The 144,179-nt window shown below is 47.6% G+C and overlaps 3 protein-coding genes across 21 annotated transcripts in view; 2 read left to right on the top strand and 1 right to left on the bottom strand.

The window, feature by feature from the left end:
• The window catches only part of LOC141264751 (uncharacterized), a 61,647-nt gene extending 61,476 nt beyond the window's left edge, over nt 1–171 (top strand). For all 19 annotated transcript variants that reach the window (XM_073677023.1, XM_073677022.1, XM_073677021.1 and 16 more), the window contains one exon: nt 1–171. This exon is cut by the window's left edge. The gene's annotated coding sequence lies outside the window, so the exon portion shown is untranslated.
• A 4,384-nt stretch (nt 172–4,555) lies between these two features.
• Nucleotides 4,556–17,767, bottom strand: DHX30 (DExH-box helicase 30). The gene is made up of 19 exons (XM_073677012.1): nt 17,577–17,767; nt 15,202–15,329; nt 14,001–14,111; nt 13,612–13,727; nt 13,324–13,447; nt 12,914–13,063; nt 12,170–12,322; nt 11,096–11,917; nt 10,602–10,677; nt 10,155–10,259; nt 9,724–9,899; nt 9,129–9,335; nt 8,968–9,049; nt 8,088–8,281; nt 7,656–7,815; nt 7,426–7,583; nt 7,236–7,336; nt 7,004–7,143; nt 4,556–5,085 (listed from the first exon to the last, which is right to left on the bottom strand). The coding sequence occupies exons 1-19, from the start codon at nt 17,731–17,733 to the stop codon at nt 4,826–4,828; spliced, it is 3,420 nt and encodes a 1,139-aa protein (XP_073533113.1). The 5' UTR covers nt 17,734–17,767; the 3' UTR covers nt 4,556–4,825.
• Nucleotides 17,768–43,561: 25,794 nt separating this feature from the next.
• LOC141264749 (KAT8 regulatory NSL complex subunit 1-like) lies at nt 43,562–124,549 on the top strand. The gene is made up of 13 exons (XM_073677011.1): nt 43,562–44,450; nt 82,107–82,251; nt 86,815–87,021; nt 109,895–110,010; nt 110,464–110,668; nt 111,489–111,648; nt 112,155–112,313; nt 113,436–113,575; nt 113,804–113,922; nt 119,608–119,659; nt 122,039–122,151; nt 122,786–123,044; nt 123,491–124,549. Exons 1-13 carry the CDS (start codon nt 43,801–43,803, stop codon nt 123,800–123,802), a joined length of 2,637 nt encoding a protein of 878 aa, XP_073533112.1. The 5' UTR covers nt 43,562–43,800; the 3' UTR covers nt 123,803–124,549.
• The last annotated feature ends 19,630 nt before the right edge of the window (nt 124,550–144,179 follow it).

Genomic DNA, 144,179 nt, shown 5'->3' with positions numbered 1-144,179 from the left:
TTTATATTTAATATTATTGAGTCGTAAGAAGCCGCCGGAAAGTTCAGTACGTGATTAAGGGGGCGGAATATTAAAGGGTCTTCCGGAAATGTGCGATCGGAAAGGATTGGGAAGGGTCAGGGCCGCGGTCGCTGTTGGGTTCGGGAATGTCGGCCATATTGTTTTAGAAGCGAGGGAAGTTGGGGGGGCACGTTCTCACCGAAGCCCCCCCGAGAGAAAAGACTAGGACAATGCTATATCTGAAGTTTTTTTTTGGGGGGGGGGAATGTTTTGACTTTTTTCTTTCCCCCTTTTTGTACTATTTGTGGTTTGAACTAACATTTTACGTGCTGTGACGACACTAAAGGACTGACGTGTAAATAATTTATTCTGGGGGGTGGGTGGGTGGGCGAGACCTTAGGTAACCGGGGGGGCCGCACCCCGACACCTGGACCTACACCGTTCTTATTGCACTTGTATTTTTATATATAAATATAATAAATTTTCTTGCATGATTTCTAATAAAATGACATTAAAATGTGACAAAATTGCAGTGGTGTCTGGACGTCTTTAACTCTTTGCTTTCTGCGCTGGACTCTTCAGGATGACACACAAATGGTCGGTCCTGTGTGCCCCTCCCCCACACCCTATATCCCACGTCTGCCTCCCCCCATGGCTGTCATACCGCATGCATTCAGTTGTCACTTCCGGGATCTTTAGGATACTTCAGCTTCTTAAACTTTTAGGTCTGGACTCCTCACAGCTGGATTTCCTGCATAGTGTTGCAGTCCTGTCATTTATTATAGAGATTATTGCCCTAATAGACTGGAGATGGGGGCTTAGATTCTCGCCTCCTGAATTTGCTGCATCTCGGGTAATTTTTCTGTAGCGTCTGCTATATAGTAGACTGCCTCCGCTGTAAGCACAGGAAGAAGGGGCAGAAAGGAAGTTGGTAATTGCCCGCAGTGGGGGGGGGGGGGGGGGGCACAAGGTGCAGCAAACTGGATGGACTGAGTTATTTTATGGTGTGTCCCTTTTTAAGATGCTCCCATATATGTGGTCTTTCCTGTTGTCCCTACCTTTTCTGTGTTGGTATCTTCCAGATTTGTCCACCCTCCCCCCCGCTTGACCTCATGGTATTTACCAGTCTATAACACGGCCATTTATTTCTTATCCTGAAATCTTCACGCCCTCGGCGGGTGACGGCAGTGGGGCGTGCGTGGGCTCCGGCCTGTAGGGTGGCACTGCAATTTTGTCCATATCTTTTATTTATTTATTTTTTCTTTGTTAGAACCTTCTAATAGATAGATAGGATCCTTGTTTGAGTATTTCCCTTTAAATTGGGGTGTCCTACCTGGTGTTTATCTACTTCCGGGACAGCTGGGTAACCACAAATATGGCCCGGTGACCTCGCGGCGGGCCCGGTGACCTCGCGGCGGGCCCGGTGACCTCGCGGCGGGCCCGGTGACCTCGCTGCTTGCTTTTTTCCTGGACTCTTTTACTATTAAGTGTATGTTTGTGCTGGCTGATGGCGGCCATATTGGTACACCCAGCTTTCCCAAGTAGAGATGCAACATGTAAATTTCGTCCTAGCGATGTGCGTGTTCTGTGTGACGGTGATATCGTTCCTTGTGTTTTCGGGGGTCCTGCACATATCTGCTCTGGTGAAGGCGGTCACATTTAACCATGTGTGGGCTCACTGTATAGTCGCTCCCTGTTGGGGTGAGTAGTGGCCGATCGTGGTGATTTTTGCTCACTAAGTGCCAAAAGGAACAAACTGAGGTCTAGACCGAGGACCCTGCAATGTAAAACACCCCAAATTTACAGGAGGGATCTGTAATCGTCCATAATTTGGGGGGAATTGGGGAAATTCCTGATTGTGTTTTGTTTTTTTTTATATTGACTTGTATTATTGTTCTCTAGTCACACCCAGAGCTGCAGCCACTTTTTTTAATGAGCGGGTTCATCTTGGTGAATAGAGGAGATATTGTAATGCACCGCGGTCTGGTGTCGTTTATTTTAGCCCCTGGGAGTATGGGGTTAGGGGGGGACGTATTGAGATCATGTATCTGGAGAGCTACGACAGTGAAAGCAGCTCTAGTTGTGACTGGAGAACAAGACGTAAATGATGCTATTGTCAGGTCTCCAGCCATCACGGCTCCACGTATCTGTATTCTCAGAGCTTCGCTGCGGCTCCTTCTGTCTCTGTAGGGCGACGAGCACTTTATCAGGACTTCTCCGGACCCTCGCTGATATTTATGATCGGGGGCTGTACTTGGAATCAACCATTTCAAGCAAGGCCCCCCCGTCGTCTGTAGCCCCTTGCTCTGCATTAATGGCTGATCGGGTAGCCCACAAGGTGTGCCCCCTGTGGCCAGGAGCTGGGTGGTCTGCAGGAGCGGAGGGTCCGGTCTCGTGTGGACAGGACTGTGACTGAATGTCTGACATGCTGCTGATAGGAAGCCGCCATCGTGGCTTCTGACTGTTCTGCGCCGGCTCCTCCCTTCTATACTGATAGCAATATTATCTGCTCCACATCCTGGAACTTTCTATTGTACAAGGTTGAAATAAAAGCTTCTAGATGTGAAACGCTTCTGTGTCCGACTCTTCTGTTCAGATCCGCCCCCTAGTGGTGGCAGGTAGTTGTTTACAAGGAGGATGATTCTACTCTGTGTGCATGGCGTTCAGCAGGCGGCGCCCACAGCACCCCGCTACAAGGGCCGGCAGGCGGCGCCCACAACACCCCGCTACAAGGGCCGGCAGGCGGCGCCCACAACACCCCGCTACAAGGGCCGGCAGGCGGCGCCCACAACACCCCGCTACAAGGGCCGGCAGGCGGCGCCCACAACACCCCGCTACAAGGGCCGGCAGGCGGCGCCCACAACACCCCGCTACAAGGGCCGGCAGGCGGCGCCCACAACACCCCGCTACAAGGGCCGGTGATAAGGTTGAATCGCTCCCATGTGCATGATTTGCGACTGTTTGACAGCTTTATTACATGTGAGGAATGTCTAACAGTCACAAATCATGCACACGGGAGCGATTCAACCATATCACCGAGCAGCTGTAAATACTCTGAGCTCGGCCCGAGCATACTCGGACAGAACATACTCGCTCAACACTAGTTCTTACAATTGTATTTGTGCGCACGATCAGTATTTGCGTGCAAAAGTTTCTGTAGCGTTTCTGCACCTCTTGGCATCAAAAACGCTGCGGAAATTCCACACGTTTATATCTTTTGTGTGTTTTTCCCAATAGTTTGTATAGGAAAAACCGCTGGCAAATCCGCACAAAGAATGGACCTGCTGCATATTTAAATTCACATGAAATCCAGTCAGGACTATTCCTGCTCATGTGCAAAGATCTTCCAAATTCTCATAGGAAATACTGGGATAAGGATTACAATGCGTTTTTGGACCATTTTTGCACGGAAAAACACCCAGTGTGCACACAGCCTTAGAGGGAAAGGATATATAATCTGCAAGTCCTTAATAGAAACCTGCAGAGGGACTTACATTTTTGGTAACTGTCACTTAAGTCATTACAGGGGCAAGAGTTTGCTGGTGATTAACCCCCCAACATGGCTACAGCTTTATTCCCACTGTGGGTCGTGTGACACTAGGAATCTTACAGACCAGAGGGGGTGGGCAGTTTTCTAAAGGGGCCAGATGGACTGTGACTATTGTGGAGGCTGAAACTAATTCTATGCAATATTAATATAATTAAATAAACCCCTTAATATTGAAACTAAAATATACTGACACCCTATATAGAGTGTGAGCCCCCACACAACACCGGTCCTGTCTCTCTGCTCCAGTCTTTGCCGTGGGCACTGAGGGTCCGCACAGCAGATGCAATGTAGCGCCGTCATCTTGTCTATGAATGATGGAACAATGAGCCTGAGCCTTCCTCCTCCTCCTCCACCATTATATACACTGCTATTTGCACCCTAAGGATGCAGATAGTGACCCCAGGTGGGGTCCGGCGGCAGGAGCGGCCATGGTTTTCTGCCCTTCGACTGTCTTGGTCCACACGCTGGAGAATCTATAACAGACCTGGGCAAGTTTATTACACCATCCAAAATCTGAGGAGCTGCGACCAGTGGATTTTATAACTTTCCTAGCAGGCGGTGCCCCCCAGCCTTACATCACACTAAATATCAGATGGACGCTGCTGGGAGAATAATGTTCCCATAACCTGCTTCGCTCGTTGCAGCGCCCGCTCCGGCCCTTTGATACAGATCGTGGAGTTTATAGCATAAATGTCAGTGTTCCCAGAAGCAGCCCCCCAACATGGTCTTTTCTAAGCCTGGACCTTCAACCTCAGCAAGCCCACCTGTAACCGCAGCATGATCAATAGACGGACTGAGGGTCATCATGCCCATTGTCTCACATGATTGGGGGGGGGGGGGCGGTCGCCACATTTCACTGAATGTCCCTCGTTACAATGTAGACAAGGAGCGAGATTAATCTTGGCACCTGCGGCGCACAGGATTGTAACAAACCCTCAGCTCTGTTCTGAATGTTTCAGCCCGCAGAGAGATTCGATTTTATTTTGATTCTTTTATCATTTATTAGAAAGTTGCAGAACTTTTGTTTTATAGAATTTTCAAATAATTTGTCACCGTTTTCTCCAGCAACAAAGTATCACAAAACGCTTTTTAATATGGAATCTTCTGAAGAAACAGGAGGTGCAAAACAAAGAGACACGACCAACCAGGCCCTGTGTGCGAATAAATAACCCCCTGCCTAAAACGCAGAGCAGGAAAGGAATCCTCATTGCGTATCCCTGCCGCCACGACAGGAGCAAAATAACCGTCCGCAAAAAAAAAAAAAAAGAAGCCGCCTCATTCCTCAGCAAAGGCCGCCGGTTGCTCCGTGAAGCAGTAGGCCGTGCTGGTCAGCAGCTCCGTCAGGATGGTCAGCAGCTGCGTGTACTGCGCCTCCTCCTGGGGGGACGGCGGGGGGAGCTGATCCTGCAGGTTCCTCTCCACCATCTGGGACAAGGCCTGGCGCAGGTCAGCGAGGAGGGCGATGGTGCGGGGGTCGCTCTCCAGCTTCAGGAGGTTCGTGTCCGAAAGGGAAACCATCATCTGCTCCCCATTATCTGCAAGAGGAAAGATCATAAGAAAAAGACCGATCCAACACCGCAGCCCAGGGGCACGAGCCCAAATATACGACAGAAGAACTTTACTATCCGGCTTGTTTAAACAAAACAATAACAAAACAGCCCACCGTTTTACGTGCACAGCTCCTGTGAAGAGTAATGTGGTGTATAAGCAGTAGGTCAGCAGACAGTAAGACGAGGTAGATCAGAGTCTGACTGTTGGATCAATCGCACCCACTGAATAGTTGGGAACACGAGAGCTGTAGACATAATAATAGGCCCCACCGCAGCAAATGGAGCGGCAAAATACGACCTAGCCCGGCTCAGGGGCGGCTTCATCTTCGGAAAGTTAAAGGGGGTTAATCCGGCAGCGTACAGAGCCGTGCCAGTGACAGCACTGCTGCCGAAACGCGTAGATCATCGTCACATCACTGAGATACGGAAATGAGCCACTCCGGCCATCAGAAACTCTGTACATCACCATCTGTCAATCACCTGCTTTACTTAACCCCTTCACCACCATTATGTATAGTCATCGGCCTTATCCCTGCCTTTGATGCGGGCTCACACACCACAAGCAGCGTTTAACCCCTTCATGACTGGAGCATTTTCCATTTTTTTTGCTCTCCTTCTTTCCAGAGCCAGAACTTTATTTTTGGACGCCTCAACATTGCAATAAAATGCAATAACGGGCGATCAAAAACATCGGATCTACCCTAAAATGGTATCAATAAAAACAATCGGCTCTGCGCGCAAAAAATAAGCCCTCACCCGGTGCCAGATCCCGAAGAATGGAGACGCTACGGATCTTGGAAAAGGCGCTTTTTTTTTACACTTTTTTCTTGCTTCAATAGTCTCCATAGGAGACTAGAAGCAGCAACTGTCCGATTACCTCTATGTAGTAGAAATGCTCATGTGCTACGAGCGCCGACCACTAGGTGGCGCTCATAGCAATCTTTACATGACAACCACAGGGGTCTGCTGCAGACCCCAGGTTGTCATGCCCACACATCGGTGACCCGCGATCATGTGACGGGGTCACCGATGGGCAGGGCCTAGGACACGCTTCCCGGAAGCGCGAGTTAAATGCTGCTGTCAGAGAGTGACAGCGGTATTTAACTGGTTAACAGCCGCGGGTGGATCCGCGATTCCACCCACGGCTGTTGCGAGCACATGTCAGCTGTAAGAATCAGATGACATGCTCCCAAGTTCAGTGCGGGCTCAGCGCCGGAGCCCGCGCTGAACAGAGGGTGCCGACGTGGTGCATATTATTACTGACCACGTCGGAAAGGGGTTAAACACACGCAGACAGGAAGCACGTCATTGATCCAACCCATCGGCGCCACTGTCCTGTGATCATGGGGTGCCAAGGGATTATCATGACAGCCAGGGGTCTACTGAAGACCACCGCGACTACCATCACGATCGCCTATAAACGTCGGCTTGTGGCAGACGTTCATAGATCGTGATCTTCTCTATACACAGCCATGCTGAGGCACTGCTGTATATCTATATATATATATATCTATATCGCACGGGTGATCGCAGCTTCAAATCTAAGGGCAGTATAAAATACAGTAAAAAAAAAGTCTTAAAAAAAAAATGTAAATTGGAAAGGAAAAAAATAAACAGTGTGCAAATCAATCCCCTTTTGCCCCCCCCCCCCCAAAAAAAAAATCTTTGCTATCGCTGCGTTCCAGAGTCACCCTAGTATTATGTGGCACAATGATGGGTAACGAGGCCCCATTGCTGAATAAGGACAGACAGGTAAATGGGAGTCCCCCCTCGGACAGACCTGAAGCACTTGGGCATTGCATGGTCGCACGCTCATTTAAGAAGGTAATGCCACAATTCCCCAGCAGGAGGCGCCCCCAGTCGATCTCTGCAGCATCTTCATTGTGCCTCCATCAGTACTCACCTCTCACATTCACTGAGCTGTTGGTCATCAAGAAAACTGCCAGAGGGTGAACCATGGAGCTGTCCCGTACAAACACCGCACCGGACGACTTTACGGCCTGGAAGTAGGTAAGCCACGGCATGGAGAAATCCTTCACCTCCCTGAAAAGCAGAGCGTAATGAGTAACGGACAAATATACAGAAGGTGCTGCAAACACTACAACTCCCAGAATGTCCTGTTCTCAGGCAGTCACCTGTTCACGGTGCTCTTGTGCAGGAGAACGGGTCCAGATTTGGTCTTATAGTAGAGGCTATTGGGCCGGAACTTCCCACGGATCACATACCCACGTGTCACCTACGGAGGAAACATGATATGATAGAGGGTGGGGGATTTACGGACCCCTATTCTATGTATCTCCACCTGCTTCTGCCTTATATAGTCACCTGTATAAGTTTGGGGTACAGTCCCGCCAGGAGCACCCCTTTCACCAGCTCATCCTGGTCACTCAGCTGGTTGCACAGGGCGTATCTGTTCGTGCATTCATTAGCTTCGTTTACCAGGGAAGCGTCTTCCACATTGGAGGAAAACTGTGTGACGAGGCCTGGAGGGCACAGATCAGGGGTCAGCATTGGGCCATCCTTGCTGCTTTGTTAACCTTTAGGACAAGGCTCACCTTGGATGAAGCGCAAGGCAGATTTGGAGAGAAGGTTATCCTCTAGGAAATCGTCCCGATAGGCGCCACTTCCCCCACTGAGAACCTCTTTCCAAGCCTTGTAAACTCGGGTGAACACCAGGTGGTCACTACACGACTGCCCACTGAACATAGTCTTCACCTGGACACAAACTACATGTAAGAGACCCATAACATAGGAAACCTCAATGAAGGAGGAACGGGGGGGGGGAAGGTTAGGCAGAGCTACAAAATTGGAAACCCCCCATCGGCCTTCCCGCCGGTAGTTTATGGTGATGGATGTTGGATCATTAATAAATGGCTATTACTGGTTTGTTTTACACGGGGCACTGCCAGATGGTGTTGTCGCCACCTAGCGGTGGAAATGGGAACTGCTGCACACAAACAGCCTGCGCGTCCTCTCGTCCGTCTCACCTTGTTCACCTCCGTCCTGTTCATTACTCCACCCTGAAACGGGTCCTTGGTCAGACAGGCCACAATCACCAGCAGCGGGTGCAGGCAGCGGAATATAGAGGCCAGGACGATGGCCTTAGCGAGGCTGGGGTCCGTTGAGATACTGGCTACTCGCTGGCCTAATAACGTCAGCCCTTCTTTTTCATCCAGGACCCCTGAAGAAGAAACCATTAGTTAACTTGTCAGGTCACTGAGTGGAGAGGGTGTGAGATTCAAGTTACAAACTTTCCTGCCCCTGAATCACACCACCCCTCCATGCTTTACACTGCAGCACTGCTCTCTTAGAACTCAGCTATGACCAGTGACTCATTAGCTTTTCTGCATCGACTATAAGACTCATGTAACCTGGAATCTTTCTACTGTCCCGGCAATGACTCCGGCTGCTACCCTGACTATTCTCCATGCTTTACAGTGCAGCTCTGCTTGTTCCTATCCGCTATTTTATAATGCCAAGTAACTGGAGATTAGTTAAATTGTTGCATATAGACCCAAAAAAAAAAAAAAAAGGACCTAAATAAGAGACGAGGCCCCTTAAGGAGTAGGTTGGGCTGAAAATTTTAAAGGACACCACCAACTTTTGTACTGAAAAGTGGGGAAAAATTCCAAGTGCGTGCGTTTAGTGGCCGCAGCAGAACTGGTAAAAGGCTTTTGTTTAATGACGGTTTTGCATTGTGAGTTCAGCTCCTGAGCCCAATCCACGACGTATCAGAACATCAGGGCGGACGGGGGGGGTGAAGAGCGCAGGACACCAGAACGAGGGTATAAAGGGGTATAAAGGGTAATTTTCCCGACACCACACTATAAATCCAGCCGCTTCCTATAGGGATAATCGGCCACTTACTGATCTCCTGCAGGAAGCGCACGGCGTCCATGATGGCGCAGCGGTCCGGACTCTCCAGGGCCTGAGACAGGAACTCTACGGCCTGAAATAAAAGCAAACGCCAAATTAAAAAATCCCATTCCCAGGGTCGACGAGACGTATTGGGCTGGGTCTCATCTCACCGTCATTTCCGGGGTGTGAATCTTGGCCTGGACCACCAGGTTCTCCAATGGAGTCCGCAGAATCTCCGCCACCTGGAAGGTGGGCATGTCCTGGTGCTGCTGGTGGGTGAACAGATGGTAGGAGAATCCTGGTTGGCAGCGTCCGGCCCGGCCACGTCTCTGGGTCACGTTGGATTTGGACACCCATGTGGTCTCCAGGCACGAGACCTACAGAAGACGGCAGCAGCTCAATGGTAATTGCCTATAGATCAATGTCGATATGTGGCATCTGACTATGTGAATCTGCTCCGTAACATCCAAAACTACAACTCCTAGAGTGCCCGAAGATGGGAGTTGTAGTTTTACACCTGCTATTGATAGTGTTTTGCTTGCAATACCAGGCCAGGCCACATGGAGCGCTGTTAGAAGAAAAGCAGATGCAGTAGCCGCCTAGTGGTAGAGCGTATTACTGCAGTTTACATGCGGATGTTAGACAGGGAATACATGAAGACTACCCCATGTTTTGCCCCCCCATCACTGGGCTGTACACTGCCGCCCCTAGGAGCCCCTACATTGGCCTCCGGGTGTCCGGACCCGGCAGATACCCACGACTTACCTTTGTCCGGAGGTCGTACCGCTGTTCCTTGTGCATCCCAGTGTCGACCACATGTACAATGTCATCGATGGTGACCGATGTTTCTGCGATGTTTGTAGCGAGGACGATTTTACGGACGCCGGGAGGAGGGCGATCGAAAATGGCCTGCTGGTTCGACAAGGGGATGTTGGAGTGAACTGTGGGGGGAGAAACGAAAGAGAAAGTTTTCAAACTGCAGAGAATATAGAAGCGTAAACTAAGGGTGTGGGATCTACTTCAAAGTTTTGCAAAATAAAAAAAAAGTTGCAAGAGTTCTATACTGTAACTCTACTCCCGTTTTGTGTATACAGCTCCCATACAGAGCTATGCCTTGCAGCCATTTGGAAACAACGTCAAAATCCCCCATATATCAATCAAAGTTCTGCAGAGCATTACTCCCAGCGTCCACACACCTGGTAGGATGAGGTGTTGGCCGTTCCTATGAACCAGTCGCTCCTGCAGAATCTCTTGAACGCGGCGGATTTCCTGCCAACCAGGAAGGAAGCAGAGAATTCCCCCTACAAGAAAATACCCGTGAAATGTGGGATCACATGGCACAAATTAAATGCAAAATAAGTCATGGTGGCACCAAGTCCTTCGCGGCTGCGCTCCCCTTTGACATGATTGTTACCAAAAATACCAAGACCGATAAACGCTAGACGCACCCTCCCTCTAACAAGGTGGTGGGCAAAGACCCCAAAAGTCTTTGAATGGTCAAAAGGGTTCACTAAGACCCTATTAGCAATTGCAGGCGTCCTCCAGTTCAAGAGCAAATTTTGCAGTTTAATGGGGGAAGTCTGCAATAGATAAAGTCTGCTCCATCTGTAAAGTCAGAACCCTGTAAAGTCAAGACCCCTCACCTGGGGGGCCGTGCTTGTCGATGTGAAGGACGACGTCGCTGATCAGATCCAGGTCCGGGACGCAATCCTCAGCTGTCTGAAAACAAAGAAGAGAGAAACTGAGCGTGGGGGGCATCCGCGTTCGTCACCTATCCAAGGGCACGATCATGGTGTTTTTCCTTCACTCATCTTAAATGGGGCCAGTTTTAGGCATTGTTTCATATAGGTCAGCATTGTAATGAATCCATCCCCCAATCAGCATCGGGGGGATTCAAACAATCGTGATCAGAGTTTCCTCCGTTCCCGGCTGCCGTCAATCACAGCCGTCCTGCAGCCGGGTATACACAGTGATCATATGTTTGCTGGATCACAAGTTAAGGGGTTAATATGAGGGTGCGGTGCCGGGTGCGTTTTATGGTGACGCATCATCCAGCACGCAGAGATCTCATCCATGGTGAGACATGTAAACACTTCCTGACGCAGCGGACTCCTGTCGTCAGAGGTCGTGACCTTACCTGCGGTTTCTGGTGAGATTTCCTCCCCAGCATGGGTAAGATTTCCTCCAGATAGTGCCCCTCCACAGGGTACATAAATCCCGGGACCCTCACAATCGGGCAGTCTCCAAAGTAGCGCGAGATGCGCTGGTTGTCGCCGGTGGCGCTCATCAGGATGACCTTGATGCCTGGGTTCACGTCTAGGACCTGCTTGAGGAGGATCAGGAGGAAGTCGGTGTTCACGTCCCGCTCGTGCACCTCGTCCACCACCACGTGGCTCACCCCCTCCAGCCCGGGGTTCGTCTGCAGCTTCTTCAGCAACACTCCGACCGTGCAGAAGAGGAGGGCGCCCCCACGTGGCGGCAGATTGCTCTCCAGTCTGACCTGATAGCCCACGTTACGCCGAAGTCTGGGCCCTAATTCTTGGCCCACGCGGTGAGCCACGGATACGGCGCTGATCCTGCGAGGCTGGGTGATCAGCAGGTTACAGTGGGCCCCGTGGCCGCTCACAATGGCGTCCTCCAATATGTAGCGCGGGATGCGGGTGGTTTTGCCACATCCAGTGTCTCCAGCGATCACCACCACCTGATGGCTTTTAATGGCGGCCAGGATGAGCTCCCGGTGCTGGTCCGCAGGCAGACCCTGCAGAGCGACGCTGCTGTCCCACCTTTCCTCCAGTGAGCAGCTGATATAGGAAGCTTCTGCCTCGGATATCGGGGTGTACGGGCGGCCTGTGATCGGATCAGAGAATGGAGAGGACATACAGGACTCATCCGACGCCTCCATGTAAGCCTCATCGTCTTCTTCTCGGAAACGTGATCCGGTCACCGGCGCTAAGGGAAACTGAGAGACGGGAAATTCAGCGTAAATCACCCTAAAATAATGAGCAACTTGTCCTCTACTCCAGTCACAGGTACCAGAGAGCAGAGGATTACAGGGGCCCAGCTGCAGAGTAAAGGCAGCCAGGAAAATTGTGAATGCAGCTCTGGATGTGAGCAGAGGATGACAGATATTCCATAGTCTACATGGCACCATCTGTATTTTGTGGGGGCTGTGACAGGTAATGCACCCCCCCATCCCCATACTGGACCTTACCTGGCTGAAATATTCCTCCATCCTCTTCAGCAGATGCTCGGGGACCTGGAACCTCTTTGCTTGTTTCTGCTGTTCCTGAAATTTCTGCACTGATGTCTTATTGTACATTACGTTAGTCAGGGGGCGATTCTGGGGGTCCAGGAGGCCCAGATCCTAAAAATAAGATGTAAGCGGGTGGAATAAATCAGCGTCAGATGGAGGCGTTATATCTACAGATGCGTCAAATATCATACACCTTAATAAATGTGCTGCAGATCCAAGCAAAACGGACTACAAAAAGAGTTCCTGCAAGGATCATTTCCACCGCTTGTGCTCGCTCTGGGGTCACCATAGAGGCATCACCTTCCCCTAAATTGCTCATATTGGAGGGGTTGTCCGGTGCCGCTCAGGTCCACATCAGAAGAGGAGCAGTGCCATCCTGCCTCCACGTCCCTGCCGGGCCGCAGTATGATCGGCACGTGTCCTAGACTAATGGGCCAGCAATGTAGATAAACCAAGTGACCTGAGCTCCGCACCTCCCGATGCAGAAGTGAGCCGAAGCTGTACATCCCCTTTAAGGCTGTGATCTCAGATTGATTCCTATGTAAGATGAGAACGTTAGGGCAAAGCCGATATGTGCAGGATCCATTCTGTGTGGATCTCTGTTCTCCTTGGGAATAAGAGGCTTTTACCCATTGATAAGTGGCGTCCTATAGTGCCATTTATAAATATCCAATCCCCTCTCCGTGCTGCACAATCTCCAACCTTCAGCTTTTGGCAGGCGAGGGCGGCAGCTTTCCTCTCCGCTTCAACCTGACGCTGACTGCTTGCAACAAAGGCCATGGGTTGGGGCCACTGGAGGGTCAGACGGCACGTCTTCATCCTTCCTCCAATGTGCTGATAATGTATGAAATTCTGAGAGAGAGAAAGATTGTTATAATACACACGGAGGCAGGAATGGGGGTCCGGGAGTCACATGACACCCAGTGCTGCACGGCGGTCTCCTCACATCAAAAGGACAATACTACGGATATCAGGCAGAAAAGGCTTTAATCTGAATTGTCTGTGAACCCATTAGTATCTACCCACAGCACAGAGATCTCCAACTGCTGTGGCACTACAACTCCCAGCACGCAGCTGGAGAGCCGCAGGATCGAAGGCAACAAGTGACCTACCGAACTGGCAGAGACGGATGTGGCCACCTGGATGACGGAGGAGAGCAGGTGTTTGGGATTGGAGAAGACACGCAGAGCACTCGTAGCTTCAGCATCTTCACCAGCCAAATCCATGGAGGCGACCCTGAAGAGGAAAAAGGGATTTACGCGAGTAGTCACTGACTAACAGGAGTGGCCAGAAGCCGGACGGTTATTGGGTGGACTGTCCCTGCCACGTAGAGATATGGGGGGGCGCCACTGCAGCTTTGGGGGCACTTGTAACCTGCACTAGGTAAGTGACGGACAGACCTGGACTCCCGGCTGTGGATCCTGCTCCGCGTCCGTGACGAAACAGGGGCCATAGCCAGACTTTCCTCCAGATTTCCTTTCCCAACTAGATGACCTGAATGCAACAAGCCAAGATCCTGCAAAGAGAAGCCCAGAATAAGTCCTGAAATCGTCCTTTATTGTAAAGCTGTTGCAATTAGTAGTCGGCCGGTGGAGGAGGAGGAGGGTGATATATTTCTGCCTGTAGATCAGTGTAATGTTAAACTCGCGTTGTGACAAGTTACTGAGTATTGGCAGCATTCTCAGAATGACCACCAGAGGGCGATGTCACAGTGCTAGGAGCTCCTTCTCCCAATCACCACTAGATGGCAGCGTACTGAGCAACAATTGTTACATTGCAACAAATTCACCTGCAGTATCTTACACGCCCGAGCCGCCGCCTGCCGCTCTGCATCCACCTTCTTAGGTCCGTAACCTTCTACTTCTATGAGTTTTGGCCATTTTAGACGAAGGAGAACTCTCTAGAAAAAGCAAGAGATAACAGGGGTAAAGAAATAATAACTGCAAAGATCCTTAGAGGGGTATTCCGGTAATAAGAAATCACCTAACCAGAAGGAGGATCTGACCACTGTCCTATATTATATCCCAGAGCAGCACTCACTGTGTACATACATTACATTCTTATTCTGCACTGATCCCGAGTTACATCCTGTATTATACTCCAGAGCTGCACTCACTATTCTGCTGGTGCAGTCACTGTGTACATACATTACATTCTTATCCTGCACTGATCCCGAGTTACATCCTGTATTATACTCCAGAGCTGCACTCACTATTCTGCTCGTGCAGTCACTGTGTACATACATTACATTACTGATCCTGAGTTACATCCTGTATTATACTCCAGAGCTGCACTCACTATTCTGCTGGTGCAGTCACTGTGTACATACATTACATTACTGATCCTGAGTTACCTCCTGTATTATACTCCAGAGCTGCACTCACTATTCTGCTGGTGCAGTCACTGTGTACATACATTACATTACTGATCCCGAGTTACATCCTGTATTATACTCCAGAGCTGCACTCACTATTCTGCTGGTGCAGTCACTGTGTACATACATTACATTACTGATCCCGAGTTACCTCCTGTATTATACTCCAGAGCTGCACTCACTATTCTGCTCGTGCAGTCACTGTGTACATACATTACATTACTGATCCCGAGTTACATCCTGTATTATACTCCAGAGCTGCACTCACTATTCTGCTGGTGCAGTCACTGTGTACATACATTACATTACTGATCCTGAGTTACCTCCTGTATTATACTCCAGAGCTGCACTCACTATTCTGCTGGTGCGGCCACTGTGTACATACATTACTTATATCTGTTTGCGGTCAGTGAACGCTGTTTATATTCAGAGGTTGCACCCTGTTCAGACCTGACACTTCTTAGTAATATTTCCCAGTCACTGAAGGCCAGCCGAGACACTGACAGCAGTGAGGACAGATACTAATTCCACTGGAAAGTCACAAAGCTTCTTCTTTGACTTCCAGACTAGGAGCGCCCTGTAATGACAAGAGGTGCTGCAGCAGCTGTGTGCTCACGTTGTGTCTGCCGCCGCCGCTGTGCGTGTAGCTCATCTTGTCGCGGAGCTGGGACGTCCGCAGCGCCCGGCTGATGGCGCAGTGCAGCAGGTTCTTCGGAGCCGGGAATTGTTTTAGAAGATTTGTATCTAGAGGAAGCAGACGAGGCGTCACGAGCTTTCTTCTTACTTGCAAAATTTTCTTTTACAGGTTTAATAACAATAAAAAGTGATCACAATAATAAAAAACACACAACACGGAGCGGGGGCCGGACAGGGACCGCAGCAAACCACAGAGGGGGCCGGACAGGGACCGCAGCAAACCACAGAGGGGGCCGGACAGGGACCGCAGCAAACCACAGAGGGGGCCGGACAGGGACCGCAGCAAACCACAGAGGGGGCCGGACAGGGACCGCAGCAAACCACAGAGGGGGCCGGACAGGGACCGCAGCAAACCACAGAGGGGGCCGGACAGGGACCGCAGCAAACCACAGAGGGGGCCGGACAGGGACCGCAGCAAACCACAGAGGGGGCCGGACAGGGACCGCAGCAAACCACAGAGGGGGCCGGACAGGGACCGCAGCAAACCACAGAGGGGGCCGGACAGGGACCGCAGCAAACCACAGAGGGGGCCGGACAGGGACCGCAGCAAACCACAGAGGGGGCCGGACAGGGACCGCAGCAAACCACAGAGGGGGCCGGACAGGGACCGCAGCAAACCACAGAGGGGGCCGGACAGGGACCGCAGCAAACCACAGAGGGGGCCGGACAGGGACCGCAGCAAACCACAGAGGGGGCCGGACAGGGACCGCAGCAAACCACAGAGGGGGCCGGACAGGGACCGCAGCAAACCACAGAGGGGGCCGGACAGGGACCGCAGCAAACCACAGAGGGGGCCGGACAGGGACCGCAGCAAACCACAGAGGGGGCACGAAAATGGGCACCGAAGGGCGTTATCAAAAGGGTTAAATACCCTTGCTCGCGGGGAGGGGGGGTACCGCCGTCGCTCGCTTGGGGGGAGGGGGGGTAGCGCCGTCGCTCGCTTGGGGGGAGGGGGGGTAGCGCCGTCGCTCGCTTGGGGGGAGGGGGGGTAGCGCCGTCGCTCGCTTGGGGGGGAGGGGGGGTACCGCCGTCGCTCGCTTGGGGGGGAGGGGGGGTACCGCCGTCGCTCGCTTGGGGGGGGAGGGGGGGTACCGCCGTCGCTCGCTGGGGGGGGGAGGGGGGGTACCGCCGTCGCTCGCTTGGGGGGGGGGTACCGCCGTCGCTCGCTTGGGGGGGGGGTACCGCCGTCGCTCGCTTGGGGGGGAGGGGCGGTACCGCCGTCGCTCGCTTGGGGGGAGGGGGGTACCGCCGTCGCTCGCTTGGGGGGAGGGGGGGTACCGCCGTCGCTCGCTTGGGGGGAGGGGGGGTACCGCCGTCGCTCGCTTGGGGGGAGGGGGGGGTACCGCCGTCGCTCGCTTGGGGGGAGGGGGGTACCGCCATCGCTCGCTTGGGGGGAGGGGGGGTACCGCCGTCGCTCGCTTGGGGGGAGGGGGGTGTTGTGGGGAAGGGGAGGATACCGCCGTCGCTCACTTGGGGGGGGGGGGAAATCACCGTCGCTCGCTTGGGGAGAGTGGGTAAAGGGGGGGGGGATCACCATTGCTCGCTGGGGATGGGGAAATCACTGTCGCTCGCTTGGGGATGGGGGGGTATCACCATCGCTTACTTGGGGGGGGGGGGGAAATCGCTGGTGCTCGCTGGGGGGGGTAAGGGGGGTACCGCTGGCACTCACTTGGGGGGGGGGGGAGTGGGGAAGGGGGGTACCGCTGGCACTCGCTTGGGGGGGGGGGGGAGTGGGGAAGGGGGGTACCGCTGGCACTCGCTTGGGGGGGGGGGGGGGGAGTGGGGAAGGGGGGTACCGCTGGCACTCGCTTGGGGGGGGGGGGGGGAGTGGGGAAGGGGGGTACCGCTGGCACTCGCTTGGGGGGGGGGTCTCTCCACAGTCTGCGGATTTGATGTGATCCAGCTGACCACAGGACTCGGTGGGGGGGGGGGGGGGGGGGGTCTGTATTGCTGTTCTGTATGTGAGGAGAGCTGACATCACAGCAGGACCCTCACAGCCCCCTATCTGTGGTGAGAGCAGTGGCTCCTGGTCATTTAACCCTTTGATGCCGTTTCGCAGATCACTTTCGCTGTTCTCGCCCCTGGAGCTGCTTTGTATTTTATTATTGTGATTTTTTTTCTTTTTGTTATTAAAACCTGTAAAAAAAAAAAAAAAAAGAAAATGTTGCAAATAAGAAACAACTTCAGCGTCACAAAGGGTTAATGGCAGGAGCCCGAGCACAAGAGCTGACACTCTACAGGACATAACGGGGCAGCGGACGGAGGTCACCCAGCCGCAGCCCGGACACCGCTCACCTGCCCCCATGTCCCCCGCAGGCTCCGCCGTGTGATCCTCCGCTGCCGGATTTACTCGGTGTCTCCCCGCACACAGCGGCCGCACATGGCTCCGGTACAACCGGCACAGCAGCAGCCTCCCGAGCAGCGGCGTGACACCCGAGGGCGCCGCCATCATTAATGAGCTCAGACACGGCTGACAGCAAGGACAACTGACTGAGCGACAGCGACACTGGAGGACCAGCGGTTATCAGAGGAACTGCAGGCAGAGGTCTGATGGGAGCAGGGAAAACTTGCAACTGCAGGTAAAAGTCTGTAATAAATGTGTGTGTAGAGAAAAGGAGGAGAAGGGGAGGAAAAGAGGGAGAGGGATGAAAAAGAGGAGAGAGGAAGGAAAAGAGGAGAAAGGAGGAAAAGAGGAGAGAGGAAGGAAAAGAGGAGAAAGGAGGAAAGAGGAGAGAGGAAGGAAAAGAGGAGAAAGGAGGAAAAGAGGAGAGAGGAAGGAAAAGAGGAGAAAGGAGGAAAGAGGAGAGAGGAAGGAAAAGAGGAGAAAGGAGGAAAGAGGAGAGAGGAAGGAAAAGAGGAGAAAGGAGGAAAGAGGAGAGAGGAAGGAAAAGAGGAGAAAGGAGGAAAAGAGGAGAGAGGAAGGAAAAGAGGAGAAAGGAGGAAAGAGGAGAGAGGGAGGAAAAGAGGAGAGGGAGGAAAATAGGAGAGAGGGAGGAAAAAGAGAGAGGGAGGAAAAGAGAGAGGGAGGAAAATAGGAGAGAGGGAGGAAAAAGAGAGAGGGAGGAAAAGAGGGAGAGGGATGAAAAAGAGGAGAGAGGAAGAAAAAGAGAGAGGAGGAAAAGAGGAGAGTGTGGGGGAGGGGAGGGAGGAAAAGAGGAGAGAGGGAGGAAAAGAGGAGAAAGGAGGAAAAGAGGAGAGAGGGAGGAGAAAGGAGGAAAAGAAGAGAGGGAGGAAAAGAGGAGAGAGGGGAAAAGAGGAGAAAGGAGGAAAAGAGGAAGAGAAAGGAGGAAAAGAGGAGAGAGGGAGGAAAAAAGAAGAGAGAGGGAGGAAAAAGGAGGAAAAGAGGAGAGAGGGAGGAAAAGAGGAGAAAGGGAGGAAAAGAGGAGAAAGGAGGAAGAGAAGGGAGGAAAAGAGGAGAGAGGGGGGAAAGAGGAGAGAGGGGGGAAAGAGGAGAGAGGGGGGAAAGAGGAGAGAGGAGGAAAAGAGGAGAGAGGGGGGAAAGAGGAGAGAGGGGGGAAAGAGGAGAGAGGAGGAAAAGAGGAGAGAGAGGAGTAAAAGAGGAGATAGGGAGGAAAAGAGAAGCGAGGGGGTAAAAGAGGAGAGAGGGGGGGAGAGGAGAGAGAGGGTAAAGGAGGAGAGAAGGAAAAGAGGAGAGAGAAGGGAAAGAGGAGAGAAGGAAAAGAGGAGAGAGGGGGAAAAGAGTAGAAAGGGAGTTAAAAAGGAGAGAGAGAAGGAAAAGAGAGAGAGGGGAAATGAGGAGAGAGAGGGGAAAGAGGAGAGAGGGGTGGAAAGAGGAGAGTGGAGAAGAGAGAGGGGGAAAAGAGGATAAAGGGAGGAAAAGAACAGAGAGGGGAAAAGAGGAGAAAGGGAGGAAAAGAGAGAATAGGGGAAAAGAGGAGAAAGGAGGAAAAGAGGAGAGAGGGGGGAAGAGGAGAGAAATAAAGGGTTGGGAAAAGGGTTGACTGAGTATAGGTGCTGTGGCAAAACAATTCTTTAAGGAAGAAAAAGCCTGGGGGGAAGCCTCCGACCATTTGGAAAAATTAGACCCCTTCTTAGTCATGTCAGTAAGGGGTTTCACAATTACTGAGTAATTTTGGATGAATTTCCGGTAAAAATTAGTAAAGCCCAGAAAATGTTGTAGGGCCTACAGGTTCTTGGGACGTTCCCAGTCAAGGACTGCTCAGATCTTCTCTGGATCCATCCGAAAACCCAAAGATGACAAGTACCCCAAAAACTTCACCTACTGAAGAGCGAAAATACATTTTTCCAGTTTGGCATAGAGTTTGTTATCCCTTAATATCTGAAGCACCTGTTTAACATGCCCCCGATGGGTCTCCAAATCAGGTTAATAAACCAAAATATCATCCAGATAGACCACCACAAACCTCCCCACCAAATGATGGAAAATATAATTTATGAAATGTTGGAATACCGCAGGTGCATTGGTCAAACCGAAAGGCATAACCAGACTCTCGAAATGTCCTTCCGGGGTATTGAACGCTGTCTTCCATTCGTCGCCTACTCTGATTCTTACCAGATTGTAGGCTCCCCTTAAATCCAACTTGGAGAACACATTAGCTCCCACAACCTGGCTGAACAAATCTGGAATCAGAGGAAGAGGGTATGGATCACGGATAGTAATTTGATTTAATTCCCGGAAATCTAAACAGGGACGTAGACCGCCATCTTTTTCTTCACGAAGAAGAACCCTGCCGCCACAGGCGAATATGAGGGTCTGATATGTCCCTTCTCCAGACTTTCTGCAATGAAATCCTTCATGGCTTGTGTCTCAGGGCCAGAAAGATTATACAGTCTGGACTTTGGTAGTTTAGCTCCGGGGGTCAGGTTAATAGGACAGTCATAAGCACGATGAGGAGGCAAATACTGACACCCCTCTCAGAAAAAACGTCCTCAAAACCAGACAGAAAAGCAGGTAAAAATTTCCATAGAGACTGTAGCAAGAGAAATATCTAAACAATTCTCATGGCAGTAATCTCCCCATTCAATAATCTCCCCGGTTTGCCAATCCACCAACGGATTATGTTTCACCAGCCAAGGAAGACCCAAAACAATTGGGGTGGGAAGGCTGTCCAGGACATAGCAAGGGATTATTTCACAATGAACCGACCCCACCCTCAGTTTTAGATTATGTACAATCTGAGTAAATGCTTTCTGTGCAAGTGACGCCGAGTCGATGGCGAAGATGGGAAAATGGTTCAGCTAAAGTACAGCAAGCAAGACCATGAGTTTTCACAAACTCAGCATCAACCATGCTGACCCCGGCTCCACTGTCAACAAACACAGAAATTTTCTTGGTTTTGCTCTCAAGCACCACCTCTGCTGTCAGGACAAGCCGGGAACTGCAGGTTGGCAACAAATGCACCCCTTGTTTATCCAATTCCAGACTATCGAGCGTTAAACGAGTCTCCTTTTGTTTAGGGGTTGAGGGACAGGTCCCAATAAAATGTCCCTTTTTCCCACAAAAAAAAACATACACCTTTTTTCTTGCGAATCTCTGGGGAGATGTATGATGTAAAGGCACCCCCTATCTGAATGGGTTCCTCCACCTCCCCCAGTACTGGTTCACTGCCAGACCGCTCCCCCAGCAAAGGGGCATAACTCCGACAAGAAGGCCACGGAGAAGGTGGTCTCATTTGTCTATCCTGAAGGCGTCTATCAAGACATATGGCCAAAGACATGGCAGCCTCCAAGGACTGAGGGGTTTCATAAACTGCCAAGGCATCTTTCAACCTTTCACTAAGCCCCTCACAAAATTGGCTTCTAAGGGCTGAGTCATTCCATTTGGAATCCGTTGATCATCTACGGAATTCCGAACTGTACGTCTCCACTGACTGATTCCCCTGCTGAAGGCGACGTAGCCTAGACTCAGCCAAGGCGACTTGGTCAGGGTCATCGTAAATGAGGGCCAGGGCCCCGAAAAGCCCCTCCACAGACTGGAGACAAACCGAGTCCTGCGGCAAAGGGAAAGCCCTGGATTGAGGATCGCCATGCAGTAGAGAGATCACAATTCCAACCCATTGCTTCTCATTACCGGAGGAGTAAGGAATAAGTTTAAAATACAATTTGCAGGCCTCTTTGAATACAAAAAAACTTATCCCTACCTCCTGAAAATCTGTCCAGGAGGGCAACCTTGGGTTCCTACCTGCAGAGACCCCTACACTGGCAGCCTGTAACCGCTGATGCTGCTGTACCTCACCGCTTAGGTCATTCACCTGCAGAGACAGTCAGCGAAACTGCTCTGCGAGCTCCACAACTAATCCCATACCAAAGAGGAAGGAAAAAAAACACACCCGAGATAAAAACCCACATAATTAAACCAAAGTATAAGTTTTGTTTTTTTTTTCTCTAAATGTGCACGGCCGGTGATAATGCACGCAAGGTGTGGGAAAGACTAAGTGCAACACAAAGGAATAAGGGAAAGGGAGCCCAGACACTAGGGAAAGGGGGAAATGGAGACCTCCTAGGCTGATCTGATATCACCCTGTCTACCCTATCGTCCCTATATTGGTTCCTCACCAATCGCTGCACAGGAACCTAAAACCGTGTATTTCCCTAGCGCTAGGCCCTGGCTAGGGAAATGGGGGATGAGCACTAGTCAGTCCCCACTAACAACTAAAGACAACAAGGTAGACAGACTCAGGGGAGAGTAACTTAGCTTGAGCCAACTTCAGAGAGATTACATCACATGTCCTCTTAGCACCAGAGAGGAAGTAAGCACTGCACTTGCTCCAAGCTTTCACAAGGAGACATGTGAATATCACCAGCACCGCCCTAAAGCAAACTGAAAGTATTTAAACACCCAGGCCAGGGTGTTAATTAGAGCAGGAGGGAGGTAGCAACTGGGTCCTAGAGTGAGACAGCTTCTAAGAAGATGTCTGTAATGTCAAACGAAGAGATCTCCTGCAACAAACTGCAAGGCGACTGTCTGTCACATCTGACACACCCGTGACAGTAGGTGTATTATATGTACAGTGTAGGTGTATTATATGTACTGTGCAGGTGTATTATATATACAGTGTAGGTGTATTATATGTACGGGGTAGGTGTATAATATGTACGGGGTAGGTGTATTATATGTACGGTGTAGGTGTATTATATGTACGGGGTAGGTGTATTATATGTACGGTGTAGGTGTATTATATGTACGGTGTAGGTGTATTATATGTACGGGGTAGGTGTATTATATGTACGGTGTAGGTGTGCTATATGTATGGTATAGGTGTATTATATGTACTGTGCAGGTGTATTATATGTACAGTGTAGGTGTATTATATGTACGGTGTAGGTGTATTATATGTACAGTGTAGGTGTATAATATGTACGGGGTAGGTGTATTATATGTACGGTGTAGGTGTATTATATGTACGGTGTAGGTGTATTATATGTACGGGGTAGGTGTGCTATATGTACGGGGTAGGTGTATTATATGTACGGTGTAGGTGTATTATATGTACGGGGTAGGTGTATTATATGTACGGGGTAGGTGTATTATATGTACGGGGTAGGTGTATTATATGTACGGTGTAGGTGTATTATATGTACTGTGTAGGTGTATTATATGTACTGTGTAGGTGTATTATATGTACGGTGTAGGTGTATTATATGTACTGTGTAGGTGTGCTATATGTACGGGGTAGGTGTATTATATGTACGGGGTAGGTGTATAATATGTACGGGGTAGGTGTATTATATGTACGGGGTAGGTGTATTATATGTACGGGGTAGGTGTATTATATGTACGGTGTAGGTGTATTATATGTACGGGGTAGGTGTATTATATGTACGGGGTAGGTGTGCTATATGTACGGTGTAGGTGTATTATATGTACGGGGTAGGTGTATTATATGTACGGTGTAGGTGTGCTATATGTACGGGGTAGGTGTATTATATGTACGGTGTAGGTGTATTATATGTACGGGGTAGGTGTATTATATGTACGGTGTAGGTGTGCTATATGTACGGGGTAGGTGTATTATATGTACGGTGTAGGTGTATTATATGTACGGGGTAGGTGTATTATATGTACGGGGTAGGTGTATTATATGTACTGTGTAGGTGTGCTATATGTACGGGGTAGGTGTATTATATGTACTGTGTAGGTGTGCTATATGTACGGGGTAGGTGTATTATATGTACGGTGTAGGTGTGCTATATGTACGGGGTAGGTGTATTATATGTACGGTGTAGGTGTATTATATGTACGGGGTAGGTGTATTATATGTACGGGGTAGGTGTGCTATATGTACGGGGTAGGTGTATTATATGTACGGTGTAGGTGTATTATATGTACGGTGTAGGTGTATTATATGTACGGGGTAGGTGTATTATATGTACGGGGTAGGTGTGCTATATGTACGGGGTAGGTGTATTATATGTACGGTGTAGGTGTATTATATGTACGGGGTAGGTGTATTATATGTACGGTGTAGGTGTGCTATATGTACGGGGTAGGTGTATTATATGTACAGTGTAGGTGTGCTATATGTACGGGGTAGGTGTATTATATGTACGGTGTAGGTGTATTATATGTACGGTGTAGGTGTATTATATGTACTGTGTAGGTGTATTATATGTACTGTGTAGGTGTATTATATGTACGGTGTAGGTGTGCTATATGTACGGGGTAGGTGTATTATATGTACAGTGTAGGTGTGCTATATGTACGGGGTAGGTGTATTATATGTACGGTGTAGGTGTATTATATGTACGGGGTAGGTGTATTATATGTACGGTGTAGGTGTATTATATGTACTGTGTAGGTGTATTATATGTACTGTGTAGGTGTATTATATGTACGGTGTAGGTGTATTATATGTACTGTGTAGGTGTGCTATATGTACGGGGTAGGTGTATTATATGTACGGGGTAGGTGTATAATATGTACGGGGTAGGTGTATTATATGTACGGGGTAGGTGTATTATATGTACGGGGTAGGTGTATTATATGTACGGGGTAGGTGTGCTATATGTACGGTGTAGGTGTATTATATGTACGGGGTAGGTGTATTATATGTACGGTGTAGGTGTGCTATATGTACGGGGTAGGTGTATTATATGTACGGTGTAGGTGTATTATATGTACGGGTAGGTGTATTATATGTACGGTGTAGGTGTGCTATATGTACGGGGTAGGTGTATTATATGTACGGTGTAGGTGTATTATATGTACGGGGTAGGTGTATTATATGTACGGGGTAGGTGTGCTATATGTACGGGGTAGGTGTATTATATGTACGGTGTAGGTGTGCTATATGTACGGGGTAGGTGTATTATATGTACGGTGTAGGTGTGCTATATGTACAGGGTAGGTGTATTATATGTACGGTGTAGGTGTGCTATATGTACGGTGTAGGTGTATTATATGTACGGTGTAGGTGTGTTATATGTACGGTGTAGGTGTGCTATATGTACGGGGTAGGTGTATTATATGTACGGTGTAGGTGTATTATATGTACGGGGTAGGTGTATTATATGTACGGTGTAGGTGTGCTATATGTACGGGGTAGGTGTATTATATGTACGATGTAGGTGTGCTATATGTACGGGGTAGGTGTATTATATGTACGGGGTAGGTGTGCTATATGTACGGGGTAGGTGTATTATATGTACGGTGTAGGTGTATTATATGTACGGGGTAGGTGTATTATATGTACAGTGTAGGTGTGCTATATGTACGGGGTAGGTGTATTATATGTACGGGGTAGGTGTATTATATGTACGGTGTAGGTGTATTATATGTACGGTGTAGGTGTGTTATATGTACGGTGTAGGTGTGCTATATGTACAGGGTAGGTGTATTATATGTACAGTGTAGGTGTGCTATATGTACGGGGTAGGTGTATTATATGTACGGGGTAGGTGTATTATATGTACGGGGTAGGTGTATTATATGTACGGGGTAGGTGTATTATATGTACGGGGTAGGTGTATTATATGTACGGTGTAGGTGTGTTATATGTATGGTATAGGTGTATTATATGTACGGGGTAGGTGTATTATATGTACGGGGTAGGTGTATTATATGTACGGGGTAGGTGTATTATATGTACGGGGTAGGTGTATTATATGTACGGTGTAGGTGTATTATATGTACGGTGTAGGTGTGCTATATGTACAGGGTAGGTGTATTATATGTACGGGGTAGGTGTATTATATGTACGGTGTAGGTGTATTATATGTACAGTGTAGGTGTATTATATGTACGGGGTAGGTGTATTATATGTACGGTGTAGGTGTATTATATGTACAGTGTAGGTGTATTATATGTACGGGGTAGGTGTATTATATGTACGGGGTAGGTGTATTATATGTACGGGGTAGGTGTATTATATGTACGGGGTAGGTGTATTATATGTACGGGGTAGGTGTATTATATGTACGGTGTAGGTGTATTATATGTACGGTGTAGGTGTGCTATATGTACAGGGTAGGTGTATTATATGTACGGGGTAGGTGTATTATATGTACGGTGTAGGTGTGCTATATGTACGGTGTAGGTGTATTATATGTACGGTGTAGGTGTGTTATATGTACGGTGTAGGTGTGCTATATGTACGGGGTAGGTGTATTATATGTACGGTGTAGGTGTGTTATATGTACGGTGTAGGTGTGTTATATGTACGGTGTAGGTGTGCTATATGTACAGGGTAGGTGTATTATATGTACGGTGTAGGTGTGCTATATGTACGGTGTAGGTGTATTATATGTACGGTGTAGGTGTATTATATGTACGGGGTAGGTGTATTATATGTACGGTGTAGGTGTGCTATATGTACGGTGTAGGTGTATTATATGTACGGTGTAGGTGTATTATATGTACGGTGTAGGTGTGCTATATGTACGGGGTAGGTGTATTATATGTACGGTGTAGGTGTATTATATGTACGGGGTAGGTGTATTATATGTACGGGGTAGGTGTGCTATATGTACGGGGTAGGTGTATTATATGTACGGTGTAGGTGTATTATATGTACGGGGTAGGTGTATTATATGTATGGTATAGGTGTATTATATGTACAGTGTAGGTGTATTATATGTACAGTGTAGGTGTGTTATATGTACGGTGTAGGTGTGCTATATGTACGGGGTAGGTGTATTATATGTACGGGGTAGGTGTATTATATGTACAGTGTAGGTGTGTTATATGTATGGTATAGGTGTATTATATGTACGGGGTAGGTGTATTATATGTACGGGGTAGGTGTATTATATGTACGGGGTAGGTGTATTATATGTACGGTGTAGGTGTATTATATGTACGGTGTAGGTGTGCTATATGTACAGGGTAGGTGTATTATATGTACGGGGTAGGTGTATTATATGTACGGTGTAGGTGTGCTATATGTACGGTGTAGGTGTATTATATGTACGGTGTAGGTGTGTTATATGTACGGTGTAGGTGTGCTATATGTACAGGGTAGGTGTATTATATGTACGGTGTAGGTGTGTTATATGTACGGTGTAGGTGTGCTATATGTACAGGGTAGGTGTATTATATGTACGGTGTAGGTGTGCTATATGTACGGTGTAGGTGTATTATATGTACGGTGTAGGTGTGTTATATGTACGGTGTAGGTGTGCTATATGTACGGGGTAGGTGTATTATATGTACGGTGTAGGTGTATTATATGTACGGGGTAGGTGTATTATATGTACGGGGTAGGTGTGCTATATGTACGGGGTAGGTGTATTATATGTACGGTGTAGGTGTATTATATGTACGGGGTAGGTGTATTATATGTACGGTGTAGGTGTATTATATGTACGGTGTAGGTGTATTATATGTACGGTGTAGGTGTATTATATGTGCAGGGTAGGTGTGCTATATGTACAGGGTAGGTGTATTATATGTACGGGGTAGGTGTATTATATGTACGGTGTAGGTGTGCTATATGTACGGTGTAGGTGTATTATATGTACGGTGTAGGTGTATTATATGTACGGTGTAGGTGTGTTATATGTACGGTGTAGGTGTATTATATGTGCAGGGTAGGTGTATTATATGTACGGTGTAGGTGTATTATATGTACGGGGTAGGTGTATTATATGTACGGTGTAGGTGTGCTATATGTACGGGGTAGGTGTATTATATGTACAGTGTAGGTGTGCTATATGTACGGGGTAGGTGTATTATATGTACGGGGTAGGTGTATTATATGTACGGTGTAGGTGTATTATATGTACGGTGTAGGTGTATTATATGTACGGTGTAGGTGTGCTATATGTACGGTGTAGGTGTATTATATGTACGGTGTAGGTGTATTATATGTACGGTGTAGGTGTGTTATATGTACGGTGTAGGTGTATTATATGTGCAGGGTAGGTGTATTATATGTACGGTGTAGGTGTATTATATGTACGGGGTAGGTGTATTATATGTACGGTGTAGGTGTGCTATATGTACGGGGTAGGTGTATTATATGTACGGGGTAGGTGTGCTATATGTACGGGGTAGGTGTATTATATGTACGGTGTAGGTGTATTATATGTACGGGGTAGGTGTTTTATATGTACGGTGTAGGTGTGCTATATGTACGGGGTAGGTGTATTATATGTACAGTGTAGGTGTATTATATGTACGGGGTAGGTGTTTTATATGTACAGTGTAGGTGTATTATATGTACAGTATAGGTGTATTATATGTACAGTGTAGGTGTATTATATGTACGATGTAGGTGTATTATATGTACAGTATAGGTGTATTATATGTACAGTGTAGGTGTATTATATGTACGATGTAGGTGTATTATATGTACGGTGTAGGTGTATTATATGTATGGTATAGGTGTATTATATGTACGGGGTAGGTGTATTATATGTATGGTGTAGCTGTATTATATGTACGGTGTAGGTGTATTATATGTACGGGGTAGGTGTATTATATGTACAGTATAGGTGTATTATATGTACAGTATAGGTGTATTATATGTACAGTGTAGGTGTATTATATGTACGATGTAGGTGTATTATATGTACGGGGTAGGTGTATTATATGTATGGTATAGGTGTATTATATGTACAGTGTAGGTGTATTATATGTATGGTATAGGTGTATTATATGTACAGTGTAGGTGTATTATATGTACGATGTAGGTGTATTATATGTATGGTATAGGTGTATTATATGTACGGGGTAGGTGTATTATATGTACGGGGTAGGTGTATTATATGTACAGTATAGGTGTATTATATGTACGGTGTAGGTGTATTATATGTACGGGGTAGGTGTATTATATGTACAGTGTAGGTGTGCTATATGTACGGGGTAGGTGTATTATATGTACGGTGTAGGTGTGCTATATGTACAGGGTAGGTGTATTATATGTACGGGGTAGGTGTATTATATGTACGGTGTAGGTGTGCTATATGTACGGTGTAGGTGTATTATATGTACGGTGTAGGTGTGTTATATGTACGGTGTAGGTGTGCTATATGTACGGGGTAGGTGTATTATATGTACGGTGTAGGTGTATTATATGTACGGTGTAGGTGTATTATATGTACGGTGTAGGTGTGTTATATGTACGGTGTAGGTGTATTATATGTGCAGGGTAGGTGTATTATATGTACGGTGTAGGTGTATTATATGTACGGGGTAGGTGTATTATATGTACGGTGTAGGTGTGCTATATGTACGGGGTAGGTGTATTATATGTACAGTGTAGGTGTATTATATGTACAGTGTAGGTGTGCTATATGTACGGGGTAGGTGTATTATATGTACGGGGTAGGTGTATTATATGTACGGTGTAGGTGTATTATATGTACGGGGTAGGTGTATTATATGTACGGTGTAGGTGTGCTATATGTACGGGGTAGGTGTATTATATGTACGGGGTAGGTGTGCTATATGTACGGTGTAGGTGTATTATATGTACGGGGTAGGTGTTTTATATGTACGGTGTAGGTGTGCTATATGTACGGGGTAGGTGTATTATATGTACAGTGTAGGTGTATTATATGTACGGGGTAGGTGTTTTATATGTACAGTGTAGGTGTGCTATATGTACGGGGTAGGTGTATTATATGTACGATGTAGGTGTATTATATGTATGGTATAGGTGTATTATATGTACAGTGTAGGTGTATTATATGTACGATGTAGGTGTATTATATGTACGATGTAGGTGTATTATATGTACGGTGTAGGTGTATTATATGTATGGTATAGGTGTATTATATGTACGGGGTAGGTGTATTATATGTACGGTGTAGCTGTATTATATGTACGGTGTAGGTGTATTATATGTACGGGGTAGGTGTATTATATGTACAGTATAGGTGTATTATATGTACAGTATAGGTGTATTATATGTACAGTGTAGGTGTATTATATGTACGATGTAGGTGTATTATATGTACGGGGTAGGTGTATTATATGTATGGTATAGGTGTATTATATGTACAGTGTAGGTGTATTATATGTATGGTATAGGTGTATTATATGTATGGTATAGGTGTATTATATGTACGGGGTAGGTGTATTATATGTACGGGGTAGGTGTATTATATGTACAGTGTAGGTGTATTATATGTACGGGGTAGGTGTATTATATGTACGGTATAGGTGTATTATATGTACGATGTAGGTGTATTATATGTACGGTGTAGGTGTATTATATGTACGGGGTAGGTGTATTATATGTACGGGGTAGGTGTATTATATGTACAGTATAGGTGTATTATATGTACAGTATAGGTGTATTATATGTACAGTGTAGGTGTATTATATGTACGATGTAGGTGTATTATATGTACGGGGTAGGTGTATTATATGTATGGTATAGGTGTATTATATGTACAGTGTAGGTGTATTATATGTATGGTATAGGTGTATTATATGTATGGTATAGGTGTATTATATGTACAGTGTAGGTGTATTATATGTACGATGTAGGTGTATTATGTGTATGGTATAGGTGTATTATATGTACGGGGTAGGTGTATTATATGTACAGTGTAGGTGTATTATATGTACGGGGTAGGTGTATTATATGTACGGTATAGGTGTATTATATGTACGATGTAGATGTATTATATGTACGATGTAGGTGTATTATATGTACAGTGTAGGTGTATTATATGTACGATGTAGGTGTATTATATGTACAGTATAGGTGTATTATATGTACGGTGTAGGTGTATTATATGTATGGTATAGGTGTATTATATGTACAGTGTAGGTGTATTATATGTACGATGTAGGTGTATTATATGTACAGTGTAGGTGTATTATATGTACGGGGTAGGTGTGCTATATGTACGGTATAGGTGTATTATATGTACGATGTAGATGTATTATATGTACAGTATAGGTGTATTATATGTACGGTGTAGGTGTATTATATGTATGGTATAGGTGTATTATATGTACAGTGTAGGTGTATTATATGTACGATGTAGGTGTATTATATGTACAGTGTAGGTGTATTATATGTACGGGGTAGGTGTGCTATATGTACGGTATAGGTGTATTATATGTACGATGTAGATGTATTATATGTAAAGTATAGGTGTATTATATGTACAGTGTAGGTGTATTATATGTACGATGTAGGTGTATTATATGTACAGTATAGGTGTATTATATGTATGGTATAGGTGTATTATATGTATCGTATAGGTGTATTATATGTACGGTGTAGGTGTATTATATGTACGATGTAGGTGTATTATATGTACAGTGTAGGTGTATTATATGTATGGTATAGGTGTATTATATGTACGGTGTAGGTGTATTATATGTATGGTATAGGTGTATTATATGTATGGTATAGGTGTATTATATGTACAGTGTAGGTGTATTATATGTACGGTGTAGGTGTATTATATGTACGGTGTAGGTGTATTATATGTACAGTGTAGGTGTATTATATGTACGGTATAGGTGTATTATATGTACGGTGTAGGTGTATTATATGTACGGTGTAGGTGTGCTATATGTACAGTGTAGGTGTATTATATGTATGGTATAGGTGTATTATATGTACGGTGTAGGTGTATTAGATGTACGGTGTAGGTGTATTATATGTACAGTGTAGGTGTATTATATGTACGGTGTAGGTGTATTATATGTACAGTGTAGGTGTATTATATGTACAGTGTAGGTGTATTATATGTATGGTATAGGTGTATTATATGTACAGTGTAGGTGTATTATGTGTACGGTGTAGGTGTATTATATGTATGGTATAGGTGTATTATATGTACAGTGTAGGTGTATTATATGTACGGTGTAGGTGTATTATATGTATGGTATAGGTGTATAATATGTACAGTGTAGGTGTATTATATGTACAGTGTAGGTGTATTATATCATCATAGAATCATCATAGAATGGTAGAGTTGGAAGGGACCTCCTGGGTCATCTGGTCCAACCCCCTGCTCAAAGCAGGATTCACTAAATCATCTCAGACAGATGTCTGTCCAGCCTCTGTTTGAAGACGTCCATTGAAGGGGAACTCACCACCTCTCGTGGCAGCCTGTTCCACTCATTAATCGCCCTAACTGTCAAAAAGTTTTTTCTAATATCTAATCTGTATCTTCTCCCATTTAGTTTCATCCCATTGCTTCTAGTCTTTCCTTGTGCAAATGAGAATAAAGATGATCCTTCTACAATGTGACAGCCCTTGACATATTTGTAGACAGCTATTAAGTCTCCTCTCAGTCTTCTTTTTTGCAAGCTAAACATTCCCAAATCCTGCAACCGTTCCTCATAGGACATGGTTTGCAGACCAGTCACCATTCTGGTCGCTCTTCTCTGAACTTGCTCCAGTTTGTCTATGTCTTTTTTAAAATGTGGTGCCCAAAACTGTACACAGTATTCCAGATGAGGTCTGACCAAAGAGGAGTAAAGACCGATAATGACTTCACGTGATCTAGACTGTATGCTTCTGTTAATACATCCCAGAATTGTATTTGCCTTTTTTGCTGCTGCATCACACTGTTGACTCATGTTCAGTCTATGATCTATTAGTATACCTAAGTCTTTTTCACATGTACTGTTGCTTAGCTCTATTCCTCCCATTCTGTATATGCTTTTTTCATTTTTATTGCCCAGATGTAGTACTTTGCATTTTTCCCTGTTAAAAAACATTCTGTTGGTTGCTGCCCACTGCTCCAGTTTATTTAGGTCTTTTTGAATCCTCTCTCTCTCTTCTCTAGTATTAGCTATCCCTCCTAGCTTTGTGTCATCAGCAAATTTAATCAGTTTACCCTCAATTCCTTCATCTAAATCATTGATAAAGATGTTGAACAATACAGGTCCCAGGACGGAGCCCTGTGGTACCCCACTTGAGACATTCATCCAGCTGGATGTGAAGCCATTTACAACCACCCTTTGAGTCCGATCGTACTCAGATTGTACGGTGTAGGTGTATTATATGTACGGTGTAGGTGTATTATATGTACTGTGTAGGGGGGAGGGTTCCGTAGGCCAAAATGATGATCAAAATATCCAAATTGTAACCATGAAACAACTTTATTATTATAAAAATACATGCAGATGAGGTGGATAGATAGGCACATACAAAGAATTCAAATGTGTAATAAAATGAAGCGCATGGTGGAGATATATATGTATATTGTCATATATTAGCCCATACCAATTATGGGGGCACATACAATCACAGAGATTCTACATATAGATCATGTGACTAGAGAGTAACAAGTGGTAATCAGCAAAGGAACCTACATAAATATAATGTCACCGCCAGAGTGTAAAGGAAATACATGTATGCACAGTGCACTATGCGCACAAGACAATACGGTAAGTTGCCTGCGATAAATAGAAGCCACCAAATAGTCACCACCACCTGCGCATCAACCCTGACGCACATTTTGGCAACGAGCCTTAGTCAAGGGGCTCGTTGCCGAAACGCGCGTCAGGGTTGATGCGCAGGTGGTGGAGACTATCTTGAGTATTAGTGTAATCCTAATTAATCTAGAAGTTTAGGTTAATGATATGATTTTTATACTGAAACTTCTGATATCAGTGGCCCTCATTGGTCCAGGAGCCGGGGCCCGGGCGCTCCCTCTTTTAGGCAACTGGAAGCAGATGGCCGATACGACTAACATCTTGGCGCTTTGTAATTTGTCCAAACTCCCAAGGCTAAGCACCGCCGGACTCTGCCCCCCTCACCCATCCAGGCCACGGCTGAGCCCGAGCGTACACTCTGATATCTATCACCGTGCACACAGTCACATATACTGTATATATATATACCTCCCCACCGTATATACTGTGCTGTATATATATATATATACCTCCCCACCAGCTCATCTTCAGGCGGTTCTCCTTTAGATGCGCGCTCGCCGCTGTCTTATCCTGGTCCCTGATGCATCACAAGTACCAGGAGACCCGAGGACCTTGTAACTGACACGTTGGTCGTATGTGACGGAGTTAATAACTGATTCCCGTCACATGCGCAGAACTGCCAAGTGCCAGGAGCCGCTACCACAGATGTACACTACCACCTGCACATATCACTTACCACGGCACGCTGTCTATCCGGGGGGTAGTGAGTCGGCCTGCTCAGGGTTTTGGGGCCGAGCAACCATTGGACTCCAGGTATGGAGACTAGACCCTTCCAATACACTTCACCAGGGAATCTTACATTATTCCCTAGACCACCAGGAATCCTTACTTTTCCCCCTAGACCACTTGGGATCCATTTCTTACATTAACCCTTTCACTGCCCTAGACCACCAGAGATGCTTACATTGTCCCCTAGACCACCAGGAATCCTTACCTTTTCCCCTAGACCACCGGGAATCCTTACCTTTTCCCCTAGACCACCAGGAATGTTTACATTATCCCCTAGACCACCTGGGATCCTTACACTAACCCTTTCACTGAACTAGACCACCAGAGATGCTTACAATATCCCCTAGACCACCAGGTATCCTTATATTATCCCCTAGACAACCAGAGATGCTTACATTATCCCTAGACCACCAGAGATGCTTACATTATCCCCTAGACCACCAGAGATGCTTACATTATCCCCTAGACCACCAGGTATCCTTACTTTATCCTCTAGACCATCAGAAATCCTTACTTTTTCCCCTAGACCACCAGGGATCCTTACATTAACCCTTTCACTGCCCTAGACAACCAGTGATGCTTACACTATCCCCTGGACCACCAGAGATGCTTATATTATCCACTGGACCACCAGGAATCCTTTTTCCCCTAGACCATCAGGAATCCTTCCATTATCTAGACCACCAGAGATGCTTACGTTATCCACTAGACCACCAGGAATCTTTACATTTTCCCTAGACCATCAGGGATTCTTATTTTTTTCCTTAGACCACCATGAATACTTACTTTATCCCCCAGAGCATCAAGAATCCTTCCATTATCTAGACCACCAGAGATGCTTACATTATCCCCTAGACAACCAGGAATTCTTACTTTTTCCCTAGACCACCAGGGATCCTTACTTTTTCCTTAGACCACCATGAATCCTTACTTTATTCCCTAGACCACCAATAATCCTTACATTTTCCCTAGACCACCAGGGATCCTTACATTATCCCTTAGACCACCAGGAATCCTTACTTTATCCTTTATACCAGCAGAAATCTTTCCATTATCATCTAGACCACCAGAGATGCTTACATTATTCTGTAGACCACCAGGAATCCTTACATTTTCACTAAACCACCTGGGATCCGTACATTATCCCCTAGACCACCAGGATTCCTTACTTTATCCCCTAGACCACCAGGAATCCTTAAATTATCCCCTAGACCACTTGGGATCCTTACATTATCCCCTAGACCACCAGGAATCCTTACTTTTTCCTTAGAACACCAGGGATCCTTACTTTTTCCTTAGACCACCATGAATCCTTACTTTATCCCCTAGACCAGGGTTCCCCAACTCCAGTCCTCAAGGCCCACCAACAGGTCATGTTTTCAGGATTTCCTTAGTATTGCACAGGTGATAATTCCATCATCAGCACAGGCAATAGTTACATCACCTGTGCAATACTAAGGAAATCCTGAAAACATGACCTGTTGGTGGGCCTTGAGGACTGGAGTTGGGGAACCCTGCCCTAGACCACCAGGAATCCTTACTTTTTCCCTCGACCACCATAGATCCTTACTTTATCCCCTATACCACCAGAGATGCGTACATTAACTCTTTCACTGCCCTAGACCACCAGGGATTCTTATGTTAACCATTTCACTTCCCTAGGCTACAAGGGATCCTTATATCTACCTATTACTGTATGTAATAAAGGATGCCACTATATATAAGAAAGGAGACTGTATGTACTGTAATTAAGGATTGTGCTATATACAACAAGGAAACAGTATGCAATAAGAGACGGCACTATATATAATAAGGAAGGACACTATATAATTATGTACGGCGCTATGTGTAATAAGGAAGAACACTGTATATAGTAAGGGGTGGCACTATACATAAAGTAGGACACGGTATGTAATAAGGAGTGGAACTATACATAAGGAAGGACACTGTATATAATACAGTAAGGGGTGGCACTATACATAAGGAAGGAGACTGTATGTAATAAGGGGTGGCACTATACATAAGAAAGGAGACTGTATGTAATAAGAAGTAGCGCTATACATAAGGAAGGACACTATGTAATAAGGGGTGGCACTATACATAAGGAAGGACACTAATAAGGGGTGGCACTATACATGAGGAAGGATGCTGTATGTAATAAGTAGCGCTATACATAAGGATGGACACTGTATGTAATAATGAGTGGCGCTATACATAAGGAAGGACACTATGTAATAAGGGGTGGCACTATACATATGGAAAGAGACTGTATGTAATAAGGGGCGGCACTATACATAAGGAAGGAGACTGTATGTAATAAGGGGTGGCACTATACATAAGGAAGGAGACTGTATGAAATAAGGGGTGGCACTATACATAAGGAAGGACACTATGTAATAAGAAGTGGCGCTATACATAAGGAAAGGCACAATGTAGTAAGGGGTGGCACTATACATAAGGAAGGACACTGTATGTAATAAGGGGTGGCGCTATACATAAAGAAGGACATTATGTAATAATGGGTGGCACTATACATAAAGAAGGACACTGGATGTAATAAGGGGTGGCACTATACATAAGGAAGGACATTGTATATAATAGGGGGTGTCACTATACATAACAAGAAAATACACAGTATGTAATAAGAGGTGGCACTATACATAAGGAAGGATGCTGTATGTAATAAGTAGCGCTATACATGAGGATTTGTGGCGCCCCTGAGGGTTCGACCGCCACAGGGATGCTGCACCTCTTCAATGGTGTGTCGTGTTCCTCCTTCGAGGTAAGAACAGTGCAATGGTCAGGACCCCACCTCTGCATTCAACACTACATCTCTCCCACCTGAGGGGGGCTAATATGCACCAGGGTGCTGCCCCAGCCGGGATAAGAGGGGATGGAGGAACCAAAGATAGGGGGAACCTAGTAGTGGGTGAGGGTGGAGGACGCACATTTAGGTTACACCGCACAATTCATATTTAATAGCCAGCCATCTTGGGCTTATGGTCTTTTGATTGTGATCTTCATCGCTGAACGTGGCTTTCTGTGTGAACCTGCAGTTGATGGGGACACGGCCCTCGTACCCTGGCCTTGGGTCGAGGGGCAGGTTGGAGTTAACGTATGTCTCAACCCGGTCAAGGACCATACCCAAGAAGGCCTGGAGCTTAGGAGTGTAGCTCCACCACAAAAGGGTCCCAGGGGGATGCAGACGGAGCGGTATACGCCACCTGTCCTCGCTATTCAGGCCTAGTCAGAGGGACCCCTGCTGCAAGAGGGGTACTGGCCCCCGACACCTGACTTTGCTACTCTATGTTCTAGTCAGGGAAGCCCGGCAGGCCCAGAGGATCCCACCAGGTAATGGAAGGAGCGGAGCTGCCACCCATACCCTTTTTCTGAGCATAGTCCAGAGGGAGACCCGGCCTATCCACACACACAGACAGGAAAGGACTCGGTCTGAAGCCTAGGAACACTCTGGTGCGGGGTCCTGATTAAGCACTTGAATTACTCGAAGGTTGTCGGACCCCCGTCCCTGGTGACCGCAGAACTCCGGGAGGAGCAGGGAAAAGTCTTGCAGCTGTACTCTCCACCGTGAGTAAAATCCCTGGAAGTCAACCCCTATGGCCTCCGGACTCTTTATTTCTGCACTGCACCGCACCATGCAGCACCAGACCTCCTACACTACAACTCCCTCCATCCTCGTCTCTGCCCTGAGGCCCTACTCCGCCTGTGGGGAGTAGTATCAACGACGGCTGCCACAACATCCCGCCTCAGAGAACTGCAGCAGCGCTGGTGGCCTTCACCAGGTACCACAGGTGGTGTAGTCAATACAACCACTCGATTAACACCAACTCTGAAAGCCCATTACACCCTTTTGAATGTGACGGCCCAGGGCACGGAACGGGTCCAGGCCACGGCTACAACCCACCAAACATCTGACCCGGCTCCCAGTACCCCCATATCCCAGGGCAGGGCTGCGAGCGTCACATAACTGGCGTCACGAACAGGATTCCGTGCCCGCTGCAACGACGGAGTGTTATGCCCGTTGCCACCGGGTACTGTGCGCCTTTATTCTGAACTGTGTATTTAACTGTGGCGAAGATTGCCGCCATTGTTGGGCCGCCGAGCGGGAAGAAGGGCGTAACCGCGGGAAACCGAGAGGCGTACCTGCAAAAGCGCACGAAGCCCCGGACACGCCCCACGCCTCGACGTCAAACCAGGAAGCGCCAGGTCCTGGAAGGAGCGTCGCCGAATGCTCTGACGTAGGAAGCAAGCGACGCAAGGTCCTGAAGACGACCGTCACCTGCGGAGCTGCGGCCTACCGGAAGAAAGGAAGGTAGGCCACGGTTCGCTAGGGGGGCGCCAGAATGTCCGAGGCAGAGCACAGCACCGGAGCACCGGTTCACCGCCCTGATGTTCAACCCGAGCTCGGCACCGTGCAGGCCGAAGCGGCCGCCCCGTCAGCAGGACCGGTAACCCCTGTCATACCCATGGCCCTGAATGTCCACAAGGTGGGGGAGGAGAGCAAACCCCGCCATCTATGGCTGATGACCCGGCTGGGCCAGCCTATCATGGACAGGTGCTTCCCCGGAAGGAGCACCATTATTGAACTGCTGAAAATGTTTTATATGTTTATAATGTTTTTGTTATGCAACGTTTAAGAAATGTGCCTCCCATAAAGGGAAGAATGTTAATGTTTATTGTTTTATAAAATGTACTTCAGCTCGGGAGTGCTGAGCTTTGCTAGGGGGGAATGTGGCGCCCAGCTGCGTTTGGTACCACAGATCCTAGAGGGTTGCATAGAAGGATTTCTCCACAAGAGGCCCCAACAGCATACACACGCCTCCACCTTCCACCTCAGACCACCAGAGGGAGCCCGTTAGGGATATAAATAGGGAAGGTGGAGCTAGGCAGTTCAGTTCCTAGCCTGCTAGAGTACAGAGCAGCTAGGGAGTTCCTGCTCAGACACAGAAGGAGTCAGTGCAGTCGAGCCAGAGCCTAGCAATTCCTGCAGAAAGAGTTCAGTATAGTCTGTAGAGTGAGTCCAGACTAGAACTCACAGAGCTCAGGATAGAGAGCTAGGAGTGTGCCGGCACTCTGAGAGCGGCGAAGAAGAGCAGCGTCCCGGCTGCAGTGTGTGTAGCCTAGTGAGGGCCTGAGCGGGGCGGAAGGCAAGTGGAAGAGAATAACATAGGGGGCAGAGGAGCTTAACCAGCTCACCCCGAAGCATATACCGGACACCGGGTCCGAGAGTCTACGTGGATCTTCATGACCAGTAGAAAACAACCGGAACCCCTGGCGAACTACATGTCCCAGGATCACCAAAAGCTGATACGTACCAGGGTCAGGAATCACGGAGACCCCAGAGAATAGGGAGAGTGATCTCCAACAGAAGGCCCTATCACCAAGTCAGCAGGTGCAGAACAGAAACCAAGTTAGGCCTAGCTCCAGGCAGGTCAGAAACTTACTACAGAGAGGCAAGAGACAGGAGGCCCTACACCCACTCACTGGGGAGAATCCGGACGTGCACCCCTCACCCTACAGTGCTCCGGGACGTGCCTGAATTTCCATCAGTAAAAGGTACTGAAGTGACTTTCGTGTGTGCTCCTATTCTTGCTCTGACCCGGCTGGGTCTCGCCTGTCCTGCATCCCCCTCTCCGTACGCTGCCCTGAGGCCTAGCTGCACCTGTGGGGAGCTACACCATCGAGCTGCCTTATCACCGGCCTCAGCGGACTGCCGCAGCGCTGGTGATTCTCACCAGAAACCACAGGTGGCGTCACGAACTTTCATAAAATTAACAAACAAACCAATCCCTTTTTAAAAGCTGACCCCAGAGTACGGGCCCGGGAGCTGACCACCGCGACATCCCCAAGGCCAGGCAAAGGCCCGGGTACCGAGTCATCCCCATCCCCTGGGCTTGTCAGATGGACACTGTATGTAATAAGGGGTGGCACTATACATAACAAGGAAAAACACAGTATGTAATAAGAGAGTGCTATATGTAATAAGGAAGGACACTATATAATAATAGACGGCGCTATATGTAATAAGGAAGAACACTGTATATAGTAAGGGATGGCACTATACATAAGGTAGGACATGGTATGTAATAAGGAGTGGCACCATACATAACAAGGAAACACACAGTATGTAATAAGGAGTGGCACTATACATAAGGAAGGACACTATGTAATAAGGGGTGGTGCTATACATAACAAGGAAACACATAGTATGTAATAAGAGACAGCACTATATGTAATAAGAAAGGACACTGTATATAGTAAGGGGTGGCACTATACATAAGGAAGGACACTGTATGTAATAAGGGGTGGTGCTATACATAACAAGGAAACACAGTATGTAATAAGAGACAGCGCTGTATGTAATAAGGAAGGACACTATATAATTATGGACAGCGCTATATGTAATAAGGAAGAACACTGTATATAGTAAGGGCTGGCACTATACATAAGGTAGGACACGGTATGTAATAAGGAGTGGAACTATACATAAGGAAGGACACTGTTGGTATACGCTTCGCAGAGTGACCCAGCAAGACTGACACCAAACCAGCAAAGGCGCAGCCACAGATGCACTTGGCACAAGCTGCCCAGCTAGGCGAGCCCTTGAGGGTCAGGAATACTTTTCACCCAGCTCCCAGTAAATGGAAGGGGGACTTTGGCAGAGCCCTTCCCAGGCCCACTGTCACCAGACAGCTGGCTTCTGGTGACACAGCTGGTGCCTAGTCGAGGACCAGGTGAGTACCTCTGCAAAAACCCCAGGAAGTGAAACCAGAAGAGAAAATGAGAAAACCCCTGAAAAGATAGCAAGACTAATGCTAGCACCACTCACCACCAAGCACATAGAGAACTGCAATAAACAGCAAAGGACTGAGCAGGGAGCAGGATTATATAGCTGGCCTAAAGATCAGTTGTTGATTACCTCCCAATCATTCCTAGACAGCCACTCCCTGTTAGCTTCAACAGCAGACTGGACATAATACCACCACTGCATAGTACCAGACACCACAGTGTCCTGTGTTGCCTGGCAACCGGGGAAGACAGTGTCCCATCTTCAACTGTCTTCCCCGGTTGAGGAAGGTTCAACTGCAGAGAAATCAGTGAGAGACACACACATCCCACAACACCAGAACGTGAAACTCCACAAGATTGGGACTGTTTCCCTGTACACATAGTAGCTCTGCCTCCAGGGTCAGGACAATGACAGCGCTTGTGACCGGAGTAGCGCAATACTGGACCTGCTCCATTCCCAGGTGGGAGCACAGAACCACGATTCGTAACAACTGTATATAATAAGGGGTTGCACTATACATAAGGTAGGACACTGTATGTAATAAGGGGTGGCACTATACATAAGGAAGGACATTGTATGTAATAAGGGGTGGCACTATACATAAGGAAGGACACTGTATGTAATAAGAGGTGGCACTATACATAAGGAAGGACACTGTATGTAATAAGGGTGGCACTATACATAAGGAAGGACACTGTATGTAATAAGAGGTGGCACTATACATAACAAGGAAAGACACATTATGTAATAAGAGACAGTGCTATATGTAATAAGAAAGGACACTGTATATAGTAAGGGGGCACTATACAAAAGGAAGGACACTATGTAATAAGGGGTGGCGCTATACATACAGAAGGACACTGTATGTAATAAGGGGTGGCACTATACATAACAAGGAAACACACAGCATGCAATAATAGACGGCGCTATATGTAATAAGAAAGGACACTGTATATAGTAAGGGATGGCACTATACATAAGGAAGGACACTGAATGTAACAAGGAGTGGCACTATGTACAATAAAGGACATTGTATATAGTAAGGGTTGATGCTATATATATAATAAGAAAGGACACTGTATGTATTAAGTGATGGTGTTTTATATAATAAGGAAGGACACTATATAATAATGGACGGTGCTATATATAATAAGGAAAGACACTATATAATAATGGATGGTGTTATATATAATAAGACAGGACACTATATAATAATGGATGGTGCTATATATAATAAGAAAGGACACTATATAATAATGGATGGTGCTATATATAAGAAAGGACACTATATAATAATGGATAGTGCTATATATAATAAGGAAGGACACTATATAATAATGGATGGTGCTTTATATAATAAGGAAGAACACTATATAATAATGGATGGTGCTATATAAATTAAGAAAGGACACTTTATAATAATGGACGATGCTATATATAACAAGGAAGGACATTATATAATAATGGACGGTGCTATATATAATAAGGAAAGACACTGTATAATAACGGACGGTGCTATATATAATAAGGAAAAACACTATATAATAATGGACGGTGCTATATATAATAAGGAAAGACTATATAATAATGGACGGTGCTATATATAATAAGGTAGGACACTATATTAATGGATGGTGCTATATATAATAAGGAAGGACACTATATAATAATGGACGGTGCTATATATAATAAGGAAGGACACTATATAATAATGGACGGTGCTATATATAATAAGGAAGGACACTATATAATAATGGATGTTGCTATATATAATAAGGGAGGACACTGTATTTAGTGAGGAGTCATAATAGCGGCATGATGTCCTCTCTCTGACCGGTATACAATCACATTTACTGCAAAAGAAAGAAAAGGTCTGGACCAGCGCAGTAAACCAGACTAGAGAACCACCTGCAGTAAACATATAGGTTTATACCACAGTACCCGGAATCCCAGTGAGGTTATGTTCACATGCTGCAGTTTTTTTTTTCCTCCGGTTTTGTTTTTATGCCAGAATTGACGTTTTTCTTCAATATAAAGTAATCGAAATGTGATCTGTATCCTAAAATTGTACCAGGAAAACCTACAGCTCGCTGCGCAATAAACAAGGCGTTACACAGCGCCATCGAGGGACGAATATACGTTACTGGTATTAGAACATTGTAGTATAAACTTTTTCTTTACAAAATTCTGGTTTGTTTTTTTTGCGCCATTTGTTTAACACTCCCAATGGTTAGTATTCGCCTTTAAGCCCCACCCCTTTTACTAAAAAGGGAGTTCCAAATTCTATTATCTGGGTGTAAGCTGAATCTATAAAGAGAGCTGTGAGTACAGTGATTAAACAATCCTGAGCTGTGTGACATTTTGGCCATGCTATTACAATTCCCTCTTCATGGCTGTGACTACCACGCTGCCTGTGAAATAAAGGCGGGAACTGTGTTCTTTCACCTGATTGGCAGGTTTGCGCGTCAATCACATTGATAGAAGGCGGGAGTTATGCCACGCCTATCGGCGTCCAGCAAAAGGTAAAAAAAAGAGCAGGCGAAACAAAGGAGTGCAGAGCTCAGCCAATCAGAGCAAGGGGCGGGACATTCTATCAGGAGAGGGAGGCGGGAAAGGGAGATTTAGCCTAGTGCGCAATAGGGGTCGTCCCCGCCTCAGTCAGGGTGGACTGTACCAAGTAGCTACGAGGAGGAGGGGTGGATTATTGTTTTGATTCTTTAATTTCTTCCTTATTTTTTATCTGCACAGATAATCAGTCACAAATACATATTAATTTAAGCAACAGTTAACGGAAAGGGCTAGTGACGGGGGCATTGAAGCGCACCGTATTCGGCTCCCGGTGCGGTGGTACGGTCCGGGGCGCGGAGTGACAGGCACGGCACAAGATGGCGGCGGGCGGGGTAAGCGCGCAATGGAGGAGGAGGCGGGGGGAGGAGTAAAGGAGCTTTGTTCCCCTGGCTGCCCGGGTTGGGAGGAGGCCTTTGCCGTCGCCGTGCTTCGGGCTTTCTGAAGAGACGCGGCTGCGAGCTAGCGCTTCGAGTGCCGGAGGGTTGAGGAGAGAGACCCCCCGGCGGCCGTGCCATGAAGAGCCCGGGCCCCCCGGAGCCGTGACGCGTGTGCCGCCCCCCTCCTCCGGAGCTCCCTGTATGGCGGACATGGCCCCGGCGCTGACTGGAGCCGCACAGGAAGCTCCCCACCGGCTGAAGCTGAGCGCTCCGTCCCCGGCCACCGAGCGCGGCCTGCCCGTGTGGAAACCGGAGCTGAACGGGGCGGGCCGGGCCCAGAGGAGCGGCCTCCTCCTGCTGAACGGGGGCGGCAAGGACTGCACCCCGGAGCGGCCGGGCAAGAGCCGGGGGGCGCCGGACAAGCCCGGGGGGGATGCGGAGCCCGGGGCCCTGTGTGCGCGGAGGGCCGCCCGCATGACCAGCCGGCAGCAGGAGCTCGGGGCCCGGGCCCGCAGGCTGTGCCGGCGGCTGCAGGTGATCCAGGCCAAGCAGGTGGAGCGGCACGTCCGGCAGCAGCTGGCCGGCCTGGTGGAGCTGCTGGCGGAGCGGGGGCCCGCGGGGCTGCCGGCCTCTCAGCACACGGAGCTGGACCGGCTGGCGAGCAGCTCCACGGCCCGGCTGCGGGCGGCGCAGGGAGGATTCGACTCGGACGCGACTGAGAGCAGCTCCGGGGGAGAGAGCGACGGGACGGCTGCGAGCCCGGACCGGGGGAGCGAGGAGGAGGAGGAGGAGCGGCTGCCGGAGCGGGGGGACCGGAGCGAGGAGGAGGAGCGGCGGCTGCAGGACCGGGGGTGAGTGTGTACGCTGATATATAGGAGTATGTACTGCAGGACCGGGGGTGAGTGCGTACACTGAAGGTATACAGGAGTATGTACTGCAGGACCGGGGTGTGAGTGTGTACACTGAAGGTATACAGGTGTGTGTGTACACTGAAGGTATACAGGAGTGTGTATACTGCAGGACCGGGGTGTGAGTGTGTACGCTCATATATAGGAGTATGTACTGCAGGACCGGGGGTGAGTGCGTACACTGAAGGTATACAGGAGTATGTATACTGCAGGACTGGGGTGTGAGTGTGTACACTGAAGGTATACAGGAGTGTGTATACTGCAGGAGCCGGGGTGAGTGTGTACACTGAAGGTATACAGGAGTATGTATACTGCAGGACCCGGGGGTGAATGTGTACACTGAAGGTATACAGGAGTGTGTATACTGCAGGACTGGGGGTGAGTGTGTACACTGAAGGTATACAGGAGTATATATACTGCAGGACTGGGGGTGAGTGTACACTGAAGGTATACAGCAGTATGTATACTGCAGGACTGGGGGTGAGTGTGTACACTGAAGGTATACAGAAGTATGTATACTGCAGGACTGGGGGTGAGTGTGTACACTGAAGGTATACAGAAGTATGTATACTGCAGGACTGGGGGTGAGTGTGTACACTGAAGGTATACAGAAGTATGTATACTGCAGGACTGGGGGTGAGTGTGTACACTGAAGGTATACAGAAGTATGTATACTGCAGGACTGGGGGTGAGTGTGTACACTGAAGGTATACAGGAGTATATCTACTGCAGGACTGGGGGTGAGTGTGTACACTGAAGGTATACAGGAGTATATCTACTGCAGGACTGGGGGTGAGTGTGTACACTGAAGGTATACAGGAGTATATCTACTGCAGGACTGGGGGTGAGTGTGTACACTGAAGGTATACAGGAGTATGTATACTGCAGGACTGGGGGTGAGTGTGTACACTGAAGGTATACAGAAGTATGTATACTGCAGGACTGGGGGTGAGTGTGTACACTGAAGGTATACAGGAGTATGTATACTGCAGGACTGGGGGTGAGTGTGTACACTGAAGGTATACAGGAGTATGTATACTGCAGGACTGGGGGTGAGTGTGTACACTGAAGGTATACAGGAGTATGTATACTGCAGGACTGGGGGTGAGTGTGTACACTGAAGGTATACAGGAGTATGTATACTGCAGGACTGGGGGTGAGGGTGTACACTGAAGGTATACAGGAGTATGTATACTGCAGGACTGGGGGTGAGGGTGTACACTGAAGGTATACAGGAGTATGTATACTGCAGGACTGGGGGTGAGGGTGTACACTGAAGGTATACAGGAGTATGTATACTGCAGGACTGGGGGTGAGGGTGTACACTGAAGGTATACAGGAGTATGTATACTGCAGGACTGGGGGTGAGGGTGTACACTGAAGGTATACAGGAGTATGTATACTGCAGGACTGGGGGTGAGGGTGTACACTGAAGGTATACAGGAGTATGTATACTGCAGGACTGGGGGTGAGGGTGTACACTGAAGGTATACAGGAGTATGTATACTGCAGGACTGGGGGTGAGGGTGTACACTGAAGGTATACAGGAGTATGTATACTGCAGGACTGGGGGTGAGGGTGTACACTGAAGGTATACAGGAGTATGTATACTGCAGGACTGGGGGTGAGGGTGTACACTGAAGGTATACAGGAGTATGTATACTGCAGGACTGGGGGTGAGGGTGTACACTGAAGGTATACAGGAGTATGTATACTGCAGGACTGGGGGTGAGGGTGTACACTGAAGGTATACAGGAGTATGTATACTGCAGGACTGGGGGTGAGGGTGTACACTGAAGGTATACAGGAGTATGTATACTGCAGGACTGGGGGTGAGGGTGTACACTGAAGGTATACAGGAGTATGTATACTGCAGGACTGGGGGTGAGGGTGTACACTGAAGGTATACAGGAGTATGTATACTGCAGGACTGGGGGTGAGGGTGTACACTGAAGGTATACAGGAGTATGTATACTGCAGGACTGGGGGTGAGGGTGTACACTGAAGGTATACAGGAGTATGTATACTGCAGGACTGGGGGTGAGGGTGTACACTGAAGGTATACAGGAGTATGTATACTGCAGGACTGGGGGTGAGGGTGTACACTGAAGGTATACAGGAGTATGTATACTGCAGGACTGGGGGTGAGGGTGTACACTGAAGGTATACAGGAGTATGTATACTGCAGGACTGGGGGTGAGGGTGTACACTGAAGGTATACAGGAGTATGTATACTGCAGGACTGGGGGTGAGGGTGTACACTGAAGGTATACAGGAGTATGTATACTGCAGGACTGGGGGTGAGGGTGTACACTGAAGGTATACAGGAGTATGTATACTGCAGGACTGGGGGTGAGTGTGTACACTGAAGGTATACAGGAGTATGTATACTGCAGGACTGGGGGTGAGTGTGTACACTGAAGGTATACAGGAGTATGTATACTGCAGGACTGGGGGTGAGTGTGTACACTGAAGGTATACAGGAGTATGTATACTGCAGGACTGGGGGTGAGTGTGTACACTGAAGGTATACAGGAGTATGTATACTGCAGGACTGGGGGTGAGTGTGTACACTGAAGGTATACAGGAGTATGTATACTGCAGGACTGGGGGTGAGTGTGTACACTGAAGGTATACAGGAGTATGTATACTGCAGGACTGGGGGTGAGTGTGTACACTGAAGGTATACAGGAGTATGTATACTGCAGGACTGGGGGTGAGTGTGTACACTGAAGGTATACAGGAGTATGTATACTGCAGGACTGGGGGTGAGTGTGTACACTGAAGGTATACAGGAGTATGTATACTGCAGGACTGGGGGTGAGTGTGTACACTGAAGGTATACAGGAGTATGTATACTGCAGGACTGGGGGTGAGTGTGTACACTGAAGGTATACAGGAGTATGTATACTGCAGGACTGGGGGTGAGTGTGTACACTGAAGGTATACAGGAGTATGTATACTGCAGGACTGGGGGTGAGTGTGTACACTGAAGGTATACAGGAGTATGTATACTGCAGGACTGGGGGTGAGTGTGTACACTGAAGGTATACAGGAGTATGTATACTGCAGGACTGGGGGTGAGTGTGTACACTGAAGGTATACAGGAGTATGTATACTGCAGGACTGGGGGTGAGTGTGTACACTGAAGGTATACAGGAGTATGTATACTGCAGGACTGGGGGTGAGTGTGTACACTGAAGGTATACAGGAGTATGTATACTGCAGGACTGGGGGTGAGTGTGTACACTGAAGGTATACAGGAGTATGTATACTGCAGGACTGGGGGTGAGTGTGTACACTGAAGGTATACAGGAGTATGTATACTGCAGGACTGGGGGTGAGTGTGTACACTGAAGGTATACAGGAGTATGTATACTGCAGGACTGGGGGTGAGTGTGTACACTGAAGGTATACAGGAGTATGTATACTGCAGGACTGGGGGTGAGTGTGTACACTGAAGGTATACAGGAGTATGTATACTGCAGGACTGGGGGTGAGTGTGTACACTGAAGGTATACAGGAGTATGTATACTGCAGGACTGGGGGTGAGTGTGTACACTGAAGGTATACAGGAGTATGTATACTGCAGGACTGGGGGTGAGTGTGTACACTGAAGGTATACAGGAGTATGTATACTGCAGGACTGGGGGTGAGTGTGTACACTGAAGGTATACAGGAGTATGTATACTGCAGGACTGGGGGTGAGTGTGTACACTGAAGGTATACAGGAGTATGTATACTGCAGGACTGGGGGTGAGTGTGTACACTGAAGGTATACAGGAGTATGTATACTGCAGGACTGGGGGTGAGTGTGTACACTGAAGGTATACAGGAGTATGTATACTGCAGGACTGGGGGTGAGTGTGTACACTGAAGGTATACAGGAGTATGTATACTGCAGGACTGGGGGTGAGTGTGTACACTGAAGGTATACAGGAGTATGTATACTGCAGGACTGGGGGTGAGTGTGTACACTGAAGGTATACAGGAGTATGTATACTGCAGGACTGGGGGTGAGTGTGTACACTGAAGGTATACAGGAGTATGTATACTGCAGGACTGGGGGTGAGTGTGTACACTGAAGGTATACAGGAGTATGTATACTGCAGGACTGGGGGTGAGTGTGTACACTGAAGGTATACAGGAGTATGTATACTGCAGGACTGGGGGTGAGTGTGTACACTGAAGGTATACAGGAGTATGTATACTGCAGGACTGGGGGTGAGTGTGTACACTGAAGGTATACAGGAGTATGTATACTGCAGGACTGGGGGTGAGTGTGTACACTGAAGGTATACAGGAGTATGTATACTGCAGGACTGGGGGTGAGTGTGTACACTGAAGGTATACAGGAGTATGTATACTGCAGGACTGGGGGTGAGTGTGTACACTGAAGGTATACAGGAGTATGTATACTGCAGGACTGGGGGTGAGTGTGTACACTGAAGGTATACAGGAGTATGTATACTGCAGGACTGGGGGTGAGTGTGTACACTGAAGGTATACAGGAGTATGTATACTGCAGGACTGGGGGTGAGTGTGTACACTGAAGGTATACAGGAGTATGTATACTGCAGGACTGGGGGTGAGTGTGTACACTGAAGGTATACAGGAGTATGTATACTGCAGGACTGGGGGTGAGTGTGTACACTGAAGGTATACAGGAGTATGTATACTGCAGGACTGGGGGTGAGTGTGTACACTGAAGGTATACAGGAGTATGTATACTGCAGGACTGGGGGTGAGTGTGTACACTGAAGGTATACAGGAGTATGTATACTGCAGGACTGGGGGTGAGTGTGTACACTGAAGGTATACAGGAGTATGTATACTGCAGGACTGGGGGTGAGTGTGTACACTGAAGGTATACAGGAGTATGTATACTGCAGGACTGGGGGTGAGTGTGTACACTGAAGGTATACAGGAGTATGTATACTGCAGGACTGGGGGTGAGTGTGTACACTGAAGGTATACAGGAGTATGTATACTGCAGGACTGGGGGTGAGTGTGTACACTGAAGGTATACAGGAGTATGTATACTGCAGGACTGGGGGTGAGTGTGTACACTGAAGGTATACAGGAGTATGTATACTGCAGGACTGGGGGTGAGTGTGTACACTGAAGGTATACAGGAGTATGTATACTGCAGGACTGGGGGTGAGTGTGTACACTGAAGGTATACAGGAGTATGTATACTGCAGGACTGGGGGTGAGTGTGTACACTGAAGGTATACAGGAGTATGTATACTGCAGGACTGGGGGTGAGTGTGTACACTGAAGGTATACAGGAGTATGTATACTGCAGGACTGGGGGTGAGTGTGTACACTGAAGGTATACAGGAGTATGTATACTGCAGGACTGGGGGTGAGTGTGTACACTGAAGGTATACAGGAGTATGTATACTGCAGGACTGGGGGTGAGTGTGTACACTGAAGGTATACAGGAGTATGTATACTGCAGGACTGGGGGTGAGTGTGTACACTGAAGGTATACAGGAGTATGTATACTGCAGGACTGGGGGTGAGTGTGTACACTGAAGGTATACAGGAGTATGTATACTGCAGGACTGGGGGTGAGTGTGTACACTGAAGGTATACAGGAGTATGTATACTGCAGGACTGGGGGTGAGTGTGTACACTGAAGGTATACAGGAGTATGTATACTGCAGGACTGGGGGTGAGTGTGTACACTGAAGGTATACAGGAGTATGTATACTGCAGGACTGGGGGTGAGTGTGTACACTGAAGGTATACAGGAGTATGTATACTGCAGGACTGGGGGTGAGTGTGTACACTGAAGGTATACAGGAGTATGTATACTGCAGGACTGGGGGTGAGTGTGTACACTGAAGGTATACAGGAGTATGTATACTGCAGGACTGGGGGTGAGTGTGTACACTGAAGGTATACAGGAGTATGTATACTGCAGGACTGGGGGTGAGTGTGTACACTGAAGGTATACAGGAGTATGTATACTGCAGGACTGGGGGTGAGTGTGTACACTGAAGGTATACAGGAGTATGTATACTGCAGGACTGGGGGTGAGTGTGTACACTGAAGGTATACAGGAGTATGTATACTGCAGGACTGGGGGTGAGTGTGTACACTGAAGGTATACAGGAGTATGTATACTGCAGGACTGGGGGTGAGTGTGTACACTGAAGGTATACAGGAGTATGTATACTGCAGGACTGGGGGTGAGTGTGTACACTGAAGGTATACAGGAGTATGTATACTGCAGGACTGGGGGTGAGTGTGTACACTGAAGGTATACAGGAGTATGTATACTGCAGGACTGGGGGTGAGTGTGTACACTGAAGGTATACAGGAGTATGTATACTGCAGGACTGGGGGTGAGTGTGTACACTGAAGGTATACAGGAGTATGTATACTGCAGGACTGGGGGTGAGTGTGTACACTGAAGGTATACAGGAGTATGTATACTGCAGGACTGGGGGTGAGTGTGTACACTGAAGGTATACAGGAGTATGTATACTGCAGGACTGGGGGTGAGTGTGTACACTGAAGGTATACAGGAGTATGTATACTGCAGGACTGGGGGTGAGTGTGTACACTGAAGGTATACAGGAGTATGTATACTGCAGGACTGGGGGTGAGTGTGTACACTGAAGGTATACAGGAGTATGTATACTGCAGGACTGGGGGTGAGTGTGTACACTGAAGGTATACAGGAGTATGTATACTGCAGGACTGGGGGTGAGTGTGTACACTGAAGGTATACAGGAGTATGTATACTGCAGGACTGGGGGTGAGTGTGTACACTGAAGGTATACAGGAGTATGTATACTGCAGGACTGGGGGTGAGTGTGTACACTGAAGGTATACAGGAGTATGTATACTGCAGGACTGGGGGTGAGTGTGTACACTGAAGGTATACAGGAGTATGTATACTGCAGGACTGGGGGTGAGTGTGTACACTGAAGGTATACAGGAGTATGTATACTGCAGGACTGGGGGTGAGTGTGTACACTGAAGGTATACAGGAGTATGTATACTGCAGGACTGGGGGTGAGTGTGTACACTGAAGGTATACAGGAGTATGTATACTGCAGGACTGGGGGTGAGTGTGTACACTGAAGGTATACAGGAGTATGTATACTGCAGGACTGGGGGTGAGTGTGTACACTGAAGGTATACAGGAGTATGTATACTGCAGGACTGGGGGTGAGTGTGTACACTGAAGGTATACAGGAGTATGTATACTGCAGGACTGGGGGTGAGTGTGTACACTGAAGGTATACAGGAGTATGTATACTGCAGGACTGGGGGTGAGTGTGTACACTGAAGGTATACAGGAGTATGTATACTGCAGGACTGGGGGTGAGTGTGTACACTGAAGGTATACAGGAGTATGTATACTGCAGGACTGGGGGTGAGTGTGTACACTGAAGGTATACAGGAGTATGTATACTGCAGGACTGGGGGTGAGTGTGTACACTGAAGGTATACAGGAGTATGTATACTGCAGGACTGGGGGTGAGTGTGTACACTGAAGGTATACAGGAGTATGTATACTGCAGGACTGGGGGTGAGTGTGTACACTGAAGGTATACAGGAGTATGTATACTGCAGGACTGGGGGTGAGTGTGTACACTGAAGGTATACAGGAGTATGTATACTGCAGGACTGGGGGTGAGTGTGTACACTGAAGGTATACAGGAGTATGTATACTGCAGGACTGGGGGTGAGTGTGTACACTGAAGGTATACAGGAGTATGTATACTGCAGGACTGGGGGTGAGTGTGTACACTGAAGGTATACAGGAGTATGTATACTGCAGGACTGGGGGTGAGTGTGTACACTGAAGGTATACAGGAGTATGTATACTGCAGGACTGGGGGTGAGTGTGTACACTGAAGGTATACAGGAGTATGTATACTGCAGGACTGGGGGTGAGTGTGTACACTGAAGGTATACAGGAGTATGTATACTGCAGGACTGGGGGTGAGTGTGTACACTGAAGGTATACAGGAGTATGTATACTGCAGGACTGGGGGTGAGTGTGTACACTGAAGGTATACAGGAGTATGTATACTGCAGGACTGGGGGTGAGTGTGTACACTGAAGGTATACAGGAGTATGTATACTGCAGGACTGGGGGTGAGTGTGTACACTGAAGGTATACAGGAGTATGTATACTGCAGGACTGGGGGTGAGTGTGTACACTGAAGGTATACAGGAGTATGTATACTGCAGGACTGGGGGTGAGTGTGTACACTGAAGGTATACAGGAGTATGTATACTGCAGGACTGGGGGTGAGTGTGTACACTGAAGGTATACAGGAGTATGTATACTGCAGGACTGGGGGTGAGTGTGTACACTGAAGGTATACAGGAGTATGTATACTGCAGGACTGGGGGTGAGTGTGTACACTGAAGGTATACAGGAGTATGTATACTGCAGGACTGGGGGTGAGTGTGTACACTGAAGGTATACAGGAGTATGTATACTGCAGGACTGGGGGTGAGTGTGTACACTGAAGGTATACAGGAGTATGTATACTGCAGGACTGGGGGTGAGTGTGTACACTGAAGGTATACAGGAGTATGTATACTGCAGGACTGGGGGTGAGTGTGTACACTGAAGGTATACAGGAGTATGTATACTGCAGGACTGGGGGTGAGTGTGTACACTGAAGGTATACAGGAGTATGTATACTGCAGGACTGGGGGTGAGTGTGTACACTGAAGGTATACAGGAGTATGTATACTGCAGGACTGGGGGTGAGTGTGTACACTGAAGGTATACAGGAGTATGTATACTGCAGGACTGGGGGTGAGTGTGTACACTGAAGGTATACAGGAGTATGTATACTGCAGGACCCGGGGGTGAGTGTGTACACTGAAGGTATACAGGAGTATGTATACTGCAGGACCCGGGGGTGAGTGTGTACACTGAAGGTATACAGGAGTATGTATACTGCAGGACCCGGGGGTGAGTGTGTACACTGAAGGTATACAGGAGTATGTATACTGCAGGACCCGGGGGTGAGTGTGTACACTGAAGGTATACAGGAGTATGTATACTGCAGGACCCGGGGGTGAGTGTGTACACTGAAGGTATACAGGAGTATGTATACTGCAGGACCCGGGGGTGAGTGTGTACACTGAAGGTATACAGGAGTATGTATACTGCAGGACCCGGGGGTGAGTGTGTACACTGAAGGTATACAGGAGTATGTATACTGCAGGACCCGGGGGTGAGTGTGTACACTGAAGGTATACAGGAGTATGTATACTGCAGGACCCGGGGGTGAGTGTGTACACTGAAGGTATACAGGAGTATGTATACTGCAGGACCCGGGGGTGAGTGTGTACACTGAAGGTATACAGGAGTATGTATACTGCAGGACCCGGGGGTGAGTGTGTACACTGAAGGTATACAGGAGTATGTATACTGCAGGACCCGGGGGTGAGTGTGTACACTGAAGGTATACAGGAGTATGTATACTGCAGGACCCGGGGGTGAGTGTGTACACTGAAGGTATACAGGAGTATGTATACTGCAGGACCCGGGGGTGAGTGTGTACACTGAAGGTATACAGGAGTATGTATACTGCAGGACCCGGGGGTGAGTGTGTACACTGAAGGTATACAGGAGTATGTATACTGCAGGACCCGGGGGTGAGTGTGTACACTGAAGGTATACAGGAGTATGTATACTGCAGGACCCGGGGGTGAGTGTGTACACTGAAGGTATACAGGAGTATGTATACTGCAGGACCCGGGGGTGAGTGTGTACACTGAAGGTATACAGGAGTATGTATACTGCAGGACCCGGGGGTGAGTGTGTACACTGAAGGTATACAGGAGTATGTATACTGCAGGACCCGGGGGTGAGTGTGTACACTGAAGGTATACAGGAGTATGTATACTGCAGGACCCGGGGGTGAGTGTGTACACTGAAGGTATACAGGAGTATGTATACTGCAGGACCCGGGGGTGAGTGTGTACACTGAAGGTATACAGGAGTATGTATACTGCAGGACCCGGGGGTGAGTGTGTACACTGAAGGTATACAGGAGTATGTATACTGCAGGACCCGGGGGTGAGTGTGTACACTGAAGGTATACAGGAGTATGTATACTGCAGGACCCGGGGGTGAGTGTGTACACTGAAGGTATACAGGAGTATGTATACTGCAGGACCCGGGGGTGAGTGTGTACACTGAAGGTATACAGGAGTATGTATACTGCAGGACCCGGGGGTGAGTGTGTACACTGAAGGTATACAGGAGTATGTATACTGCAGGACCCGGGGGTGAGTGTGTACACTGAAGGTATACAGGAGTATGTATACTGCAGGACCCGGGGGTGAGTGTGTACACTGAAGGTATACAGGAGTATGTATACTGCAGGACCCGGGGGTGAGTGTGTACACTGAAGGTATACAGGAGTATGTATACTGCAGGACCCGGGGGTGAGTGTGTACACTGAAGGTATACAGGAGTATGTATACTGCAGGACCCGGGGGTGAGTGTGTACACTGAAGGTATACAGGAGTATGTATACTGCAGGACCCGGGGGTGAGTGTGTACACTGAAGGTATACAGGAGTATGTATACTGCAGGACCCGGGGGTGAGTGTGTACACTGAAGGTATACAGGAGTATGTATACTGCAGGACCCGGGGGTGAGTGTGTACACTGAAGGTATACAGGAGTATGTATACTGCAGGACCCGGGGGTGAGTGTGTACACTGAAGGTATACAGGAGTATGTATACTGCAGGACCCGGGGGTGAGTGTGTACACTGAAGGTATACAGGAGTATGTATACTGCAGGACCCGGGGGTGAGTGTGTACACTGAAGGTATACAGGAGTATGTATACTGCAGGACCCGGGGGTGAGTGTGTACACTGAAGGTATACAGGAGTATGTATACTGCAGGACCCGGGGGTGAGTGTGTACACTGAAGGTATACAGGAGTATGTATACTGCAGGACCCGGGGGTGAGTGTGTACACTGAAGGTATACAGGAGTATGTATACTGCAGGACCCGGGGGTGAGTGTGTACACTGAAGGTATACAGGAGTATGTATACTGCAGGACCCGGGGGTGAGTGTGTACACTGAAGGTATACAGGAGTATGTATACTGCAGGACCCGGGGGTGAGTGTGTACACTGAAGGTATACAGGAGTATGTATACTGCAGGACCCGGGGGTGAGTGTGTACACTGAAGGTATACAGGAGTATGTATACTGCAGGACCCGGGGGTGAGTGTGTACACTGAAGGTATACAGGAGTATGTATACTGCAGGACCCGGGGGTGAGTGTGTACACTGAAGGTATACAGGAGTATGTATACTGCAGGACCCGGGGGTGAGTGTGTACACTGAAGGTATACAGGAGTATGTATACTGCAGGACCCGGGGGTGAGTGTGTACACTGAAGGTATACAGGAGTATGTATACTGCAGGACCCGGGGGTGAGTGTGTACACTGAAGGTATACAGGAGTATGTATACTGCAGGACCCGGGGGTGAGTGTGTACACTGAAGGTATACAGGAGTATGTATACTGCAGGACCCGGGGGTGAGTGTGTACACTGAAGGTATACAGGAGTATGTATACTGCAGGACCCGGGGGTGAGTGTGTACACTGAAGGTATACAGGAGTATGTATACTGCAGGACCCGGGGGTGAGTGTGTACACTGAAGGTATACAGGAGTATGTATACTGCAGGACCCGGGGGTGAGTGTGTACACTGAAGGTATACAGGAGTATGTATACTGCAGGACCCGGGGGTGAGTGTGTACACTGAAGGTATACAGGAGTATGTATACTGCAGGACCCGGGGGTGAGTGTGTACACTGAAGGTATACAGGAGTATGTATACTGCAGGACCCGGGGGTGAGTGTGTACACTGAAGGTATACAGGAGTATGTATACTGCAGGACCCGGGGGTGAGGTGTACACTGAAGGTATACAGAGTTTACACTGAAGGTATACAGGAGTATGTATACTGCAGGACCCGGGGGTGAGTGTGTACACTGAAGGTATACAGGAGTATGTATACTGCAGGACCCGGGTGTGAGTGTACACTGAAGGTATACAGGAGTATGTACTGCAGGACCCGGGTGTGAGTGTGTACACTGAAGGTATACAGGAGTATGTATACTGCAGGACCCGGGTGTGAGTGTGTACACTGCAGGTATACACAGTATATACTGCAGGACCGGTGGTGAGTGCGTACACTGAAGGTATACAGGAGTGTATATACTGCTGGATCGAGGGTGAGTGCGTACACTGAAGGTATACAGGAGTGTATGTACTGCTGGATCGAGGGTGAGTGCGTACACTGAAGGTATACTGGAGTGTATGTACTGCTGGATCGAGGGTGAGTGCGTACACTGAAGGTATACTGGAGTGTATGTACTGCTGGATCGAGGGTGAGTGCGTACACTGAAGGTATACTGGAGTGTATGTACTGCTGGATCGAGGGTGAGTGCGTACACTGAAGGTATACAGGAGTGTATATACTGCTGGACCGGGGGTGAGTGCGTACACTGAAGGTATACAGGAGTGTATATACTGCAGGGCTAGGGGTGAGTGCGTACACTGAAGGTATACAGGAGTGTATATACTGCTGGATCGAGGGTGAGTGCGTACACTGAAGGTATACAGGAGTGTATATACTGCTGGATCGAGGGTGAGTGCGTACACTGAAGGTATACAGGAGTGTATGTACTGCTGGATCGAGGGTGAGTGCGTACACTGAAGGTATACTGGAGTGTATGTACTGCTGGATCGAGGGTGAGTGCGTACACTGAAGGTATACTGGAGTGTATGTACTGCTGGATCGAGGGTGAGTGCGTACACTGAAGGTATACTGGAGTGTATATACTGCTGGATCGAGGGTGAGTGCGTACACTGAAGGTATACAGGAGTGTATATACTGCTGGACCGGGGGTGAGTGCGTACACTGAAGGTATACAGGAGTGTATATACTGCAGGGCTAGGGGTGAGTGCGTACACTGAAGGTATACAGGAGTGTATATACTGCTGGACTGGGGGTGAGTGCGTATACTGAAGGTATACAGGAGTATATACTGCAGGGCTAGGGGTGAGTGTGTACACTGATGGTATACAGGAGTGTATATGCTGCAGGACCGGGGGTGAGTGTGTACACTGAAGGTATACACAGTATACACTGCATAACCGGTGGTGAGTGCGTACACTGAAGGTATACAGGAGTGTATATACTGCTGGATCGAGGGTGAGTGCGTACACTGAAGGTATACAGGAGTGTATATATACTGCAGGACCGGGGGTGAGTGCGTACACTGAAGGTATGCAGGAGTATATATACTGCAGGACTGGGGGTGAGTGTGTACACTGAAGGTATACAGGAGTGTATATACTGCTGGACCGGGGGTGAGTGCGTATACTGAAGGTATTCAGGAGTGTATATACTGCAGGGCTAGGGGTGAGTGTGTACACTGATGGTATACAGGAGTGTATATGCTGCAGGACCGGGGGTGAGTGTGTACACTGATGGTGTACAGGAGTGTATATACTGCAGGGCTAGGGGTGAGTGTGTACACTGATGGTATACAGGAGTGTATATGCTGCAGGACCGGGGGTGAGTGTGTACACTGAAGGTATACACAGTATATACTGCAGGACCGGTGGTGAGTGCGTACACTGATGGTATACAGTAGTGTATATACTGAAGGTATACAGTAGTGTATATACTGCTGGATCGAGGGTGAGTGCGTACACTGAAGGTATACAGGAGTGTATATACTGCTGGATCGAGGGTGAGTGCGTACACTGAAGGTATACAGGAGTGTATATACTGCTGGATCGAGGGTGAGTGCGTACACTGAAGGTATACAGGAGTGTATATACTGCTGGATCGAGGGTGAGTGCGTACACTGAAGGTATACAGGAGTGTATATATACTGCAGGATCGAGGGTGAGTGCGTACACTGAAGGTATACAGGAGTGTATATATACTGCAGGATCGAGGGGGAGTGCGTACACTGAAGGTATACAGGAGTGTATATATACTGCAGGACCGGGGGTGAGTGCGTACACTGATGGTATACAGGAGTGTATATACTGCAGGGCTAGGGGTGAGTGCGTACACTGAAGGTATACAGGAGTGTATATACTGCTGGACCGGGGGTGAGTGCGTACACTGAAGGTATTCAGGAGTGTATATACTGCAGGGCTAGGGATGAGTGTGTACACTGATGGTGTACAGGAGTGTATATACTGCAGGGCTAGGGGTGAGTGTGTACACTGATGGTGTACAGGAGTGTATATACTGCAGGGCTAGGGGTGAGTGTACACTGAAGGTGTACAGGAGTATATATACTGCAGGACTGGGGGTGAGTGTGTACACTGAAGGTATACAGGAGTATATATACTGCAGGACTGGGGGTGAGTGTGTACACTGAAGATATACAGGAGTATATATACTGCAGGGCTAGGGGTGAGTGCGTACACTGAAGGTATACAGGAGTATATATACTGCAGGATCGGGGGTGAGTGCGTACACTGAAGGTATACAGGAGTGTATATACTGCAGGACCGGGGACGTGAGTGCGTACACTGAAGGTATACAGGAGTGTATATACTTCAGGACTGGGGGTGAGTGTGTACACTGATGGTATACAGGAGTGTATATACTGCAGGGCTAGGGGTGAGTGTGTACACTGATGGTATACAGGAGTGTATATACTGCTGGACCGGGAGTGAGTGTACACTGAAGGTATACAGGAGTGTATATACTGCTGGACCGGGAGTGAGTGTACACTGAAGGTATACAGGAGTGTATATACTGCAGGACCTGGGGTGAGTGTGTACACTGATGGTATACAGGAGTATATATACTGCAGGACCGGGGACGTGAGTGCTTACACTGAAGGTATACAGGAGTGTATATACTGCAGGACTGGGGGTGAGTGTGTACACAGTATATACTGCTGGACTGGGGGTGAGTGTGTACACTCATGGTATACAGGAGTGTATATACTGCTGGACTGGGGGTGAGTGTGTACGCTCATGGTATACAGGAGTATATATACTGCAGGACCGGGGGTGAGTGTACACTGATGGTATACAGGAGTATGTATACTGCTGGACCAGGGGTGAGTGTGTACACTGATGGTATGCAGGAGTATGTATACTGCTGGACCAGGGGTGAGTGTGTACACTGATGGTATACAGGAGTGTATATACTGCTGGACCAGGGGTGAGTGTGTACACTGATGGTATACAGGAGTGTATATACTGCAGGACTGGGGGTGAGTGTGTCACTGAAGGTATACAGGAGTATGTATACTGCAGGACTGGGGGTGAGTGCGTACACTGAAGGTATACAGGAGTATATATATTGCAGGATCGGGGGCGAGTGTGTACACAGTATATACTGCTGGACCGGGGGTGAGTGTACACTGATGGTATACAGGAGTGTATATACTGCAGGGCTAGGGGTGAGTGTGTACACTGAAGGTATACAGGAGTATATATACTGCAGGACTGGGGGTGAGTGTGTACACTGAAGGTATACAGGAGTGTATATACTGCAGGGCTAGGGGTGAGTGCGTACACTGAAGGTATACAGGAGTGTATATACTGCTGGACCGGGGGTGAGTGCGTACACTGAAGGTATTCAGGAGTGTATATACTGCAGGGCTAGGGATGAGTGTGTACACTGATGGTGTACAGGAGTGTATATACTGCAGGGCTAGGGGTGAGTGTACACTGAAGGTATACAGGAGTATATATACTGCAGGACTGGGGGTGAGTGTGTACACTGAAGGTATACAGGAGTATATATACTGCAGGACTGGGGGTGAGTGTGTACACTGAAGGTATACAGGAGTATGTATACTGCAGGACTGGGGGTGAGTGTGTACACTGATGGTATACAGGAGTGTATATATACTGCAGGACCCGTGGTGAGTGTGTCACTGAAGGTATACATGAGTATATACTCTGCAGGATGGGGGGTGAGTGTATACAGGAGTGTATATACTGCAGGGCTAGGGGTGAGTGTGTACACTGATGGTATACAGGAGTGTATATACTGCAGGACCTGGGGTGAGTGTGTACACTGATGGTATACAGGAGTATGTATATTGCAGGACCAGGGGTGAATGTGTCACTGAAGGTATACAGGAGTATATATACTGCAGGACCGGGGATGAATGTGTCACTGAAGGTATACAGGAGTATATATACTGCAGGACCAGGGGTGAATGTGTCACTGAAGGTATACAGGAGTATGTATACTGAAGGACCAGGGATGAGTGTGTACACAGTATATACTGCAGGACTGGGGGTGAGTGTACACTGAAGGTATACAGAAGTATATATACTGCAGGTCCGGGGGTGAGTGTATACAGGAGTATATGTACTGCAGGACCTGGGGTGAGTGTGTACACTGATGGTATACAGGAGTATATATAATGCAGGACCGGGGGTGAATGTGTACATTGACGGTATACAGGAGTATATACACTGCAGGACCAGGGTTGAGTGTGTACACAGTATATACTGCAGGACCGGGGTTGAGTGTGTACACTGATAGTATACAGGAGTATATATATATACTACAGGACTGGGGGTGAGTGTGTACACTGAAGGTATACAGGAGTATATATATATATACTACAGGACTGGGGGTGAGTGTGTACACTGAAGGTATACAGGAGTATATATACTGCAGGACTGGGGGTGAGTGTGTACACTGAAGGTATACAGGAGTATATATACTGCAGGACTGGGGGTGAGTGTGTACACTGAAGGTATACAGGAGTATATATACTGCAGGACTGGGGGTGAGTGTGTACACTGAAGGTATACAGGAGTATATATACTGCAGGACTGGGGGTGAGTGTGTACACTGAAGGTATACAGGAGTATATATACTGCAGGACTGGGGGTGAGTGTGTACACTGAAGGTATACAGGAGTATATATACTGCAGGACTGGGGGTGAGTGTGTACACTGAAGGTATACAGGAGTATATATACTGCAGGACTGGGGGTGAGTGTGTACACTGAAGGTATACAGGAGTATATATACTGCAGGACTGGGGGTGAGTGTGTACACTGAGGGTATACAGGAGTATATATACTGCAGGACTGGGGGTGAGTGTGTACACTGAGGGTATACAGGAGTATATATACTGCAGGACTGGGGGTGAGTGTGTACACTGAAGGTATACAGGAGTATATATACTGCAGGACTGGGGGTGAGTGTGTACACTGAGGGTATACAGGAGTATATATACTGCAGGACTGGGGGTGAGTGTGTACACTGAGGGTATACAGGAGTATATATACTGCAGGACTGGGGGTGAGTGTGTACACTGAGGGTATACAGGAGTATATATACTGCAGGACTGGGGGTGAGTGTGTACACTGAGGGTATACAGGAGTATATATACTGCAGGACTGGGGGTGAGTGTGTACACTGAGGGTATACAGGAGTATATCTACTGCAGGACTGGGGGTGAGTGTGTACACTGATGGTATACAGGAGTATATATAATGCAGGACCGGGGGTGAATGTGTACATTGACGGTATACAGGAGTATATACACTGCAGGACTGGGGGTGAGTGTGTACACTGAAGGTATACAGGAGTATATCTACTGCAGGACTGGGGGTGAGTGTGTACACTGAAGGTATACAGGAGTATATCTACTGCAGGACTGGGGGTGAGTGTGTACACTGAAGGTATACAGGAGTATATCTACTGCAGGACTGGGGGTGAGTGTGTACACTGAAGGTATACAGGAGTATATCTACTGCAGGACTGGGGGTGAGTGTGTACACTGAAGGTATACAGGAGTATATCTACTGCAGGACTGGGGGTGAGTGTGTACACTGAAGGTATACAGGAGTATATCTACTGCAGGACTGGGGGTGAGTGTGTACACTGAAGGTATACAGGAGTATATCTACTGCAGGACTGGGGGTGAGTGTGTACACTGAAGGTATACAGGAGTATATCTACTGCAGGACTGGGGGTGAGTGTGTACACTGAAGGTATACAGGAGTATATCTACTGCAGGACTGGGGGTGAGTGTGTACACTGAAGGTATACAGGAGTATATCTACTGCAGGACTGGGGGTGAGTGTGTACACTGAAGGTATACAGGAGTATATCTACTGCAGGACTGGGGGTGAGTGTGTACACTGAAGGTATACAGGAGTATATCTACTGCAGGACTGGGGGTGAGTGTGTACACTGAAGGTATACAGGAGTATATCTACTGCAGGACTGGGGGTGAGTGTGTACACTGAAGGTATACAGGAGTATATCTACTGCAGGACTGGGGGTGAGTGTGTACACTGAAGGTATACAGGAGTATATCTACTGCAGGACTGGGGGTGAGTGTGTACACTGAAGGTATACAGGAGTATATCTACTGCAGGACTGGGGGTGAGTGTGTACACTGAAGGTATACAGGAGTATATCTACTGCAGGACTGGGGGTGAGTGTGTACACTGAAGGTATACAGGAGTATATCTACTGCAGGACTGGGGGTGAGTGTGTACACTGAAGGTGTACAGGAGTATATCTACTGCAGGACTGGGGGTGAGTGTGTACACTGAAGGTATACAGGAGTATATCTACTGCAGGACTGGGGGTGAGTGTGTACACTGAAGGTATACAGGAGTATATCTACTGCAGGACTGGGGGTGAGTGTGTACACTGAAGGTATACAGGAGTATATCTACTGCAGGACTGGGGGTGAGTGTGTACACTGAAGGTATACAGGAGTATATCTACTGCAGGACTGGGGGTGAGTGTGTACACTGAAGGTATACAGGAGTATATCTACTGCACGACTGGGGGTGAGTGTGTACACTGAAGGTATACAGGAGTATATCTACTGCACGACTGGGGGTGAGTGTGTACACTGAAGGTATACAGGAGTATATCTACTGCACGACTGGGGGTGAGTGTGTACACTGAAGGTATACAGGAGTATATCTACTGCACGACTGGGGGTGAGTGTGTACACTGAAGGTATACAGGAGTATATCTACTGCACGACTGGGGGTGAGTGTGTACACTGAAGGTATACAGGAGTATATCTACTGCACGACTGGGGGTGAGTGTGTACACTGAAGGTATACAGGAGTATATCTACTGCACGACTGGGGGTGAGTGTACACTGAAGGTATACAGGAGTATATCTACTGCACGACTGGGGGTGAGTGTGTACACTGAAGGTATACAGGAGTATATCTACTGCACGACTGGGGGTGAGTGTGTACACTGAAGGTATACAGGAGTATATCTACTGCACGACTGGGGGTGAGTGTGTACACTGAAGGTATACAGGAGTATATCTACTGCACGACTGGGGGTGAGTGTGTACACTGAAGGTATACAGGAGTATATATACTGCACGACTGGGGGTGAGTGTGTACACTGAAGGTATACAGGAGTATATATACTGCACGACTGGGGGTGAGTGTGTACACTGAAGGTATACAGGAGTATATATACTGCAGGACCGGGGGTGAGTGTGTACACTGAAGGTATACAGGAGTATATATACTGCAGGACCGGGGGTGAGGGTGTACACTGAAGGTATACAGGAGTATGTATACTGCAGGACCGGGGGTGAGGGTGTACACTGAAGGTATACAGGAGTATGTATACTGCAGGACCGGGGGTGAGGGTGTACACTGAAGGTATACAGGAGTATGTATACTGCCGGACCGGGGGTGAGGGTGTACACTGAAGGTATACAGGAGTATGTATACTGCCGGACCGGGGGTGAGGGTGTACACTGAAGGTATACAGGAGTATGTATACTGCCGGACCGGGGGTGAGGGTGTACACTGAAGGTATACAGGAGTATGTATACTGCCGGACCGGGGGTGAGGGTGTACACTGAAGGTATACAGGAGTATGTATACTGCCGGACCGGGGGTGAGGGTGTACACTGAGGGTATACAGGAGTATGCATACTGCCGGACCGGGGGTGAGGGTGTACACTGAGGGTATACAGGAGTATGCATACTGCCGGACCGGGGGTGAGGGTGTACACTGAGGGTATACAGGAGTATGCATACTGCCGGACCGGGGGTGAGGGTGTACACTGAAGGTATACAGGAGTATGCATACTGCCGGACCGGGGGTGAGGGTGTACACTGAAGGTATACAGGAGTATGCATACTGCCGGACCGGGGGTGAGGGTGTACACTGAAGGTATACAGGAGTATGTATACTGCCGGACCGGGGGTGAGGGTGTACACTGAAGGTATACAGGAGTATGTATACTGCCGGACCGGGGGTGAGGGTGTACACTGAAGGTATACAGGAGTATGTATACTGCCGGACCGGGGGTGAGGGTGTACACTGAAGGTATACAGGAGTATGTATACTGCCGGACCGGGGGTGAGGGTGTACACTGAAGGTATACAGGAGTATGTATACTGCCGGACCGGGGGTGAGGGTGTACACTGAAGGTATACAGGAGTATGTATACTGCCGGACCGGGGGTGAGGGTGTACACTGAAGGTATACAGGAGTATGTATACTGCCGGACCGGGGGTGAGGGTGTACACTGAAGGTATACAGGAGTATGTATACTGCCGGACCGGGGGTGAGGGTGTACACTGAAGGTATACAGGAGTATGTATACTGCCGGACCGGGGGTGAGGGTGTACACTGAAGGTATACAGGAGTATGTATACTGCCGGACCGGGGGTGAGGGTGTACACTGAAGGTATACAGGAGTATGTATACTGCCGGACCGGGGGTGAGGGTGTACACTGAAGGTATACAGGAGTATGTATACTGCCGGACCGGGGGTGAGGGTGTACACTGAAGGTATACAGGAGTATGTATACTGCCGGACCGGGGGTGAGGGTGTACACTGAAGGTATACAGGAGTATGTATACTGCCGGACCGGGGGTGAGGGTGTACACTGAAGGTATACAGGAGTATGTATACTGCCGGACCGGGGGTGAGGGTGTACACTGAAGGTATACAGGAGTATGTATACTGCCGGACCGGGGGTGAGGGTGTACACTGAAGGTATACAGGAGTATGTATACTGCCGGACCGGGGGTGAGGGTGTACACTGAAGGTATACAGGAGTATGTATACTGCCGGACCGGGGGTGAGGGTGTACACTGAAGGTATACAGGAGTATGTATACTGCCGGACCGGGGGTGAGGGTGTACACTGAAGGTATACAGGAGTATGTATACTGCCGGACCGGGGGTGAGGGTGTACACTGAAGGTATACAGGAGTATGTATACTGCCGGACCGGGGGTGAGGGTGTACACTGAAGGTATACAGGAGTATGTATACTGCCGGACCGGGGGTGAGGGTGTACACTGAAGGTATACAGGAGTATGTATACTGCCGGACCGGGGGTGAGGGTGTACACTGAAGGTATACAGGAGTATGTATACTGCCGGACCGGGGGTGAGGGTGTACACTGAAGGTATACAGGAGTATGTATACTGCCGGACCGGGGGTGAGGGTGTACACTGAAGGTATACAGGAGTATGTATACTGCCGGACCGGGGGTGAGGGTGTACACTGAAGGTATACAGGAGTATGTATACTGCCGGACCGGGGGTGAGGGTGTACACTGAAGGTATACAGGAGTATGTATACTGCCGGACCGGGGGTGAGGGTGTACACTGAAGGTATACAGGAGTATGTATACTGCCGGACCGGGGGTGAGGGTGTACACTGAAGGTATACAGGAGTATGTATACTGCCGGACCGGGGGTGAGGGTGTACACTGAAGGTATACAGGAGTATGTATACTGCCGGACCGGGGGTGAGGGTGTACACTGAAGGTATACAGGAGTATGTATACTGCCGGACCGGGGGTGAGGGTGTACACTGAAGGTATACAGGAGTATGTATACTGCCGGACCGGGGGTGAGGGTGTACACTGAAGGTATACAGGAGTATGTATACTGCCGGACCGGGGGTGAGGGTGTACACTGAAGGTATACAGGAGTATGTATACTGCCGGACCGGGGGTGAGGGTGTACACTGAAGGTATACAGGAGTATGTATACTGCCGGACCGGGGGTGAGGGTGTACACTGAAGGTATACAGGAGTATGTATACTGCCGGACCGGGGGTGAGGGTGTACACTGAAGGTATACAGGAGTATGTATACTGCCGGACCGGGGGTGAGGGTGTACACTGAAGGTATACAGGAGTATGTATACTGCCGGACCGGGGGTGAGGGTGTACACTGAAGGTATACAGGAGTATGTATACTGCCGGACCGGGGGTGAGGGTGTACACTGAAGGTATACAGGAGTATGTATACTGCCGGACCGGGGGTGAGGGTGTACACTGAAGGTATACAGGAGTATGTATACTGCCGGACCGGGGGTGAGGGTGTACACTGAAGGTATACAGGAGTATGTATACTGCCGGACCGGGGGTGAGGGTGTACACTGAAGGTATACAGGAGTATGTATACTGCCGGACCGGGGGTGAGGGTGTACACTGAAGGTATACAGGAGTATGTATACTGCCGGACCGGGGGTGAGGGTGTACACTGAAGGTATACAGGAGTATGTATACTGCCGGACCGGGGGTGAGGGTGTACACTGAAGGTATACAGGAGTATGTATACTGCCGGACCGGGGGTGAGGGTGTACACTGAAGGTATACAGGAGTATGTATACTGCCGGACCGGGGGTGAGGGTGTACACTGAAGGTATACAGGAGTATGTATACTGCCGGACCGGGGGTGAGGGTGTACACTGAAGGTATACAGGAGTATGTATACTGCCGGACCGGGGGTGAGGGTGTACACTGAAGGTATACAGGAGTATGTATACTGCCGGACCGGGGGTGAGGGTGTACACTGAAGGTATACAGGAGTATGTATACTGCCGGACCGGGGGTGAGGGTGTACACTGAAGGTATACAGGAGTATGTATACTGCCGGACCGGGGGTGAGGGTGTACACTGAAGGTATACAGGAGTATGTATACTGCCGGACCGGGGGTGAGGGTGTACACTGAAGGTATACAGGAGTATGTATACTGCCGGACCGGGGGTGAGGGTGTACACTGAAGGTATACAGGAGTATGTATACTGCCGGACCGGGGGTGAGGGTGTACACTGAAGGTATACAGGAGTATGTATACTGCCGGACCGGGGGTGAGGGTGTACACTGAAGGTATACAGGAGTATGTATACTGCCGGACCGGGGGTGAGGGTGTACACTGAAGGTATACAGGAGTATGTATACTGCCGGACCGGGGGTGAGGGTGTACACTGAAGGTATACAGGAGTATGTATACTGCCGGACCGGGGGTGAGGGTGTACACTGAAGGTATACAGGAGTATGTATACTGCCGGACCGGGGGTGAGGGTGTACACTGAAGGTATACAGGAGTATGTATACTGCCGGACCGGGGGTGAGGGTGTACACTGAAGGTATACAGGAGTATGTATACTGCCGGACCGGGGGTGAGGGTGTACACTGAAGGTATACAGGAGTATGTATACTGCCGGACCGGGGGTGAGGGTGTACACTGAAGGTATACAGGAGTATGTATACTGCCGGACCGGGGGTGAGGGTGTACACTGAAGGTATACAGGAGTATGTATACTGCCGGACCGGGGGTGAGGGTGTACACTGAAGGTATACAGGAGTATGTATACTGCCGGACCGGGGGTGAGGGTGTACACTGAAGGTATACAGGAGTATGTATACTGCCGGACCGGGGGTGAGGGTGTACACTGAAGGTATACAGGAGTATGTATACTGCCGGACCGGGGGTGAGGGTGTACACTGAAGGTATACAGGAGTATGTATACTGCCGGACCGGGGGTGAGGGTGTACACTGAAGGTATACACTGCTGGACCGGGGGTGAGTGTACAGCAACCATTGAGGTATACAGGAGTGTATATACTGCAGGGCCGGGGGTGATTACCCAACTACCTAGGAGGTATATACTGTTACTCGGGTATACACTGCTGAACCGGGGGTGTGTGTATATGTACTGATGGTATACGCTGCTGTGGGGGGGGGTATGTATTTACTGATGGTATACTGGGGTATATACTGCAGGACAGGGGGTGAGTGCGCAATTACCATGGTGGTATTCACTGATACACGCAGGGCTGTGGAGTTGGAGTCTGTGTCCAACTCCTAAAATATATAATAAATTGGGTGCAGTAGTTCAATGCAGTTTGTGGGGAATATATTTTCATAAGAATTTGGGAAAGTTATGAAATGTCCTATAAATGTCTGTCCTATTCCTGATCTCAGGGTCTGGACTTTTAGCTGAGATTAATCCGTGTTACAGTAAATTCATCACTTAAACATGAGCCGTGTATGTTGGATTCCTGGAAATTGAGGAGTTGGGAGTCGGAGGTTTGGCTTACTGACTCCACAGCCCTGGATACACGGGTATATACTGTTGGTCTGAGGAAGAGTGCATGAATGTATACACTGATGGTCTACAGGAGTATATACTGCTGGACCTGGGATGCGTATACAACTACTGAGGAGAGGTGATACACAGTATATGCTACTGGATCTGGGGTGAGTGCACAAGTGTATTTACTGTTCGTACACAGGAGTATATACTGCCAGACAGTGTTGAATGTATACACGGGTATATACTGCCGGACTGGGGGCGAGTGCGTGAATGTATATTCTGATGGTATACACGAGTATATTCTGCTGGACCGGGGGTGAATGCACATGTGTATGCGGGGTATAAAGCAGTGCATACTGCAGGACCGGGAGTGAGTGCATGAGTGTCTACATTGATGGTATACAGGAGTATATACTGCAGGAGTGGGGGCGAGTGCATGAGTTTATATATAGTTAGTATACAGGAGTATATTCTGCTGGATCGGGGATGCTTGCACAACTACGGAGGAGGTATACATTGGTGGTATTCGGGCATATATTTTGCCCGTCCAGGAGCAAGTGCATGAGTGTATATTGTTGGTATACAGGGGTATATACTGCTGGACAGGGGGTGAGTGCATGAATTAATACACTGATGGTATACAGGAGTATAAATACTTGCAGACCAGGGGTGAGTGCAAAAGTGTATATACTGTTGGTATACAGGGGTATATGCTGCTGGACAGGGGGTGATTGCATGAGTATATACACTGCCAGACTGGGGGCACAACTACCGAGGAGGTATACACTGATACATGGGTATATACTACTGGACCGGGAATTAGTGTATACACTGATGGTATACAGGGGTATATTCTGCCGGACCGGGCGCGAGTGTATGTACAGTACAGACCAAAAGTTTGGACACACCTTCTCATTTAAAGATTTTTCTGTATTTTCATGACTTTGAAAATTGTACATTCACACTGAAGGCATCAAAACTATGAATTAACACATGTGGAATTATATACTTAACAAAAAAGTGTGAAACAACTGAAAATATGTCTTATATTCTAGGTTCTTCAAAGGAGCCACCTTTTGCTTTGATGACTGCTTTGCACACTCTTGGCATTCTCTTGATGAGCTTCAAGAGGTAGTCACCAGAAATGGGTTTCACTTCACAGGTGTGCCCTGTGAGGTTTAACAAGTGGGATTTCTTGCCTTATAAATGGGGTTGGGACCATCAGTTGTGTTGTGCAGAAGTCTGGTGGATACACAGCTGATAGTCCTACTGAATAGACTGTTAGCTGCTTTTTTCTTGCCATAATACAAATTCTAAGTAAAGATAAACAAGTGGCCATCATTACTTTAAGAAATGAAGGTCAGCCAGTGTGAAAAATTGGGAAAACTTTGAAAGTGTCCCCAAGTACAGTTGCAAAAACCATCAAGCGCTACAAAGAAACTCTCACATGAGGACCGCCCCAGGAAAGGAAGACCAAGAGTCACCTCTGCTTCTGAGAATAAGTTTATCCGAGTCACCAGCCTCAGAAATCGCAGGTTAACAGCAGCTCAGATTAGAGACCAGGTCAATGCCACACAGACTTCTAGCAGCAGACACATCTCTACAACAACTGTTAAGAGGAGACTTTGTGCCGCAGGCCTTCATGGTAAAATAGCTGCTAGGAAACCACTGCTAAGGACAGGCAACAAGCAGAAGAGACTTGTTTGGGCTAAAGAACACAAGGAATGGACATTAGACCAGTGGAAATCTGTGCTTTGGTCTGCTGAGTCCAAATTTGAGATCTTTGGTTCCAACCATCGTGTCTTTGTGCGACGCAGAAAAGGTGAACGGATGGACTCTACATGCCTGGTTCCCACGGTGAAGCATGGAGGAGGAGGTGTGATGGTGTGGGGGGGCTTTGCTGGTGACACTGTTGGGGATTTATTCAAAATTGAAGGCATACTGATCCAGCATGGCTACCACAGCATCTTGCAGCGGCATGCTATTCCATCTGGTTTGCATTTAGTTGGACCATCATTTATTTTTCAACAGGACAATGACCCCAAACACCTCCAGGCTGTGTAAGGGCTATTTGACCAAGAAGGAGAGTGATGGGGGGCTACGCCAGATGACCTGGCCTCCACAGTCACCAGACCTGAACCCAATCGAGATGGTTTGGGGTGAGCTGGACCGCAGAGTGAAGGCAAAAGGGCCAACAAGTGCTAAGCATCTCTGGGAACTCCTTCAAGATTGTTGGAAGACCATTTCCGGTGACTACCTCTTGAAGCTCATCAAGAGAATGCCAAGAGTGTGCAAAGCAGTCATCAAAGCAAAAGGTGGCTACTGTGAAGAACCTAGAATATAAGACATATTTTCAGCTGTTTCACACTTTTTTGTTAGGTATATAATTCCACATGTGTTAATTCATAGTTTTGATGCCTTCAGTGTGAATGTACAATTTTTATAGTCATGAAAATACCGAAAAATCTTTAAATGAGAAGTTGTCCAAACTTTTGGTCTGTACTATATACAGGGGTATATACTGCAGAACTGGGGGTGAGTGCAGAACTACCGAGGCAGTATATACTGGGGGTGAGTGTATACAGGTGCATCTCACAAAATTAGAATATCATCAAAAAGTTAATTTATTTCAGTTCTTCAATCCAAAAAGTGTAACTCCTATATTATAGAGTGATCTATTTCATGTGTTTATTTCTGTTGATTATGGCTTACAGCCAATGAAAACACAGTCATTATCTCAGTATATTAAAATAATTAACCACACCTGCAAAGGCATCGTAAGTATTTAAAAAGGTCCCTTAGTCTGTTTCAGTAGGCTCCACAATCATGGGCAAGACTGCTGACCTGACAGATGTCCAGAAGGCAGTCACTGACACACTCCACAAGGTCCCATAGTCTGGAGGAAGAGTGGAGAGGCCACAATCCAAGCTGCTGGAGGTCTAGTGTGATGTCTCCACAATCAGTGATGGTTTGGGGGGTCATGTCATCTGCTGGTGGAGGTCCACTGTGTTTTATCAAGACCAAAGTCAGCGCAGCTGTCTACCAGGACATTTTACAGCACTTCATGCTTCCCTCTGCCGACAAGCTTTATGGAGATGGAAATGTCATTCTCCAGCAGGACTTGGCCCCTGTCCACACGGCCAAAAGTACCAATACCTGGTTTACACACAACAGGATCACTGTGCTTGATTGGCAGCAAACTTGCCTGACCTTTTAAAGGGGTTGTCAACTACTTATTATCCCCTCCCCAATATATCCCCCGGGGTCCATAAGTGTTTTTTGTAATTACCTTCTGTTGCAGTTACTGCCTGTGAGTGGCGCTATCACTGGCTGCTCACAGGCATCACGTGACACCCGGCTGCAGCCGGCTCTGAAATCCGCTGACGTCACTACAAGTCCAGGCTGCAGCCGGGTGTCCCTCTTCCGCGTTCCACCGGTGGCTGCGCGTCACACCCAGCATCCACCGCGCGCTCTGCCTCTCCTCATTCATCGGGAAAGTGTGTGGTGGATGCTGGGTGTGACGCGTGGTGTAACACTGCCCACAACCCAGCAGCCACCGCGGGGACCCCAGCACTGAGTCTCGCCTCACTTGTTGTGAAGTCAGCGCGGGGTCACGTGATGCCTGTGAGCGGCCAGCGATAGCGCCGCTCACAGGCAGAACCTCCAACAGAAGGTAATTACAAAGACACTTATGGGCCCCGGGGGGATACTTTAGGGGCATAATAAAAAGTTGTGGCCAACTTCTTTAACCCCATAGAGAATTTTGTGAGATGCACCTGTATACAGGGCTGTGGAGTTGGTAGAAAATGGACCTGGTCCGACTCCTAAAATCTATAATAAATTGGGTGCAGTAGTTCAATGCAGTTTGTGGGGAATATTTTTACATAAGAATTTGGGAAAGTTATGAAATGTCCTATAAATGTCTGTCCTATTCCTGATCTCAGGGTCTGGACTTTCACCTGAGATGAATCAGGGTCGTGGAAATTGAGGAGTCGGAGGTTTGGCATACCGACTCCACAGTCCTGCCTGTATATACTGATGCTATACAGGGGTATATACTACCGTATCGGGGGTGAGTGAGAATCTACCGAGGAGGTATACAGGAATATCTACATCAGGGTTTGGGCTGTGTATATACTGTTAGTATACAGTAGTATATACAGCTAGCCCCCAATGTGAGTGTATATCAGAGATGTGGTCCAAGTGCTGCATCTTGTGATTGTAAAACTCCAAGGGCCACATAAAATTTGAAGGGCTATTGTGACCCACGGTGTTCATCGGCGCTGCTAGATATGCCGTAATCTAGTGGGGTCTTCATCTCTGGAAGTTCAGAGATAGACGGTCGTCTGCTCCACTCTTCAGAGTCAGATGATCAGTGAGTGCGGCTCTCCCCATAGTTTGGTAGTTGCAGAACACAGAGGAGTCAGATGGCTGGGGGCCACACAGGAGCATTGCAGGGTTGCATATGGCCCCTGGGCCACAGTTGGTGCACCTCTGGTGTGTATGATGGCATACAGGAGTGTGTGCTGCCGGCTCCAGGTATGTATTATAATATTATACAGGTGTACAGTTGTGGCCAAAAGTTGAGACTGCTGCAGATTTTGGTTTTCATATTTTACCTCTGTTTTTGCGCTTTTATTCGGATGTTTCAGTGGTTACTGACATACAATTATCCAGCATTTCAGAAGATGTTGCTGTCATTTGACAAATCCATGAAGTTTCTGTGCTGCCTCATCATTTCCAGCGATGCCCCTTATTCTCCAGACATCTGCTCTTTGCCCTGGCACATGGTCCGATCCTGATTGATTGGACGCCCGTTTTTGTCTCGGGATCAGGGTTCAGTTTACCACAACTTGATTTTTATTTTGTTTTTCACTTTTTCTAAATTGATCACATGTTCTCAATGGGATCCAGATCTGGGGAGCTTCCTGACCATGGGCCCAAAATTTCAATGTTTTTATTCAGTGAGTCACTTAATGTGTATTTACACTAGAAGGTAATCGTGAATGAGTCAAGGTAATCCTCATTCTCTGTGGTGAACAGAACAGTGAGAACTGCCATAGTTTACACAGGACTATCTAGTATACGGTAGGTTGCTTCGTGCTGATTGTTTACTTCAGTCTGCTGCCGTTCCTGAGCGAGCTCTGCATTGATGTTGAACCGATCCAGTAACTAAATCCTCTTTTGTAGATGTTCCTTGCTGGACTATGTGGGATGCCCCGATTGAACCTCTTTAAGGTTCTTGATGATTCAATAAATGTTTGATTTTTAAGGGAAATCTTACAAGCAGCAATGTCCTTGCCTGTAAACCCTTTTGATGCAAAGCAATGATGACTTCACTTGTTTCCTTGGAGGTAATCCTAGTTATTGGAAAAAATGATTTCAAGCACCAGCCTCCTTTCAAAGCAGCCAGTCTGCTCTGATCACTGTCAGACATGTCTTTTTGTGTCCAGAGCTGCAATTCAGTGGAAATGGGGGTTTTGTGATTTAATTCTCAAGAGAAGTAACGACTTCAACAATTTTTTTTTTTTTTTTGCAATTAATGTGATCATTTTTTATAAATCTAAAACGTCTGGCCACAATTGTGTGTACTTTTTTTTTTTTTTTAAATGTATTTATTTTTTTGCATGAAGGAGGTTATATAGGGGCAGGGATGGGGCAGTACTGTATACACGCCCCGTTCATGTAACCCGCATAGTGTCAGCTGCTTATAGGGGGCTGTACAAAGGCCATTACTCAGGGGAGGCTGTGGAAGTCTTGTTGGCTGTCGGTTCACATTCTTAAGGAATTTCTACATTTCTTCATCCTTGTCAGCATCATATAGACATATGTTATAGACTTATGTATGGGCTATAGATGTCACATCTTCCCATAACTCCTGTCATGTGACACTTTTGTGTTAGGGCTTTAAATGAGTTACTGATTGTCGGGGATCGGTCTCGCCCTGTACTGATTACAGCGGACTATAGCGTTATCAGTGACTGAACAGATGTGTCTACAGGGTGCACTGGAGGAAGCAGCGGGACCCCGCCGCAGTCTCCCCGCCTCGATTAATGGCATTTATCGCTCAGTGTGATCAGCGTCTTGTGAGGAGACTTCGCTCTGCTACACAGTTATGGGGCAGACGTATTGCAGATTTTCTAAAAGGACACTGATAAAATGGCTTTTCTTATTGAGTGGTGGGTTTGGAGTCACATGTGTATGGTGAAGCAGATGTAATGCAGTTCTGTTAACTTGTGGCCAGTGTGGTTTTATCACCAGACTTCAATCAGAGTAGTTTTACTGCTTTTTATGGGTTATTCAGCTTTAAAAAAAGAAAAGAAAATAAAGCAGCATATAAAATAAACTATATGTACCCCTTCATTTCTCTGATCCGGCATTTAAAGGACTTGTTCAGTGACAACTTGCTGATTGGTGCAGGACACCCACAAAGCGGCAGAAAGGGTAATTTTATCTCAACTCTGCTCCTTTCATTCTCTATGGGGCTGTTAAAAAAAAAAAAAAAAAAAAAAAAATCAAGGACAGCGCTCCGCAGCCTCATAGGGAATAAATGGAGCTGCATTGACCTACTGACAGGGATAAAAGCTCCCCATTCTGGTGATTAGTGTGGCTCCCATCGGTCAGACCCCAACCAACTTATCTCTTAGCCCCTGGATATTTGACAACTTGTTTTCGCCGGACTGTCGCTGTGAGCCCTCCAGTCCTTTGGGTCTTTACAAGTCTCAGTGTGCAACCTCTGCAGTCAGTCTATGGCCGCGGTGTCCGTGCGCTGCAATACTGGGGCTCCCATCGCTGTTAGTGTTAGTAGTGCGGCATGTGACCGCTTCTATACCAAGACCTGGAGGGCTGCAGTCGGCTTACCTCTGATTTTAAGGGATGCAACTCCTGCACGATTTGACATGGAGAGGGGAGAGAATATCATTCATGGGTCCTAATCTATTTTATCAAACCCGTGCAGCATTCTGAATTGATGACGCATCTGATTCCCTCAATGCTAGACTGAAAACCCCGCAGCCTTTGCACACCCGGCCACAGCTGCTCTTTGCACTTGGTGACATTCCAGCTTTTAGTTTGCTCGTCTTTCAGCATTTCTGTATTTTCCTTTTGAACATTGAGAATTTGTTTTGGTGGCTAAAAACAACGCTGACCCCTGGTGGCCGTACAGCTTCATTACATCACTCCCTCCCCACACCTAGAAATGCATGCTCAGTTCGGGCCAGGCGTGCATGCATTCTGACTACTAACGACACCAGACACCTGGTGACTCTGTCCCCTGTGATGTGGGAGGATGGATACACCAGAGACGGACCGGTCGTTCTCTGCCGCTTCGTTCATTGAGTTTGTTAATCGCTTAGCAACATGACAGTAATGGCAGAAACACGTCAACCTTGTATCGGGTGAGGGGCCGCTTCTCGGAAGCTTGTCCCAATGCAGAATCATTTTGGGATCCCTTCTGTTAGTCTCAACTTTATATATTTGCATGTATGCAAAAAAAAAAAAAAAAAAAAAAAAAAGTAACAATGCTTTAATGTTTGGTTAACTGGGATTAAAGAAACCTGTCATCTGATTTTTGGTGCTGCCCTGTACGATGGCTGTGGCTGAGAAGCCATCCGGCGCCTCTATCGGCCGACTAGTCTGAGGCTAGTCCCGGTGGCTTCTCCCCCACCCCGATACCTTTGACTGACAGGTCTCTCCCTATTTGCACATAAGACACCTGTCAGTCTAGAGGAAAGTAGTGGGAATAAGCCTCAGACTAGTCGGCCAAGTCGTGCCGTTCCTGCACTTATTTTCAAAGTGTTCTTGTTTTTATTCCCAAAACGCCGGTGTTTGAGTACAAGTCGGCTCCAATAGCGCAGACATTGCTCAGGAAGCATGAAGCAGACGACAACTGAACTTTAGATTTTGCTCGGTGTTGTATATACACTTTAGACACAACACTGAGCTTCCTATTAATTACTGCGCTTTCTGAAGGGCGTCAGAAGCTAGAAAATAGGTCATGGACGGCCCGATAATAAGTTTATCAAATTACACTGTTTTCCTTCTACTCATTCATATGGACGTCTGGCTCCCTGCTATCTACTTGGTGCGCACACTGCACCATCCCACTACAGAATATAGAAGCGGCACTGAGCGATACCATTGGTGCCAGTGTAGAAGGTGGCACCACCAGACCACCTCTGGAAGGACCCCTTTTTCTTTTGAACCTGCCATCTAATGTGTCCTGGATCTCCTAGCTCTTTCCTGGCCTCTTAGAAGGATTGGGCATGTTGGATTTCAGTGCTTGATCCTTTTGCTTCCTCATAGGTGCGTGGCGGCAGCTTACTCTGCTCTCCCGTTTCTGCCCTTCTGGGGATATGGCTTCCGGCATGCTTAATTATAAAATCGAAGGGCCCCATCTGATTACTGACAGCAGAGGTAGATTACCTTCTCATGACAAGTGAGAGCAGGAGGCACCGATGGTCGTGTTATGCAATAAACAGACGGCCGGGGTTATCAGTTTACTGAAAACAAGAGAAGGGACCGATCCAGGAACCAAAAAACGGAAATGCTGGCTACTTCATAGTCTTCTAGTAGATGGTTAAAAGGGTCTAGATGATATTCTGTATCTGTCTGGGGTAACTTATGTAATATTTCTATTTTATAAACTTTTAGGGCTAATAGAAGACACACCGTTGTGCGCTTTTGTTTGTTTTTTAATATTTAGCTTGTGCTTTAATGTTTTGCCGATTAGTGGGGTTCCAGGTCCTGAGATGGATCTCTCAATAGACCCTGTGAGCTCACATACAGCGGGGTACTGATTCGATAGAAAGCATATGCTATGAAGCTGGTTATGTCTTCTCCTGAGCTTCAGACTTATCAAGGTGTCTGTAGAGCAGTCTGTGGGGGTCTTGAGACCACAAATGTGCAAGCAAATTGGTGCATGCAAAATTTGAACAAAAAAATGCAGAAAACTTAGTCTTTAAAGAGTTTGTTCACTAAAATACAACCGCAGACCCCCCCTTATAAAGTAAAATGTACACTGCAGCAATGTGGGCGCCGCTGTTCCTGGAGAGTGACATGACTTGTATCATGTGCCGGCTGCATCCAACAAGTCACATCACCGCTGGTAACCGCAGCACTGACGCTGCTGGAGCCCCCGCTGCTGCTGGAGCCGAGAATATTCTGAATTGACTAAACTCGGGTGTCCAGTAGTAGAAAACCCCATTAAATTCTTCTGCAGTTGCATGCTTTATTTGCGATTGCATCTGGCTGAATTGCATTTTCTGGCCTTGTGCGTTTATCCTTATTTAGTATCACAAATATGCTCGTAGAGTTTCAATTGGGGTGTGCGTAATTCAGCGCTGACATACGGCTGTATACAGAGATTTCACAGTAAACGGCAGCACGCTCTGCTCAGCCTGCGAGACCTTCCACAAATCTTTGGGCCTCATTACTGTCCACGAGCTCTGGTGTCAGTCAAGATGTTTAGAGAAGGGACAACTGCTAAATTAAAGGGCTTGTGGAGTCCTGGGACTAGTCTGCTGTCACTCCTCCGTATGATTGCAGACTGCTGCATTGTGACAGCAGGAGGTGTGCGCGTGACCGCATGTATGCAGATAGACGCGTCTGGCTTCTCTCAGTTCAGGTCTCAAACGTTTAGTCTGCATGTGATAGAATGTGCAAATCGCTTACTTGCAGCCTGTAGTCAGTGTCTGCAGACTTTTATCCCTAGCCTGGACAACCCCTTAAAGTCACAAAACCAGTATGTGCAAATCCACACACAAGCTATATTAGGATGCGGCCCCATTTTGGCCACTTTGTCACACAACAGCAATTTTCAGACTATTTTTTTTTTTTTAAAGCAAAATCATACGGTTGCTAGCGATATTACGACATGAAATTCAACTAATTTGGAAACATTTGCAACAGTCACAGGTTGCAGTGCGACGCCATAGGAAAACCATTAGATGTAATGTCACAATGTGGTGCTGCGATTTCACTGTCGCATGACAAATATTCATGTTAGATTATATTGCTAGTTGTCGGATGCTACGTGTAAAGCCAGCCTTTACTACTGGGTGTCAGACCGTGTTCCCAGTCATTGCCGATTATAAACATGGCCTAGATTGGCGCCAAAGGAGCGAGCGCTAGTCTGCTGATGGCTTTTTTTTTACGCAGCAGCTCATCTCCTGTGTAAACAGGACCTGCCGCTTTTACAATATATATGCTGTATTTTATTAACTGATGCTTTAGTCTCTAAGGGGACTAGAAGTAAAAAAAAAATAAAAATAATTCAAATGGTCTAAATCATCCTCTTTACCCATTAAAAAAAAAAAAAAAAAAAAAATGTAAACGCTATTTATATGTATTCCTGCAATGTCTGCACAGATCCCGGGACGCCTGCATTATGCACAGGTTCGCTTCTTCCTTATTATGCTTTGTATGGATCACACTCCCTGTCCTTTTTATTTTATTATTTTATGTGGGTGATTAACATGACCTGGAAGGAGAGAAAAGCTGTACAAGGGTCCATCATGCATGCAGGGTTGGACACCAGTTTAGATATGGATTCTGCGCCGGAGTCCGCATCAAATCCAATTACATTCTGGCTTCAGTGAATCGGACTGTGCTCTTTGTAATCCCCATTCACATGCACAGAAAAGTCTGCAAGAAAAACTGGGCACAATGGAACGGGCCTAATCCGTATGACGATCTGCAGGATCTAGGCTATTTTCTTCTGCAGCTGTTTTTAGTTTTTTTTTTTTTTTTTTTTTTTTTCCATTTCTTCCGGGCTAAAAATAAGCCACAATGTACATTACCAGCCAGAGCAATGAGTGTTTAGGATCTCATGCAGATTTTTATACCGGACTGAACTTGAGAACAGTGTTTGAAAATCTGCAGCATGTTAGTTCTTGCATAGTGAGGGGTTGTTTTTTTTTTTGCCCTTTGTTTTCTTTCAACCAGGAAATACATAACCTTTGTGCGGTTTATTGCAGCAGTTTTGGTAGATAAAACTAACTTTATTAATGTGTAGAAAAATCAAAATCTGCCATTTGCTGCGTTTTGTGCGCATTGCTTTGACTGCAGATAAAACAACTGCAAAAAACGCCATGTGTGAACAAACCCTTAGATTTCAGCTACAGATCAATGTAGTGCACAGAAGTAGACTATTAATTGGAAGTTTCATGATGAAAGGCCACAAATGAATCCCCCCAAATGATGAAAGAAGCTCTTTATCTGCGACTAGTCAGACTCCAAGTGATCAGATACTGGACTATTCTCAAGCCCTCCGTACATATTAGCTAGTCATTACCAGAACGATTGTTTAGCCAACAGCTACCTCCCCCTGCTTTCCCATATACCGAGCGCTCGGCCAAGCGTTCCTGTGTCCTGAGGGCAGCTGCCAGGCTCCTCATATCTCATAGAGAGCAAAAGGGGCAGGCGGGATCATTCCTTCTGTCTATCCCCCGGCGGCTGCTGCCGTTCAGCAGGTGGGATTCTTCCTTCTGTCTATCCCCCGGCGGCGGCTGCCGTTCAGCAGGTGGGATCCTTCCTTCTGTCTATCCCCCAGCGGCTGCTGCCGTTCAGCAGGTGGGATCCTTCCTTCTGTCTATCCCCCGGCGGCTGCTGCCGTTCAGCAGGCGGGATCCTTCCCTCTGTCTCTCCCCCGGCCGCCGCCGTTCAGCAGGCGGGATCCTTCCCTCTGTCTCTCCCCCGGCCGCCGCCGTTCAGCAGGCGGGATCCTTCCCTCTGTCTCTCCCCCGGCCGCCGCCGTTCAGCAGGCGGGATCCTTCCCTCTGTCTCTCCCCCGGCCGCCGCCGTTCAGCAGGCGGGATCCTTCCCTCTGTCTCTCCCCCGGCCGCCGCCGTTCAGCAGGCGGGATCCTTCCCTCTGTCTCTCCCCCGGCCGCCGCCGTTCAGCAGGCGGGATCCCTCCCTCTGTCTCTCCCCCGGCCGCCGCCGTTCAGCAGGCGGGATCCTTCCCTCTGTCTCTCCCCCGGCCGTCGCCGTTCAGCAGGCGGGATCCTTCCCTCTGTCTCTCCCCCGGCCGCCGCCGTTCAGCAGGCGGGATCCTTCCCTCTGTCTCTCCCCCGGTAGCCTCCATTCACATTAGACTAACGCCCTTTAAATTCCCGTAACAAATGCAAGTGCATCGTCAGCCAAAAATGAGACCTCGTTCAGTCACATCACCATAAAAATTAAAGAAGTCACATTGATGCCTTAACTGGCACCCCCCTCCAATCTGCTGTTATCGGTGGTGGCGGCCGCCGGCTGGAAGTGCTTACCTGCGGTGCTTGGCCATCCATCTGTAGTGGCCGCCGCGAGTACTGCACATCTGCCTCCCATTGAATTGAATAGGAGGCGGATGAGCAGTAACAACTGGCGGCCACTACAACTTGACAGCCAAGCACCGCAGGTAAGCACTTCCTGCCGGAGGCCACCGCTGCTGGCACCAATGACAGCTGATCGGCGGGGGTGCTGTGTTCGGGACCATTGATGCCCTATCCTTTTGGATAGGGCATCAATTTGAAAGTAGTGGACAACCCCTTAATGTATAAACCAGGTGACTTCTGAAAGGAGTTGCTTAAAATCAGATCATTGCCGATCAATGTTGATGTTTTATCTTGATGGGTCGTAAGTTTTTTGTTAACTTTGATGACCCCTTTGTCCACTGTCTCTGCGGCGGTCCCATTACTGGGATGACTGGAGCCGCATGGTGATTCTTTCGGTACTTTATCGGTGAGCAGACAGATTTTCCCGTGCTCACAAGGCCCAGAGTTGTGATCAGTAATTCCGTACTGTGCCAGGATTCATTCTCACGATGCTGAAAGTGTTGCGCCATTATTTACTCAATTGTGTAGGTTATTTATACCGTATCCTCTGTTCTGGTCGCTCCTTCCAGGAAATGGAGCGGTTGAGCTTCGTGCTGTAATTTCACCCTTTGCACCGCGCTGGCGTATTACTTTCCTGAGCCGCTGTGACTTCTCTGTGCATTGTCCTACAAGGTTAATGACCCTTCAAAGTGGGGGGTCCTGACTTTGGGGAGCTCTTGTTTTCTAGACTGGATCTAAGCATTGTTATATTGAGGGGAAATACTTTTATTAATGAACATTTATGTAACATTAACCCTTCGTCAGTTTTATCTTGCGACCTGCTTGTTCCCGCACTGTTTATGCAGCGTCTCGTCTTCTAGACATAATATGAATTCCTAACTTGGTGCTTTTCTGCAGGTCTCGTCGGCGCGCAGAGTGGAGGTGGGCGATGGAGCGGGCGGCCATTATCTGCCGGTGGACATGGTTACAAGCTCAGGTTTCCGACCTAGAGTTTCGGATAAGGCAACAGACGGAGATCTACAAGCAAATCCGATGTACGAAGGTAACAACATGCATTACAGACGACCTGCTATAATATAATGAGTTGTCAAACTATATTATGCCATCAGATAATAAGCCAACCTGTCTCCAAAGACCTCAAATTATCTGCAGGTATCGTAAAATAACTGCCACTAAAAGGGATTGTAAAGAATTAGAAAACAATGGCTGCTTTCTTACAGAATAGTGCCACTCTTGTCTTCAGGTTGTCTGTGGTATTGCATCAGTTTCTCCTGGACACTTGTCCGAGCTACCTGAGCTTTGCTCACATACAGATTGGGCATCTTGCCTAATGCAGTGACTAGGTGAAATGAAGTCATCCAAGGACGCAGGGGAGGACCTCTACAGTTTAGTCTGTGATTAAAGCGGAACATGGATATTATCCCCCTGCAGTCAAGGAGTCGTCAGACACTGACCGAGTCCCACAGGAGAATGTCTGACCGCTTTTGTGACTTTTCACTGCTTGTTCTGTGGTATCTGTCCGCATAGGGACCCTCCGCTACGAGCCAGAAAGAAAAGTAGCTTTGTATGACCTGTCCTGTGAATGCACTAGACGTTCGCTATCCATACGACAGTGCTCTTTACACGAGCCGATGCTAACGAGTCTTCATAAGAATCCTTGTCCCCAATCCTTAGCCTGAGTAACGTCGCAGATGGACGTGCAAAACTTTGTGCACAGTTACATAATCTGTCGGCAGTAGTTTGTGAGCCGTGCCTTTATACGGGCTGGTCTGAGCCTTTGTTTTAAACATAGAATTAAAGGCGTCATCTCACGAGACCTTTATGGCATAGCCAACTAATGTGCCATAAATGTCCTTTGTGTGGAATCCACACGTATCTCTAAAATAGTCTTCCTACGATGTCCGACCAACAGTGAGTGGAAAGGTGTGTGTTCGCGCGTGTGTTGCAGTGTGATACAACCATTCATCCCGCAGGCTGGAAATTCCTCCCAGAAGGTGAAATGATTGAGGCCTCTGGTGTTGGCGGAGCTGTGGCTTGTCGCACTGCTCTTTTCTGATAAATGCCGTGTCTTTTCTCTAGAGGGGACCAGCGTGTGGTTTTGGATATTGTAGTAGTAAGTTTTATGCCATTTGGCTTCTGAGACATGGAGACTTTAAATCCCAGCTGAAGACAATTCGACAGAAATCTCTTTACTCGGAGCTGCCAGCATCTAATAGTGCGGCGTTTATTCTCTGCCCCGATGTCCTACATGGCTGCAGATATACAATCTCTATGCCAGACGTACAGACCATTTATTGAAGGACTTATTGGTGTCATTCAGCAACACATACACCGCTCTAGCTGACATTAAAGCATGTGTGCCGCAATTATCAGTCCTATAGAGAATGAATGGAGGTGAACGTTCTCAATCTTCACACAAATCAGAGCTCTGCAGAGTTTTGTTTTGTGACGACAGGAGTCAGTAAGATATCCCCTATACATAATGGATAAATTAAAGGGGTAATCCACAGGGCTGTGGATTCGGAGTTGGTATAAAATGGACCGACTCCTAAAATATATAATAAATTGGGTACAGTAGTTCAATGCAGTATGTGGGGAATATTTTTTTCATAATTGTGAAAGTTATGAAATGTCCTATTCCTGATCTCAGGGTCTGGACTTTTAGCTGAGATGAATCTGCGCTACAGTAAATTTATCACTTAAACATGAGCCCGTGTATGAGGGAGTCGGTGTCATTGAAATGGAGGAGTCTGAGTCGGAGGTTTGGCTTGCTGACTCCACAGCCATGGTAGTCCAGGCTAGGGATGAAAGTCTGCAGACTTCTGAATCCTCAGTGGTGTGGTTGGACGAGACGTGCTCCCTCACACCAGCAATACCAGGGCGTCCTGACACACAGAATGGCTGCAGACTTTCATCTCTGGTCTGGACAGCATCTTTACTACAACCTCAGTACAATATGCTATTAATTTACTCACCACTTTTTTTTTAATAATCAGTTTGACAGTTATTGCAATAGTCCTGCAGTGGACTGGCACTAATCTCGCTCTGTGGGCCCTTTATCATGGGCCCTTTATCATGGTCTGGTGTGCTCCCTGTAATTTAGATGGTCTGTAGTGTGTGCATTCATCCCTTCTAAGGAAACCTCTGTAGTTTATAGACCATAAAGTGCATATAATTAAAAGATAACATTTATCAGATGCTCTTATGAGCGGTCCTGGGGTCTAATCTGCCCCAACATGCCTCAGTGCACAGGAGACTTCCTGTCCCCATACTGAGAGCAAGGACCATGAGGGGGAGGCTTCCTGTACTGCCAGCTCTTACCCTGACCCTGCTGCTGTGATGTGGATACAGATAAAGGTTATGGGTATGGGGGGTCTCTACTAATAACAGTGCAGAGCCCCTGATAAAGGAGGGGCCTCTGCATTTTAGGGCTCTTAACCCCTGTTTAAGTGCATTTCTAGCCTGAAAAATATTTTGAGAACCTCTCCTAAATTAAAGTGCTGTCCATTTCCTCCCTAGATAACATTGCAGAGGTGGCGCAGAAGATAGTCAGCTGGCTTTACTTCTACAGGTGCATCTCACTAAATTAGAATATCATCAAAAAGGTAATTTATTTCAGTTCAATACAAAAAGTGACACTCCTATATTATATAGTCATTACACAGAGTGATCTATTATATAGAGACATTACACACAGAGGGATCTATTTCACGTGTTTATTTCTGTTAATGTTGATGATTATGGCTTACAGCCAATGAAAACACAGAAGTCATTATCTCAGTAAATTAGAATACTTTATAACAGCTTGAAAAATGTTTTTAAAATCCGCAATGTCCTACTGCAATGTCTGTTCAGTAAATGCCTCAATACTTGGTCGGCTCCTTGTGCATCAATTACTGCATCAATGCGGCAATGTGGCATGGAGGGATCAGCCTGTGGCATGGAGGGATCAGCCTGTGGCTGCTGAGGGGTTATGGAAGCCCAGGTGGCTTTGATAGCAGCCTTCAGCTCGTCTGCATTGTTGGGTCTGGGGTCTCTCATCTTCCTCTTGGCAATACCCCATAGATTTTCTATAATAGATTCTCTATGGGGTTAAGGTCAGGCGAGTTTGCTGCCAATCAAGCACAGTGATACTGTTGTGTGTAAACCAGGTATTGGTACTTTTGGCCGTGTGGACAGGGGCCAAGTCCTGCTGGAGAATGACATTTCCATCTCCAAAAAGCTTGTCGGCAGAGGGAAGCATGAAGTGCTGTAAAATGTACTGGTAGACGGCTGCACTGACTTTGGTCTTGATAAAACACAGTGGACCTCCACCAGCAGATGACATGGCCCCCAAACCATCACTGATTGTGGAGACGTCACACTAGACCTCCAGCAGCTTGCATTGTGGCCTCTCCACTCTTCCTCCAGACTCTGGGACCTTGTGGAGTGTGTCAGTGACTGCCTTCTGGACATATGTCAGGTCAGCAGTCTTCCTCATGATTGTGGAGCCTACTGAAACAGACTAAGGGACCTTTTTAAACGCTTAGGAAGCCTTTGCAGGTGTTTTTTTATTTTATTTTAATTTGCTGAGATAATGACTGTTGTGTTCTCATTGGCTGTAAGCCATAATCATCAACATGAACAGATATAAACACTTGGAATAGATCACTGTTTGTAATGACTCTATATATGAGTTTCACTTTTTTTTATTGAAAAACTGAAATAAACTTTTTGATATTCTAATTTAGTGAGATGCACCTGTATATTAGGGAAGTCTGTGCCCAAATTACCTTATATTAAAAAATAGATGTTACCAAAATTTTGTAACCAAAATTAAATTTATCTCCATAAGGCACCAGAATACACAATAACCAAAGAAAACGTGTGCCAGGAACACTGAACACCTTGTCCGGTCTTGACAGCCAGGTCTCATTCACATTTAATAGTGATGGCGCCATTATTAACGCCATTCAAAAGAAACAAGGAAATAATCATACAAACGATCGATTGCACTTCCTAAAATTTTAACAATGTAAATCTTTATTAAGTAACACAAAAACCTAGACAAGACAAATAAAAAGATGCAAATTGTGCCAGAACCTGTTTTCTAGGCCAGAAATTGGCACTGGGATACAACCCATACAACATAAGAAACGGAGCCGTGTAAATGTGGTCGATATCGGAGAGACGTATCAATGCACCATACCCCTAAACCCTAATGTGATGTCCCATAGTATTCAGGAAAGAGGAAAGCTGCACTGCATTGCGGTTTACTTTCTGTAAACCTTTTTTTTTGTAGTTGTTGGTTTTCCTTCTCAGCGCTGGCTTCTCTTGTTGAGCTTCTTGTTTTGCACCATTGATGGTGATTTTGGCCAAAGCAAAAAAAAATAGGGGGAAAAAAATGCTGTAATGAACGGTGATGTCGAGTGACCCTCAATCTGTCTTGGTAACGAAGGCTAAGAATGAGGTGTAGCGAGGTCCTGCTGTATATAATCAGCCCTGTATATAATCAGCCCTGTATGGGCCGCTGCTGGGCTTCGTCTTGCTGTAGATCACGGCCCGGGTACATGCATTACAAGTGAGATGATGGCAGATATTTTGACCCAATATTATGTTGTTCCAGGGAAGTGTTTTGCTCGGGGACTCTCCGCAGAGCGAAGACACAACGCCGCACCAGCCATCAGGACCGTCAGCAGCGCTGAATACCAGAGGCAGCCGGGTGCCTTTTTCCTCGTGTTCCCCATCTGTCACTAAAGCCCCATCTGGCGACCGTCTATGTGAAGCCTCGCCTGGCACTCCCACCCCCACCCCGCAAACTTCAGACAAACAGGTTAGTGCTTTGTATCACTGATGGGAAGGTTTATAGATAATTTGTGTATGAGAACCAATATTCAATGACTGGCCGCATAATACCCCACATTGGGGTAGAAGCTGACGGTGGCGTAACTAGAGTGCTACGGGCCCCTGGTGCAAACTTTGGCTCTTGCCCCCACCAGAAAGGTCTCCCATTCTGGACGTTTCCTTACATAATGTCCCCCATCCTGGGTCTCATCCTGTAATGTCCCCCCCCCATTCTGTGAAATGTCATCTGTTCTGGACCCCATTGTTTAATGGTTTACTTTTTCAAAATTGGCGAGTTTTTTAAGAATGAAAATAACAAATATAGTTTTGTTGTGTTTGTAAACCAAATAAAAATTTAATCCGTTAAATGCCTGAGTGATTTTTCATTTTTGTTTCTTTCCTCTCTCCTTGCAATAGGCCGTTTATTTTTTTAGAACTAGTATTTTTATCTTTTTGTGGTGAAAAGAATTTTCAGACGTTATGTAGAAAAAAAAATAGATTCTCATTTTCCAAGGAGGGGTGGATTTATGTTAAGATTTAAACATTTTTATATAGGTGCTTGTCCACAACTGACAATCCCTTCTCAATCACTGTTTTCCCTCATATAAAATAGCTACACTCTCCTCCATTGCTGTTCCAGCAGTGTTTTGACGCTGATTCTCTCGGGGTTCACTTGATATTGTTGCTCGAGCCCTGTAGCTAATTAAGAAACTGTTTTCTCTCCTCCTTCTTCGGATGTAACCTGACATTCAGAGGAAGTCGGAGCTACGGCTGCTCGCTGTGCATCAGCAACACCAACATTTTAAAAGCTGTTGGCAGAAATTAACAGCAGCATCTCAGTGGTTGACGGCAGCATCTCAGTGGTTGACGGCAGCATCTCAGTGGTTGACGGCAGCGGGCAGATCTCTGCGGCCGCTGTTAAACACAGGTGCTGGCATCTACCACCTGTGAAGCGGGCTCGGCTCCTGAGTCCACTCCACACATCCCAACTTGCTCCATGAGCAATATATCCATAGGGTGTTGGGGGTTAAATCATATGCTAAAACTAGAATAAAGAAATATTATATTCCAAATGCTAGAATTGTAACTGCAAAGCTGTTAAAATAAGCTGAAAAAGACTGAACATATGCAGAGCAAGTCTTTTTGGCATTATGCATATGTTCATTCTTTTTGGTATTTTTTTTGCGCCTTTTTCATGCTCGCTGCAGGCCGAATCCCTCTGAAAAAGTTGTGGAGTGCACTTACCCCAAGAGTCATGGCTTTTGGAAAATATAAAGCGAGAGAATTGGTGACTCGTTGAAGGTTTTTTTTGTTTTGTCCACTAGAATATAGGAATAAAAATATAATTTAAGGTTGTTGTAATTGTACCAACCTGGAGAATCTTGTTGCCATGTCCTTCACTGCATAAACGCAATAAAACGAAGATCCGAAATTATATATATATTCAGACCAAAAGTTTGGACACCTCATTTAAAGATTTTTCTGTGTTTTCATGACTATGAAAATTGTACATTCACACTGAAGGCATCAAAACTATGAATTACCACATGTGGAATTATATACTTAACAAAAAAGTGTGAAACAACTGAGAATATGTCTTATATTCTAGGTTCTTCACAGTAGCCACCTTTTGCTTTGATGACTGCTTTGCACACTCTTGGCATTCTCTTGATGAGCTTCAAGAGGTAGTCACCGGAAATGGTCTTCCAACAATCTTGAAGGAGTTCCCAGAGATGCTTAGCACTTGTTGGCCCTTTTGCCTTCACTCTGCGGTCCAGCTCACCCCAAACCGTCTCGATTGGGTTCAGGTCTGGTGACTGTGGAGGCCAGGTCATCTGGCGTAGCCCCCCCCCATCACTCTCCTTCTTGGTCGAATAGCCCTTACACAGCCTGGAGGTGTGTTTGGGGTCATTGTCCTGTTGAAAAATAAATGATGGTCCAACTAAACGCAAACCGGATGGAATAGCATGCCGCTGCAAGATGCTGTGGTAGCCATGCTGGTTCAGTATGCCTTCAATTTTGAATAAATCCCCAACAGTGTCACCAGCAAAGCACCCCCCCACCATCACACCTCCTCCTCCATGCATCACGGTGGGAACCAGGCATGTAGAGTCCATCCGTTCACCTTTTCTGCGTCGCACAAAGACACGGTGGTGGGAACCAAAGATCTCAAATTTGGACTCATCAGACCAAAGCACAGATTTCCACTGGTCTAATGTCCATTCCTTGTGTTCTTTAGCCCAAACAAGTCTCTTCTGCTTGTTGCCTGTCCTTCGCAGTGGTTTCCTAGCAGCTATTTTACCATGAAGGCCTGCGGCACAAAGTCTCCTCTTAACAGTTGTTGTAGAGATGGGTCTGCTGCTAGAAGTCTGTGTGGCATTGACCTGGTCTCTAATCTGAGCTGCTGTTAACCTGCGATTTCTGAGGCTGGTGACTCGGATAAACTTATTCTCAGAACCAGAGGTGACTCTTGGTCTTCCTTTCCTGGGGCAGTCCTCATGTGAGCCACTTCGTTTGTAGCGCTTGATGGTTTTTGCAACTGCACTTGGGGACACTTTCAAAGTTTGCCCAACTTTTCACACTGACTGACCTTAATTTCTTAAAGTAATGATGGCCACTTTTTTTTCTTAGCTGCTTTTTTCTTGCCATAATACAAATTCTAACAGTCTATTCAGTAGGACTATCAGCTGTGTATCCACCTGACTTCAGCACAACACAACTGATGGTCCCAGCCCCATTTATAAGGCAAGAAATCCCACTTATTAAACCTGACAGGGCACACCTGTGAAGTGAAGACCATTTCCGGTGACTACCTCTTGAAGCTCATCAAGAGAATGCCAAGAGTGTGCACAGCAGTCATCAAAGCAAAAGGTGGCTACTTTGAAGAACCTAGAATATAAGACATATTTTCAGTTGTTTCACACTTTTTTGTTAAGTATATAATTCCACATGTGGTAATTCATAGTTTTGATGCCTTCAGTGTGAATGTACAATTTTCAAAGTCATGAAAATACAGAAAAATCTTTATATGAGAAGGTGTGTCCAAACTTTTGGTCTGTACTGTATATGTATATAGCTGTCGTACATCTATGTATTGACATAGTGTGAAGTGTGATACATGGAGCTGCAGGGGCCCGTACCTTACTGGAAACCGCTGCAGACCGTTGGGCTGTGTGCCCATGATGCTTTTTTTTTTTAAGCTTTTCCGCGGCGTTATTTCTGCCGCAAAAACACTTGCTGCAAGGTCTGCCATGTTCCCCAATGATAATCCGCATGTGCTGTGCACATGTTGCGGAAATTTCCTCTGTGGATTATCATTGTGGAAAAATCCGCAGCAATACCATTAATTTTGCAGAATTGCGGTGAAATCGCCGCCATTGAATCGCATAATATCCGCATGACTACATGTGCACATGCGGATATTATGTGATTCAATGCGCTGATGGTACCCAGGTCTGGAGAAGAGGAGACTCTCCTCCAGACCCAAGTACCATAGTACCTGTAGTTATTTATTTATTTTTTTTTTAATAAAATAAAAAAATCCTTATACTCACCTTTCCGGCACCCCCCTGTCTCCTCTCAGCGGCGCTGTTGTCTCCTTGACTTCCGACGGTGGTCTGCAAGGACCTTCCGCGATGTCATTCAGTCATGTGACGGTCACGCGACCGCTGATGTCAGGTGATGGTTGCGTGGCCATCACATGACTAAATGACGTCATGGAAGGTCCTTTTTAGAGCACCACGAGCCGCCGAATATACCGGACGCATCGCTGAGAAGACTAGGGGCCATCTGATGGTGTTTTTTTTCTTTTTCTTTTTTTTTTTTTTTTTACTATTGATGCTGCATTTGCAACATCGTAACTTGGTCACACTATATATGCCGGTTGCATGGATTTATATAGTGTAACCAAGTTGTCAAGCAGTTTCCAAGTGATGCTAAAATCGCTTGTCAACCCGCATGCGAAATCGCATGTCGAAAACGCTTTACAAACGCTTCTACCTGGCGGGAAAAACGCATGCACAGTCCGCATGTGTTTTTTTTTTTTTCTGCCAGGGAGATACAGAAACGCCCAGGAAAGATCCGGAGCATTTCTGCATCGTGTGCACATAGCCTTACGGTTTTTCTCGGAGTCAGAAGTAAGGATGTTGCGTAGGACCGGAGCGTTTTCAGCTAAGTGACTGATTTTTCTCAGTAGCTTAAAAAGTGTAGCAGGAAAAGCAGATAATGGGATTTGTTTTTCTTCCATTGTGGTGTCTTTTAGCGATGGGGATGGAGAAGTCTGTAGTTGCTTTTGTGCCCTGTTCCTGTCTTCTAGCAGTCTCATCCATCTGTGGAGTCCAGAGGTGTCTCAGCCTTTTACTTGTCTTTGGGGTAAAGTGACAAGATGCTGATTGATTGGGAGGTTCACAATTCAGACAGAACAATAAATGTGCGACTTCCATTTCCTTGTAACCTGAAGAGCATTAACCTGTGCCGAGTCACGGTGAACTTTACCGCTGCCGGCACCGCGTCTGTCCTGTAAGCACCGCAGCGAGTGACAGATGGAAAATGCGGATGTGACACCTCCAGCAATAAACCTGTCTGAAGGCCTGAGACTAAAATAGTGATCAGGAAATACAGCAATGCTTGCCTCTCCTTTTTTTTCATTGCTTGCCGTGTTTCCAGTTGTGTCCTGTCAAATACGTCACTTTAAATCCTATTTTAACTTTTTTTTTTTTTTTTTTTCTCCTTCAATGGATTTTTGGCCACCACTTCTAAGGGATTAATTGATCAGACATTATTGGCCTTTAATGACCAAAGCTGCTCAGTATGGTCGGCCATTGGCACGTATGGCATGTAACCCTGCAATCTTCTGATGAGGTGGCATAAATGGGTGCAATAAAATAAATTTTCTTAAACAGCTGCCATTAAAACACTATACCGCAGTGTTTTAACAGGGTTGTCCTGAAGATAAGTTCCCCAGGGACTTAAACCTGAAAAGAAAAACAACGTAAGTGATCCTCTCCTCCATGGATCCAGCACGTGCGTCTCCGCGATCTGTCAGGGTCGTGGTTTACCGGAGCTCGGGAGAAGACGTGCTTTCTATGGGGGTCTACAAAAAGCAACATCCAAGGACTTATAAATTGATTTTAATTGACTCTACTAAGGCAGAAGACTTTCAGGATCATATTTAGAATACGATCCCAAGAAAATATATAATTTATCTGAATCAAACTGAAAAGCTGTCATGTGATGGAGGTACAGACACCACTGCACACAATCCAGAGTTACCGTCCATCCGGAGAAGCAAACTCCGAATAGTGAAGAAACCACCTTCCCCTCCGACGCACCCGAAGCCTACAGCTGCGAAACCTCGAATGAGAAGCCGTACGTCACCTCAAATACAGAAGCTGCGAACCCGACTGCTAGTAAGAAACTGCAAAATCTCAAAAATTTCGAGCCAAGGAAACACTGACAACCCTGAATTCCAATCAATCAAGGGCCCAGCATCAGCAAAAAGATCAGTGAGCTGTCAATCAGGGAGGATGGTTCCTGCCCGCTCTGGTATAGGTGGCAGAGATGCTCACGTTCCATGTCGTTGAAATGAACTGCGGTGCTGGGTGGCTCTCCCACCTGTCAGCAGGATAGATACTGGTCACCCAGGGGGAAAGTCTGTGGATCGCAATGGCTCCATCAGCATCGAAGGTCCTGCAGGTCAATGAACATCAGATTCTGAAGCTTTGATACGGAGACAGATCCGGCTGATTGAATGCATTTTATGGGCCGGAGAGCAACACCAGCTGAGGATGAGCGGGTAGATGACCGGGACCATTCTTAGACTTATTATTCTGATTTCTGATACAGAGCCCCTTGAGAAAAGGGGAAGTTTTAGGCCACGTTCAGTATTTTTTCATCAGTATTTGTAAGCAAAAATCAGGAGTGGGTGGAGAATGCAGAAGTCCTAACGCGTTTCTGTTATACTTTTTTTTCCCTTGTATTGTTCCACTCCTGATTTTTGGTTTACAAATATTGATGTAACATACTGATTGTGTGAACGTGGCCTTACCCTGTTCTGAGTATTTCCCTTCTTCATCGTAATGAATTAAACGGTGATTGTAAAATGTGGAGCAGATTACCAGAAAGTTTTTAGAAATGGCTCCATGTCAAACTTTAAAAAGATAATACCTAGAACTCTTCTTCATCCACAGTCGCATTACAACGCTAAACCTTTAAGTTATGAAGTTAACCCTTGGAAAGGATAACATAATGGAGACGAGGCACACAGCCAGCATATAATGACAGCAATGCACCCCCCCCCCACACTCATTGGTGACACTTACCATGCACTTTACACCGATGTCGATACTGTGAAAGGGGTGGGCTTGGATAAAGAAAAGGGTTTAGAAATAGACGGGGATACAGTTGCAACAAGTAAAACAGTCCCACCTTTTGACATCCTAGTGACAGACGGTTTTATGGAAGAAATTTACAAAGCTTGTGTTCTGTCCATTAGAAACATGGACGCACCTATTAACGGTGAATCGCACCATTATCTTTCAGGCAATTTTGCAAATGTCGCTGAGCATGCAGTTTAGAAGATACTCCGGACACTAATAAGCCAGCTTCAGAATTATACGTCAAAAATATATAATAAATGATGTATAATTCTGGACCCCAACTTACAGAAATGTCAAAAATCATTAATACCAACGACCAAATTGATTATTCAGGTAATGTGATATCAGACATACAGCAGAAAATGACTACGTGACAAACTCTCTCAACTCCGTACATAAGGAGATGTCCTCTATCAAATCACAAATCACCACCTCAGAAAACGACTCAAGAAGAAAAATATTTAGGTGTGTCCGAATCAATGACCCTGCAGACTTAAAGCAATATATCACAGCTAAGACGTCTCAACTGACCCCAGATATAAGATGGCGAAGTGGTGACGGACGTTTACAGAGTTCCTTCAGCAGCAGTGCCGCTGCAACCTGTGATTGCCTGCAGTGGTCAGGTGACTTGAGCATCTGAAGATGGGCTGCCCATGTCACCTGACCAGGCGGCTACCACTACGTATATCACTTTGGCCACTTTAAAACAGCACATTTTTTTTTCACACTAAAAAAAGCACAATAGGATCTTATCCAAGTATATGAGGTGGTTGAACAATAGTAATGTGCTCACCTGACACGAGTGTGTGACCCTAATAATGCATAATCTGCTGCTATATCGTCCAGAGGGGTGTAAATTATAACATGAAGCTGGGAAATTGTGCATTTCAAGTGCACTTCTGGTTCCAGAAAGGATCCAAATATAATAGTGATTTATAAAAAAGGTATAGATTTTTAGAAGGTTGTATAAAGAGTGAGAAAATCCTGCGATCCCCATGTACCCCCTTTATAAATCACTGGTGAGGCCACATCTGGAATATGGGATCCAATATTGGGCTCCACATTTTAAAAATGATAATCAGAAGTTAGTTCAAAGGCGGCAACTAGATTCTTACACGGGATGGAGGCCCCTCCTATATTGTATATGATGGGGGGGGGGCCCTCCTATATTGTATATGATGGGGGGAGGCCCCTCCTATATTGTATATGATGGGGGGGAGGGCCCTCCTATATTGTATATGATGGGGGGGGGAGGGCCCTCCTATATTGTATATGATGGGGGGAGAGGGCCCTCCTATATTGTATATGATGGGGGGGGGGAGGGCCCTCCTATATTGTATATGATGGGGGGGGAGGGCCCTCCTATATTGTATATGATGGGGGGGGGGAGGGCCCTCCTATATTGTATATGATGGGGGGGAGGGCCCTCCTATATTGTATATGATGGGGGGGGAGGGCCCTCCTATATTGTATATGATGGGGGGGGAGGGCCCTCCTATATTGTATATGATGGGGGGGGAGGGCCCTCCTATATTGTATATGATGGGGGGGGAGGGCCCTCCTATATTGTATATGATGGGGGGAGGGCCCTCCTATATTGTATATGATGGGGGGAGGGCCCTCCTATATTGTATATGATGGGGGGAGGGCCCTCCTATATTGTATATGATGGGGGGAGGGCCCTCCTATATTGTATATGATGGGGGGAGGGCCCTCCTATATTGTATATGAGGGGGGGGCCCTCCTATATTGTATATGAGGGGGGGGCCCTCCTATATTGTATATGAGGGGGGGGGCCCTCCTATATTGTATATGAGGGGGGGGGCCCTCCTATATTGTATATGAGGGGGGGGGGCCCTCCTATATTGTATATGAGGGGGGGGGGGCCCTCCTATATTGTATATGAGGGGGGGGGGGCCCTCCTATATTGTATATGATGGGGGGGGGGGCCCTCCTATATTGTATATGATGGGGGGGGGGGCCCTCCTATATTGTATATGATGGGGGGGGGGCCCTCCTATATTGTATATGATGGGGGGGGGGGCCCTCCTATATTGTATATGATGGGGGGGGGGGCCCTCCTATATTGTATATGATGGGGGGGGGGGCCCTCCTATATTGTATATGATGGGGGGGGGGGCCCTCCTATATTGTATATGATGGGGGGGGGGCCCTCCTATATTGTATATGATGGGGGGGGGGCCCTCCTATATTGTATATGATGGGGGGGGGGGCCCTCCTATATTGTATATGATGGGGGGGGAGGGCCCTCCTTTATTGTATATGATGGGGGGGGAGGGCCCTCCTTTATTGTATATGATGGGGGGGAGGGCCCTCCTATATTGTATATGATGGGGGGGGAGGGCCCTCCTATATTGTATATGATGGGGGGGGGGGGGCCTCCTATATTGTATATGATGGGGGGGGGGGGCCACCTATATTGTATATGATGGGGGGGGCGCCACCTATATTGTATATGATGGGGGGGGGCCCTCCTATATTGTATATGATGGGGGGGGGGGCCCTCCTATATTGTATATGATGGGGGGGGGGGCCCTCCTATATTGTATATGATGGGGGGGGGGCCCTCCTATATTGTATATGATGGGGGGGGCCCTCCTATATTGTATATGATGGGGGGGGCCCTCCTATATTGTATATGAGGGGGGGGGGCCCTCCTATATTGTATATGAGGGGGGGGGCCCTCCTATATTGTATATGAGGGGGGGGGCCCTCCTATATTGTATATGAGGGGGGGGGCCCTCCTATATTGTATATGAGGGGGGGGGGCCCTCCTATATTGTATATGAGGGGGGGGGGCCCTCCTATATTGTATATGAGGGGGGGGGCCCTCCTATATTGTATATGAGGGGGGGGGGGGGGCCCTCCTATATTGTATATGATGGGGGGGGGGAGGGCCCTCCTTTATTGTATATGATGGGGGGGGAGGGCCCTCCTTTATTGTATATGATGGGGGGGGGGAGGGCCCTCCTATATTGTATATGATGGGGGGGGGGAGGGCCCTCCTATATTGTATATGATGGGGGGGGAGGGCCCTCCTATATTGTATATGATGGGGGGGGGGGGCGCCTCCTATATTGTATATGATGGGGGGGGCGCCACCTATATTGTATATGATGGGGGGGGGGCCCTCCTATATTGTATATGATGGGGGGGGGGGCCCTCCTATATTGTATATGATGGGGGGGGGGGGGGCCCTCCTATATTGTATATGATATGGGGGGGGGCCCTCCTATATTGTATATGATGGGGGGGGGGGCCCCTCCTATATTGTATATGATGGGGGGGGGGGCCCTCCTATATTGTATATGATGGGGGGGGGGGCCCTCCTATATTGTATATGATGGGGGGGGGGCCCTCCTATATTGTATATGATGGGGGGGGGGCCCTCCTATATTGTATATGATGGGGGGGGGGGCCCTCCTATATTGTATATGATGGGGGGGGGGGCCCTCCTATATTGTATATGATATGGGGGGGGGCCCTCCTATATTGTATATGATATGGGGGGGGGCCCTCCTATATTGTATATGATATGGGGGGGGGCCCTCCTATATTGTATATGATATGGGGGGGGGCCCTCCTATATTGTATATGATGGGGGGGGGGCCCTCCTATATTGTATATGATGGGGGGGGGGCCCTCCTATATTGTATATGATGGGGGGGGGGCCCTCCTATATTGTATATGATGGGGGGGGGGGGCCCTCCTATATTGTATATGATGGGGGGGGGGGGCCCTCCTATATTGTATATGATGGGCGATTCTGATATGAGGTTGGAAAAGTTGGTCTTGTTTAGCTTAGAAAAGACGCCTCAGAGGAGATCTCATATGCATAAATACATGTGTGGTCAGTACAAAGGACAAAAGCATGACTTATTCCTTCCTAAGACCATACTAAGGACCAGGGGGTGCTCATTACAGGTCGAAGAAAGGCGATTCCAGCACCTAATCAGGGAAGGGTTCTTTACAGTCAGAGCAGTCGAACTGTGGATTGCCGACCACAAGAGGCAGTGATGGCCGACACGAACTGCTTTGTATAAGGGCTGGATGATTTCCTCACTACACATAACATTGTGGGTTATAGTTAGTGACAAAATATACAATTGGGGGAGGAAGGTTGAACTTGATGGACCGTGGTCTTCAACCTATGTACCTATTATCAAACCACTTTATTATCTTCAGATCTTTTTTGTATTCAGCAGCGCACTTGAAATCCATATTTTACTGGCTCCATGTTTTTTTAAAAAAAAAATATATATATTTTTTTTAAATTAGGTTTGTCTCCTTTAACCCCTTTCCGACCCAGAGCGTATTAGTACGTATCTGTGCCCTGGGCCTTATGGGCCTGATACATATTAATACGCCCTGGCGATTTCGGCCGAGCAGTGCGGGCGAGATCGCCGCCGGGTGTCAGCTGAATGTCACAGCTGACACCCGGTGCTATGTGCAGGGAGCGGTCCCGCACCGCTCCCGGCACATTAACCCCTGAAATGCTGCGATCAAAATCAATCGCAGGATTCCGGTGGCAAGAGGAGGTAAGCGCGATACTTACCTTTTCTGCCGGCGTCCAGCGGCGTCTGAGTCCGGTCCCGGATGTTGCCATGGTGACCCGACGTCATCATGACCCGATGTCATCATGACAACATTCGGGACACCAGGAGACAGGAAGTTGCTTTTGTCATGCGCAGAGCACGAGCAAAGTAATTTCTCCCTGTGCGGTATCGCCGTGTCCGGAACGACCTGACCTATAAAACTGTTCTGCTAGTTAACCCCATATAGTGAACACGATAAAAAACGGAACACAAAACTGTTTTATCATATCGCCAAACACAAAATGGAATAAAACGCGATCAAAAAGATGAATGTAAATAAAAATGGCACCAATAAAAAAGTCAACTTGTCCCCCAAAAAACAAGCTGCTACATGACTGTTGGCCGAAATATGGAAAAATTATAGCTCTCAAAATATGGCGATGTAAAAACTAGAATGCAAAAAAATGTGTCTTTTAGTGTGTGACAGCTGTCAATCATAAAAACCCCATATGAATCTGGCATCGCTGTAATCGCACCGACCCGAAGAATAAAAACGTCTAATCACTTATACCACACGAGGAACGGCGTAAAAAATAAACGTTGGGGTTGGGTTGGGTTGGGGTTGTGCTGGGGTTGGGGTTGTGCTGGGGATTTCTTGAGAAGTTAAGAAAAAAAAAAGACGACGACGATATGGCGACTATTGTTGAGCGCAAGTGCTCGCTACTTGAGTTTGCATCGGGTGCTCGGGTATGCACCTAGTATAGTGGGTGCTCGAGTGACATGCTCGAGTCTCTGTCCCAAATGTTTTGCAGCTGTTACACAGCCAAAAAAACCTTGCGGGGATTGCCTGCCATGCACGAGCGATCCCCGCATGTTTTTTTTGGGGTCTCTAATAACCGTGAAACATGCGGGCAGGGACTCGAGCATTTCACTTGAGCACCTGTGATACATGGTGCATACCCGAGTAACCGATGCAAACTCAAATAGCGAGCACTTGCGCTCAAGACTAATGACAACTTATTCGATATGATGACCTAATGTTATCAAATTCTGTGTCGTACCTCTGGGTTCAAAATGTTCATTATACCCCTTGATAAAATCCTTGAGGGGTGTAGTTTCCAAAATGGGGTCACTTGTGGGGGGTTTCCACTATTTAGGCACATCAGGGGCTCTCCAAATGTGACATGGCGTCCGCTCTCGATTCCAGCCGATTTTGCATTCAAAAAGTCACACAGAGCTCCTTCCCTTCTGAACTCTGCCGTGCATTCAAACACTGTATTTTCCCCAAAATATGGGGTATTGGCGTACTCAGGAAAAATTGCACAACAGTTTTTGGGGTCCATTTTCTCCTTTTACCCTTGTGAAAATAAAAAAATTGGGGCGAAAAGATAATTTTTGTGGAAAGTTTTTATTTATTTTTTTCATTTTCACGGCTCCATGTTATAAACTTCTGTAAAACACTTGGGGGTTCAGGGTGCTCACCACACATCTAGATAAGTTCCCTGAGGGGTCTAGTTTCCAAAATGATGTCACTTGTGGGGGGTTTCCACTGTTTAGACACATCAGCGGCTCTCCAAACGCGGCATGGCGTCCACTAATTATGCCAGAAAATTTTACATTAAAAAAGTCAAATGGCGCTCCTTCCCTTCCGAACCCTGTGGTGCTCCCAAACTGTTTTTTCCTCACATATGGGGTATCTGTGTACTCAGGGGAAATTGCACAACAAATTTTGGGGTCCATTTTTTCCTGTTACCCCTGCGAAAATAAAAAAAATTTGGGTCTAAAGTAACATTTTTGTGAAAAAAGTTAAATGTTTATTTTTTTTTTCTTCCACATTTCAAAAATTCCTGTGAAGAACCTGAAGGGTTAATAAACTTCTTGAATGTGGTTTTGAGCACCTTGAGGGGTGCAGTTTTTAGAATGGTGTCACTTTTGGGTATTTTCTGTCATATAGACCCCTCAAAGTGACTTCAAATGTGACGTGGTCCCAAAAAAAAAAAAAAAAAAAAAAATGGTTTTGTAAATTTTGTTGGGAAAAAGACGGATTTTGGTAAGACCTTACCTGTAAAATCCTTTTCAGCGAAGGAAGGAAGGGAGACAGTCATTACTAGTGGGTAGGCGGAGCCCACATAGGATAGAACACCTCAGATTAAAAAAAGAGTGTTGACCGGCCCCTCCAGCTTGGGCTCCTCCTACTCCAGCTCTCCAGTCCGTACACAAGCTAAGGAAGCGCAAATATCACCAGCGGAGCAACATAACCCCTTCTGAAGAACTTCAGAGAAAAAACAAGAGACAGGTTATGCATATAACAGAAAAACTACACAGTCCCAGGTACTACTCACTGGACCTGACCACTGCGATGAGCTGGCAATGCTGGAACAGAGCCTTAGCGCGCCGACCTCAGCCCAGATAATCGCTATCAGAGAAGGGTCACGCTGCATCTGAAAACACAACAACACACTTCTGCCATGGGAGGGAGCTGTGTCTCCCTTCCTTCCTTCGCTGAAAAGGATTTTACAGGTAAGGTCTTACCAAAATCCGTCTTTCAGCAGCAGATGGAAGGAAGGGAGACACAGTCATTACTAGTGGGACGTCCCAAAGCAGTCCAAAAATTAAGGGTGGGAAAAAAAAACCAACAGAGGCAGAATCCCAACAACCTAGAAAAATGCGCAACTAGCGCTAAATACAAGTTAACGATAACTTAAACTACAGCCGCCTGCAGGACCCTACGTCCTAAGGCTGCATCAGCGGAAGCACTGACGTCCACCTTATAAAACTTTGTAAAAGTGTGGACGGAGCGCCAGGTAGCCGCCCGGCAGAGTTGAGCTGCCGAGGCCCCTTGATGAAAAGCCCACGACGAACCCACAGCTCTCGTGGAGTGAGCTCGAATCTTAATTGGACAAGATTCGCCCTTGAGTCGGTAAGCCTCTAAAATGGTCGACCGAATCCATCGAGCTATAGTGTCCTTGGAAGCTCGTTGACCACGCTGACGACCTGCTGGAATCACAAACAGAGAGTCCGATTTCCGAAAACCTTGAGTAATAGACAAATAGAACTTCAAAGCCCGCACTAAATCCAATGAGTGCAAGGCCCGTTCCTTCGCATTCCTCGGTTCCGGACAGAGCGAGGGCAACACAATATCCTGGTTAACATGAAATTGTGACACCACCTTAGGTAGAAAGTCGCCCCGTGTGCGAAGCACCACGCGATCCGGGAGAAACTCCAGAAAAGGAGGCGAGCAAGAAAGAGCCGCCAGTTCAGAAACCCTTCTCAAAGAGGTGACTGCCACTAAAAAGGCAACCTTCCAAGAAAGCAAAGAAAGGCTCAAAAGGCCCATGTTGAAGAGCCTCCAAGACCAGATTGAGCCGCCAAGGGGACACAAGCGCCTTCCGCGGCGGAAACTGATGGGTTACCCCGCGAAAAAAGGAACGAACGTCCCTACGCGAGGCGATAGCCTTCCGAAACAGCAAGGACAAAGCAGAAACCTGACCCCTCAGAGTGCTAACTGCCAAACCCTTGTCCAGGCCATACTGCAAAAAGGCCAACAAATTGGGAATGGAAAAAATCCTCGGGTTCCTTGAAGAACCCGAACACCATGAAAAGAAGGCCTCCCAAGTCTTGTGATAGATCCTAGTAGTGGCAGGACCCCTGGCAGCTCGCAGAGTGGCAATGACTTCGGCTGAAAAACCTTGACGAGTCAAGATTTCGGTCTCAAGCGCCACGCCGTCAAACGCAGAGACTTCAGGTCCGGATGACGAACGGGCCCTTGGGTTAACAGGTCTGGGCGAAGAGGGAGAGGAAGTGGAGGCGCAGCCAGAAGCGACATCAGCGTCGAGAACCACGTCCTCCTTGGCCAGTCTGGGGCTACTAACATAGCCGGGACTCTTTCCAGTCTGATCCGACGCAACACCAGAGGAAGTAAGGATATCGGCGGGAACACATAGATTAGCTCGAATTGGTCCCACGGAGCCACCAGAGCATCCACCGCCACAGCCTTCGGGTCCTTGTACCTGGACATGAACGTCGGTAACTTGGTGTTGAACCTTGATGCCATCAAATCCACTTGAGGAGTTCCCCAACGAGAGCACAGCTGTGCAAAAATTTCTGGGTGAAGACTCCATTCTCCGGGATCCAGCTTCTCGCGACTGAGGAAGTCCGCCGTGATATTCTGAACTCCCGGAATGTGAATGTGAATCGCAGAGATGGCTGGCACCTTGGCCTCGGCCCATACCAGGATCCGAGACACTTCCATCATGAGCCTGGAGCTCCTCGTTCCACCTTGATGGTTGATATACGCGACCGCCGTCGTGTTGTCTGTCTGCACTCGGACTGGCAGACCGTTTAAAGGGACCGTCCAGTGTTGGAGGCAAAGGAAAATCGCCCTCAATTCCAGGATGTTGATCGGCAGGGCAGACTCTTCCGACGACCATACTCCCTGAATCCAGAGATCGTTCCAGACACCCCCCCAGCCTGACAGGCTGGCATCGGTGGTTATGACCGACCACCTCGGAAGGAGGAAGGACTTCCCCAGGGATAACGCTTCCGGATGTAACCACCATTCTAGAGACTCTCGCACCCTGTGGGAGATGATGACACTGCGATCCAGCGAAGCCTGTGATCGATCCCAACGGTTCAGAATGAGCATTTGGAGAGTCCTGGAATGAAATTGGGCAAACGGAAGTGCCTCCATTGACGCTACCATCAAACCCAAAAGGCGCATACACCTTCGAAAGGACATTGCTGTCGAAGACTTCATAACCTGTACATGTCGAAGAAGACTTGCTTGCTTGTCTGGAGGCAGGGACACCACTGCTCGTACCGTGTCGAAATGCATCCCCAAAAACAGGATTGACTGCGACGGTTCCAGAGACGACTTCTTCCAATTGACCAGCCACCCGAAGTCCTCCAGGAGCTGAAGGGATAGATTGCGAGCCGTCACCGCCTCCTCCTTTGAGGACGCCACAATCAAAAGGTCGTCCAGGTAGGGAAGAACCGTAACCCCCTGTCTTCGAAGGATCGCCATGAGAGGTGCCAGAATTTTTGTAAAAACTCTGGGCGCCGAGGCCAACCCGAATGGTAGGGCCACAAACTGGAAAGGGTCCTGACCTATGGCAAAACGAAGGAAGCGTTGGTGGGCCCTTCCGACGGGAACATGCAAATAAGCGTCGCGAATGTCGATTGACACCAAAAAGTCGTTCTGTGACAGGGCCGCCACAACCGAGCGAAGCGACTCCATGCGGAATTTCCGGGTGCGGACATGCCGATTCAATCTTTTGAGATCCAGAATGGGGCGAAATTTGTCCTCCTTTTTGGGGACCACAAAGAGGTTTGAATAAAACCCTCTTCCCCGGTCCTCCGGCGGAACCGGTACCACCACACCCTTCAGCAGAAGGGAATCGACCTCCTGCCGTAGAGCGGCAACTAGCTCGGGCTCTGACTGAATGCTAGATCGGCAAAACCTGTCCGGGGGTCGAGAAAGAAACTCTATGAAGTAGCCTGCTGACACAACCCGCGTCACCCAGGCGTCCGAAACGCGGGACGCCCAAGTCGATTCGAATTGGAGCAGGCGACCCCCCACTTGAGAGCCCTCCAGTGAAAACCTGGCGTCAGTCCGCCTTAGCGGGCTTTTTGTCAGCTTCCCGCTTGTCTTGACGGAAGCTCTGTTTCCAGGGAGTGCGGGATTTCTGAGAAGCCTTTTTTCCTGAAAAAGAGGGACGACCCGATCCCCAAGAGGGCTGACCGGACCGTCCCCTGGACCGAAAGGGCCGCCGACTACTACCAGCACTAGGCCTGCCCGACGCAGAAGCCACAGTTCTTCGCTGTGGTAAGGCCGCTTCTTTTGCCTTGACAATCAGCTCCGTGAGGTCAGATCCAAATAACTGACCACCCTTGTAAGCTAAAGATAGCAAACCTTGCTTGGAAACCGCGTCCCCGGTCCACTGTCTGAGCCACAGTGCTCTTCTGACTGTGACCGCCGAGGATTGCGCCCTGGACAGCAGTGACGCGGTATCCAAACCTGCATCACTGCCATATCGGGCCGCATCCTCCAACAACTTGAAAAGCCCATCCACCTCGGATAGCGGGGATCCATCCTGCCACGCCGTCCGTAGACGGTCCAACCAGCTTAGGGAAGCTTTACAAGCACACATGGATCCTAGCACCGCTCTGAATCCATGACCCGCGGCCTCGTAGATGGATTTCGCCGCCATCTCCGTTTTTCTGTCCAGCGGATCCTGCAGACTTGCCTTCCCTTTAACAGGCAGTAATGAGGATTTGCTAAGCTGGGATAAAGGGACATCCACTTCAGGAGAAGGAATCCAATTATCAATTAACTCCGTGGAACACGGATACAGTGCCTCAAAAAACCGTGTCCCCTGAAAACGTTTATCTGGACACAGGCGTTCCTTCTCCACTGCCCCATTAAGCTCATCCAGAGATGGTAATGCCAAGCGCGACCTATGCGACTCCTGAAACATCCGGGCCGACTTACCAGGACGTCTAGTTACCTCCTCCGGAAACTGTAACGCCTCCCTCATGGCTCCAATAAAAGCCTCTGCACGGCCCAAAAAAGAGGCAGAGTGCCCCTGCCGATCCTCCTTATCCGAATCGGACATCTCCCCATCTGAGCTTGAAGGGGAACCCTCCATATCAGAGATCTCCGAGTCGCTGCGCGGGGAGGGCAGCACCGGCCTGTGGCGCTTCCTGCCATGAGAGGATCTAGCTGACACCCAATAACCTAGAAGGTCAGACAGGCCATCAATAGAACGAGTGAGGGCCTCCATTTTGACCACTGCCCCATCACCGAAACCCCCGACCGCTGCGTTTGACGCCGTCGAGGACTCCTGCGTGTCAGACACGCGAGACTGATCCTGTAGCGGACCTGGGAGACGGTCCGCACCTCCTGGACCCTGATCTGACATGCCCTCACACAGTATATGGCAGGTTAAACCTGTCAGTAAGTAGACAGTGTGGTTTCTTAAAAGAAAGCTGAAGGGTTAAAGCTCTTAAAGAGAGAGCTACCCCAGCTGACCCCCAATTAAGGGATAACCGCCTAATAAGGGGTTAATGTCGCAGACTCCCCACAACCTCTGTGAAATGAAAAGGATGTGCGAGCCCCAGACAAAAAAAGGAACCTCTATATGAGGTAATAGCTGCAGGACAGCACAGTCTGCCACCTTATTGTGCCTCAGAAAGGTGCCCTGCGCTGAGGGGGTGAGGGGTTAAGCTTCTGCCCTGACAGGCAGAAGCGACTCACCCAGCTGGCCGCGGTGCAGTGTTCCTTCGGTCTGTCGGGAGGAGAGGAGAGTGAGGAGCCCGATGGAAGCCGTTTAGTAATGGCCGCCGCGCTGTGAGGAGAGAGAAGCCGGAAGAGGAGGGGCAGGAGAAAGCGCGCGCTCAGAGCGCTTCCTGCCCGCGAAAGACTGGGAAGGTGCGAAGCCACGCCCCCCGCCGGCTTCAAAAAAAGCGCGCGCGACTCCTCCGCTCTCCGCTCCTGCCCCGCTTCCATGTCCTGCAGGCATCCACCTGCGGACAAAAAAACACAAGTCACCACATGAATACATGTAGCAGCCGCCGCTGAAGCACTCAAAACACATTAACATGCTGAGTACTCACCCAGCTGAGCGCCACAGGGACCCCCAGGGATTTGTGGCGCTGTGCCCAAGCTTCCCCCCAGGGCGGAGAACGCAGTGACCCCAGATGCGCGGTTTGCGTCCCCGCCAGGGAAGCATCCCTCATCCCCCGGGGCCGGCAGGGTTCTGCAGGGACCTCTCTCAAAGGGTAATGCAGATCCGCCAAGGGAGGGGTGGGGGTCCAGCAGCGCTGAGACCCCTGAGACCTCAAGACCACGGGGGTCCAAGTCTCTGTCCGATAAAAATAAAAAAAATTTTCTGAGGAGCTGCTTCCAGCAGCGACCATCCTCTGTGACCTCAAATTTTAGACTGGAGAGCTGGAGTAGGAGGAGCCCAAGCTGGAGGGGCCGGACAACACTCTTTTTTAATCTGAGGTGTTCTATCCTATGTGGGCTCCGCCTACCACTAGTAATGACTGTGTCTCCCTTCCATCTGCTGCTGAAATGAGAAATTTCTGGTCAACTTTTAACCCTTATAGCTCCCTACTAAAAAAAAAAATATTGCTTCCAAAATTGTGCTATTTTGTGTGACATATCGCTCTGATTTAAGAGCATAAAAAAAAAATTGCGTGGAAGATATATATATATATTTTCTCTTCCACAGCTAGGATGATCCAACGTTTCTAGTCGCGAGTTCTGGTTGCAGAAGTTGTTTTTTGTTCTTCCCTCCTGGGCTTTTGCTTCTGCCATTTTGGGCGGCTCTAGTGAGATAATCCATTTGATTTTTGGACTGGGAGCTTGTTTCCCTGATACTTTCGGCTACTCCAGACCTTGCTATTTAGGATTACACGTATAAATGTTGAGAGGGGAACAGTGTAAAATACACCCAATTTTGAGATTCACAATTGGGGGTACAAGACACAGGACCTCCACTTGTGCACCGTGTGGGTTTTGCAGCTTGTTCAGGGCATATAGAAAGCACTTGCGGTTAGTGTTATAATCAGCCCGTCATTGGGACGCCTCGCTGGATCTCTACCCTACATTGCATGGCGTCTCCATACTGCAGGTCAGGCAGTGCTTTTCTTTTTAACCTCTCCTGTCCCCTGTGGATTTGCTTTTCTCCAGGTAGAACCATTACATCGTGTTGATGACCATCTGGCCGTGTTGTCAGCAGGTTTGCCGGCTGTTTCCTATATTCAGGGAGTCGTTGTGTGGATTATAGGGCATCAGGGTCCTGGCTCCAGGCACTTGTATCACGGTTTCTACAGGTGTCCTTATTATATGCAGCATGTTGGGGCATTTTTGTCACCTGTGTAGGGCTTGTGTACATTCACCTTTTACTGCACCCGTTAGGTGGACTTGTATTTTGGATCCTTCTGGCTTACAGCTCCGCATGCTGCGAATCTCCCCCCAATACCTTCAGGGGCGATCGTACTGAGAACAACATGCCATAGTGTTGTAATATGGTAACTGTACTTCAGCTGCAGAAAAGAAAAAGCGAATGCATCATCTGCGTGTAAAAAATAATGCAGCAGTGTCCAGAAGATAATCTGACACAGGACCTGATCCCGAATATAACACAGCTGTGACTATAGAGAAACTGTGTATCTGCAGGTCATTAGAAAGTGCTCGCAGACCCCACTAACTGCCTCACTTAGCTCCTAGTATGCAGGGGGGCAGTTTATCTAGTCAGTTGAGAATGTACAGTGTCAGGTAGAAAGACTACATATCCCAGAATGCCGATCCCACAAGAATCTCCTCTGACACTGAATAAGCTGGGTATACATGGAGATGTCACCTCCGAAGCATGCAGAATAGTGAGTGCAGCTCTGGAGTATAATACAGGATGTAACTCAGGATCAGTAATGTATGTACACAGTGACTGCACCAGCAGAATAGTGAGTGCAGCTCTGGAGTATAATACAGGATGTAACTCAGGATCAGTAATGTAATGTATGTACACAGTGACTGCACCAGCAGAATAGTGAGTGCAGCTCTGGAGTATAATACAGGATGTAACTCAGGATCAGTAATGTAATGTATGTACACAGTGACTGCACCAGCAGAATAGTGAGTGCAGCTCTGGAGTATAATACAGGATGTAACTCAGGATCAGTAATGTAATGTATGTACACAGTGACTGCACCAGCAGAATAGTGAGTGCAGCTCTGGAGTATAATACAGGAAGTAACTCAGGATCAGTAATGTATGTACACAGTGACTGCACCAGCAGAATAGTGAGTGCAGCTCTGGAGTATAATACAGGATGTAACCCAGGATCAGTAATGTAATGTATGTACACAGTGACTGCGCCAGCAGAATAGTGAGTGCAGCTCTGGAGTATAATACAGGATGTAACTCAGGATCCGTAATGTAATGTAATGTATGTACACAGTGACTGCACCAGCAGAATAGTGAGTGCAGCTCTGGAGTATAATACAGGAAGTAACTCAGGATCAGTAATGTATGTACACAGTGACTGCACCAGCAGAATAGTGAGTGCAGCTCTGGAGTATAATACAGGATGTAACTCAGGATCCGTAATGTAATGTATGTACACAGTGACTGCACCAGCAGAATAGTGAGTGCAGCTCTGGAGTATAATACAGGAAGTAACTCAGGATCAGTAATGTATGTACACAGTGACTGCACCAGCAGAATAGTGAGTGCAGCTCTGGAGTATAATACAGGATGTAACTCAGGATCCGTAATGTAATGTATGTACACAGTGACTGCACCAGCAGAATAGTGAGTGCAGCTCTGGAGTATAATACAGGAAGTAACTCAGGATCAGTAATGTATGTACACAGTGACTGCACCAGCAGAATAGTGAGTGCAGCTCTGGAGTATAATACAGGATGTATCTCAGGATCAGTAATGCAATGTATGTACACAGTGACTGCACCAGCAGAATAGTGAGTGCAGCTCTGGGGTATAATACAGGATGTAACTCAGGATCAGTAATGTAATGTATGCACACAGTGACTGCACCAGCAGAATAGTGAGTGCAGCTCTGGAGTATAATACAGGATGTAACTCAGGATCAGTAATGTAATGTATGTACACAGTGACTGCGCCAGCAGAATAGTGAGTGCAGCTCTGGAGTATAATACAGGATGTACCCAGGATCAGTAATACTTAGGTGCTCTGTAAAGCTTTACTGACTTTGGACATTGGTAATTATAAATGCAAAAAAAAATGTTCTGATTTATAGGAACCTGCCTGTTGGTATTTATTTCATGAGTTATTTTTTTATGATGCAGGTTTTCTCTCTATATGCTCGTTACTCCTGGCAATAAATGAGTTGGCATCTGGATATTGTGTGCACATCGCTGTCCGATCTTTGCTGACCGGTCAGTTTGTAGTTGCTCCTCTTTGACCAGATGCAGGAAAACGGCAAAAAAAAAGCTGATTCTTTCCTCCCCCCTCCATGATTGTATCCTGAGGATTGCGCATGATTAGTACAGCAGATATGGCAGCTGAGTGGAGGACTGTGCCTTTACTTTTTCCTGGATATCAGCAGTGGCCAAAAACTGCATTTATAATTATTTTTTTTTCCCTCCACAATCTGATAATTGGTTGTTTTATTGACACAAGACATTTTGGAGTAGATGTAACGTCATCAGGTTTCCTTTTGTTGTGTTGCCTCTCTTGGACTTTCTGGAAGACTTGTCGCTCAGGCGGTCACATTCTTGGAGACGTAATGACTGGTGTTTTTTGGCATTGATGCTCTTCACACCCCAATATCTCTGCGTGATTGATTTTGCCTTTTAATAGTTGGACAGCTGAGCCACTTATGTCACCGCCATAGTCAAACAACTTTACCTGACGTGGCCCTGATCAGCCTTCTGTGGCCCTGATCAGCCTTCCGTGGCCCTGATCAGCCTTCCGTGGCCCTGATCAGCCTTCCGTGGCCCTGATCAGCCTTCCGTGGCCCTGATCAGCCTTCCGTGGCCCTGATCAGCCTTCCGTGGCCCTGATCAGCCTTCCGTGGCCCTGATCAGCCTTCCGTGGCCCTGATCAGCCTTCCGTGGCCCTGATCAGCCTTCCTTAATGCACTTTTTCCATTTTTAGAGAACCTCATAGAAAATCTCATGGAACACCTTTGTCTGTAGCGTGTGATTCATATTTCCCCATTAAGTTGAATCTGCAGGGGAAAAAAAAACACCGCAAAAAACACAACTTCTGAAACCAGATATAATTTTAACTTAGTTTATCAAGGGCCTGGGGGAATGCCTGGAGTCGCTTGTTCTCCTCAAATACTGTTGTCGTCTAGACGGGGTCGAAATATCTGAGCTATTTGTTCTGTATTCCTTGTAAGAATCGTCAGGTTATCTCTTGCCTTCTTCTTTTTTGCAGTGTTCTCGCCTTACACCGTCTGAAAATGTCTCGTGTCAAAATCCTCTCTCAACACCAGCGTGTGACCCCTCCGGATCCCAAAAAACATCTCGTCTCGTCAACGGACTCATAAATTGGTTAGTGTTCTCACTGTGCTTCCTTCACCAATATTACACGATAAATGTAGGGTAGACTTGGTTACTAGAGCAATGTAGTTACACCGACGTGTGTGTATACAAGGATTACCGTCCGTCTGAATAGTTTGGTGCTCCATGTACCGACTGTCCCCCCCCACACTGAGGAAAAATAGCGGACCCCAATTTATCATTTGCAACAGGATTTTTTTTGCGAAAGAAACTGAATATGCAATGATGAAGTGTACTGAAAGTAGATGGGTATATGAAGGGTTATTCCGCCACTGTGGCATAACATTTCACACCACTAGTGTTCACGGCATCACCGGAGTCTCTTGAATTTCGACCTTTGTCCTTTTGGAGATGAGTAGACGTGTCCTGGATGGTGAGATCTTCAGCCTGTGGCTGTGTATCGTACATGTGAGACTGAGGTCCTGTGGTTTCTCTCCTGTGCAGCGTGCGCACCAGTCTGTCCTGTAATGGTTCCACAGAGGATCTGGATCCTGAAGAAGTGCTGGGGAAAAAACGTCGAGTAGAAGGCCTGTCTGCAGCACCAGCGCTCCCGGACCCCACCTGCATGGCAGCCAGAACGCGACCCATGCGGGGGCACAAGAAACGCAGATTGGTCAGGTCCAGTGAAGTGTCGTCTCTCAGTAGGAAGGTAATAATACACGTGTCCTGACCGCTGTGCTTGACCTGTTCTAGGTTCATTATGCAGATCTCAGCATAAAATGAGACCCTGATTCCTCGTTGGGCCACTTACTGGATTTCTTGCTCTTAGACTGGCAGGAATCCGGTCCATCGGTCAGGTCTCTTCTGGAGCCGCCTCCTATCGGCTGCTATCCGTTTCTGCTTTTATTAACCTGCCTGGGGCGACCTTGTGCATAATGTCACAATGATCTTATTGAGGCCAACTAATCATAAGAGGAGCGAGGGATGTTGGCCGGTAGTCGGGCTCCCATCCAGTGACCGGGGACTTGGCTCTTGGCTTCACACATCTGTTCTGGTTGTGGCAAAATGGCACTTTTACCAGCTACAGCGGAAGCCCAGCACGGACGTCCTGTCCAATATGCAGTCTGGGTATAAACACCAGGACTCGGCACAAGAGCATTCTGCAGCGGATGACCCAGCCACGGATCTGGGGGTCTCACTGCTGCCCTCCAATCACGCAGTATAATCCTAGCACTATACTCCCTGCAGAAACCAGAGGGTCCCCCCTAGATTGGACCCTTGTCACATTACTGTCCATGCCCCCTGATGTGACATCCTATGGCGGCAGTGTCTGCAGACAGCACCGGTGATCTGTTTGCAGCGAGATTCCCCTCCTCTTTCCAGGGTTTATATTGGGTTGGTGAATTCTTATTCTGCAGATCTCGTCTGTGATGTGGTTACCGGCTGATTCTTTTTTTTGGTGATTACTGTCCTTTCTTTCCTGGCTCTTGTGTATATCTGAAGATTTTTTTTGCTTTTCTTGTATTTAGCCTCAGAAGCCTCTGTCTGCAAAGTGCGGCTGCGAGCCCCCAACCACCTGTATTCTATGTGGATGCAAGACCAACGTGAAGACCACTCATCCCAGCACTATGAGTGAGCGGCTGGCACTGGCGGATCCGTGCTACCACCCCATCCTCTCCTTCCCCTACGGTAAGCCGCTGGTGGACCCATCGTATCCTCTTCACTGCCCGACAGCTAGGAGCCGCGGCTGCCGCTCTCTTATTCTTGCTGCTTATTATAGTGATTATTCACTATTCTCAAACCGCATATTCACAAGCGATGATTGAATGTATACATGGTCTCATCGCAGGGCGTGCCATAAATGTCTAGTAGATGAGGTCCCGAGATCGGTCTTGTTATTGGATTGGTGGTCGCACGTAGTGTGTGTCTGCCATATACAACCCCTTTAAGGAATGGCTGCCTTATATGCATAAAAAGACAGCGAGTCAATAAGTCACTGACCTGCCGATTTCTGCTTGATCGGCTGGCCATCTAATGTGTATGGAGGCTTACTATGATGTGTTATTACTACGTAGCCGTTACACTAATGTTTATGAAGTTCTGTAGGTCCGATGTGGCCCAGAGCTGACTGTTCTGGCCGATGTGGCCTGTGTCTCCTGACTGCTAACATGCGCTCGTTGGCTCTTTGCTTCTAGATTCTCCCCTTAACTTGCACTTTGAAGCGTTGCTGAAAGACGACGGGCAGCTCCGGTTTTCTCACAAACTCAAAGCTCTTAAGTTTTCTCAGCTCAGCAAGAAATCCTCAGAAAGGTTTCGAAGAGACTGTCCTAGCCCGACACCGGATTTCACAGGCAGTAAGTGCCTCAGGATCCCGCTCTCTGGAAAATACCTGTCTACCCGCTGGCAACTTTCTATGGATATTGCAAACCCTTTTAAGTCATTTGTTCTTCCACTGCGACTTCTTTATATTGGGGTTCCTTAGACTTTGTAGCTTTTTGTGCATTACGAGGATGCGACATAGAATGGTGCGTGGCTCTTTTCTCAACTTTGTCCCGTGTTATGTATTTCTGCTTGTCATTCCTTCTTTCACCACTAGGGGGGCACAGATTATTTTGTACAGCAGTTGGCTAGATTAGTTGCTGAGAGGCTGGAGCCCCTGATTATACCCACAACCCTCCCTCCCCCTGATCATACCCACAACCCTCCCTCCGATCATACCGACACCAGGCAGAGCAGTGGTAACGCCAGTGTCTCCTGTCCTGATACACATACACCTAGAAGAGATCTTCTGCTGAAAGCATTGTGCGCGTACACCTCCTGGGGCACATGGACAATCGTCAGGCATGATGTACCAGAATGCAACAGGTGCACAATACCTGGCACGACATCTGTGCCACTCGCCTCCCAGTGCAGAACATATGGGCACATGTGAGCGCTGCTGCAGAACTTCTTTAAGGAGGGGGCAGAGCTACGATTGTAGGAAAGGTCTGCTGGGGAGAAGTGTTAAGGGTAGATTGTGATGCCAACTTGTGCCAAAGATTGTGTGTTCTCAAATGGGGGGTGGGGGTCTCCTGACCCCCGTCCTGCCTGGTGCAACATCTGCTGTCAGTGGAGAGATGGTGACTTCTATTAAGAGTTTCCAAAAAAGCAGTGACGTTCATCTGTATGCAGAATTTGGTGAAAGGGAAAAGCTGTGCATGTGCCTGTCCCCCCTCCATTCACAGCTGACCCTGCATCAGTTGCAGGTGCACTAATGCCCGCAGATGGGGGGTAGTGGGAGCAGGATTATATTTTGCAGTTTAGTGAGACCCCCGCACTCTTTTGGGCTTTCTGCGCCATCTGCCAGGGGGCCCCGGAGTCACACGTCTACACTCCTACAATAGCTGTTCTGCTCCCATCTACCTCTTGCATATACTGTAATGTAAATCCACAATTAAAAAAAAAAAATGTAATGAATTCATCTTTTTGGCCGTCAGGGTCTTTATTTCGAGAGGACAGGCAGTACAGAGGATTGCCGAACTCCAGCATACACATATCCAGCCCCGTCACTCCAAGACCAAGCAATGCAGCCCAGCAGCTTTCATCCCTCACAGAAACCCCTTCATCCAACTCAGCGGTAAGTGCACACCGAAGAATAGAGGCCCGGAGGGCTGTAATGGCGACCACGGCGCCTGCAAACCGGCTTTTTTCCAGAAACTTTAACCAATGACTCTTCTCGTAAATTCACACCACACCGGAACCTAAAACACCTGTGCCCCCTTCTACATAGAAGTGTTCTTGTGTACGGCGGGTGGCTCACAAGATGACCGTTCCCAGTGACACTTGTATTCTTTTGTCTTTTTAGGCTCTCAAGCGGAAAAGGTTTGAGAATTCATACGACATAGATAATATCGTCATTCCAATGTCAATGGCGGCTGCGGCTCGGGTGGAGAAGATACAGTATAAGGAAATCCTGACACCTAGGTAAGTGGTTACCTCTGCATTAAGCCCCTGATGCAATGTGAGATGTGGCGGACCCTGGAGATGAGTGCCTGGGAGGGTCATGGCAGCCGGGGATCTGCTGATGACCCCATCACCACCATCTTGCCACCACTTCTTTGAGGCAGAGACTGTTTTTAATAGGATATTCATTTTCGCTATGTATCGCAATACTGAAGTTCAGCAGTATATAGCACAAGAAAATGTTCATGTTCCCTATAGGGGCTAAGAAAGATGTACATTTAAAAAAAAAAAAAAAAAACTATTCATCTCATCTCCCCCCTTTCCTACTTAAAAAGAAATGTAAAAATAAGCTTAATTTTAAAGTATCTTCACATCTGATGCATCAAAATCGAACATTATTCAACCTGTAAGGCAAACGCTGTAAAGAAAAATCTAAACTCCAAAATTAGTTGTTTTTTTTTTACTAGTCCTACCTCCTCCAAGCTATGCAATAAAAAGGCAATCATAATGTAATTTATTTCTATATCGCCGACCTATTCCGCAGCACGGACATGTACAAAGAAAGAGTAACACAATCCATCAGTTACAGGAGGAGCGAGGGTCCTGCTCCCAAGCCGCAATCTGTCATGTACGGTCCAGCCATCATTATAACTAATGGGGGTTATGATATAAAGCTGCATGATTTGGTAATCAGCCTGTATCGAAGTACAGTTACCAAGCGCTATTGGGTGCAAGGAGACAGATGAATAAAAGGGAAAACTGAGAAAGAAGAAACAAGCGACGTTAGATTAATGAAGTAAGGTGATAGGTCTGTCTAAAGAGATGAGTTTTTAAAGCATGCTTAAAAATATGGGGCCTAGGTATTAATCGGATTATAGTGCATTCCAGAAAACTGGAGCAGCACGAGAGAAGTTTCAGAGACGGAGGTTTGGATTATGGAGGCTGTTAGCCTTAGATCAGTTGTAGAACGGAAAGCACGGGTAGCGTGGTAGACGGATGAGAGAGGCGTTGTAGAAATGTGCAGATCTGTGGAGAGGGTGAGTGTTTATATTAGACTCTGTAGTGGGTGGATAACCAGTGTAATGACTGCCACAAAGTGGAGGTATCTGTGCAGCGGCTGGACAGAAATACGACCCTGGCTGCCGTATTCAGGACGGATTGGAGAGTCGAAAGCTTGGTTAGAGGGAGACCGATAAGTAGAGAGTTGCAGTAGTCCAGATGAGTGAATACGACAGTAAAAGGTTTTGCAGTTTCATAGGTGAGAAAAGGTCGAGTTCTTGAGTTTTAAGATGCAGATGACAAGACTGAAGTACAAAAAAATATCAATACAAACCGCACCTGCGCACAAAATACTAGCACTGATACAGGTCCATTGACTGGCAAACAATGCTGTCTTGGAAAATAACGACACAAACAAATATATAAATGTAGGTCTCTATATGGAGATTTTTTTTTTTGTTTAACCCCTTTACAACCTATGACGTGTGTATGTATGTATATACAAAAGTTTGGACACACCTTCTCATTTAAAGATTTTTCTGTATTTTCATGACTATAAAAATTGTCCATTCACACTGAAGGCATCAAAACTATGAATTAGCACATGTGGAATTATATACTTAACAAAAAAGTGTGAAACAACTGAAAATATGTCTTATATTCTAGGTTCTTCAAAGTAGCCACCTTTTGCTTTGATGACGGCTTTGCACACTCTTGGCGTTCTCTTGATGAGCTTCAAGAGGTAGTCACCGGAAATGGTTTTCACTTCACAGGTGTGCCCTGTCAGGTTTAATAAGTGGGATTTCTTGCCTTATAAATGGGGTTGGGACCATCAGTTGTGTTGTGCAGAAGTCAGGTGGATACACAGCTGATAGTCCTACTGAATAGACTGTTAGCTGCTTTTTTCTTGCCATAATACAAATTCTAAGTAAAGAAAAACGAGCGGCCATCATTACTTTAAGAAATGAAGGTCAGTCAGTGCGAAAAATTTGGAAAACTTTGAAAGTGTCCCCAAGTACAGTTGCAAAAACCATCAAGCGCTACAAAGAAACTCTCACATGAGGACCGCCCCAGGAAAGGAAGACCAAGAGTCACCTCTGCTTCTGAGGATAAGTTTATCCGAGTCACCAGCCTCAGAAATCGCAGGTTAACAGCAGCTCAGATTAGAGACCAGGTCAATGCCACACAGAGTTCTAGCAGCAGACACATCTCTACAACAACTGTTAAGAGGAGACTTTGTGCCGCAGGCCTTCATGGTAAAATAGCTGCTAGGAAACCACTGCTAAGGACAGGCAACAAGCAGAAGAGACTTGTTTGGGCTAAAGAACACAAGGAATGGACATTAGACCAGTGGAAATCTGTGCTTTGGTCTGAAGAGTCCAAATTTGAGATCTTTGGTTCCAACCACCGTGTCTTTGTGCGACGCAGAAAAGGTGAACGGATGGACTCTACATGCCTGGTTCCCACCGTGAAGCATGGAGGAGGAGGTGTGATGGTGTGGGGGGGCTTTGCTGGTGACACTGTTGGGGATTTATTCAAAATTGAAGACATACTGAACCAGCATGGCTACCACAGCATCTTGCAGCGGCATGCTATTCCATCCGGTTTGCGTTTAGTTGGACCATCATTTATTTTTCAACAGGACAATGACCCCAAAAACACCTCCAGGCTGTGTAAGGGCTATTTGACCAAGAAGGAGAGTGATGGGGGGCTACGCCAGATGACCTGGCCTCCACAGTCACCAGACCTGAACCCAATTGAGATGGTTTGGGGTGAGCTGGACCGCAGAGTGAAGGCAAAAGGGCCAACAAGTGCTAAGCATCTCTGGGAACTCCTTCAAGATTGTTGGAAGACCATTTCCGGTGACTACCTCTTGAAGCTCATCAAGAGAATGACAAGAGTGTGCAAAGCAGTCATCAAAGCAAAAGGTGGCTACTGTGAAGAACCTAGAATATAAGACATATTTTCAGTTGTTTCACACTTTTTTGTAAACTATATAATTCCACATATATATTTTCTATAATCCATATCATAGGTCGCCTCCCCTTTTTTGATGCCGGCTACGGCGATGAGGCCGCACCTTTTCAGTCAATTTCACAATTCCACCGGTGGCTGTTAACATGTTAAATGCCGCTGTCAATCTCTGACAGCTTCATTTAACATGATCGGTGCGTCATTAGCTCTGCCCATCTGCTCCCCTGTCAGATTTGCGGTCCACCGATGGGTTGACATTACAACCAAGGGTCACAGGAGACCCCTGTGGTTGTCATTGCCGAGTGTCGCCCAGTGGTCGGCGCTTATAGCGGATGAGCATTTTTGTTGCATATAGCAGGGCTGAGGCCGTATGTGTAGCACAGGCGATCAGATGATTGCAGATTCTAGTCTCCCATGGAGATTATTGAAGCAAGTGTGTGTGTAAAAAAAAAAAAAAAATTATTCAAAATAAAGCCGTAAAAAAATACATTTAATATCACCGCGTTCAGATTCGCCCAATCTATCAAAATATAAAAATAATCCGAACGGTGAACGATGGAGCGAGAAAAAAAATCAAAACTCCAGAATTACGGATTTTTTTTGGTCATTGCAATAGAATGCAATAACAGGCGATCAAAACATCCTATCTACCCAAAATGGTAGCAATAAAAACGTCAGCTCGGCGTGCAAAAAATAAGCCCTCACCCGACCCCAGATCACGAAAAATTGAGACTCTACAGTTCTCGGGAAATGGTGGCGTTTTGCTTTGTGTAGATAAACTTTGCATTTTTTTTTTCACCACATACCAAACATGTATAGGTTCTTTTCTATGTATCTATGAACTCTGTACACGATATGGTAAAATCAATGGTGTAATTCAAAAATGCAACTCGTCCTGCAAAAAAAGCAAGCCCTTACATGGCGATATTGACCAAAAAATGAAGTTATGGCTCTTGGAAGAAGGGGAGCAAAAGCTGAAAAACCCAAGGTGCTGAAGTGGTTAAACCACTAAAGTGACCCCTAAGTTTTGTATTGCTGTAATCATCGTGACCCGCGGAAGCCGGTGACCAGGAGACTATGCACAGCGAACGCTAAAAAAACAATCCCTAAAAATACTACCGCGAATAGGAAGCATGATCTCACCATTGCATAGTGCTGGGGAAAAAATATTTCCCTGCTCTTATTTCATTATATGTTAAAATGAATGTGGTCATTAACCCCTTTACAGCCTGGGACGTATTAGTACGCACCAGGCTGTAACCCCCGGTTCAGCGGGGGCTCCGGCGCTGAGCCCACACTGAACCGGGCACATGTCAGCGGATTCTTACAGCTGACATGTGCCCACAACTGCTGCTGTGGAATCGCGATCCACCCGCGGCTGTTAACATTTTAAATGCCGCTGTCAATATCTGACAGCGGCATTTAACCGCGCCGGAAGCTCGTCACTTACTCCGCTCATCGGCAACCCCGTCACTTGATCGCAGGTCACCGATGCGTGGGCTTGACAACCCAGGGTCTGCAGCAGACTCCAGTGGTTGTCATGAGCTGATCGCTATGAGCGCCACCTAGTGGTCGGCGCTCATAGCACAGGAGAATTTCTGCTGCATTCAGGGGATCTACTCGTCCCCTGTATGTAGCAGAGGCGATCAGACAATTGCTGCTTCTAGTCTCCTATGGAGACTATAGAAGCATGCAAAAAGTGAAAAAAAAAAATGGTTTTAAATATATTAAAATAAATTAAAAAATATAAGTTTAAATCACCCCCCTTTCACCCCATTCAAAATAAAATAGAAAAAAAAAAACACATAGACATATTTGGTATCGCCGCGTTCAGAATCGCCCGATCTATCAATATAAAAAAAGAATTAATCCGAACGGTAAATGACGGAATTACTTTTTTTGGTCACCACAAAATTGCAATAACGTGCGATCAAAACATCGGATCTACCCCAAAATGGTATCAATAAAAACTTCAGTTCGGCGCACAAAAAATAAACCCTAACCCGGCCCCAGATTCCTAAAAATGGAGACGCTACGGATCTTGAAAAATGGCGCCATTTTTTTTTTTTTTTTTTTTTTTTTTTTTAAGCAAACTTTGGAATTTTTTTTTACCACTTAAATAAAAAATAACCTATACATGTTTGGTGTCTATGAACTCGTAATGACCTGGAGAATAAGAAGGGCCGGTCAGTTTAAGCATTCAGTGGACGCGGTAAAAAAATAAATAAAAAACATCTGTGGTATTGCACTTTTTTTTTTTTGCAATTTCACCGCAATTGGAATTTTTTCCCCGTACACGATATGGTAAAACTGGTAATGTCGTTCAAAACTACAACTCATCCTGCAAAAAATAAGCCCTCACACCGCCATATTGACCAAAAAATAAAAACGCTATGGCTCTGGGAACGAGGGGAGCAAAAAACAAAAACTCAAAAAAAAAAAAACAAAAAAAAAAAAAAAAAAAACCAGGGTTGCGAAAGGGTTAAACTCCTCCTGAAATGACTACACTGCTAAAAAAAATAGTCGTTATGTCTCTTGGAAAAAGGGGATGAAAAAAATGGCTGTCATTTAGGGGTTAAGCTATGATGACAATCATTTTTGTTACTAAATGAGTCCACTGTCCCCTGCTTGTCCTGTACATGGAGGCTCGTGGACTCGTCAGGGGCTTAATTATTTGATTAAAAAAAACATTTTCTGATATTTTGCTGACTATCTTTTTTTTATTTTCCCCAGCTGGAGAGAGTTGGACCCTTCAGAGCAAACCATCCTGGCAGAAGATCCTCAGGTGAGTGTCCATGCGCCGGATATTATGCTCAGGTGTAAAGTGCTGGTGACACCACAAGGTGGCGCTGCAGTATGGCGATGGTTGGCACACGTGCACTTGTGATGCCTGGCGAGGGCTTTTGCCTGCGGACTGCTGTGAGCACAGATTGGCGTTAGTCTCTCCCCCGTTAAAGATCTGGGCTTGCAGCGGACGTGTTATATTACATGGCATTTGATCAAATGGCTGCCAACGTATTACTGCAACAGGCCGGGTCCACCATGTAGAGATTCTTATTTGCCATAGAGGTGGAATCCTAAACATGTGGACCCCCCCTCCCATGTATGCCCAGGCAGGTCTTTAAAGAAGTTGTCCATTACTTGGACATCTCCTTGTCATACCCCACGATAAAATAAAAAGGCTTATACTCTCCTCCTGTGCTGGCGCCGTTTCCGCGGGGCTCTCCCCAGGGCTCCCGTGCTGCTGCTGTTGTGACACCGGCGCCCAATCAGCGCTGGCGTCACTGTCTTCATGTTCAATTCAACAGGAGGCAGGGACAGTGACGCCAGCGCTGATTGGGCGCCGGTGTCACGTGTCACAACAGCACGAGAGCCCTGCGGGAACGGTGCCAGCACAGGAGTGGAGTATAAACTTCTTTTTTTTCTTTTATCAGGACCAAACATTTAGATCAAGAAGGGGTGGTCTAAAGAAGTGGACAACCCCTTTAAAACCACATTCCCCTTTATGGAGCTGGCGTTAAATTTTTGCCTACCAGTCTCACCTGTGAGGTGAGCGGCGGGAGCCGTGGCCGTGGCCTCGCCTGTGAGGTGGGCGGCAGGAGCCGGGGCCGTGGCCTCGCCTGTGAGGTGGGCGGCGGGGGCCGTGGCCTCGCCTGTGAGGTGGGCGGCGGGGGCCGTGGCCTCGCCTGTGAGGTGGGCGGCGGGGGCCGTGGCCTCGCCTGTGAGGTGGGCGGCGGGGGCCGTGGCCTCGCCTGTGAGGTGGGCGGCGGGGGCCGTGGCCTCGCCTGTGAGGTGGGCGGCGGGGGCCGTGGCCTCGCCTGTGAGGTGGGCGGCGGGGGCCGTGGCCTCGCCTGTGAGGTGGGCGGCAGGAGCGGGGCCATATTACACAGCCTTCGCGTCTCAGCTACTGGGGATGCTGCCTTCTCCTATCCTGGCAGTTTAGCCCCTTAGTGAGGGTGTTTGATGGAGGGAAGAAGCTCCCGTGTCCCCAGGTATGGGCCCTTTAGCTGTTGCTGTCGTACAATTATCGGGGCCTTCTAGGATGCCGCTCGGTGTAATTCTGATAGACACAATGTGATATAGAAGTATCGCTCTGTATTATATGAGCAGTCGTGTAGATGCTGTTCACAAGCCCTGCTAGGATTAAAGTTAGTTACAATCCGTCTATAACCTGAACTACATGCTCTGCACATGATTAAATTTCCACGGTGAACACCATAAACTGCACGCAAAGAGTGTGGAACTGGTAATAGTTTGTGTGCTTCACCTAAACTTATCTCAAGATGGGACTTTTGCTGATTACCGTAATATTTTGCAGAATAAGATGAGTTTCGCTGCTTTGTCAGGGGCTCAAAACTTACAGTGCAAAATACCAATAGTGAAACTTTTTTTTTTTTCTTCTTTTCTATGCAAATTGCCTCTTCAGAGAGAAAGAGGACTTGTACTCTATAGCGCCACCTATTGGAAGCATCAATCCTACAAGTCACTATCGACCCTTTTAACGAGTCGTGCAATATGACTTAGGATAAAAGCCAAATCAGAATCTCAATTTGCAGACACGGTGTTTCGGGCTGTTGGCCCTCGTCAGTGCAAAGTATGAGAACTGATCTGGTTAGGTGAGAGGCTCTGGACTGAGGTGTAAGGGGTAACGTTCCTCCTTGTGCAGAGTGATACAAGTCATATTGCACGACTCGTTAAAGGGTTGATTGTGACTTGTAGGATTGCTGCTTCCAATAGGTGGCGCTATAGAGTTCAAGTCCTCTTTTTCTCTGAAGAGGCAATTTGCATATTACATTTCCCAGAGGAGCATTGCACGGCGAATAAGCCTCCTTACCTTGACATGCCAGAGACGGTGTGTTGCTCTTAACAAGGAGAAACATTACCCCTTAGACCACCTTTTCTTTTCTCAAATTTTCCCTACCCCATCCTGCAACAAACAATCCCTTCTGCTCTTCAGAAGAATCATTTGCAGTGCATTGACCGAATAACAGAAAACTTTGATCTTTGGGTCGGGGCGGATTGCAGGCAGTTCTTTCTGATTTTTGATGCTGTTGCTCAGTTTACAGTTTAGGGAGATATTGGTGTGTTCATTCTCCCATGTGATGGCCTGTATTTGGCAGTAGAGGGCGCTGTTGTGGATATTGACATGTCTCTGTCTCTGCAGCTTGAAGACTTGTCTGATGAGACTTATCAGGACCGGCACAGTGCGTACGAGGATCTGGAGCGCTCCCGCTGGGACTCTTGGACTTCAGCTATTCCACAGAGGCGAGGGAGCAGGTACTGAACAAGGGCTGATGTCTTCCCTGTACTCCTAGAACTGTCCTGGAATATGGCCATGTTATGGGGGCCTCAGCTGTGGACCTGCACTTCATGTAGGGGGTTCCTCGACTCTGAGCTTCCCAGGGTGAAGGGAGTTCCTCGGCTCTGAGCTTCCCAGGGTGAAGGGAGTTCCTCAGCTCTGAGCTTCCCAGGGTGAAGGGAGTTCCTCGGCTCTGAGCTTCCCAGGGTGAAGGGAGTTCCTCGGCTCTGAGCTTCCCAGGGTGAAGGGAGTTCCTCGGCTCTGAGCTTCCCAGGGTGAAGGGAGTTCCTCGGCTCTGAGCGTCCCAGGGTGAAGGGAGTTCCTCGGCTCTGAGCGTCCCAGGGTGAAGGGAGTTCCTCGGCTCTGAGCGTCCCAGGGTGAAGGGAGTTCCTCGGCTCTGAGCGTCCCAGGGTGAGGGGGGGTTCCTCGGCTCTGAGCGTCCCAGGGTGAGGGGGGGTTCCTCGGCTCTGAGCGTCCCAGGGTGAGGGGGTTTCCTCGGCTCTGAGCGTCCCAGGGTGAGGGGGGTTCCTCGGCTCTGAGCTCAGTTACTTCAATGCGCTTTCTAATTCTAAATTTGCAGGCATTTATATTTTTCATATCTTTTCCCCTTAGGTCCTCGAACAGATCTGATGGTCGATGGACCCCGCAACCTTCATCCAACAGCCAAGGGTCTTTCCAGCAGCCGGCCTCTCCGGATATTGGATTCCCCAGCCTTAATGATGTCCCGCTCGCCCTGTCATCTGCTGCCACCGACTACCCGGAGCCTTACAGTACTGTCCAGTGCTTGTCTGTCCACAGCCGCACCAGGGGGCTCTCCTGGAGTGAAGACACCAGATCTTCCACCCCTGAGATCCAGGATGAAGAAGAACAGGTTTGTTTTAGTGTTGACCTAGAAACTCCCACCCCACCCCCTGAAGGGTTTATCTGGTGCCACAAAACTGGTGGTCTTCTCTTGGGACGGGCCATCACTATTCACTTGGCGGTGGTCTTAATCTTAAAACCCCTGCTGATCAGCTGACTGCAGGGGGCCTGACGCTCCATTTTAAGTGGGAGCCTCTGGTAATAATACAGCTCACATCTCACATCTATTCAAGTGTACAGTACTGAGCTGTAATGCCAGGTCCGCCGAGGGGTCCCCCACCACAATCAGCGGATACATGGGAAGTCAGACACTCACCAGTCTGATATTGACGACCTCTCCAAATGATAGGCAATCAGATTTGTGGACCCATATAATCCACTAGAAAGCTTGTGATGTGTATTATACCCAGGCCAGTCTATATTCATAATGACGCTTGTTTTTTTCTCCCTCTGCAGATGATCACACCCTGGGACCCTCGCTCTTTTCCCCTTTCAGACGGAGACCATCACTCTCTCGAAACCTCACCAGGGACTGCACAGAGCAGAGGCAAGAGCACACTTCCCCCAGATGTCCTGTGTAACGCAGGGGGCACGTCGGACCCCCAGACTGACAGCATAGACTCTGGCACGTCAACAGAAAACCTCTCCCCCACCTCCAAAGATCCCCTTCTACCTAATAGCATTTCAGTAGTTCGATTTAGTGCCCATAGCGGCGAAAAAATCGCAAGCCTGGAATATTTTCCCACCAGGCCGGTGAACAAGAGATGAAAGCTTGTCCTCTTCACAAGATGTGTACGACCAGAGAATACAAACCCCATATACTTTATTTCAGTATCAAGTGCTTGGCTGACTTGCAGGCCCGAGCGGAGAAGTAGGGGGCCACCAGTAATGGCCCGGGGGGTCCTGGGCTCGGCAGCACGCTGAAGTAAAGGCCTGTGACAAGGTTATAGCAGAGGCCTCAGGCTGAGCCTCACGCTTGACGTGGAGTGCAGGAAAGTCTCCAGATGTGGATGACGACTATTTCCTGCCGCTTTGAGGTGTAAGAGGCAGAGTAGGTACGTGGAGCAGGTAATGTAGGCAGCGGAGGGGGAGGATTGCTGGATTATAGGCATTATTAAATGGGGTTCACGGAGGTGCGGGGGAATAAAGAATCAGGTTTAGACCCTTGACTGCCGTAAGGAGCGCACTTCATCTGCTGGAGGCCCCGCAGGCGGTGCGACGTTCTGCAGGTGTCTCTCAATCACTAGATTGTAGCTTCTGTTCTCTCTATCACTGTGTAATGTTACAGCAGGAGAAGCAGATTCACGTCTCGTACCCGGCGCCGCAGAACACGGGGCCACAAACGGGCGAGAAAGAGACATAATAAAGAGGCGACCGGACAGATTCCTCTCCCGCTACCCGGGAACAAAAAACGTGTAATTACTGAATGAGTGGGAAGAATCACCTCCTGTCTGAGAATGGCCGGGTGTATATGGATATATGGAGGAGATTACAAAGAATAAATTCTAAATCATATTACTATTTTTCTCGTGTTTCACTTCGTGTGTGTCTTGACAATTCCTTTACTGAATGTGGCGTGGTAGATGCCAGATTGCCAGACATTCTGGTCTAGGATGGACTAGCGGATGGAGAATTGTGCTGAGAGACAAGCTGTAGAGGATGGTTACTTCACAACGCACATTACTGGAGGTTTCCGTCTGTAGGAATTAGTTCCTGGGGATCACTTCACCTTTTTTTTTTTTTGCAATCTAAATTGTGTGGTGACATCATTGTAGAGTATCACAGGGGTCAGTACTGGGCCCTCTTCTTTTCAAATCCTGGACTTTTCAGGAAGTCAGTCCTTAGTCCTGATCGATGTTAGCCATTGATGAGCGAACGTGCTCGAATAATGTTACCTTAGCATGTTCGGGTGTTATCAGAGTATCTTGGGTGTGCTTGAATAATATGTTAGAGTCCCTGTGGCTGCACGTTTTGCGACTGTTAGACAGCAGCAACATATGCGGGGATTGCCTGTTGGGTAATCCCTGCATGTGTTGCGGCTGGTAAACTGACATGCAGCCGCAGGGACTCTGAACATGTTGTTCTAGCACACCCAAGATACTCGGATAACACCCAAGATACTCGGATAACACCCAAGATACTCGGATAACACCCAAGATACTCGGATAACACCCAAGATACTCGGATAACACCCAAGATACTCGGATAACGCGTTAGCCGAGCACATTTGTTCATCAGTACTGTTAGCCATTTATGTGCTGCTGTCAGTATTTATTTAAATAGTAACCGGCGATCATGCTCTGACGAGCACGATCTGCCCGCAACAGGATTGTGGTACCGACTGGTTACCTGCTGAAGGCATATTATAACCTTTAAATTAAAGGGGTATTGCCATCTCCAAGATCCTATCCCAATATGTAGTAGGTATAATACATGTATTTTACTTACCGGTAATGTGTTTTTTTGTAACCCATGACAGCACAATGAAAGAGGGGATCTGCCCTTCAAGGACAGGAAACCTTCAAGATAAAAAGGGCAGCTCCTCTCTCCGCCTCAGTGGATTACAGAGCGTGAGAGGACTCTCCAGTTACAGTGCATTAATCTTAAACTATACAAACTTTCACCCATGTGAATAACTCAATACCCACCAACCAGAAGGTGATCACCTTAGTAACAGGGAGGGCATATAAGGGTGCAGTCATGGGTTCCGAAAAAAACACATTACCGGTAAGTAATATACGTGTTTTTCTGTCACCCATGACGGCACAATGAGAGAATTACAGAAAATTAAGTATATTAGAGAGGGACCAAAGCCTGCGGAGCCCTTCTCCGAAACGTGAGATCAGAGGAAGCGGAAAGGTTGAGTCTATAGTGATTATAGAAAGTGGACGGAGATGACTGTGTGGCCGCCTTACATATTTGCTCAATGGGCAGGTCCGCTCCTTCTGCCCAGGATGCTGCCATATCTCCCGTAGCGTGGGCCTTCAGGTTGTCAGGAGGATCTCTGCCTGATCCCGTATAGGCCATCCTGATGGCTTCCCTGATCCACCTTGAATAGAGTGCCTTTTGAGACCTTTGTCCCTTTTCGAGAGCCTTGAAAAGAGACAAATAGAGCCCTATCCTTCCTCCATGAGCTTGTGGATGCTAAATAGTGTATAAGGCATCTCCTAACATCCAAGGTATGAAGTTTCTCCTCCTTGCTATTTTTTAGGTTTGGGACAGAAGGGGCTGGTAGGTCTATCTTCTGAGACCTGTGAAACTTGGCTACAACTTTAGGTAGGAAAGCAGTGTCTGGTCTCAAAACGACGATCTTCTAGAATTAAGGTAAAAGGTGGATCTGCAGATAGAGCCTCCGTGTTGATGTCCGGGCCATGAGAAGTATTGTTTTATGGGTAAGTAACTTTATGGACCCTGAGCTAAGGGGGCTCAAAGGGAGAGTGTTAATGCAGTCAGCACTAGGTTTAAATCCCAAGAAGGGACCTTTTTATTATAGGGACTAGTCTGGCTCTACTACATGCCTTCACAAATCTAGCTATCCATCTGTTACCGGCTAGATAATAATTATACAAGGCCCCTAGGGCAGAAATTTGGACCTTTTTAAGGTGCTAACCACTAGGCCCTTTTTCCAACCCTTTCTGAAGAAATTCTAAAATTGTTTTTAAGGGAACCTGCTTTCGTGTTGTCCCCTCCACTAGAGAGAAGATCCACCCTGCTATCTGCATAAAGGATTTCGAGCGAGTCCCCCCCCCCCCCCCCCCCCCTGGTGATTCATATACGCTACTGTGACTTGGTTGTCGGACAGTACTTTTACATGGTGACCTTGAAAGAGGGGTAAAAAGTTGATTAGTGCGTTCTCTACTGCCCGTAGTTCCCACATGTTTGAGGACTCCAGACTTTCCATCTCTGACCAGGTTCCCTGTATCCGATGGATGTCTAGATGTGCCCCCCCCCTGGGGCTGGCGTCTGTAATAATTACTCTGGTAAAAAGGGGAACCCATGGGATGCCCACCTGGATCGTGTTTACCCCCAACCACCAATGTAGTGAATGTATTACATTGTGAGGGAGAGTCAATTTGCCCTCCAGATACCTCTGGAGGATGACTTTGTTTTTTTAGGACGTCCCATTGTAACTCCCTTGTGTGAAATTGGGCCCAGGAGGAGAGATCCCAGTAGAGACATTGCCCTCCTGAGAGTCATTACTGGATTTGTTATGGCCGCTGACACCAGGTTTTTTTATTTTTTTCTGGTCGGGCAGGCGGCATTCTTGCCGAACTGAATCCAAAATAAGGCCTTATAAAGATCTGAATTGTCCGTGGAGTCAAATTGGATTTTTCCAGGTTTAAACACCCATCCTAAGTTTCTTAAGATGTGGCACACATGATCCACTTGAGCCAGGCAATGATCGTAAGTTCTTCCAACTATCCGGAGATCATCCAGGTATGGCATGATCAATCTTGTCTTTCTCCCCGAGATGGGCCGTATATTCCGCTATAAGCTTTGTGAATATGTGGGGCGCCACTGCCAGGCCGAAGGGAAGGGCTCTGTATTGAAAGTGCCTGATCACTTGTACCGTTACAGCCACCCTGAGACATCTCTGATGGCTTGTCACATGATATGCATCTCTCAGGTCTAGTACTGCCATGTAGCAACTTATCGTTGATTTTGTCATCTCCATCTTGAATGATGGAATGTTCAAGAATTTGTTTAGGCCTTTCAAGTTGATTGTTACCCTGTATGTGTTGTCTGTCTGTTTTTTTTCACAAGGAACAAGGGGGAATAGAATCCTCTCCCTTCCTCTTGTGGCGATACTTCCTGTAAGACGTTCTTTCTTAGGAGGTTCAACACCTCTTCTTCCTCCAACGCCTGTTGTTCTGGTGGAGAGGATCTTATGGCAGTCAGGATGAATCTCTCTGGCGGGTTCCTCAGGAATTCCGGCTTCAACCCTGATCTTATCAACCTGAGGATCCAATTATTGGAAGAAATCTTTCCCAGGCTGTAAGGAAGAGAGAGCGTCTCCCTCCCACCTGGGATAGTCACTTTGGAGGTTTTCGACTTTCTTGGGAGGCCCCGCCGAACAGAAAACCTTTTCCCTTCCTGGGACGATTCTCCCATCTAGGTTGTTCCGCGGAAGCTCTTCTGCTGTTAAATTTTTTTCCTCCGAAACGACTTCTTAAATGCTGAGAAGGAAGATTTGGGGGAACCCTTTCTTGTTGTCCCCTGTTATCTCAAGAATCGTGTCTAGAGTGGAGCCAAAAAGGAAGTCTCCTTCACACGGAAGAGGACATAACTTTCCTTTTGTCTGCATATCTCCTGGGCAACATTTTAACCAGACTGCTCTACGGCCGGCATTAGATAAGGCCTCAGATCTAGCTGCCAATCTGCCGGAATCTGAAGAGGCATCGGACAGGAACCGGAAGAGCGGCTAGGATGGAATCCTGTGATGCATTGATTTTAACCTGGTCTTCTAACCAGTCTAGCCAAACCATGAGAGATCTTGGCAGAACAGGTTGCGGCTATGCCTGGTTTTAACGCCCCTGCCAATGACTCCCAAGTACCTTTTTAAGGAAGGTATCAACCTTTCACTCCATTGGGTCCTTCAGCGACCCTGTATCTTCGAAAGGGAGGGAAGATCTTTTTTGAAGCTTTGGATACCGCAACATCCAGCTTTGGGGCCTTATTCCAGGATGCAGTAGCTTCCTCCTCAAAAGGATATTTTCTTTTGAAGGAAGATGGAAGGGGGACCCTTCTTCTCCGGTCTATCCCACTCCTCCTTGATTAGCCCTTGCACATTATCATTGATTGGAAAAACTGTTTTTCCGATCCAGAGTCCCAAACATGATGTCTTGGACTGATTTTTTTGGCCTTCTGGTCAACCAGCCCCATTGTGGACCTGGCGGCTTTAACCAAATTATCAACATTTTCCAGGGGAAAACAATGATCTGTGCCTGACTCGCTATCTGATGAGTCAGTAGAGTCATCCACCATTCCTTCATCAGACTCTGTATCAGAGAGGGTGGGTGGAGGTTTTGATTTACGGGCCTGGAAAGTCTCTCGTGTGAGGAAAAGGACTTTAGTGATTTCTCAACCTCAGTCTTAATGAAGGTTTTTAAATTTTGAAGCAAAATTCGGAGCTCCCTCCGAAATGATTTCCTCAATACATGGCTGACACAACTTTTTTGGCCAGTCCTGAGTCTGACCTCGTTCACACAGTGCACACACCCTGTGTTTAGACTTCCCTGTACTTTTCTTAGGCGCATTCTGACAGAGAAAGAGGGAGCGAGAGTAGTCTACATTTAATACGTTGACTTTCACGTAGCTCACTCACCACTCAGCAGATAAAAGGTGATACCGGAAAGGGAGGCAGTACGGTATCCGACACTTCTGAGGGAGACCGTGGAACCCTCGATCCTGCTTGAGCTATGCCAGGTGGATCTTGAATCCTTTGTGCTGCGTGTCACATACCGCCTACTACTCCTATCCTGGGGTGGATGCTGCTCCTGGGTGCACTTCTGGCGCCAAGGCTGCACACGCTGCGACTGCTCTATCTCCTCATGCTGCTGCAGCATGGTCTTCTGCTCTTGCTGCTGATGTGGGGAGAGCTGCTGTGAAGCCATGGTGCGATACACTGGGCCCCTGCCTAGCCGGTGATCTACCCTAAAGTACCATTGTGCCAGGGAGATCACCAGCTGGCGTTTCCTGCAGCTTCCAGTACCTACCCTGAAAATTTCATCCGGGGGTCAGAGGTCCCGGTGTGTCATCAGGGCGTGACTTCTGGATTCATCACTTCCGGTTGCGCTCTGTGACGTCACATCCGGGATGCGGGGACGCCGGCAACCAGCCTGTGTAGGCGCCCCAAACCTCCGCCCGCACGTGGAGACCCCCATCGGGCACTTCCAGCACGCACAGGGTCGGCCGCAGCACTGCCCTGCCACAATCGACCGGCTCCGGCCTGGGTAACTTCCATCTTCTTCTTGCGCACGCCGACGACGAGGTAAGAAGGTCCCCCATCAAGGACAGGAAACCACCGAGGCAAAGAGAGGTGCCTTTCTTTTTATCTTGAAGGTTTCCTGTCCTTGAAGGGCAGATTCCCCTCTCTCGTTGTGCTGTCATGGGTGACAACATTTTTTTTCTGTCAAATACCTCCAATCAGAAATGTAGTATAGTTTTTCTGATGTCTCTCTTCTCATGTGCAGGCATTGCAGGACCTTAGGTATCCATGGTTACTACCACTCATACAGTGCAAGCTGGCTCGCTAGTTGCTAGTGGTCATAACCGTGGATACCCAAGGTCCTGCAATGCCTGCACATGAGGGAGAAGACCAAGCAAATCAGAAAAACTATACTACATTTCTAATTGGAGGTATTTGTCAATTTAATTATTACACATACTACATATGATAGAATCTTAGAGATGGGAATACCCCTTTTTAAGGAAATATTCTATTAAACCAGAAAAATTTTAATTTTGTGTGCAATTTATCACTGACTGAATACAGGAACTCAAACCAATGAAATATCTATAAATCCAAATAAGCCACATTCATAGATATATATTTTTTTTTAATCAAATTGTTTTTGTATTTATATAAAAATGACCACAGATGTTACAAAAGGGAAATGACACTCAAAGCACAGTAAAAACCGAGGGCACGGCAAATAAATAATGGCACTAGAGGGGTAGACTGATGCCTAAATACAGAATGAGTAACAAGAACGGCTGCAACAGCATCAAATACAAATTGTGGTTAGAAAAAGTAAATAAGCAGATGTCATGTAACTTTTTTCTTTTAGTAGAATATAAAAAGGATCTTATTTACCCAATAGTGAATGATGTAATGACCCAATATATGAGGAATAAGAAAAAAAAAAAGACTTTCCAGAACAATGTCAGTGGCCTGTGATATGCCTATATGTAATGTGTAGCAAAGTGCTAGTGTTACTATAATAATAGTCTATATAGGACTAGGGACAGAACAAGTGTAAATAATTTCTGGACATTGGATAAGCAGAAGTAAAATTCCAAAATAAACTGGTAAAATGATGTAACCATGGGTAGAAGAATAAAGGCAGCTATGGGATGGAAAGGATTATATTCACATTGCTGCGCTCCTGCCGCCCTACAGTCCAACACGCGTTTCACACGAGCTTCCTCAGGGAAGATGATCATAGGAGGCCACAGGAGAGAATTGCAGGAGATGAGGGTCGCACAAGCATTTCTGTAGATTTGGGGTTGAGGAGGGAATGAATTCTGTAAATGTCTTCAAGTTGGAGGTGGTGAGGGCTGGGATGTGCAATTTGAAGGACAGGGCAGAGTCTAGGGTTGTTCCAAGGCAGCGGACTTCTGGTACAGGGAAAAGCGTGATGTCATATATAATGGTAGATGGATTGGGGAGGAAAGAGGAGCTCGATTTTGTCCACATTGAGTTTTAGGAAACAAGAGAAGGATATGGCTCATACACTGTGGGACAGCAGAGTGGTAGATCGGAGCGTCTTCAGCTTTTAGGTGGTACTCGAAGCCATGGGCCTTTGAGCTGTGTCTCAGGCCAAAACTATAGATGGAGAAGAGTAGGGGGTTCCAGGACCGAGCTTTGAGGGACACCGACAGAGGGTGAGATGAGGTCTAGGAGGAGGCGCACAGTAATGTAGAAGGCAGAGGACAGGTCTAGAAGGAGGAACACTGCAATATAGGAGGACAGGGCTACGAGGAGGAGCACAATAATGTAGAAGGCGAAGGACAGGACTACGAGGAGGAGCGCGGAGTAATGTAGAAGGCGAAGGACAGGACTACGAGGAGGAGCGCGGAGTAATGTAGAAGGCGAAGGACAGGACTACGAGGAGGAGCGCGGAGTAATGTAGAAGGCGAAGGACAGGACTGCGAGGAGGAGTGCGGAGTAATGTAGAAGGTGAAGGACAGGACTACGAGGAGGAGCGCGGAGTAATGTAGAAGGCGAAGGACAGGACTACGAGGAGGAGTGCGCAGTAATGTAGAAGGCGAAGGACAGGACTACGAGGAGGAGCACAGAGTAATGTAGAAGGCGAAGGACAGGACTACGAGGAGGAGCGCGCAGTAATGTAGAAGGCGAAGGACAGGACTACGAGGAGGAGCACAGAGTAATGTAGAAGGCGAAGGACAGGACTACGAGGAGGAGCACAGAGTAATGTAGAAGGCGAAGGACAGGACTACGAGGAGGAGCGCGGAGTAATGTAGAAGGCGAAGGACAGGACTACGAGGAGGAGCGCGGAGTAATGTAGAAGGCGAAGGACAGGACTACGAGGAGGAGCGCGGAGTAATGTAGAAGGCGAAGGACAGGACTACGAGGAGTAGCGCGGAGTAATGTAGAAGGCGAAGGACAGGACTACGAGGAGGAGCGCGGAGTAATGTAGAAGGCGAAGGACAGGACTACGAGGAGGAGCGCGGAGTAATGTAGAAGGCGAAGGACAGGACTACGAGGAGCAGAGAGTAATGTAGAAGGCGAAGGACAGGACTACGAGGAGGAGCGCGGAGTAATGTAGAAGGCGAAGGACAGGACTACGAGGAGCAGAGAGTAATGTAGAAGGCGAAGGACAGGACTACGAGGAGCAGAGAGTAATGTAGAAGGCGAAGGACAGGACTACGAGGAGCAGAGAGTAATGTAGAAGGCGAAGGACAGGACTACGAGGAGGAGCACAGAGTAATGTAGAAGGCGAAGGACAGAACTACGAGGAGGAGCACAGAGTAATGTAGAAGGCGAAGGACAGAACTACGAGGAGGAGCACAGAGTAATGTAGAAGGCGAAGGACAGGACTACGAGGAGGAGCACGGAGTAATGTAGAAGGCGAAGGACAGGACTACGAGGAGGAGCGCGGAGTAATGTAGAAGGCGAAGGACAGGACTACGAGGAGGAGCGCGGAGTAATGTAGAAGGCGAAGGACAGGACTACGAGGAGGAGCGCGCAGTAATGTAGAAGGCGAAGGACAGGACTACGAGGAGCAGAGAGTAATGTAGAAGGCGAAGGACAGGACTACGTGGAGGAGCACAGAGTAATGTAGAAGGCGAAGGACAGAACTATGAGGAGGAGCACAGAGTAATGTAGAAGGCGAAGGACAGGACTACGAGGAGGAGCACAGAGTAATGTAGAAGGCGAAGGACAGGACTACGAGGAGGAGCACGAGTAATGTAGAAGGCGAAGGACAGGACTACGAGGAGGAGCGCGGAGTAATTTAGAAGGTGAAGGACAGGACTACGAGGAGGAGCGCGGAGTAATGTAGAAGGCGAAGGACAGGACTACGAGGAGGAGCGCACAGTAATGTAGAAGGCGAAGGACGACTACGAGGAGGAGCACAATAATGTAGAAGGCGAAGGACAGGACTACGAGGAGCAGAGAGTAATGTAGAAGGCGAAGGACAGGACTACGAGGAGGAGCACGGAGTAATGTAGAAGGCGAAGGACAGGACTACGAGGAGGAGCGCGGAGTAATGTAGAAGGCGAAGGACAGGACTACGAGGAGGAGCGCGGAGTAATGTAGAAGGCGAAGGACAGGACTACGAGGAGGAGCGCGCAGTAATGTAGAAGGCGAAGGACAGGACTACGAGGAGGAGCACAGAGTAATGTAGAAGGCGAAGGACAGGACTACGAGGAGGAGCACAGAGTAATGTAGAAGGCGAAGGACAGGACTACGAGGAGCACAGAGTAATGTAGAAGGCGAAGGACAGGACTACGAGGAGGAGCACAGAGTAATGTAGAAGGCGAAGGACAGGACTACGAGGAGGAGCACAGAGTAATGTAGAAGGCGAAGGACAGGACTACGAGGAGGAGCACAGAGTAATGTAGAAGGCGAAGGACAGGACTACGAGGAGGAGCACAGAGTAATGTAGAAGGCGAAGGACAGGACTACGAGGAGGAGCACAGAGTAATTTAGAAGGCAGAGGATGGATCTATAAAACTGTCAACTAGTTAAACCCTACAGTAAAAAAATAAAAATAAACGTGGCAAAAAACTGCTTTTTCATAGGTCCTGCTCATCCATTATTCACAAAGGATGTCACTATGATGCAGGGTAAGGTTTTAATATTCGAGGTTAGGACCATCCTGAACTTGGGTACATCTAAATCTGTGTTTACCAAGTACCCAATGTTATTTATATACATTATTGCTTTCTAATTTACTTACAGCAGGGCATTTCTTTAATTTGTCTTGGGTTTTGTCTGTTTTTCAGCCAGTGTGAATATTTTGCACGCATACTGACTTGACTCCGGCTCATTTTTTTCGGTTTAGCTTCTTTTTTTTCAATCATACTATTGGAAAAACAGTGGAATAAGCGATCAAAAAGACGAATATTAATATAAATGGTATCTCTGAAAACGTCATCTTGTCCCGCAACACAGCTCCATCAGTAGAAAAATAAATAAGCTATAGCTCTCAGAATAAAGTGAGGCAAAAACAATATTTTTCTCTAAAATTGTTTATATTGTGTAAAAGCACCAAAACATAATCAAAGATAAATGTGGTATCGCTGTAATCGTACTGAACCGAAGAATAAAGCTGCCTAACTTTTTTTTATTTTTCTGTCAATATGGCCATGTGAGGACTTCTTTTTTGCTGGACGAGTTGTACTTTTGAATGACACCATTAGTTTTACCATATCTTGTACTTTAAAACAGGGAAAAAAACTCCAAGTGTGGTGAAATTGCAAAAAAAAAAAAAAGTGCAATTCCACAATTTTTTATTTTTTATTTGTTTTTTACCATGTTCACTAAATGCTAAAACTGACCTGCCATTATGATTTCCCAGGTCATTACAAGTTCGTGGATACCACACATGTATAGGTTCTTTATTATTTCAGTGGTGAAAAAAAAATCCTAAATTTGTTAAACAAAAAAGATGCCCGTAGCGTCTCCATTTTTCTTGATCTGGGGCCGTGTGAGGGCTTATTTGTTGCGCGCCGAACTGACGGTTTTATTTATACCATTTAGATTAGCGGTAGATACAATATTTTGATTGCTTTTATTGCAATGTTGCTGCAACCCAAAAAAAACGTAATTCTGGCGTTTTTTTTATCATTACGCCGCTTACCGATCGGATTAATTATTTCTATGTATTAATAGATTGGGTGATTCTGAACGTGGCAATACCAAATATGTGTATTTCTGACATTTTTTATTTTATTTTGAATGGGGCGAAAGGGAAGTGATTTGAACTTTTATTAATTTTTTAAATATTTTCAAAAAGATTTTTTTAACTTTTCGATGCTTCAATAGTTTAGACTAGAAGCTGCGATCATCAGATCGCTGTGTTACACACAGCAGGGCTTCAGCTGGAAGAGGAGCTGGTGCATCCCTGATTCATTCTCTGTGCGACTGCTGAAAATTGGTTATTTCCAAGTGGTCTAATCTAAAATGAATGGCATGGAGGTGAATATACGACACCACTAATCAATTCAGACAAAGCAGAGCCCCATTTCCGATATCAATAGGGAATAAATCAAGTACCTGTGGCAACTCTTTTAAAGACAGATGTCCATGGACAATTTCTGTGAATGTGTATTATAAAATGATTATGATGAATAATGATATATAAATGAGAATATTATAACACTAATACAATACTGCACCCCTGTGTATACCTCTTGTGGTTCCACCACCTTCTGTACTAAATATTCTCTGATGATACATAATAAGACTCAGATATATGGCTGCTAGATATTAATTGAATTTTTTATTCGCTTCATACAAGTTATCACATGTAGAAGTTCCCACCAGTCGTGTGGGGCAGTAGTCATGTGGCCCTGGACTCATGGAGAGTCGTCCTTCAGCGCTCAGTAGAGGAAAAACTCCCAGTGGAGGAAACCTCCAGGGAACCATGGCTGATGGACTACCCTTCCCTTGGGCGGTGCTGGATCATGGCAGCCTGTGCCGTAGATCGGGGTGGATACAGCACAAGATTCACTTATTATTCACTTATGAGAACAGAGATCGAGCCCGGAATCTGCCTCGTACTGAAGTGTGGCTCGTCTGTTGCTGACATGGCAGCCGCCACATCATTGACTTGTCATAGCCACTCTGGAGCAGTGATCTGTAGAAATATAAAATAAATCTGATCTTGGAGCAGCCAAATATTACATATCAGAGACGTGCACACGATTCACTGACGCTATTTACACTCCTCTTACCTGGATTATATTTGGTCCATGGTGATAACAAAACACTGGCACTTGTTGTTTTTGTTCTGGTTCACACCTCTGTATACAAAATAACAGAAAACACCTTATAATCCCGCCATAATTAATCTCTTAATACATGTTTATAGGGGCTGGAGCTCAGTTTTTCTGATACACAGCTCCAAATCCTTTGCAGTCTGACACCAGATATAAATCTGGCTGCCACTGGGGGGAGCAGTGGAGCCTGTACAGTGCAGTGAATGGGAGCTCCCCCTAGTGGTGACTGCAGGCAGTTAGGATGTGATAACAGTTGTGTGCAAGGATTTGGATTATTTCGCATTAATGATCACCACCTTATGTAAGGTTTTGTGGTCGCACGATGTGACCCATCTCTGGTCAGGAGTCACGGGTGAGATCTGGAGAGGGTTGCACTCTGCTTCTCGGTTTCTCCATTACAGTATCTGGTGACATGGAGGATCCGATCTGCTGCGATGTTCTGCATCACGTCCTCGGTACACTGTGACATAGAGCAGAAGACAACGGCCGGGGACGCATCACTGTATCCAACAGAAAACCCATATAAATTGTTAGATGTGGGGACATGGTCTGCCATGGCTCTGTAGAGACGCACTCTTTTGAGCTCAAACCCAGCAGGAAAAAACACCGTTAAACCCTATCTTACCATGGGCAAAACGAACAAAGGTGAGACCCCGATCCTCATCCTGTGCCCCACCTCACCGGGGAGAGGGAGAACATTTTTTACGCCCGCAGGGGCCACTGCAAGGCATGCAAACGACGGGACATACAGCTTCCAGAATCGAAGCAGGATGGGACATCCCTCACCCGGACCCACGGGGCTCTTCCCTTTTGCTCCCCCAGAACTTGCCCTTGGATGGAGAGGAAAACTACTGGACCGGTGACGCTCCCTCTGATCCAGGCAATCTCCCCAGCCTGGCCCAAACGATGCCATCCTACCACGTGGAGATGTGCGCACCCCTCCGCTCCAGTCTTCAGCTCAGGAGATGGCTCCCCCATTGCCTGCACTGTCCGGAGACTGCGCTGACTTCATTAGAACACCAGAGAGTGTGTGGTCACCCCCCGCCTTGTGTCGTCTCTCACCCCAGCGCTCATGGAGCATCACGATGGACTCCGAGGTGGCGCAGACAAGGAGGTTGAGGTGCCCGTGAGTACAGCTCCACAGTCTTCATCCCTCACCCACGGGCCCGTGATGAGGATTTCCTCCCCTGAACTGGGCCAGCATCGATATGCAGGGACACTGGATGTGCCCTGTAGTTCTACAGGCTTAGCTCCACTACCGCAGCCTCTTAAAGTGGACAACACCCCTTGTTGCCCAGGGGACTTTATGGACTCCGGCGCCCAGATGGAGAAGGCCCATGTGACATCCTCGGCTGGAGGAGGAGGAGTTTGGGGGGGGGGGAGATGGGAAAGCCCCCAGGACCAGCCATCCATATCTGCTCCTTTGGTCCCAAATACTTCACCCAACTGGTCGATGGGATCCTCATGGTGCCAGGTGTCCCCAGAACTTGCCCCGGGAGGCCAATTATCCCCAATCATGCCCCTCTAAAGTCACTCAGGGGACCTAATGAGACTATTCTACACCCTCCCAGAGGTCCCTTGGCACTTTTTCATCGGCAATTGCTCCATTCAGAGAGGAGTTCAACATATCTATACCCATGCCTCACCTCTTACATGGTTCTTCACCTCTTCAGTGCGAGCTGACCACAGGGGCCCTTGCCTCTACATCTTCGGAGGGCGATAATAGACCAGCCACCCTTGCAGACCTCCGTATGCTCCTACCGTCTATTCCCACAAGAAGTGATATTCTTGCGCTGGCTAATCAGGTGGTATCAGATTACAAGATGGAGTTCGCCCACTTCCACACAAAACTTTCATCTATTTCTGCCAGAGTTGACAACCTATCCCAGGCTCGGTCTGACGACGCTAGTTCTATTCAGTCTCTTCAGGATACGGTCCGTCTGCATACAGCCCAACTCTGCTCACTGCAGCAAAATGTGGATGATTTAGAGCAGGGTTCCCCAACTCCAGTCCTCAAGGCCCACCAACAGGTCATGTTTTCAGGATTTCCTTAGTATTACACAGGTGATAATTGCATCACCTGCACAGGCAATAATTCCATCACCTGTGCAATACTAAGGAAATCCTGAAAACATGACCTGTTGGTGGGCCTTGAGGACTGGAGTTGGGGAACCCTGATTTAGAGAACAGGAACAGGCGCAATAACCTGCGTATTAGAGGACATCCGAAGTCCATCTCTTCATCTGATATCCCTACAGTTCTCACAACCATTTTCAATAACCTCCTGGGCCGCCCCCCCGGGTCAGGCAATTGAACTAGACAGAGCTCACAGGGCTCTCCGCCCGGTCGACCCAGATACGTCACGTCCCAGAGACATTAATCTGCCGTATCCATTTTTACACACTGAAGGAACAGATCCTACAAGCGGCCAGGAAAAAAACAACCTATCACTTACAACAATACCCCTATTCGTGTCTTGCAAGACCTCTCACGTCATACCCTGGCCCAACGAGCAACTCTAAAACCCATCCTGGACCTGCTGAAATCCACTTGGGCTTTCCCTTCTCATTAATTGTACAAAGAGGCTCTCGCACCTTCACTCTGTGCTCTCCTGAGGACCTCCCAGCATTCCTACAAGGTTTGGACTTGCCTGTCATCCGCTTGGCTCCATGGCCGGTTTTATCCCTTGGAACCACAGAAACCGGGAAAAGATCAAGCGCCCGATCCACCCCACTGACAGCTCCAACAAAGAAGAGCCTCCCCCCTAGAGAAAGCCGTCGTAACACCCAGAAAATGGACCAATCTCAGTGTCGCAATTCGTGAACCAACAATTGACTCTGGCACTGATGATGTGGTTGGGTATCAACCTTTGTCAACGAGCTGCCTAGCACTTATATGTGCTCACTTACTACTCTGATTATAGTATTGCATTTGCCCTTAATTTTTAGTCAGATTGCAAGCCTGTTTGTCATACTCTGTTATTGTTTCTTTATTTTTTATACATGCTCTAGCACAATGTGTTGTGGTTATCACACTATTAGGTTTATCGGTAATAGTTCATTTTATTAGAATTTTAAGAGGAGGCTCCTCGGTTATGACTGCCACTGTCCCCCCCCCCAATAAGTCGGGAGTTCTTGTTGTCACTCTGTACAATTACCAGGCTCTCATATGGCAAAGTCTTCTCTTTAGTTGATGCTGCAGTAACTATCTTACTGCTTTTGCTTTGTTTTACTATTGTTTGTTTGTCTTGTCAGTCATACCTTCCCTTTTGTCTCCAACGTGAATGCAGGCACCAGCCAGGTTGGACACCTACTAGCAGACCACGTATTTCAAAATCACATCTAGTACCACCCTGGCAGATTTAAATATTGTCTCCTTCCACGTAAAAGGACTAAACACCCCGGAAAAGCGTGCCCAAGTCCTACGCCATTTCCACACTCGCAAGGCGCCTCTTGTTTGCTTTCAAAAAACCCACTTCAAGGTAAAACACTCACCCACAATCAAAAACAATACACAAGTCATTAAATCACCAGATAAATAATTGTACCACCGATCCAAACACTAGATTTATAATTCTGACCTTATCCATAAAAGGCCAAATCTTTACAATAATCAATCTATACTCCCCGAATCAAGATCAGACTTCCTTCCTTTCAAAAAGAATCGACCTGGCCACGCGCCTAGTGAAAGGCACCCTCATTCTATGTGGAAACTTTAATGTCGCTCTAGATCCGACCATGGACAATTCCAGAGGTAAATCTCATCTCTCCTATACACACATATTAGGCATATTTAAAAAGTCTTATCATTATTGTTATGCGACACATGGGGGGATTCAACACCCCCATGACAGGGACTACAGCTTTTACTCAGCTCCCCACTAGAGATGAGCGGTGTTCGACTCGAACTGTTCGCCAATCTCAAATTCGAGCTGTTTTGGGCGGTGTTCGAGCCGTTCGGCGAACACGAACGATTTGAAAAAAATTCGGCTGTTCGAGGTTATGTTCGATAACTGTTCGTGCGCCAAAATCATAACTGGATTTTTTCTCAGTAATGATGAAAATTAATGTTAATACGCAGTTTGAGTGTACAGCGGGGTGGGGGGAGGGGCAGGGGATGGATCTCTGCAGGAACAATGAAGATCTCCATTTTTTTTTCTCTTTCCCGCATTTGCAGTGGGGAGGTGCAATCTGTCAGCCTATCAGCAGCGCACACACGGAGCGAAGTGCTTTTTTTCACACAAGCAAGGGCATGTGTCATTGGCAGTGTATGTCACATGTCCTTGCCCTATAAGACCAAGCCATTTTCCCCGTCGTCACCATTTTCTCACTGCTGCAGCTGCGTGTTAGACGGCACCGCTGTTGCTGTGTGCGCTATACCTTGTTAATTTCAAGCCAATTTTCGCACAAATCTACAGATAGCTTGGGAGTAGGGAATAGTTGTGATTGCAGTCCTTTTAAGAACTAGGTTACAGCATTTCCTACGACTTTTATCAGGCAGGTCTGTGCTCTTAAATAGATAGGTTGTGGGAGTAAAGACTAATTGTAATTGGAGTCCTTTTCAGGACTAGGTTACATCAGTTCCTATCAGTTTTTGCCAGGCAGGTCTGTGCCAGTGCTGTGCAAGTTTTTTTCACAGCATTTGGCTGAATCTAGCAAAGCTAATCCTTTTTGGCCTATTGCAGAGTGTGTTAGTCAGTGGAGTAGCCTATCTGTGTTGCAAGCTACACCACCTGTGTATAGAATACCAATTTTTTTTACATCACCTAGTGAAGTAAAACCTTTTGGGCATAGCATCATTCTATTAGTCCATCTATACTGACCTCCATCAGGTTGCAAATTGAATATAATTTTTTTCTGCATCTAACCCAGACAATAGTTTTGGCCTAATACCACAGTTTGGCCACTCAGCTCTGCTCGGTTCCCATCCATTGTTTTTTTGTGCAAACAACTCCAGAGTTGTGAATTAGTTAACCACCAAAATGAGTGGAAAAAGGCCTGCTGCTGGTGGAAAGGGGAATAGGCGTGTTGGGAAGGGGAAAAAAGGTTGTGTCCGTGGGGTAGGTGTTAAAGCAACAGTAACATCTGCAGAAGAAAGACCATCTTCCAGCAAAACTAAAATATCTACTTCTTTTAGCGGACAATGTGATAAGATCCCTTTCTTACGGCCACGCCAATCGCTACTGATTCCAGATGAGGCACAAAAACAGCAGGTGCTTCAACGGATATCAAGTGTTCCTTTAAGTGGGCTCTCCTCCACATCAACTTCAACATCACAAATACTCCAGTCCTCAGAGGTGTCACCCCAATCGCACTTGCTTCCTCACAGCTCCCAAATCTCCAGCTGCCCGTCTGAGTATGAGGTAGAACAGATGGTTGAGTCTGCAGAGCTGTTTACTCATACTATAGCCTGGGAATCAGAGGTCGACTCCAGCGCTTCTGTGAATCCAGACGAGGAAATGATCTGCACTGATGCCCAGAATCTTTATGAGTCGGATCCAGGACCAGACGCAGAAGGTTCTGACCATAATGTAGACCCTCATTCCCAAACTGTAACTCCTGTTGGTGGAGACAATGAGGAAGACGATGATGAGACTCAAATACCTGATTGGAGCGACAACTTTAGTTTTTTGTCAGGGCAGGAACAGGTTGGCTCTGAGGACGACGGGTGTGATAACGCACAGGGTGATGATGATGAGGTTGGAGATCCCACTTACTGTCAACCCACAGTCAGCCAAGAGATGAGGTCAGCAGAGGAGGTGGAGGAGGATGCTAGTGACGACGAGGTCAGGTTGCGCCTTCCTGGACAGAGACGTAGTACTGGAAGCACGTCAACAACTGCATCCTCCAACACAACTCTGCCTCTCACCACAAGTCGTGGTGGCTCTTCAGGTCGCATGGTGCTAAGCCTTGCATAGCCTGGGCATTTTTTCAGATCGATAAAGATGACCCAACTCATGTTATCTGTAACATTTGTCAGCAAAAGCTAAGTAGAGGCCAAAAAATACATAGTTTGAGTACTTCATGCATGAACCGGCACATGGACATGAAGCATAAGTTGCAGTGGGAAGCTCAGTGTGCTACAATGCGGCCTAGCCGGCCGGGCCAACCACCGTCTGCCATATCTTGTGCATCCGCGGCCTCTTCATCCTCTGTGACTGGGGGGACAGCAGTCACACCTGTTTTGGGACGCAGACCTGCCACCTTTTTACCTGCAACAGCCAGCGTGATTGGCAGGTCATCATTTTCTTTGGAGGTGGTAACACCAGCTGGTGTTGAGCGCTGTCCGACATCGATAGCACCACCTTTGGATCAAGGCAACCTAACATGTCCGCCTGCATCTTCCTCACAGACCGGCAGTTTGCCGGGTCACCCTTATCAACCCCGTCTAAGCACAACAGCCAGCCCTAAAGACTATTTCCTCCTAGCCATGAGAAAGCTAAGAGGTTGAATTTCACCATCTGCAAGCTCTTGGCTACAGAAATGCTGCCTTTCCGCCTGGTGGACACAGAGGATTTTCGAGACCTTATGTCCGTCGCAGTGCCCCAGTACCAGATGCCCAGTCGGCACTACTTCTCAAAGAAAGGTGTGCCTGCGCTCCACCAGCATGTCGCACACAACATCACCGCTTCTTTGAGAAACTCTGTGTGTGACAGGGTGCATTTCACCACAGACACTTGGACGAGTAGGCATGGACAGGGGTGTTACATGTCGCTGACTGGGCACTGGGTAACTATGGTGACAGCAGGACAAGGGGCTGCTGTCCAAGTCTTGCCGTCCCCACGAGTTGTGCGTCAATCCTCTTTATGTCAAAGTTCCTCCACTGCTTCTGCCTCCTCAACCTCCTCTCGGTCCTTCACCTGCACCCAAAGCCTGTCTGGTCATGCCACAAGCTTTCTAACCTCGCAGAAGGGATCCTGCACACCTCCTTACTATGCTGGCAGTAGGGCTCAACGTCATCAGGCGGTTTTTACTTTGAAATGTCTGGGAAATGTGAGTCACACAGCTGAGGAGTTGTGGTCAGCTCTGGAGAACCAATTTCATGAATGGTTGTCTCCACTGGACCTGAAACCAGGGAAGGCCGTGTGCGACAATGCTGCAAACCTGGGTGCGGCCCTTCGCCAGGGCAATGTCACACACGTGCCTTGTATGGCTCACGTGTTGAACTTGGTTGTCCAGCAATTTTTAGCCCACTATCCCGGACTAGGTGGCCTTCTGCAGAGGGCACGGTCGCTGTGTGCTCACTTCCGCCGTTCGCATCCTGCAGCTCAGCGACTTACATCTCTACAGAAGTCATTGGGCCTGCCACTTCACCGGCTAAAATGCTATGTGCCTACCCGGTGGAATTCAACTCTGCACATGTTGCAGCGACTGTGGCAGCACCGACAAGCCCTGGTGCAATACGTTCTGACGTATAGCCTGGGCCAACGGGATCCAGAGGTGGGGCAAATCACGCTGGAGGAGTGGTCTCAGATCAGGGACCTATGCACCCTTCTGCACAGTTTTGAAATGGCGACGAAGATGTTTAGTGCTGACGATGCCATTATCAGCATGACTATTCCGGTGATTTACATGCTGGAGCACATGTTAAACAGAATTCGGAGTCAGGTGGTGGCACAAGAGGAGGTGGAGGAAGTAGAGGAGGAGGAGTTGTATGCGGAAGGGCTAACATCTGCAAGGTCCAGACGGTCGGCAGCACCAAGACGGCAGGCATGTGAGGGTGGGGGAGATGGTTTTACCAGGGCGCATGGTAGCAGCCAAACTAGTGAGGAAGGTGCAGGAGCCCAGGAAGAAGTGGAGGACGAACTGATGGAAGACTCATCAGATGAGGGAGACCTTGATCACATTTCTGTTGTGCGAGGTTGGGGGGAGAGGACAGAGGAAGGAAGCATGATTGTTACCTCGCCACCAACACAACAGGGACTTGGTGCTCCTGGATGCGCAAGACACATGAG

The sequence above is a fragment of the Phyllobates terribilis genome, unplaced genomic scaffold (genome assembly GCF_046119375.1).
Source record: "Phyllobates terribilis strain yellow unplaced genomic scaffold, ASM4611937v1 Scaffold_4__5_contigs__length_816908805, whole genome shotgun sequence".
NCBI classification, from domain to species: domain Eukaryota; kingdom Metazoa; phylum Chordata; class Amphibia; order Anura; family Dendrobatidae; genus Phyllobates; species Phyllobates terribilis.
Note: the sequence above shows the minus strand (reverse complement) of the source record. Positions and strands in the feature narration are given on the sequence as shown.

What these genes read in the sequence shown, in the direction of transcription:
- DHX30 (XM_073677012.1), bottom strand. Translation starts at nt 17,733, where the DNA reads ATGATGGCGGCGCCCTCGGGTGTCACGCCGCTGCTCGGGAGGCTGCTG. An exon ending in GCGGCGGCGGCAGACACAAC is followed by an intron (nt 14,112 to 15,201) that starts GTGAGCACACAG and finishes TGCTTTTTCTAG; the next exon opens with AGAGTTCTCCTTCGTCTAAA. An exon ending in CATCCGTCTCTGCCAGTTCG is followed by an intron (nt 13,064 to 13,323) that starts GTAGGTCACTTG and finishes TCTCTCTCTCAG; the next exon opens with AATTTCATACATTATCAGCA.
- LOC141264749 (XM_073677011.1), top strand. Translation starts at nt 43,801, where the DNA reads ATGGCGGACATGGCCCCGGCGCTGACTGGAGCCGCACAGGAAGCTCCC. An exon ending in CCCCTTCATCCAACTCAGCG is followed by an intron (nt 113,576 to 113,803) that starts GTAAGTGCACAC and finishes TTGTCTTTTTAG; the next exon opens with GCTCTCAAGCGGAAAAGGTT. An exon ending in CCACAGAGGCGAGGGAGCAG is followed by an intron (nt 122,152 to 122,785) that starts GTACTGAACAAG and finishes TTTTCCCCTTAG; the next exon opens with GTCCTCGAACAGATCTGATG.